This window comes from Tachysurus vachellii, chromosome 4, assembly GCF_030014155.1.
Source record: "Tachysurus vachellii isolate PV-2020 chromosome 4, HZAU_Pvac_v1, whole genome shotgun sequence".
NCBI classification, from domain to species: Eukaryota; Metazoa; Chordata; class Actinopteri; order Siluriformes; family Bagridae; genus Tachysurus; species Tachysurus vachellii.
In genome coordinates this window covers 24,310,779-24,454,957 of record NC_083463.1, presented here as the reverse complement: position 1 = coordinate 24,454,957, position 144,179 = coordinate 24,310,779, and the positions used below count along the sequence as shown (strand labels likewise).

At 37.2% G+C, this 144,179-nt stretch overlaps 9 protein-coding genes and 3 long non-coding RNA genes across 19 annotated transcripts in view; 4 read left to right on the top strand and 8 right to left on the bottom strand.

Moving 5' to 3' along the window:
* atg3 (autophagy related 3) overlaps positions 1-3,483 on the bottom strand; it is a 20,556-nt gene extending 17,073 nt beyond the window's left edge. Inside the window, exon 1 of the mRNA XM_060868471.1 lies at positions 3,269-3,483. Within this exon, the coding sequence (XP_060724454.1) occupies positions 3,269-3,340 (72 nt within the window). The 5' untranslated portion in view covers positions 3,341-3,483. The remainder of the gene's footprint in view (positions 1-3,268) is intronic.
* An 8,328-nt stretch (positions 3,484-11,811) lies between these two features.
* Positions 11,812-16,089, bottom strand: LOC132844723 (uncharacterized). The gene is made up of 2 exons (XR_009648363.1): positions 15,831-16,089; positions 11,812-12,083 (listed from the first exon to the last, which is right to left on the bottom strand). It is a non-coding gene; the product is annotated as an uncharacterized LOC132844723 (long non-coding RNA).
* A 6,189-nt stretch (positions 16,090-22,278) lies between these two features.
* Positions 22,279-22,739, bottom strand: LOC132844105 (uncharacterized). Its single transcript, XR_009648334.1, has 3 exons — positions 22,676-22,739; positions 22,514-22,550; positions 22,279-22,326 (listed from the first exon to the last, which is right to left on the bottom strand). It is a non-coding gene; the product is annotated as an uncharacterized LOC132844105 (long non-coding RNA).
* Positions 22,740-27,791: 5,052 nt separating this feature from the next.
* On the bottom strand, positions 27,792-56,594 carry dtd1 (D-aminoacyl-tRNA deacylase 1). 2 transcript variants are annotated; one of them, XM_060868484.1, is made up of 5 exons: positions 56,479-56,594; positions 55,971-56,061; positions 33,608-33,843; positions 33,367-33,464; positions 27,792-27,914 (listed from the first exon to the last, which is right to left on the bottom strand). In XM_060868484.1, exons 1-5 carry the CDS (start codon positions 56,519-56,521, stop codon positions 27,834-27,836), a joined length of 549 nt encoding a protein of 182 aa, XP_060724467.1. In that variant the 5' UTR covers positions 56,522-56,594; the 3' UTR covers positions 27,792-27,833. The 2 variants fall into 2 exon arrangements, with proteins under 2 accessions (XP_060724467.1, XP_060724466.1); XM_060868483.1 differs by lacking the exons at positions 27,792-27,914; positions 33,367-33,464; positions 33,608-33,843 and adding exons at positions 47,200-47,322; positions 51,854-51,951; positions 52,095-52,330.
* On the bottom strand, positions 41,938-42,392 carry LOC132844106 (uncharacterized). Its single transcript, XR_009648335.1, has 3 exons — positions 42,329-42,392; positions 42,167-42,203; positions 41,938-41,985 (listed from the first exon to the last, which is right to left on the bottom strand). It is a non-coding gene; the product is annotated as an uncharacterized LOC132844106 (long non-coding RNA).
* A 4,438-nt stretch (positions 56,595-61,032) lies between the features above and the next one.
* Positions 61,033-72,947, bottom strand: ahcy (adenosylhomocysteinase). Its single transcript, XM_060868469.1, has 10 exons — positions 72,788-72,947; positions 71,400-71,590; positions 68,540-68,615; positions 67,888-68,040; positions 67,558-67,670; positions 66,617-66,824; positions 66,442-66,529; positions 65,571-65,688; positions 62,237-62,431; positions 61,033-61,524 (listed from the first exon to the last, which is right to left on the bottom strand). The coding sequence occupies exons 1-10, from the start codon at positions 72,813-72,815 to the stop codon at positions 61,393-61,395; spliced, it is 1,302 nt and encodes a 433-aa protein (XP_060724452.1). The 5' UTR covers positions 72,816-72,947; the 3' UTR covers positions 61,033-61,392.
* Positions 72,948-78,503: 5,556 nt separating this feature from the next.
* Positions 78,504-94,413, top strand: chmp4ba (charged multivesicular body protein 4Ba). 2 transcript variants are annotated; one of them, XM_060868468.1, is made up of 5 exons: positions 78,504-78,838; positions 83,767-83,944; positions 85,046-85,160; positions 85,291-85,417; positions 92,833-94,413. In XM_060868468.1, the coding sequence occupies exons 1-5, from the start codon at positions 78,655-78,657 to the stop codon at positions 92,889-92,891; spliced, it is 663 nt and encodes a 220-aa protein (XP_060724451.1). In that variant the 5' UTR covers positions 78,504-78,654; the 3' UTR covers positions 92,892-94,413. The 2 variants fall into 2 exon arrangements, with proteins under 2 accessions (XP_060724451.1, XP_060724450.1); XM_060868467.1 differs by having other exon boundaries at positions 92,830-94,413.
* A 3,609-nt stretch (positions 94,414-98,022) lies between these two features.
* atp5f1e (ATP synthase F1 subunit epsilon) lies at positions 98,023-98,709 on the top strand. The gene is made up of 3 exons (XM_060867150.1): positions 98,023-98,184; positions 98,423-98,547; positions 98,638-98,709. The coding sequence occupies exons 1-2, from the start codon at positions 98,153-98,155 to the stop codon at positions 98,544-98,546; spliced, it is 156 nt and encodes a 51-aa protein (XP_060723133.1). The 5' UTR covers positions 98,023-98,152; the 3' UTR covers position 98,547; positions 98,638-98,709.
* A 3,530-nt stretch (positions 98,710-102,239) lies between these two features.
* LOC132844719 (cytochrome c1, heme protein, mitochondrial) lies at positions 102,240-110,766 on the bottom strand. Of its 2 annotated transcripts, XM_060868465.1 has the most exons (7): positions 110,567-110,724; positions 108,168-108,358; positions 107,601-107,727; positions 106,657-106,814; positions 104,879-105,039; positions 103,213-103,313; positions 102,240-102,523 (listed from the first exon to the last, which is right to left on the bottom strand). In XM_060868465.1, the coding sequence occupies exons 1-7, from the start codon at positions 110,642-110,644 to the stop codon at positions 102,419-102,421; spliced, it is 921 nt and encodes a 306-aa protein (XP_060724448.1). In that variant the 5' UTR covers positions 110,645-110,724; the 3' UTR covers positions 102,240-102,418. The 2 variants fall into 2 exon arrangements, with proteins under 2 accessions (XP_060724448.1, XP_060724449.1); XM_060868466.1 differs by lacking the exon at positions 108,168-108,358 and having other exon boundaries at positions 110,567-110,766.
* Positions 110,767-111,592: 826 nt separating this feature from the next.
* ergic3 (ERGIC and golgi 3) lies at positions 111,593-122,586 on the top strand. Of its 2 annotated transcripts, XM_060868460.1 has the most exons (14): positions 111,593-111,758; positions 112,091-112,161; positions 113,136-113,223; positions 113,320-113,439; positions 113,544-113,637; positions 114,777-114,942; positions 115,087-115,144; positions 118,935-118,949; positions 119,146-119,177; positions 119,275-119,371; positions 121,127-121,191; positions 121,852-121,988; positions 122,107-122,162; positions 122,239-122,586. In XM_060868460.1, the coding sequence occupies exons 1-14, from the start codon at positions 111,671-111,673 to the stop codon at positions 122,316-122,318; spliced, it is 1,167 nt and encodes a 388-aa protein (XP_060724443.1). In that variant the 5' UTR covers positions 111,593-111,670; the 3' UTR covers positions 122,319-122,586. The 2 variants fall into 2 exon arrangements, with proteins under 2 accessions (XP_060724443.1, XP_060724444.1); XM_060868461.1 differs by lacking the exon at positions 118,935-118,949 and having other exon boundaries at positions 111,594-111,758.
* On the bottom strand, positions 119,889-121,018 carry romo1 (reactive oxygen species modulator 1). Of its 3 annotated transcripts, none has more exons than XM_060868462.1 (3): positions 120,872-121,018; positions 120,358-120,505; positions 119,889-120,094 (listed from the first exon to the last, which is right to left on the bottom strand). In XM_060868462.1, exons 2-3 carry the CDS (start codon positions 120,486-120,488, stop codon positions 119,986-119,988), a joined length of 240 nt encoding a protein of 79 aa, XP_060724445.1. In that variant the 5' UTR covers positions 120,489-120,505; positions 120,872-121,018; the 3' UTR covers positions 119,889-119,985. The 3 variants fall into 3 exon arrangements, with proteins under 3 accessions (XP_060724445.1, XP_060724447.1, XP_060724446.1); XM_060868464.1 differs by having other exon boundaries at positions 120,890-121,008; XM_060868463.1 differs by having other exon boundaries at positions 120,832-120,988.
* Positions 122,587-128,040: 5,454 nt separating the features above from the next.
* Positions 128,041-131,131, top strand: mych (myelocytomatosis oncogene homolog). Of its 2 annotated transcripts, XM_060868457.1 has the most exons (3): positions 128,041-128,298; positions 129,054-129,597; positions 129,877-131,131. In XM_060868457.1, the coding sequence occupies exons 2-3, from the start codon at positions 129,066-129,068 to the stop codon at positions 130,377-130,379; spliced, it is 1,035 nt and encodes a 344-aa protein (XP_060724440.1). In that variant the 5' UTR covers positions 128,041-128,298; positions 129,054-129,065; the 3' UTR covers positions 130,380-131,131. The 2 variants fall into 2 exon arrangements, with proteins under 2 accessions (XP_060724440.1, XP_060724442.1); XM_060868459.1 differs by lacking the exon at positions 128,041-128,298 and having other exon boundaries at positions 128,746-129,597.
* Positions 131,132-144,179: the final 13,048 nt, after the last annotated feature.

The window sequence follows — 144,179 nt, the reverse complement described above, 5'->3', positions numbered from 1 at the left end:
TAGTTCCCACTATGAGCTTAGTGTATGAACAGATATATAAGAAGTTCAACCAAGGGTTTACAAAAGGTGTTATTTATGAAAATCAGCTCAATTCCGAAAAATGTATTCTACACAGTTCCTTAGTGCATGTAAATTTAAGCATGAGATAACTAAGGGGGTTTTTACACCTGGTCACTTCATGCATTTTCTGTGATCGTATAGCTATCCGATCGTAAAAAGACCAGGTCTAAATGCCCTCCAAAACGTTTTCGAGACGGATATAAATCCGATCGTTCAAACCACTTCAGGAGGTGGTCTGGGACGCATTTCAGATGAAACTGGACAGGTGTAAATGAATGTGATTCAAGCCACATACGTCAGCGCTATACTCCTCCCAAACGGAAGTACGTCAATCGCAAGTGATCTTTCACCCAGGTGTCTCGTTCGGTCTTAAAATGCACTGCTGCCGCCAGCAAAAATGCAGCAAACAGTAAATGCTGTTTTTTTTGTAGCATAACCGTCGTAACAAGTTTTCGTCTTCTTTTTGATTGCATTCTGAAAACCACATACACTAAAGAGTGTTCCATTTCAATTACCCCGGAAATGAGGTAAAATAGAATTGCATTTTGGGTGGGAGTAGAAAGATCGGATTGATATCCGATTCGCCATGACGCATTTATGTGGCCTAATGTACATGGAACAGTTTTAACAAATCAAATAGCAATCAGATCAGAGAAAACACATGAAGTGACCAGGTGAAAAAGGCCCTAATATAAATCTTGACTTGATCAGTTTTAATATAATTTGGATTAATTACTACACTTTTTACTGCACTAGGTCTATGTCACAAAATTGCGCATTCTTTTTGCAAAATCTATCATGATGGAAATTTGTGGGCAGAGAATAAATCAATTTACCTTGGGCCAGGGAGTGGGAGGAAAAAAGAGGCTGCATTAATGGTATTAGCATTGGAAAAAAATAAATGTAGCTGCAAGTGGCATGACACAAGTTTAAGCTGTCATATCAAATTGAGCACATGTTAGGAATACTCCCTGGAGCAGAGATCAAAGCCTCTCATCCTAAAACTAACCAATGCACCAGCATGCTTGTCTGACTTTTCTGGCAGCTTGGTGAGTGGGAGGACACGTTAGGAGCAGCACTAATAAATATGATGACAGTTAAAAACTTCAGACACTGGTCATCCAGCAAAGTTCTCCTAATATTATACAAAGAACATGAACCGTGAATCTGAACAGGATGAGCAATGACAAGAAATACAGAAAAACAGACACATGACAAGATTCCGTAACACAATGCCTGCCATCTTGGGTGCCAGTTAATTAATGATCTATGCATTTTAAGTTCTCTTTTCAGCAACTCGTATTGTATGCTGATCAGATGAATGACCTAGGACTAGTTTCACTAATGTTTTCATTTTTAAAGAACATTAAACATACAAGAAATTATATCAGCTAAAATAGTTAAACTTTATGGCAAAAATATACAGGAGACATCTCCTGATAATACAAGCTTTACAACACCCCTTAGAATTGTAAGATAGGCTAAATCAGTTATTATAGTGCCCCCTTTGATTTATTTTTATCATTTTATTTAAGTCTGTGTGTGTGTTTGTGTGTGTGTGTTGAAGAGGCTCCTCAGTGCCAAATTCTGTGGCAATATTTCAAAGATAAACCTGTCTTATAGCTGCTTTAGAAAATTAGGCTCCAACTTATTAGTGGTAATATTATTTACACATAGGACGACATTTTTGATAATTATTGCATTACACTCCACTGAGTAATGTGACCCCAAAACTGTGATGGCAAAAATCCCAGGACAAGTTCTCAAAAGTACATTGACGACATTAGGTAGAAACATTTATTCAGAGCAACCTTCAAAAGTGCTTTGGTGCAGTGATGTTCATTCCACTAATGGATAATGACCCCAACAGTGCTTAAAGGAACATTTAAGGGTCTGTCTGTAACAAACTGCTGTTATGTAGCACAACAATCTTGTTGCAAATTAAAAAAGCATGCTGTGTTAAATACTTATTTCCCCTTACTGTATGTGCCAAATGGGCTGTTTGAGTATTTCAGAAACTGCTAATCTCCTTGGAAATTCACACACAACAGTGTAAAAAACAAGAAACATCCTTTGTGCAGAGAGTCTGTAGGCTGAAAAACCTTGTTGTGGGAGCAGAGGACAACTAGACTACTAGACTGATCAGACCTGACAGGAAGTCTGTAGAACCACAAGTAAGCACTCTTTACAATCATGGTGAGCAAAAAAGTATCTCAGAACACACATCATAGCTTGTGGTGGATGGGCTACAACAGCTGAATACCATATCAGGTTCCACATCCAATAATCTACAGCATCTGTAAGTATACAGTTTCTATGACTTGATAATCATACATGTTTAAAAATGGGCAAAGTGTTTTTCCAGAGACACTAAACATTAAGACGCAAAGCATTAAGCGTTTCAAAACCCAAACTTACAATAATTCATATGCCCGCAATAGATACAGAACTTTACCAACAACAATAACTTTAGAATGTAAAGTAACTGGAATTCAAAATCAATGGATCTATTGATTATAGTTGTTTCAGAAGTCATATTTTATGACTATTAAATATGCCACCTGTAGTAACTTTTGATTGTTTTTCTAACTGCAGCAGTCAATATGAACAGTACCGAGTGATCAAGCAGTAGGGTTGGGAAAAGTACACTGTGCAGTGGTCTCGTGCAAGGGTCTCGTGCATGCCACTGGGAGAACTGAAGGGGTTTTTGACAACAAATGTCATTTCTAAGTGATGTATTATGATTGCTTTGCTATCTAAACAAAATAAACAACCCGTTAGTCCGACTTCAAAGAGTTCATTGACACGATAACATCTTAATCTGTAACAGAAGCTTTGGTGAAAGTTGAAATATAAACTAAAATACAGCTTATTAAACTTCATGTTGTTGGACACACCGCACAGTTCCCAAAATTCCAACACATTTTAAATGATTTCAAACAGTAAAGCCGAAATTACATCTTTTCCCGATTTAGTTGAGAAGGGGATAAATAACCCATGAAGTAAAACAATTATTTGTGCAATTAATAACTGCTACTGTTAGTAAACCTCCCAAGCAATGCGTTCAGTTCATGACTTTGTACTAATCTATCATTTCATGCACATTTGGTAAAAGAGACGGTAAAAGATGCTGCTCATCATCCTCTAAAATGTCTACTTTAGTGCTAGTGAGCTAGCAAACAGCACTGTTAGCACGCTCCAGGCTTACCTTCAGCACGGGAGTTAGAAACTCAGCCACTCCTAAAGCTGTGCCTTTCACAGAATTGATAACGTTCTGCATGATTAAAATGTAATACCACGGAACTCTTTGTGCGCGATATGCTCTGAGTTTTCTAACTACAACTAATGTTTACGGATTTTCAGTAGCAAGTATCAGAAATCACGTGACTTCAGTCATCAGACTGACACTTCCTACAATCGAAGTCTCTTGAAAATGACGCACGCGCGTTGGATGTCGGCCGTGGGACCTGGACTGAGCACATAGATATAAACACTAGATGTCGCCTTGGGTACGGGGCAGGCACTTATTTCCAGGAATTTCAGAACAGCGTAACAGATATTGCGTCATCGGGTAGGCGTGGCCTATTTGATAATCTAACCCAAACCCTAACCGCAGTTTTTGGTTGTTTATTTGTTTTCTGAAATAAATATACATGTATGACTGTTTTGTCCTTCGTAGTATGCTGTTTTTTGTTTGTTTTTTTTGAAAGAGGGCGTTTTTTCAAGACCTCCGGAAACACGCCCACTTTACGTCGTGGTAACGAAACACCTGGAATTTAATGAATGCCGTCGGTACGGCAGTACATTGGAACGAATGCGTCAATAGAGCCGCCATCTTGGTAAGGGGTACCCCCTCCTCTTAATGCATCAGCGTCAATGAAGGCAAAGAAATAAAATCACCATAAATCGTCATATTGCGATTTTCTAGGGTTTTTTTGTTCGTTCCAACGATCAAACATGTATTTATCATTAAGTCCAGAGAAAATTTAAGGTTTTGATATAAAGATAATCTACTTTTTCACAATATAATGCATAGTGCTAGTAGGTCTAAGTTTATTAGATACATTCTTCCACTTGAGTAAACTTCAAATGAACAATCACTTACCTTAACCTACTGCATGCAACACTGCTACAATGGTGTGAATATACATGTTCATTTAAACATTTAAATTGTATTGGTTTATTAGATATAATACACAAAGCGTGATTGTGTGAGTGAATGAGTGTGTGTGTGCCCTGTGATGGGTTGGCACTCCGTCCAGGGTGTATCCTGCCTTGATGCCCTATGACGCCTGAGATAGGCACAGGCTCCCCGTGACCCGAGGTAGTTCGGATAAGCGGTAGAAGATGAATGAATGAATGAATGAATGATACACAAAGCAATTTGCAGGTGGAAGCAAATCACAAAATTGAGAGGAACATAATGTGAAAGTTAGATAGTTGAGGTGCCAAAGACCGTTCAATCTATTCTTTATTCCTGTCCTGCAATACTTTTGCCACATTAAATAAGTATGTAGTAAAGTCACATAAAACAAAAAAAAAAAAAACAAAGTTTGACTTTGAGGCTGAACTTGTGTGTTACACTGCCAAGCTAACTGGTGACATCCTTCCAGGACTGTCAGCTGAGTTAACACTTAAAACTAAGTGTTTAGTATCCCTGCAACAACATTACCTTACACAGTTTCTTCCTGACACTTTTGCTCTGCAGTTGCAGAGTATGAACCTTTGAGACATGGTGTTGTCTCAACTTATGAAAGGCACAGACAACCAGTGACATTAACCTAAAGTGATGGTTGTCTATGCCATCTTGAGTCTCAACAATATCATATAAATACAATAAAAACAAAACAAATATAAACAGGAAGTCATATTTTTTTTAAATTAACATATACGATAAAAAAAATCCAAAACCTTTTCAGGCATAATCTCATTAAATGTCCTTAAGTGAAGTAACTTGATAAAAGAGCATTGTCCTTATTAAGAGCTTCAGAATCTACAAACATTGTCGGTTTTCCTAACTGTTAAAAACTAATGGGTAACTAGCATGGATTAGCAGTGGTCGTTAACCAAGGACTGAAACAAAACAACGTAAACAGAAATATAATTCCGTAACATTCAATATCATAAAACACATTCTCACCTGTGAAATGTAATCCCTTGCTGTCTGGTTTTTAGATTTCATTCATTTGAACAACCAAATGCAGCACAGAAGTTGGAATTTTTAGGGACAATCAATCGTCCCTAAAAATTCCCATTCAAATACATTGGCGGAAGTGCCTCTTCTCTCAAGCTCTCTCAGTCACTATAGCTGTAAAGGAGACTCTCAATTCATTTACTTATCCTCTCGACTCTATTTATCCATTCGATAAGTACTGGCACTCTCTCTCTCTCTTAATTCAATATAGATAGATAGATAGATAGATAGATAGATAGATAGATAGATAGATAGATAGATAGATAGTTGGTGATCTATTTATCTAAAGTGGAATCACAAAATAACTGCAATATACATGTGACAAATTTAAATGCTCAGCACAATGAGAACTGTATTACGTGTATTCCACTGATGTCATGTGACGTCGCTTGCAGGTCAGAACCCAAAATAAATGTCATTGGAAAATTATCACATACACACGTGACAAAACACTTCAGCACATTGAGGAGAACTGCTTTATTCTGATGACATAACATGACATCATGTGCATGTTAACCCACAAAATCACAGAAATCACAAAATTACCACAACATACATATCAGAATCAGAATCAGAATCAGATTTATTGGCCAAGTGTGTTGACACACACAAGGAATTTGGTTCCAGCTGTTTGTGACTCTCAAAAGTACAGACATAAATAACACTATACTATACAAACTATACAAGACAATGCAGACGATGAGACACAATATAGACAAAATGAGTATTAAATATAACTATAGAATATAGTCTGATCAGTTATGTACATAAAGTGTGGGAGTGCAAATAACAATATTGTGCAATATGCTTTTTGTACAATATATAGCAGCAGTATATATGCAACATATCAAAACGCTCAGCACAAAGAGAACTGTGTATCTCTGTATATATCTAGGTGTATTCTGATGGCATCAATTGCACATATCCACTTGCCTCCAAATGTACCCTATCTATCCACTTGCATCTAAAAATTTGGTACGTTTTGTTCACTTGCATCCAAAAGTTATGATATTCTGCCTGCCCACTCAGGGACAAGTTTTGCTGGCAGCACCGCTCACATTTTCTTCAGAACATGTACATATCTAATAATAATAATTACTGTTGTTGTTGTTGTTATACTGAGACCAACCAATTGTAAATGCTATTCTTCCTAGAGCTTTCAAGCGACATGCACCAAACTCACCAAGGATATAAATTCTATTCTGACTAGTGTATTATGACTTTTCTAATTGATTCTAATAGAATTAGGGAAGCTCAGATTGGCCCAATTTGAAAATTCCCATTGACATCAGTTGAAAATTTTTGACTGTTGAGTTTCAAGCTACTTCTAACAAACTCAGCAGAATACTTCAGACTGATCAAGTTGTATTTTTTCTGATCAATCAGACTTGTGGTTTTTCCGTAGCGGATGACCCAAAATTCCCATTCACTTACATTGAAGAAATGTTCTGAGCCCGGCTTGGAATTCAAACTCCAAGTTAGCTAATCAACTCTACAAGCATCAGCACATTATCTATTTATCTAACTCTACAAAATTTGGCCATGGGATTCAGAACCAATACTCTATCTCTACTCTACTCTAACCAATACCAATACTGTACTCTAACCAATGACACCACCACAAGCACTATCTATCTACTGTATCTATCTATGAATAAGTGGAATCAAATTGGCTCAACTTGCATGCAATATTTAATATTGATAGTGAGTTAATAAATGATAGTGAGTTAATAAAATGCTACAGATTAGATTCTGTAGGGATTATTTTTGAGACCAATCATATTAGAGATAAGATTTCTGGAACAGCACAGAAATGGCATATATGTATTCAGGTGCATCTCAATAAATTACAATGTTGTGGAAAAATTCATTTATTTCAGTAATTCAACTCAAATAGTGAAAATCATGTATTATATAAATTAAGTACACACAGACTAAAGTAGTTTAAATCTTTGGTACATTTAATTGTGATGATTTTGGCTCACATTTAACAAAAAACAATTCACTATCTCAAAAATTAGAATACGTAATAAGAGCAATAAAAAACATTTTAGTGAATTGTTGGCCTTCTGGAAAGTATGTTCATTTACTGTATATGTATTCAATTCTTTGTAGGGGCATCTTTTGCTTTAATTACTGCCTCAATTTGCCGTGGCTTGGAGGTGATCAGTCTGTGGCACTGCTGAGGTGGTATGGAAGCCCAGGTTTCTTTGACAGTGGCCTTCAGCTCATCTGCATTTTTTGGTCACATGGTTCTCATTTTCCTCTTGACAATACCCCATAGATTCTCTATGGAGTTCAGGTCTGGTGAGTTTTCTGGCCAGCCAAGCAAACCAAAACCATGGTCATTTAACCAACTTTTGGTGCTTTTGGCAGTGTGGGCAGGTGCCAAATCCTGCTGGAAAATGAAATCAGCATCCTTAAAATGCTGGTCAGCAGAAGGAAGCAAGTGACTTTGGTTTTCAAAAAAGACAGTGGACCAACACCAGCAGATACCATTGCACCCCAAATCACTGGACTTCAAGCAACTTGGGCTATGAGCTTCTCCACCCTTCCTTCAGACTGTAGGACCTTGGTTTTCAAATGAAATACAAAACTTGCTCTCATCTGAAAAAAGGACTTTGGACCACTGGGCAGCAGTCCAGTTCTTCTTATCCTATCCCAGCTAAGACGCCTCTGACCGAGTGGCTTAACAAGAGGAACTGTAGCCAAATTCCTTGACATGTTTGTGTGTGGTATGCCTTGACACCAGCCTCAGTCCATTCCTTGTGAAGTTCACCCAAATTCTGTGGTTCTCTCTGTCTCTTTTTCTTCCACACCTTTTCCTTCCACTTTTTTCCTTCCACTCTTTCTGACTTACCATCCTTGTGAAGGGTGTCAATGATTGTCTTCTGGACAACTAGTGAACAAAATTGAGAGACCATTTTGATGGCTCAGGAACCCTTTGCAGGTGTTTTGAGTTGATTAGCTTATTGGCATGTCACCATATTCTATTTTTTTGATATAGTGAATTGGTGGGTTTTTGTTAAATGTGAGCCAAAATCATCACAATTAAAAGTACCTAATTAAACTTCTTCAGTCTGTGTGTACTGAATTTATATAGTACACATTTCACTATTTGAGTTGAATTACTGAAATAAATGAACTTTTCCACATTACTGAGATGGACCTGTATATACGGTACATTCTGTCACTATGGTATTTAGAGATATGCTCTGAAAAAGAGCCAAAATAGCAGCAGAAATTATATAATTTGGTGCTATAAAATTTCTGCGCTGTGTTGGAGATCTTTACATTACATTTTCTAACATACAGATGTTAGTGCATCTCTAAGATGATTTGTCACAAATGTAATCCCTACACAATATAGCATCAAATATCCTAAACTATAGACAAAGTGGAGGCTTATAATAAACCATATTTTAAAAGTGCTTTTTTTTTCTTGACAAATAGGGTTAGCCCTGCCTCCTCACTAAGATCAAAGTTTTTATTTTCCTTGCTCAGATTTGCACCGAGATTCCTAGAAATTTTAAGCTAGATTAGGAACTCTCTGAGATGATTCTTCAAGATAACAAAGAGCTGCTTAAATTCAGAATAAGCACAAGTAACTTTAAGAAAATCTGTCTAGCTACACAGTAGACAGAACAGCCAGAGGGTGCAAGGACAGAGTCATAGTAGACTCCACCTCTTAGCCATATGGTGAGGAGGTGAGAAGAAAGGAAAGGGAACAACAAGGGATCAAGAGGCTTTTACTGCCATTTAAAGAATATATAGTCAAGTCAACTCAAGAAGCTTTTATTGTCATTTCAACCATATATAGCTGACGCAGTACATAGTGAAATGAGACAAAGTTTTTCCATGTCCATGGTGCTACCTAGAACAAAGACAGAGCTACATGGAACAACACAGAGCTAAGGACTTAAATTAAGTTATTCCTAGCCACATAAAGTGCATCTGTGCAACCTGGTGCAGAGAGTGCAAGACAAAAGGCTGCAAACAGTACACAAAAGACAATACACAAAAGCAGTGCTGACCAGAGTACATACTGTATATTCTATATATAGTACATGTGCAAAAAATACTGGAATGAATACTTATTATAATAGCAGAAGTTATATGAGGTATTGTAAAGAGTTGAGCAAAAACACAATTGACTAAAATGTGCAAGACAGCATGTGCAAAAGGGCAAAAAAAGTGTGCAAAACAGCATGTAAACAATTTGATATGGGTGTTGCTGTAGGCATGGATGTATATTGCAGATCAGTGCAGTCCATACAGTTTTGTGTGTGTGTGTGTGTGTGTGTGTGTGTGTGTGTGTGTGTGTGTGTGTATATATTGTGCTCGGTACAGTTCAGTTCAGTTATTGAGAAGTCTGATGACTTGTGGAAAAAACTGTTACACAGTCTGGTTGTGAGCGCCTGAATGCTTTGGTACCTTTTTCCAGACAGCAGGAGGGAGAAGATTGTGTGTGAGGGATGTATGGTGTCATCCACAATGCTGTTGACTTTTCGGATGCAGCGTGTGGTGTAAATGTTTGTGATAGTGGGAAGAGAGACACCAATGATCTTCTCAGCTGTCCTCACTATCTGGTGTAGTGCGAGCCGAGATGGTGACGGTGATGCAGCTTCTTAGGATACTCTCGTTGGTCTCTGTAAAACGTAGTCAGGATGTGGGGAGGGAGCTTTCCTCAGCCTTTGTAAGAAGTAGATATGCTGCTGGGTGAAAAGTGAACAGCGGTGGGCTGAGCACGCAGCCCCGAGGGGCACCAGTGCTGTCTAGGCATTGATGTATATTGAAAGCATGTAAAAACAGCATATAAACAGTTTGATATGGGTGGTGCTGTGTACATGGTAGAGGCTGACATTTTTTCGTGATTCCGCGAAAATTAAAAATGTAGTCAGAAAAAAAAACACGGGAGTGGGAGGGAATGTGAGTCATTCTTCTGGGATTGGGACGGGATGGGATTTGTACCAGTTTTTTTTTTTTTTTGCGAGTTTGATATGGGACGGGAACTTTTTTTGGGAGTGGGACGGGAGAGGTTTGAAAATCCACTCCCATGTCACCCTCTAATAAATGGATGTATATTGGAAGAGAATGTATTTGGTGCAGATCAGTGCAGTCCACACAGTTGAGTGTGTGTTTTGTGCTTGGTACAGTACAGTTTAGTTGTATCATATCATGCAGCATGCTCATTCTCTAAAATAATGGCACATGGTGGCAAACAAAAAGCCAATGTGTTTCAAAGCCAATAGCCAATAATTTCAAATGCAATGGGTTATAAATGTTTAGAAAATTGGCTAGCTTTGGATGTCAACACAATTTTGTAGATGGACGTGTGTGTGTCGCGCGTGCAGCATATACACACACACACACACACACACACACACACACACACACACACACATATATATATATATATATATATATATATATATATATATATATATATATAAACCCCTCCCCCATCATTTAGAGTATGTTTTAATTAAAAGGATTTCTATATTTTATCCACTCAATAGTCTACAATATAAAATCCATATAAACGTAGCGTAATTATAATAATAAAACATAGTGGGATATTCAGTGATATTGGCTGTGCAATATCGACTTTTGTGATTGGCCAATACCGGCAGACTGGAGCCAATGGAAATGCTTCTCTCCTTCGGTGCGCGTCTTTATTCCTCTGAGAACTTCAATGCGGACCGCTTGAGGTAAATGATCTGGAATGATTAGTATATTAATAGATTTTTTTGTATATTAATTGATTTACGATGCCTACCCAGCTAACACACGACGTAATAGTTACGTAATTTATTGGTCATTTTTGGTAATTTCATGATTTACCAGCTGGCAACGTAACTGTTACGTCCCAGGGAGGTAATTTCATTACTATTACAATTATATAAACATTCATTTCCTTTTCTTATTTAGGTTAGCTTGTTAAAACTTTTCAGTCTCAAAGTTTCCCTTAAATAAGTCAAAATTTAATAAGTCAAGATTAAATACACCATGCGAGTTGCTCTTTACATGGGAAACAAGTAACATATTCTCCAAATTGCACCTAAGAAGATTGGAACTGACGAGTGTACTAAATCCATCTGTCAAGACAAATACAGCAACAAGCAAAGAGGCATTGACAGAGAGTCAAGAAATGATGATGAAAATAATTATTATTAATACTTCAGTAAAGTTCATTAAATCTATTCTGTTGTTAGTGTGGTCTTTAAACTTATGAACTGTGTATGGACTGACAAAGGTGGATGAAGCAATTTGACAACAATGCAGTAAATAATTTAGGTGCATCAAAAAGCGTGCTCATTAAGATACCAGCAGACAAGCTAATCCAGCACAAATTAGTGCATAAAAGGTCACCAAAATGAAGTATTTGAACCTCATAATTAAGTACAAAATGAAGAGAAAAACTGCAAAAAGGTCCACTTTTTGAAAAAAAAGAACTTAACCCAATTTTAGTACTTACAGCAATTCCGAACTTCATTCGTTTAAAACAGTTATATTATGCATGTAAAAAAAAACTAATCCAGTCATTTTTTTTAAAATTTATTATAAAGTACATTCATGAAAAACTTTCCATCGACCATGCAAGAAAATACATTGCATAGTAGTGCAATTTAAAATGACTTTTATTTTTCATCATTTTGACTTCCTGAAGTGTCCTCAGCTCTGGAACTGAAAAGTTTTAAAAATCTTGTGGAATATGGGACAAAATCTTCTTTGTAGGTAATTTTTGCTGACATGTGAGAGGATTTAATTATTCTCACATTTGGTTTTGCGTCCTCCTCGATCCCCTCCTCCTCTTTAGGTATAATGACTAAAAAACAAACAAAAAAAATTACAGTTTAAGAAAGGGAAGATATAATATTTGATGACGTATGCACTGTATGTGTGAGCATCCTGCAATATAAATATTACTTAAAATATCAATCAAAATTACATTTAATGCAAACATTTTTTTTTAATTTTCATGCATATTTAAAAATATCCCAAAACACTTGACTCTATATTCTTCTCTGGCGTCCCCATATAGGATGATGTTGAAATTTTATAGTGATGGGAAGATACCATTTTCTCTTTTCTGAGAGATACCCACAAACATATTATTGTATATAAAATCAATAAAAAAAGATGTAAAGAGAGAGAGAGAGAGAGAGAGAGAGAGAGAGAGAGAGAGAGAGAGAGAGAGAGAGAAAGAAAACTTCTTTTTTGGGTTTTCCATTCCATCCCAATTCCATTCTTTAGTTAATGCACTGGCAACACAATAAAATATATTATCCTTCCACTTAAAGTTTGTAGAAAAGCAGGATGACTTGTATTTGGGCTCTCTTTTATACGACTGGCTCTTACCATGGTTAAACACAACTAGGTGAAGTATAAAATCTGGAAACATTCTTGTGGACTCCTAGGAACAAAATAAGCTTGTACACAATAAAAATGTAGTCCACTCTTGGACAAATCATAAATTATGTAGTCATTATGTATTTTATGCAGTTATGTTTAACTTCTAGGAGATCTTTTGGTTTTATCTGTGTTTCCAACTAGCTGCATTGTCATGATTCTGAAATAATCATCCATCATCCATACTTGCTAATTAATCCAACTAGTAAAAATCATTCTCCCGTTGAATAGATTTCTTCCTGGCCAACATGTACAGTTTTATCAGGTGGTGGGATTTGAAACAAGCCACAGTTACACCACTGACATGTCACAATACCAAACATATTGGTTTTAAACATAGTCCCCTCCATTATATATCAGGTATATTTCCTGATACTTGCATCTAGATGTGTAAACAATTTACAATATGGCACCTTTGGTGGCAAACCACCCAAGTTTTAGGTAAGCTTTCTTTAATGCCTTCACTCCTGCCCTGTGGAGGTTCTAATAGTATTTTAACTATCCTAGAAAATAAAATTATTTTATATTTTATCTTTAAAATGGATACATTTGTAGACAGTATTGTGGATAAAATGTTAGAAATACTACGAGAATAAGGAGAATACAGAATACAATGTTTTTGAGATTAACCATACTTTATAATATATTTACTGATTTAGCATGTCCTAATATTGTATACATAAATAATACATATTATAATATTTACATAAATATATGGGGGGAGAAGTTCTCCTTGTTTCTCAATCAACATTGTTGAAAATATCAAGAAGGATATTATTAGCCTGCCATTAAAAATTTCAATTTGCAAAATATTAAAATAAATTAAATAATATTGTACACAGAGTATACATGTCAACAAATAAATGCATTATGATAAACCTTGTATTCCCAGAATGTCATAAATGGTATAAAAGTATTGGCAGAAACATTCTTTCATTGATGGCCAGGTTCTAGTGTTAGTATACCCTACATGGTTACAAGGAGCTGCTTGCTAAGGGTCTTTCCAGGAAATAGGTATATTTTAAGTGTCCATTCTGCTCATTGTCTTGGATTTTGCCTATGTGCTGGTTCCAGAATATTGCACATCATTCTTGATAATTATGCCACCTGTCCTGTTTGGGTTGTGTTGTAGGCACAGGAGCACTGTCTCTAATGGCTCAAATGGGTGACACGATCTTCTTTAAATTTAAGTGTTCTGTACTGAGTCGGGTCGACTAACAAAACAAACGTGTAGCCAATTAGCAGAAAGGAGTGTGTCTTCTCAATATGCGTGTCTGACATTAGCCGAAAGTGATTGAAAGGTGGACATGGTCGATAAAAACGAAAAGCTTAAAAAGGCTTACAAAGCAGGTGTTGAACTTCGCCTTCCACATGAAACGGCGCTAAACCTTTCACGGTACAACACACAGTACTACAAAAACACATTCAGTCTGTATTACCATAGTATTACTCATTGAGTTCATTTATTGATAAAAAATATCCCCTCGGCCAGCTGCCCCAGCAGGTTCCGCCATAATAGTTGCCTGGGTTGCGTATGTATGTGTGGGGAGGAGCTATCAAAACAGGGGTGACACCCTTTTTGATTAGGGGCATGTTTGTTTAGGTGATTTCATATGTCAACATTGGCTTTCCGAGATCGTGCACCCTGCCTTTAAGATATTAACATCCAGTTTAATCTGCATAATATGGAAACCTACTTTTGTGAGCTAATTATAGAATAATCATTGGAAAAATCTAGTTCACATGTGTAGGCTTCACATATTATGCAAATTATCTTGAATTGGAGAAAAATCAGCATAATGAACATGTCGTTTTTATGTGCCAAATGCGCAGCCCAAGATGCAGCAATACAGGCCCAAACCATGATACAACCACCATGATTTCCAGATGGGATAACCTTCTGATGCTGGAAGGCAGTGTTTTTCATGTCACAAGTACGCATCTAATATGCAAAATCAAACAAGTAGTTATGAATTTTTTTTAATTAAATAATGAGATGCAGATACATTCACTTTACTGTTCACACTGTCTGAAAACGTACTAAAGCTTTATGTTGGCTTGTAGAAGCCAACGTTCTGTTTCATTTTACATAAACTGGTTCACTTGACTTCAAAACTTGTATGTATTCCATTTCACTGACATCAATCTTTCTTTGCTACGAGCATGTTCCTCATCAAAGTTATGCTTGTTTGTCTTTGCTGTGAGTTTTTATACATGCGTGCAGTGTGTGGGATGCCGAATGCCTTTATCGAAGTAATGTGTTTTTAGTCATACTGCTTTAAAACAGTGAATAGCATTCATAGGTTATTTATGTTAAAATATTCAATGACACAGTAAATGTAAACATGTAAAATATTTGTAAGTACATTTTGAAAACCTTAATTTGAATAAACAGAATTAATGGTAAAAATTGCCCAGCACTATTTAACAAGCCACTGCCATAAAAGGAGCTGGATAAAATAGGCCATCATCTGCAGGTATGTCCTGGGCAGATATTTACATTTACAGCATTTAGCAGACGCCCTTATCCAGAGCAACTTACATTTTTTTCTCTCTCTCTCTCTCTCTCTTTTTTTTTATATACAACTGAGCAATTGAGGGTTAAGGACCTTGCTCAGGGGCCCAGCAGTGGCAGCTTGGTGGACGTAGGAATTGAACTCACAACCTTCCAATTGGTAGCCCAACACCTTAACCGTACTTAACAGTACTGTGCTGATTATTGGTATAAACACTGCAGATATTTACTGACCTATAAGTATTTACCTATAAGTGCTCATTTGCAAGTTATAACATCTTTTTCGATTGAGAGGTTTGATATGTGAAGCTGAATTTCTAACATTAGAGATAACTCTAATGTGACAACTAACTTTTCACAGCCATTAGCATGGTGAGTGTTATAGATGTATAGATTATACTGATGTTAGCCCATATAATTATAATAGTAGTATATAATTATAATATAATAGCCCATATAATAGCAGCACCATTATAGCTGACTGTAAAGACTGTAAATCACCTAAAGATTGTAGTGGCGGTTTGATTTGGACCGTAGAGAATGAAATAGAATCGAAACTTACTAACAGATGCAGGCAAAGTGCTTAAAACCCATAATTATTACTAGTAACTAACAATGACGTCATTGCCCAAGTACTGTATTACTTACCTCGTTCATCGCAGTGAAAAAATGTGTAATATGCACAAGAACCAAGCAAAGTCCAAGTTCCGATTGCATAAATTAATGCTGTGCGCTTATACCACTTCAGACCATCAAATAACATGTTGTATTATCGTTTAACAGTGTTTATATGTAATTGGGGTCTTCCTTGAAGCATGCAAGGGCACTAGCGACCTTCCGCTAGTGAACGAATCGTTCTTTTTGAATGAATCTTTAAGGTAACCGAATCGTTCTCGTTCAGTGAACTGCTACGTCTCCGGGAAATCACATCAGCAAATCGCATTCTAGTTCGGGCTGTGAAGGGACAAGTGATTGGTTGGATCTACTCAACGGACACGCCCATCACTGACCGAGTCGCTGTTTTGAATCTGAACCGTTTGGTGTAAACCAAATACAGCATTTCAGCAAAATAACCTCATACCAATGAGGTGGAAGTGTTATGGTTTGGGGATGCTTTGATGCAGCAGGACCGGGCCAGCTCATCATCATAGAATAAACTATGAATTCTACATTGCATCAGAAAGGTGCTTGAGGAACATGTGAGACCATCTGTCAAAAATTTTTTGTAAGCTGAATAGAACTGGATCTGGCAACATGACAAAAACATAACTGATAATCCAACAAGGATGCACTGAAAAGTAAAAAATGGAGGTTTAAAGCCCAGATCTAAATCCTATTTAGATCCTACACATTTCACTAAATGTCATACAGTGTATGTTTGAATTTGGAATTCGCTGAGATGAAGTGAGGTGATTTGACGTATTGTGCATGCAAGAAACCCCTCAAACATCACAAAGGTTAAAGATTTCTGCATTGAACAGTGGGAGAATCTTTCTTCCAGTTGATTTCAGAAACTGGTAAATGGCTACAAGAAATGTCTCATTGAGGTTATTTTCAGCCAAAGGGGAAAATCTATTATGTCATAGAGTGTCCTGACTTTCTCCTCAGTTGAAATACTCATTTTGTTGATTTCTTTTGTTTAATAAGTGAGAATTTGACATGTTGGCATTTCTTAATAAAAAAACTTAATATTTCATGGGGTGTGCTAATTTTTTCACATGATATGAGACCTAGCACACAAGACACTCCTTTTCGCCACCTGCTGGCGTATTTATGTAATATGAAGAAATGGTCACTGAACGAATCATTTTGGTGAACCACATGGAAATGAACGACTCTCTTAAAAGAATCAAAATGTCCACCACTGCGCACGTGCTAGGCTACATCCTGTACGGCACGCATTTTTTACTTCCCTGACTGCGCATGTCATTTTACGACATTGCATCACGTTTAAATACTTTAAAGGAAGCATTAGATAAAACCAGCGCCGATGAAAAGCTTGGAGTTGCGTCACTATACTATACACGATACTATATACAGTCGTATGCAAAAGTTTAGGAACCCCTGACAATTTCCATGATTTTCATTTAGAAATATTTGGGTGTTTGGATCAGCAATTTCATTTTGATCTATCAAATAACTGAAGGACACAGTAATATTTCAGTAGTGAAATGAGGCTTATTGGATTAACAGAAAATACGCAATATAGATCAAAACGAAATTAGACAGGTGCATAAATTTGGGCACCCCAACAGAAAATAAAATACATAAATATTTAGTAGAAATAACAGCCTCTAGATGCTTCTTATAGCCTGTAATGAGTGTCTGGATTCTGGATGAATGTATTTTGGACCATTCCTCCTTACAAAACATCTCCATTTCAGTTAGGTTTGATGGTTGCTGAGCATGGACAGCCCGCTTCAAATCACTCCACAGATGTTCAATGATATTCAGGTCTGGGGACTGGGATGGCCATTCCAGAACATTGTACTTGTTCCTCTGCATAAAGGTCCGAGTAGATTTTGAGCAGTGTTTTGGGTCGTTGTCTTGTTGAAATATCCAGCCCTGCTGAAACTTCAACTTTGTGACTGATTTCTCAACATTATTCTCAAGAATCTGCTGATATTGAGTGGAATCCATGCGACCCTCAACTTGAACCAGATTCCCAGTATCGGCACTGGCCACACAGCCCCACTGCATGATGGAACATTCACCAAATTTTACCGTGGGCAGCAAGTGTTTTTCTTGGAATACTGTGTTCTTTTGCCGCCATGCATAACGACCCTTGTTATGACCAAATAACTCAATCTTTGTTTCATCACTCCACAGCACCTTATTCCAAAATGATCTGGCTTGTCCAAATGTGCGTTCGCATACCTCAAGCGACTCTGTTTGTGGTATGTGTGCAGAAAAGTCTACTTTTGCATTACTCTCCCATACAGCTTCACCTTGTGCAAAGTGCGCTGAATTGTTGATCGATGCACAGTGACACCATCTGCAGCAAGTTGATGTTGTAGGTCTTTGGAGGTGGTCTGTGGGCTGTTTCTGATCGTTCCCTTTGCCTTTGCCTCTCCAATATTTTACGTGGCCTGCCACTTCTGGCCTTAACAAGAACTGTGCCTGTGGTCTTCCATTTCCTCACTATGTTCCTCACAGTGGAAACTGACAGCTTATATCTCTGCGATAATTTTTTGTAGCTTTCCCCTAAACCATAATGTTTAACAATCTTTGTTTTCAGGTCATTTGAGAGTTGTTTTGTGGCCTCCATGTTGCCACATGACTCAGAGGAGGTCAAAGAGAACAACAACTTGCAATTGGCCACCTTAAATACCTTTTCTCATGATTGGATGCACCTGTCTATAAAGTTCAAGGCTTAATGAGCTCACCAAACATATTGTGTGTTCCAATTAATCAGTGCTAAGTATTTACAGGTACTCAAATCAACAAAATGGCAAGGGGTGCCCAAATTTATGCACCTGTTTACTTTCGTTTTGATGCATATTGCACATTTTCTTTTAATCCAATAAACCTCATTTCACTAATGAAATATTACTGTGTCCTTCAGTTATTTGATGATTTAATATCTTATTAGAAAAAATTAAATGTTTTTCATTTATGGCTGAATATGTTCAACTTTTATCTGAGGAAGATTTTCACACATCAAAGTCAATAGCATACAGATTTATTCCCCATACAAATAGACAAGACAAAATAGAGGTGATAATAAATATATTTACAGAATAATTAGATTTACAGATTTATTAAATATTAACACATTAGATTAAATGTTTATTAGATTTACAGATTTATTACATATTTACGGGTTAGATTAAATATTTACAGGTCACAGAGCTTAGTGATCTGTTTAATGCAGCTGGTGACAGCTGGAGGAACCGCTTGTTTCATCCCTTTTTGCCATGATGACAAAGCCTCCAGGGCATCTCTGGGGTTGCCAGGTGCCAGATCATGAGTTGCGTAGAACACTGAGAGCTGCACCTCCCAAGGCATATCTGCATACCCTTGTGTGTAGTTGGCAAAGTCTTTTATACCGTTGGTAAGATTCTGGACCATCCCAATCTCTTTTTCCTTAAGGCCCAGTTGGCCAAGTCGCCCTGTATGAGACGGCAAAGACCAAGAGTGAAAAACTGAAAAATCCAGAGGTAGCGTGTGATAATTCCCCAAAAAATTATTTCCAATAGACTTACCAAGTAGCCTGAAAAGTGCTGCTACACAGACGTCTCCAACTGTCGTTTGCTGAGATCTTTGCATCAGCCAAGTGCTCATGGTCTGCCAAATCTCCTGCCTGGTAAATTAGAAAAAGAGAGAAAAAACACCATGATGTGTGACTTTGTGGTGGTGGACATAGATCTTTTGGAAATTTGCAATATTTTAAATTTCACCCTGACTGAATTAAAACTCTTGATGTTTTGAGCATGCTGGTTTCAGAAAATAATAAACAAAGGGCTGGTATTGAACAGCTGTGTTACAGAAAAAACAGAACATGTAAACTCAAGTCAGAAAGAACAAAAATACCAATAGATAGGAATAAAGAAGGCCCACAGACAAACACTGTTATATTTGAACTTGTCTTTTTTGTAAATCACTTCAGATAAAATTGACTGTCGGATGTACTGTATGCAATACATCTGGAAAGTTGAGAACGGAGTATGTCATTTACAGTATGTGTTGCAGTTACCTTATAACATTTCTGAAGGTCCACATCCAGCCCTGTTGTGTGCACAGAAGATCCAGGCTGTAGATGTAGTCCCAGGCAGCAGGGCAGAGGTCCACACCATACCAGCTGTTCTTCCTGAAGGTCAGACTGCTGTCCTGGAAAAGAGCCTTCAGTGTGCTGGAGATGATTTGGTGGACATGACCTGGAGGCTTCTGAAAAAAACAAAAAAAACAAATTCCAATAGTCATAAAATGTTTCCAATAATCTGGTGAGGACGGAAAGCCATCGACCAATCGAAGTGCAGATCCTTAAAATACAGAGGTATGGCTAAGAAACATTCTGCAATTTTACAATCTCTACTGATCAAACCTTATATAAGGATGAGTCCTAGATGTACAAACCATGGAATTAGAAGCTGACACTCAAAATAACCACCAGGAGACACCATGATTTTTAAACAGATATAAAACGTACATGCACGTACACATAGTTAACAGGGAGTATAAATGAACTATTATATCTTATAAACTATTAAGTGCCACAGTTTTCTTCCTCAATAACAAGTCAGCCTAAAAAGACATTAACACTTAATGTATTTTGTATCTTTGTGTCTGGCCGTTAAGTGAAATGCAGTTTGACACATTATTTGCTGTTGTTTAACGTCACTGGAACACGCTACAAAAATAGCCTTAAGACTGATGTTCTAAATCAGCCGATTCTGAAGAAAATGACTCTTATTAGATGACTTGTTCATTTGGTTCGATTGAACTTCTAAGGAATTTGTCCCAGCACAGACACAGTAAAAAAAAAAAGATAAATTAAGAATGTCATAAAGTAAACAAATGTTAAACAGATATTTGATGGCAGTTCTGAGTGTCATTTAAAAACAAAGAAACTGTGAAGAACATTGAGAGTCAATTAGATGGCTGTTTACCTCAAACCAGTGCAAGTAATCGCTGAGGTAGTCTGTTACGTCTCCCACTGCTTTCAGCTTGGTCACTTTGTGAATGGCACGGCACAGTGAGCTGTCGTTGGAAAAAACGCTTGGCCATGCTGTCGCCATAACCAAAATCAGCTTTGGGGCTTCATGAAAGTCTGCAACGGAATACAAGGATGTCATAGGAATACAAATGTATATATAGAAAAACCAAGATAGATTTGTTAGTCATTATATCATTGTCCTGAAGTCAATACATTATAATAAAAATTTAAATGTCAGTTCAAACTCACCCTCTTTCAAAAGCCTGTAGGCGAGGGCATTTGCCTTGTGATAGTCTCCAGTCTTCTGACACATGCCTACATAAACCCTACACAGAGTCTGCAGAAGTTCATGTTTCATAGCTGCTCCCTCTGCCTTGATCATGCACAAAATCGCTGTCATCAACTCCTGTGCTAAGGCCTGAGATGGAAGAAAGTTATCAGCAACAGTACAACAAAATCAAACATCTATTCAATTCATTTATCTAAAACAAAGTTAAGAACATTATGACTTTCTTATAGACTGGGTTTAGGGAAAGTGTCCCACCCCACAATGACAAATCAATATCAGTTAAATAAAAGAAAGCTCAGTCCACAAGATAAAGTCATTTGAATTTCATGCACTCTAAAATAAAATCGAAGACCCTCATTTACCCGGTTTTCACAAAAATCAGAAATGACTGATTTTTCTTCATCCCTCAGACCAGGAACTTCAGAGACTCTTCCAAAAAGGAGACGACCAACGATTGTAGGCAAAGCATCAAAACATGACTCCTGAAGGGTGTTTAAGGCACTGGAGATAAGGGACTTTCCTGTGTGGCATTCCCTTTGGTGTCCTGTTACATCCATGGTGTTCATAGGCTTGGATGTTGCGAGAGGTGTAAAGCTTGCAGGATCTGGTGAACGGGTGTCAAGTCGTGGCCTTTTGATGTTTGTTGTGGGTGACATGCTGGAGCCGGGTCTCTTTGCCATGATTTGAGATGGAGTTGAGGTAACGGCAGCTCCAGCTACAGGAGGTGGCTTCACTTCCTGTCGCAGGGTTTGGATGTTAACTGAAAACAAGGAGAAGTAAAAAAATTCAGTATCTGGATTAATGTGGAATACATTATGTTATGATTTTTGAAAACAGTCTGCAGTAATTCATAGACCATGTATGTGGATAGGATAAGCTTCATAGTGCAGACAAAACCTTAAACTTACATAACCTCATGTGTTATATCTGCATAATGAACACATGTTTCCAGATAATATTTCCTTACAGCTTTTGAAAAATGACAATTAAATATTTAGGCTAAATGGAGGTCATATTTTTATTATATACAAAAACTAAAGACTTGGCCTTGCTGTTCCAATAGTTTCGAAGGGGACGATGTTAAGCACATGCAAATACAAACTTTCCTCTGCTCTTAAAATTGTTCACTGTATGTCACATTTAAATACCTTCGTCCACTTTCTGCTCATTCCCAGTTTGCGTAGACACACACTTTGTCTCTGGAAGACAATAAGATAGATAACCAGTTTATTAGATAGTCAAAGCAAATACCTTAGGCATCAAAATATAGGCTCACCATCCAATTTATTAAGAACACATGGAACATGATTAGCTGATTGCATAAGGTGTACAAGTGCTCCAAATAAAGTAGATGATGAGTGTAACTCAGAGAGAGTTGGGAATTACCTTTGTTAAACTTCCCTTGCATCTTTGCAAGTTTCACCTGTAGCGAATAAAAAAACAAACATCAACTACCACATATAACACAAATGCGTTTAGTTCTACTTGGTCACTTATCACTAAAGGTACATCTTTAAATTACATCCTGATTTTTAACAAAAATGTTACCTCCATTCTGCATAGGGTTTTCTCGATGCCACTGATTTTGCACCTCAGCCTTTGGAGTTTTTTCTCATGTTTGGTTTTGTTGCCTGTAAAATAATTGATACAATGACATAAAAAAAGCTTCATGGTTCATCATGATGTAACACAATCATATAATGTCTTTGTACTTTCTTACACAATGCAAATGTATACACACCTTTAGGTGCCAGAAGCTGTTTTTGGAGACCTCTGTGACAAAAGGGAGAAATACATAATTGCTTCATTACAAAATACATGTACAGTATTCACATGCTGTTTATTGATTGTTGATTTAACTGAAAGATTGACTTGAAAAGAAACTGAACAAAAATAGATTGCATAGACAATTCTACAGTACATAAGAATATTAAACACAGAGGAAAATGCAATAAAAAGAATCAGTGATGGTTGACGTAAAGAAATAACCATAAAAGGTTACTGTAATGAACCTCTCTAAACTTACCCCCTTTTGGAGTTTCATCTGTGTATGTACAGAATCCATAATACAACTCTCTTGGTAAGCTGTTACTATAGAAACTACAATTACATATTAATTTCCTTTACAATTGGACTCCATTAAAATAAATGAACACGTTGTAACTCGTCAGAATAATTCAATTGAAATGTGATATTGACAATAAGCACAGAAAAACCCTACAAATAGCATTTGCTGGTGTTCTTCATCTTTGATCTCAGTGAGTGGACGTTGTCCAGTCGCTTGCAGAGAGTCTCTGTATGTGGGTAAAGAGAAAACAGTCTTAAACTCTATTATTAAGCATCATATCATATCACATTTCAATTTCTTTATTAATTGTTTCAGGTGCTGAAGCCTGAAAGGTCTTGATCATTTTTTACAGTGTATTTCTCTTTTTTATATCCCATATCAACCTTAACATCAACGTAATGTGATCAAAGTCAATGTACAGAGAAAAACAGATGTTTTTTTTGTCTACATGATTCCATGACAGAAACCATGGCCAATTGGGGCTTAGTTCTAGGAACCATTGAAGCTTCAGAGTCAGGAGCCAGGAGCAAGCTGCAAATATCAAATATTCTGACACATTACAAGAAAATTAATCCTAATTTATTTATTTTACGACAGCATAGTAATGTTCTCCCAGCACTCACAGCAACCTGTTTAAACATCTTGAAGCGAACGGGAGCAAAAATATGAAGAGTTGGTTCAGTAAATATGACAAAAACAAATCTGTGATTTTTACTTCACTCTGCTGGTTAAAGTTATTTTATTTTACTATTTAGTATGTAGTTTGTAGTATGTAGTATGTTTAGCATGTAGTACTATGTAGTTTGTAATACTAGAAAAAAAAAAATGTTAATTGGGTGAACCATCTGCATACTAAAGTGGGGACACTTGGGGGCAGAACTCGTGTAATGGATGAGGTGTTTTCAATGTCTTCTTTAAAAGGCTATGGCTGTTGTGTTATTATATTAATTACTTAATGTGTGTGTGTGTGTGGGGGGGGGGTAATCACCACATTTCAATTTCATTACATACATTTTGATTTTCGTTTTTCTTTCCTTTTAAACGATTTTTTCACACGATTAAACAAATAAGAACGGGCTTTCTAAAATGTCTAATAAGGTCTTTGTTTAAACTCGTGATCACTGTTCGATTTAAAGATCGGTTTCATGAGTTAAACTTTAGCTTATATCGCGTCGGATTTATTTATTTATTTTTTTGAAAGTTTGGAGAAAGAGACTTACCGTGTATTTCTCCTTTCGAAGCTGGAAAAAGGATGAATTGCTTCAAAAAAGTTGAGTAAAAGCGTTTTAATAAAGTTTTGAAAAAGAGCGGTGTGTGTTCAAGAGCGGTCCAGAGTGTGTTTGTTTGTGTTTGTGTTTGTGTTTGTGTTTAAAAAAGGACGCTGCGGTGTCCATGGTACTGAATCTCTAAATCACGTGACACACGAGAAGGTCACTCTGTTAGTAATAAACACAGTGACCCATTTAAATGTAACCTCAGATACTACAGAAAACAGAACATATCAATAAATATAAATAAAACAAATTAACATCTCACGCTGTCCTTATCCCTAAGTAGAGGGACGTTTCCCACTTAGTATTTAGAAGCAGGGTTTAACACTGATTTATTTATTATTTTAGTGTGAAATTTTCTCCGTGAACAATTACCAAACAGACGGCATTACTGTTACTATTTATCTAAACGCACAGCTGTTCATTTCTGTGCTCATTTCTTTGCACTGGTAAGCAGACCGTAATAACAGAGGACTTTACAATAGGTTCATGGCCAGCAGGGTAACTGTATGTGTGGGCTGGTGGTATATTGCTCTTGCTGTTAGTGATAGCCTGTGGTCACACTGTGTGTGTGTGTGTGTGTGTGTGTGTGTGTGTGTGTGTGTGTGTGTGTGTGTGTGTAAATAATCATTCATTCATTCATCTTCTACCGCTTATCCGAACTACCTCGGGTCACGGGGAGCCTGTGCCTATCTCAGGCGTCATTGGGCATCAAGGCAGGATGTAAATAATCACAACATATCAATTTCATTACATACATTTTTATTTTCGTTTTTCTTTCCTTTTAAACGATTTTTTCACACGATTAAACAAATAAGAACGGGCTTTCTAAAATGTCTAATAAGGTCTTTGTTTAAACTCGTGATCACTGTTCGATTTAAAGATCGGTTTCATGAGTTAAACTTTAGCTTATATCGCGTCGGATTTATTTTATTTTTTTTTTTTGAAAGTTTGGAGAAAGAGACTTACCGTGTATTTCTCCTTTCGAAGCTGGAAAAAGGATGAATTGCTTCAAAAAAGTTGAGTAAAAGCGTTTTAATAAAGTTTTGAAAAAGAGCGGTGTGTGTTCAAGAGCGGTTCAGAGTGTGTTTGTTTGTGTTTGTGTTTGTGTTTGTGTTTAAAAAAAGGACGCTGCGGTGTCCATGGTACTGAATCTCTAAATCACGTGACACACGAGAAGGTCACTCTGTTAGTAATAAACACAGTGACCCATTTAAATGTAACCTCAGATACTACAGAAAAGGATTTAGGATTTAGAAGCAGGGTTTAACACTGATTTATTATTTATAATAAATAATAACACTGATTTATTATTATCATTTATTATTTTAGTGTGAAATTTTCTCCGTGAACAATAACCAAACAGACGGCATTACTGTTACTATTTATCTAAACGCACAGCTGTTCATTTCTGTGCTCATTTCTTTGCATTGGTAAGCAGACAGTAATAACGAAGGAATTTACAATAGGTTCATGGCCAGCAGGATACTACCGGTAAAAACGAGGGATAAAAGTTGATGCAATGTTCTTAATTATACATCACATTTATTTAGCAAGTTTTACAGTAGGTTATAGCTTTGCAATGAAATGATGATAATAAGACAAATAATAATAATGCAGTATTTTATACAAAAAATACTACTACTACTACTACTACTACTACTACTACTACTAACAATAATAATAATAATAATAATAATAATAATAATAATAATAATAATAATAATATATTCTGGTTTACTCATGAGGGAATGAATTTACTTTAAGTAGATTCAAAAATTCTTACATGGAATACATTCCTAGGTGGAATACAGATGCACACACAGTCTTACCTGTTCTCAAACCAAGGAGCTAGTATAAGTGTGGAAGGGAGAACAAGCAACAAACAAACAACAGACTAACATGCTAACAGCAAACCAAGTGACCAGTGTGCTGCTTTTAAACTGATAGTTCACCTCTTTTGTTCTCTTTTGACTCACCAATTAATAGTGATTATAACAGGGTCATTAATCACTTGCAGGGAATAAAATTTCTGCTTGTTTTGATGTGACCATGTTCTTCATTTCATTTCTTTGTCACGTTGCACTCCAATTGTAGTGTTTCATAAGTATATCTGTCTTTACCTAATTTATAATATACATGAATTCATGGCCTTTTAAGAATAATACATATTACTGTTGATGGAATATATATATATTTTCAGTATTTTATAGACTGCAGAGCAGAGCCATGCTTTTCTCACAAGATGGAGCTATTTACATGTTTACAGAATCAACCATCATTTCTAGACCAATAATAAACTCGTTGTTGTTGTTTGGGTACATAAAGCCCAAATTAGCCACATCACTACAAACATATACTGTAGTAAAAATGCCATACATTATTCTATAACTTTTTAAATAATACACTGTTATTTATGAACTGGTCCTTAAAGCATCAATGTTTATGAGACATAAAAATATTTTTCTGAACAAAAACCAACCAATGTGAAGAATGTTATGAAAGATGTAAACAGCTTTGCTCTAACGGTTTATTTATTCATTTTAAAGGATTACTCAATGAAAGTCTAATTTATTGTGTTCTAAATAACAAAGTATTTGAGCTGTCTATTTTAATACCACTAATTCTGTATAAAAATAAATTTAACACACCCGTTTAAGGGTTAATTATAGTGGCCAGAAGGTTAACTCTCTACTTTGGTTGCTGTTGTTTATGTATGTTTGTGTCTGTTTTTACAGTTGACATCTTTTTTTTTTGTGCCTGGTCCTTCTGGGCCACCATATGTATTAAAAGTTATTAAAAGAACAGGATTTGTTTTTAGAAAGTCAATAAATAAATCACCAAAATTATGCTTTTAATACTAGATATTTACTATAATATTTATCATGACTATTATACATTGTCATGGATTTTTTCTGATGATGCTGAAGCCCCTAATACAGTGATATGACTTTAACAGTCATTAGATTTTTACAGAATAGAAAGATTCGTTTTAAATATTATATTATTCCTGTTACATTTTGTGTTAATGACATTTGATGCTCAATGTAAAGTCAAGATGTTTCAATAAGAGTCTACAGTCTGTCAGTAACATTAGTGACACTGTCATGTGATGCTGTGGCGGAGCTTCAAGAACCTTTATGATGTTTACAGATACAGAGAGAATATTTTCATTCAGCTAAAACCAGTCATCATGTTCACTGTTATATTCATGTGTCTGTGGCTTTCACTAGGTGATTTTAGAATTTCTGTTATTTCAAATATATTATGTGTTGAATTAGGGATTAATTTATTCTGTGTGTTAAGAAAAGGCAGAAAATGAGTCTTGCTTAAGTAGTTCTGGCTTTATTATGTAAAGGTTACAACATTATGTTTTCTTCTCTATAACACTTTTCACTCCTTGTACAGTTGTGGATGTCGTAGATGACGGTAATGATGTCACTCTGTCCTGTAGATACAAAAGCAGTGTTTCAGTAAACTACCTGCACTGGTACAGACAATATCCAACATTTAAACCTGAGTTCCTTCTTTATATTACTGAAAATGGAGGTCTACGTGCCAACCCTTCCCCAAGAACGTCTGCTAAAGTTAATAGAGATTATAAACAAGTGGATCTGAACTAACACACAGTTTTGTTATATTAAAGTTCTGCTGATTTTTACATGTCCTTTTTATGACAGTCTGTTTTCTTTTCTCAATATGCAAAAAGAAGTTTATATTACTGGTAAATGTTGAATTATTAAGATACAGTTCATCCCTTGATGCCAGTCTTTAACAGTTCTTCATGCACACACATTCACACACTCCTTCACCCCTAGACACAATTTGTAATTAAATTAAAAGTGCACTAAAGACAAGACATGACTCCACATATATAACACTGTACTATATAAAGTATCTAAGACCATTCACTCAGTCCAGCAATGAGGTAATGAGGAAATCTCCAGAACTAAGTAAAGAGTTTTATGCTTTGCAGGAGATAAAAATTAGACCTCACATGCTTTGTTACTTCTGTTGAGATGGAGTGTAAGTCTCTGTAATTTTCCACTGTAATGTGTGTGAGTTAAAGTGTTGTTGCTTCATATTATGTGTGTACTTTAATTAGTTTGTGTTACAGTTTTACACAGGAAACCTTCTCTCCACATAGCATTATCTCTAGAAATGGTATGACCACTACAGACCATTTCCTGGTAAGTGACTATAACTGACTTATTTATTAGTGCAACATTTGCTTTCTGCTCTTTTGCACAGAGTTCAGTGTGAGAAAGTTCAGTTCAATTCAGTTTTAACACTGAACACTGTTACAAACAAAATGTTTCTTATTAGATGTAGTTTCTTCACAGTTTTTTTATACTTCATTTTAACCAGTGTTTTTTTAATCTATTCAGGCATACACACAACTGCATGTTACTTTGGTGCACGTAAACTAATGTCCTTTTACACAACATTCCCTCAGGCGTATTTGACTTGATTATACCACTTTTTTTGTATGTGATTATACAGAATTATACATACATATCTAGAACTGATGTTGGCAGGTCATTTATATAAGACATTATTTTACTTTTTTAAATGTTTCTCTGCAACAGTGAATGTAGATAGAAATCATTTCTATAAAAGAGCTCTGAACTGACACTTTAGTTAAACAATGTTACTTATCAACCCTGTTATAACAGCTGTTATTAATATTTATAGTGTTTAAAAGTGATTCATATTATATTTCTATACAAACTTGTAATCAATATACTGCATATTCATATATAAACAATACAGATAAATACATTTAAAATTGATTTAAACACAGATTGTTAAACTGTTTATTAAGAGAAGCTCATAGTACAGAATAGATGTGCAAACCTGTGTGGTGAAGTGTTTAATAGAGAAATTATTTTATTTAAAAACTGTAAATGTATTCAGTCATGACCAGTGTTAACTGCTGTGTGTATTCACTCTATATTTTCATTTTCATTTAGATGTTTTACTTCATTGTGTAATGTTCAGCACATAAAACCTAAAACTAACTTCATCTCAGTCAATATTCCTTCACTAGCAGCAGCAGGTGTGGTGTTTGTGGTGTTTGTACGTAGTTACTGAGGTGACTTTATCGGTCACTTTACAGTAACTAGACATATTTAATTACTGTGACTGGATTTTACAGCTTTTACAGCTTTAACAACTATCAGACTGCATATGAGATTTAACGGTGTTAACAACCATCATACATAGCTGAAGTATTATGTTTCATGTGTATATCCACAGCTGTACACAATGGATATTAATAAATCCTACATCATTTCTGTTGCTCTACTTGTGCTTATTTACATTAACACTAGTTAAAGAAATGACCAAATATTCTTAACAACTTACTCATTAAGCTGCTTATGTTACTGTTTGCTGTAGACAGAACAGAATGTCTAAAAAGAGAAGCTAATTTCAGTAAAAAGTTACTGCACTTCTTAAAAACACGTGTTAACTGTCAACGTTGTGAGCATCAAAATCACTATTTACTCAATAACACAAATTACCTGTAATTTTACTTTTCTACCACTAGAGGTCTCTGCATACACATGGTCAGGAGTGTGCGTAACTATACACACATTCCCAAGCACAGGAACTTTATATATTACATTCTATACATAGATATGCACAAATTAAACAAAACTACACACACAAGATTAATACAATACATGAGACTGCAGGTCTGTTGAAGACAGGAATGGTGCTGATAATTCTTTTCAACATTTTAAATAATGTTTGTTGAAGATTCAGAAAAATGTGAAAATATTAGGAGAATAAACACAAATCATAAACTGCAACAAATTATTAATCAGTATTTTTTTTAGGAATTATTGGATTATTAACAGAGTTAATTTAATCAATGTAAATGAGGTCAGAAGTGACATGAGAAGTAAATTCTAGGCTGAGGGACTGATGTGAGAATTGACATGACTACACCTCAGTAGGTGGAGCTAGATGTGGTGAGATACAGTTTAGACAGAGATACTGACATTTATATCTACTGCAAGAGACACACAGAGCAATCATGTTATTCTTCTTTTTATTGATAGTTGTCAAACATATTGGTAAGCAGGGGCGGTTCTAGGTTCTAGGTTTTAGGGTGGCTCCAGCCCCCTGTCTGTGATCTCAGCCTCCCTAAAACTATTAGTATAATTTTTTACTTTAAAAAATAAAAAATAAAAATTACATTAAAAGGCTGGACATTTCTGGGAAAGAAAATTATTTATCAGTTTGATCCATGAGCGAATTTTTTTACTTTGCTTTTAAAACATTGATCAGAGTTACAATGAAAAAGTGTCAGTTTTTTTGTAGTCATATAATATATAATATAAAACTCTTCTTGTTTTAAATTCTCACTGAGGGCTAAACCCCCCTAAAGATGAAATCCTAGAACCGCCCCTGTTGGTAAGTCATTTACAGTGGTGTGAAAAAATGTTGGCCGCCTTCTTGATTTTTTATTTTTGCACGTTTGTTGCACTTTAATGTTTCAGATCATCAAACAAATATAAATATTAGTAAAAGATAACACAAGTAGACACAACATGCAGTTTTTAAATGAAGGTTTTTATTATTAAGAGAAAACAATCCAAACCCACATGGCCTTGTGTGAAAGTGTTTGTTCCCCTGTTAAAACATAACTGTGGTTTATCACACCTGAGTTTAATTACTCTAGCCACACCCAGGCCTGATTACTACCACATTTACATTTACATTTACATTTACAGCATTTGGCAGACGCCCTTATCCAGAGCGACGTACATAAGTGCTTAAATCTCTAACATTGAATACATTAATGCTGGATCACTAAGTTACATACTTAAGATACCATGAGTTTAAAACATCTGTTCAAAGTTACAATGAAAGTGTCAAAGGTGTGTTTTTTTTTTTTTTTTTTTTTTTTAAATGCAAAAGATAATGAAAGTGCTAGTTGAAGTGTTTCCTGAATAAGTAGGTCTTCAACCGCCGCTTGAAAATAGCCAGTGACTCAGCTGTCCGGACCTCTAGGGGAAGTTCGTTCCACCACCTTGGTGCCAGTACAGAGAAGAGTCTTGTAGTATGCTTGCCTCTTACCCTGAGAGATGGTGGAACCAGTCGAGCAGTGCTGGTAGATCGGAGGGTGCGGGGTGCAGTGCGAGGAGTGATGAGGGCTTTGAGGTAAGAGGGAGCTGGTCCATTTTTGGCTTTGTAGGCCAGCATCAGTGTTTTGAATCTGATGCGTGCAGCTACCGGAAGCCAGTGGAGGGATCGCAGCAGCGGGGTGGTATGAGAGAACTTTGGCAGGTTGAAAACAAGCCGGGCAGCTGCATTTTGGATCATTTGCAGAGGACGGATTGCGTTCATAGGTAGACCTGCCAGCAGTGCATTGCAGTAATCCAGTCTAGAAATGACAAGAGACTGAACAAGTACCTGAGCAGCCTGTGTGGACAGAAATGGTCGAATCCTTCTAATGTTGTAGAGAAGAAACCGACATGAGCGAGTCACATTAGCAACATGAGAGGAAAAGGACAGTTGATTGTCCATGGTTACCCCAAGGTTGCGAGCTGTGGCTGAAGGGGAGATCAGATCGTTGTGCAAGGATATAGCAAGATCATGACCTGGGGATGAATCACCTGGGATGAAGAGCAGCTGTTCACAATCTGTTCACAATCAAGAAATAAATAAGACCTGACTGACAAAGTGATCAAAAGTAGACCAAAAGGTCCTCAAAAGCTACACATCATGCTGAAGAAATTCAGGAACAAATGAGAAAGAAAGTAAATGAGATCTATCAGAACCTTCCCAGGAGCGGCCGGCCGACCAAAATTACCCCAATAGGACAGTGCCAACTCATCCAAGATGTCACAAAAGAACCCACAACAACATCCAAAGAACTGCAGGCCTCACTTGCCTCAGTTATGGTCAGTGTTCATGACTCCACTATAAGAAAGAGACTGGGCAAAAATGGCAGAGTTCTTAAACGAAAACCGCTGCCGAGCAAAAGGAACATAAAGGCTTGTCTCAGATTTGCCAGAAAACATCTTGATGATCCCCGTCTTTTGGGAAAATACTCTGTGGACTCATGAGACAAAAGCTGAAAAAAGTAACATAAAGTAACTTTGGCATAAAAGTAACACTGCATTTCAGAAAAAGAACATCATACCAACAGTAAAATATGGTGGTGGTAGTGTGATGGTCTGGGGCTGTTTTGCTGCTTCAGGACCTGGAAGACTTGCTGTGATAAATGGAACCATGAATTCTGCTGTGTACCAAAAAATCCTGAAGGACAATGTGTGGCCATCTGTTTGTGACCTCAAGCTGAAGCGAACTTGGGTTCTGCAGCAGGACAACAATCCAAAACACACCAGAAAGTCCACCTCTGAATGGCTGAAGAAAAACAAAATGAAGACTTTGGAGTGGCCTAGTCAAAGTCCTGACCTGAATCCTACTGAGATGCTGTGCATGACCTTAAAAAAGCGTTTCATGCTCAAACCCTCCAATGTGGCTGAATTACAACAATTCTGCAAAGATGAATGGACCAAAATTCCTCCACAGTGCTGTAACAGACTCATTGCAAGTTATTGCAAACACTTGAATGCAGTTCTTGCTGCTAAGGGTGGCCCAACCAGTTATTAGGTTTAGGGGGCAAACACAGGGCCATGTAGGTTTGGATTTTGTTTTCCCTTAATAATAAAAATCTTCATTTAAAAACTGCATGTTGTGTTTAATTGTTATCTTTGACTAATATTTATATTTGTTTGATGATTTTAAACATTGAAGTGTGACAGACATGCAAAAAAATTAAAAATCAGGAAGGGAGCCAACACTTTTTCACACCACTGTATTAGCAACATGTTGATTAAAATTATTTAGTATGTTTTAATACCCAATGTAAGGAATAATACCTGTTTGGCATCAATGCGAGAAGCAGGAGATTCCAAATAAATGGTGACAGGTCCATCATTCTGAATGTGTACTTGCATGTAGGCACCAAACTGGCCATCTACAACAAAATAATCGGTATGTGATCTCCTTTAGCCTCAATTCAATTGGAATACAAAAGATTATTTCCATGCAACTTATATTATGCTGATGATCAATTAAAATTGAAGAAAAATATTTACTGGGTGATTTATTACTTCTCACTTTTGATAAGTTCTGGTTTGTATGCCATCCTCAACTGCTCCAGAATGTTGTGGTAGAAGGGCTGAGCAAGATCAGCGGGCATTGCTAAATGGAAGTCAGGCTTGTTTCCTTTGAGAGTACACTGCAGTGTGAACTGGCTCACACACAACACTTCAAAGCCTTTGTCCATTACATTGCGGTTCCATGTGCAGCCATTCTCATCCTCAAATAAACGCAGATTCAGGATCTTGCGAACTCTGATAACATACCAAGACATACAAAGATTACATACATACATACATACATACATACATACATACATACATACATACAGCCATGGCCAAAAGTTTTGACAATGACAAATATTAATTTTCACAAAGTCTGCTGCTTAAGTGTTTTTAGATCTTTTTGTCAATTGTTACTATGGTTTACTGAAGTATAATTACAAGCATTTCATAAGTGTCAAACGCTTTTAATGACAATCACATTAGACTTATGCACAGAGTAAATATTTGCAGTATTGGCTCTTCTTTGTTAAGACCTCTGAAATTCACCCTGACATGCTGTCAATTAACTTCTGGGCCATATCCTGATGCCAGGCCATTCTTGCACAATCAATGCTTGGAGTGCTTCAGATGCTTCAGAATGTGTGGGTTTTATTTGTCTACCCACCTCTTGAGGATTGACCACAAGGTCTCAATGGGATTATGGTATGGGGAGTTTCCTGGCCATGTACCCAAATTTTCAATGTTTTGTTCCCCAAGCCACTTAGTTATTACTTTTGCCTTATGGCAAGGTGCTCCATCATGATGAAAAGGCATTGTTCATCACCAAACTGTTCTTGGATGATCAGGAGAAGTTGTCTCTGAAGATGTTTTTGTACCATTTTTTATTCATGTTCTTTAGTTCACTTCCTTGTGACAAACTCAAACAAGTGGAAAGTGGATTTATCAGAGAAAATGTTGTTACCCCAGTCCTCATCAGTCTAATCTGTGTGGATTACTTTTCTCAGGCTTCCACTTACACCGAGCAGATCGTGTAACGGAGCTATCGGGTAAAATAAAAGGCAACGGTATCTGCTTTAACATTATTGAGCGTTGATATACAGATGTCACAGTGCTGAATAAATACTGCAGCCTAAACTTGTAATAACTGCTCATATACTGTAAACCCTTTTATTCACCGTGTGAATTTGCCTCATTCATTTTGACCGGAGTTTACATCCCACCGCAGACCAACGTGAGTGATGCACTGCAAAACCTGGCAAACCAAATATCTGGCTTGGATATTTGGCAAACCAAATATCCGGGTTTTTTCTTATCCTTGGAGACTTTAACAAAGCAAAACTAACATTTGAACTTCCAAGATATACACAGCATATTAGCATAAATACACCGGATCTTTGGGCAGCCTTAGGGAACTCCGATCACTGCTTGGTTCATCTTATTCCAACATACAGGCAGGCTGTATATATCTTTGAGGCTGGAACTGACAGCCTGGATGAACTGACTGACACTGTGACACCTTACAGTACATCAGTTTTTGTGAAGACGTGTGTGTGCCATCCAAAACCTTCTGCAAATTCTGTAACAAGCCATGGTTCCCAGCCAAACTGAAAAAACTTCAACGTGCCAAGGAAGATGCCTACAGAGGGCAGGACAAAACTCTGTATAAGCAGGCCAGGAACCTACTGACAACAGAGTTCAAAATAGCCAAAAGAAGCTACTCTGCAAAGCTGTTTTTCAGCTTTTTTTCAGGTTTTCAGCTAACAATCCTGCAACAGTGTGGAAAGGCCTGCAAGACATCACAAACTACAGAAGACCTTTGAACAGCTGAACCAATGTTGACTGGATCGTCCACTGTCCTGTTTGCCTACCGAGCAAACAGAACAGTGGACAATCTAGTCAACACTGGGCTGCACTAGATTCTGCAACATCTTGACTGCCCAGGGACATACGCACGGATTCTCTTTGTTGACTTCAGTTCGGCTTAAATACAATAATTCCAGAAATTCTCCATTCCAAACTCATAAAACTCACTATACCCCCTGTCATCTGTCAGTTGATCACCAGCTTCCTGACAGGCAGGAAACAACAGGTGAGACTGGGAGGTGTTAACTCCAGCATTTGGACAATCAGCACTGGCGCTCCACAGGGATGGGTCCTCTCCCCACTGCTATTCTCCTGAGATTTGCAGGGTCTGCATACTGGCAGGAGGTGAAGCGGCTGGTGCTATGGTGCAGTCAGAACAGCCTAGAGCTAAACTCCCTCAAAACTGTGGAGATGATAGTTGACTTTATGAAAGACCCCTCAACACTACTCCCCCTCACAATATACAACAGCCCGGTGTCACCTAAAATGGGAGTGCAATATAAACTCTATCATCAAAAAGGCCCAGCAGAGGATTTCTACGTCATTTAAGGAAGTACAGTCTGCCACAGGAGCTGTTGATGCTGTTCTACACTGCAGTCATTGAATCTGTCCCATCACCATCTGGTTTGGAGCAGCAATAAAACAGGACAGGAACCTACTGCAGTACAGTTAAAACAACAGAAAAAAATAACTTGCGCCCCCCTGCCCACTCCCCAGGACTTGTACGATACAAGAACCAGAAACCCATTCAGGTAAAATCACTTCTGACCTTTCACACCCCGGACACAACCTCTTTCAGCTCCTCCCTTCTAGCTGGAGCTACAGAGCTTTGTTTAACAAAACTGCCAGACACAGGAACAGGTTTCTTTCCCCAGACAATCACCCTGATTAACAACTCACCATAATTATATTCCCTGCTTCATATCTATAAGTACTGCATTATCAGAACTGTCAGTCATCACATCATCTGTATACGTTACACACACTACTGCTGCTATATATTGCACAAAAAGCATAATATTGCACAATACTGTTACTTTCACTACCATGCACTTCTCACACTTTATGTACATAACTGATCAGTCATATATTCTGTATTCATATTTAATACTTGTAGTGTCTATATTGTCTCACATCGTCTGTATTGTCTTTTATAGTCTGTTTTGTCTTGTCTTGTATATCCCAAGCTAAATGTATAGTATAGTGTTATTTATGTCTGTTCTTTTGAGAGTCACAAACAGCTGGAACAAAATTTCTTTGTGTGTGTCAACACACTTAGCCAATAAACCTGATTCTGACTCTGATTGAAGTTCCTGATGATCCGATAAATAGTTGATTTTGGTGAAATCTTACTAGAAGCAATATCCTTGCACATGTTTCCTTTCAGGTAACCATGGTTAACAGAGGAAGAGCAATGATTTTAAGCACCACCCTCCTTTCAAAGCTTCCAGTCTGTTATTCTAACTTAATCAGCATGACAGAGTGACCACTCTCAACTGTGTTAACAAGAGAATGTCTCATGTTTTGTTTTTTGTTTTTTAATGCAGACTTTGTGAAAATTAATATTTGTGTCATTCTCAAAACCTTTGGCCCTGGCTATACATACATACATACATACACTCACATACGTGTACTGTATGTGTGTGTGTGTGCGCGCATGCGTGCGTGCGTGTTTAAAAGCACTTTTTTTTTGATAAGGACATCTGCCAAATGTCATAAATGTAAATGTATTTAAACCTTGGATATTTAGTTTGGTTTGCATTTAATTGTTCTTAATTGAACTGAGAGGTATGGCCATGTTGAGATCCAAAGAGCTCTCTGGGGCCTTCAGAAAGAAGATTGTTGATGCTTAAGGGAAATAAAAAGATCTCCAAAGAATTTGTTATCAACCATTCTCTGTCTGAAAATCATTTGCAAGTGGAGAACATTTAAAACAACTGCCAACATGACCAGGTCAGGCCATCCAAGCAAATTCATCCCAACAGCAGACTGTGAGATGCTTAAAGAAGTCTCCAAAAACCTTAAAATATCATCACAGGACCTACAGCAAGCTCTTCCTATAGTTTATGTCAAAGTGCATGAATCTACAATCAGAACGAGACTGCACATCTTTAGAGGGGTGCAAGGAGGAAACCTGATGCTTTGATCAAAACTTTGATGCGAACTCTGTGGAGTGATGAAACAAAGATTGGGTTATTTGGTCATAACAAGGGTATGCAGCACCTTATTCCAAAATGATCTGGCTTGTCCAAATGTGCGTTCGCATACCTCAAGCTACTCTGTTTGTGGTGTGTGTGCAGAAAAGTCTTCTTTTGCATTACTCTCTCATACAGCTTCACCTTGTGCAAAGTGCGCTGAATTGTTGATCGATGCACAGTGACACCATCTGCAGCAAGTTGATGTTGTAGGTCTTTGGAGGTGGTCTGTGGGCTGTTTCTGACCGTTCCCTTTGCCTTTGCCTCTCCAATATTTTACGTGGCCTGCCACTTCTGGCCTTAACAAGAACTGTGCCTGTGGTCTTCCATTTCCTCACTATGTTCCTCACAGTGGACACTGACAGCTTATATCTCTGCGATAATTTTTTGTAACTTTCCCCTAAACCATAATGTTTAACAATCTTTGTTTTCAGGTCATTTGAGAGTTGTTTTGTGGCCTCCATGTTGCCACATGACTCAGAGGAGGTCAAAGAGAACAACAACTTGCAATTGGCCACCTTAAATACCTTTTCTCATGATTGGATGCACCTGTCTATGAAGTTCAAGGCTTAATGAGCTCACCAAACATATTGTGTGTTCCAATTAATCAGTGCTAAGTATTTACAGGTACTCAAATCAACAAAATGGCAAGGGGTGCCCAAATTTATGCACCTGTTTACTTTCGTTTTGATGCATATTGCACATTTTCTTTTAATCCAATAAACCTCATTTCACTACTGAAATATTACTGTGTCCTTCAGTTATTTGATGATTTAATATCTTATTAGAAAAAATTAAATGTTTTTCATTTATGGCTGAATATGTTCAACTTTTATCTGAGGAAGATTTTCACACATCAAAGTCAATAGCATACAGATTTATTCCCCATACAAATAGACAAGACAAAATAGAGGTGATAATAAATATATTTACAGGTTAATTAGATTTACAGATTTATTAAATATTAACACATTAGATTAAATGTTTATTAGATTTACAGATTTATTACATATTTACAGGTTAGATTAAATATTTACAGGTCACAGAGCTTAGTGATCTGTTTAATGCAGCTGGTGACAGCTGGAGGAACCGCCTGTTTCATCCCTTTTTGCCATGATGACAAAGCCTCCAGGGCATCTCTGGGGTTGCCGGGTGCCAGATCATGAGTTGCGTAGAACACTGAGAGCTGCACCTCCCAAGGCATATCTGCATACCCTTGTGTGTAGTTGGCAAAGTCTTTTATACCGTTGGTAAGATTCTGGACCATCCCAATCTCTTTTTCCTTAAGGCCCAGTTGGCCAAGTCGCCCTGTATGAGACGGCAAAGACCAAGAGTGAAAAACTGAAAAATCCAGAGGTAGCGTGTGATAATACCCAAAAAATTATTTCCAATAGACTTACCAAGTAGCCTGAAAAGTGCTGCTACACAGACGTCTCCAACTGTCGTTTGCTGAGATCTTTGCATCAGCCAAGTGCTCATGGTCTGCCAAATCTCCTGCCTGGTAAATTAGAAAAAGAGAGAAAAAACACCATGATGTGTGACTTTGTGGTGGTGGACATAGATCTTTTGGAAATTTGCAATATTTTAAATTTCACCCTGACTGAATTAAAACTCTTGATGTTTTGAGCATGCTGGTTTCAGAAAATAATAAACAAAGGGCTGGTATTGAACAGCTGTGTTACAGAAAAAACAGAACATGTAAACTCAAGTCAGAAAGAACAAAAATACCAATAGATAGGAATAAAGAAGGCCCACAGACAAACACTGTTATATTTGAACTTGTCTTTTTTGTAAATCACTTCAGATAAAATTGACTGTCGGATGTACTGTATGCAATACATCTGGAAAGTTGAGAACGGAGTATGTCATTTACAGTATGTGTTGCAGTTACCTTATAACATTTCTGAAGGTCCACATCCAGCCCTGTTGTGTGCACAGAAGATCCAGGCTGTAGATGTAGTCCCAGGCAGCAGGGCAGAGGTCCACACCATACCAGCTGTTCTTCCTGAAGGTCAGACTGCTGTCCTGGAAAAGAGCCTTCAGTGTGCTGGAGATGATTTGGTGGACATGACCTGGAGGCTTCTGAAAAAAACAAATAACAAATTCCAATAGTCATAAAATGTTTCCAATAATCTGGTGAGGACGGAAAGCCATCGACCAATCCAAGTGCAGATCCTTAAAATACAGAGGTATGGCTAAGAAACATTCTGCAATTTTACAATCTCTACTGATCAAAACTTATATAAGGAGGAGTCCTAGATGTACAAACCATGGAATTAGAAGCTGACACTCAAAATAACCACCAGGAGACACCATGATTTTTAAACAGATATAAAACGTACATGCACGTACACATAGTTAACAGGGAGTATAAATGAACTATTATATCTTATAAACTATTAAGTGCCACAGTTTTCTTCCTCAATAACAAGTCAGCCTAAAAAGACATTAACACTTAATGTATTTTGTATCTTTGTGTCTGGCTGTTAAGTGAAATGCAGTTTGACACATTATTTGCTGTTGTTTAACGTCACTGGAACACGCTACAAAAATAGCCTAAAGACTGATGTTCTAAATCAGCCGATTCTGAAGAAAATGACTCTTATTAGATGACTTGTTCATTTGGTTCGATTGAACTTCTAAGGAATTTGTCCCAGCACAGACACAGTAAAAAAAAAAAGATAAATTAAGAATGTCATAAAGTAAACAAATGTTAAAAAGATATTTGATGGCAGTTCTGAGTGTCATTTAAAAACAAAGAAACTGTGAAGGAGAGTCAATTAGATGGCTGTTTACCTCAAACCAGTGCAAGTAATCGCTGAGGTAGTCTGTTACGTCTCCCACTGCTTTCAGCTTGGTCACTTTGTGAATGGCTCGGCACAGTGAGCTGTCGTTGGAAAAAACGCTTGGCCATGCTGTCGCCATAACCAAAATCAGCTTTGGGGCTTCATGAAAGTCTGCAACGGAATACAAGGATGTCATAGGAATACAAATGTATATATAGAAAAACCAAGATACATTTGTTAGTCATTATATCATTGTCCTGAAGTCAATACATTATAATAAAAATTAAAATGTCAGTTCAAACTCACCCTCTTTCAAAAGCCTGTAGGCGAGGGCATGTGCCTTGTGATAGTCTCCAGTCTTCTGACACATGCCTACATAAACCCTACACAGAGTCTGCAGAAGTTCATGTTTCATAGCTGCTCCCTCTGCCTTGATCATGCACAAAATCGCTGTCATCAACTCCTGTGCTAAGGCCTGAGGTGGAAGAAAGTTATCAGCAACAGTACAACAAAATCAAACATCTATTCAATTCATTTATCTAAAACAAAGTTAAGAACATTATGACTTTCTTATAGACTGGGTTTAGGGAAAGTGTCCCACCCCACAATGACAAATCAATATCAGTTAAATAAAAGAAAGCTCAGTCCACAAGATAAAGTCATTTGAATTTCATGCACTCTAAAATAAAATCGAAGACCCTCATTTACCCGGTTTTCACAAAAATCAGAAATGACTGATTTTTCTTCATCCCTCAGACCAGGAACTTCAGAGACTCTTCCAAAAAGGAGACGACCAACGATTGTAGGCAAAGCATCAAAACATGACTCCTGAAGGGTGTTTAAGGCACTGGAGATAAGGGACTTTCCTGTGTGGCATTCCCTTTGGTGTCCTGTTACATCCATGGTGTTCATAGGCTTGGATGTTGCGAGAGGTGTAAAGCTTGCAGGATCTGGTGAACGGGTGTCAAGTCGTGGCCTTTTGATGTTTGTTGTGGGTGACATGCTGGAGCCGGGTCTCTTTGCCATGATTTGAGATGGAGTTGAGGTAACGGCAGCTCCAGCTACAGGAGGTGGCTTCACTTCCTGTCGCAGGGTTTGGATGTTAACTGAAAACAAGGAGAAGTAAAAAAAAATTCAGTATCTGGATTAATGTGGAATACATTATGTTATGATTTTTGAAAACAGTCTGCAGTAATTCATAGACCATGTATGTGGATAGGATAAGCTTCATAGTGTAGACAAAACCTTAAACTTACATAACCTCATGTGTTATATCTGCATAATGAACACATGTTTCCAGATAATATTTCCTTACAGCTTTTGAAAAATGACAATTAAATATTTAGGCTAAATGGAGGTCATATTTTTATTATATACAAAAACTAAAGACTTGGCCTTGCTGTTCCAATAGTTTCGAAGGGGACGATGTTAAGCACATGCAAATACAAACTTTCCTCTGCTCTTAAAATTGTTCACTGTATGTCACATTTAAATACCTTCGTCCACTTTCTGCTCATTCCCAGTTTGCGTAGACACACACTTTGTCTCTGGAAAGACAATAACCAGTTTATTAGATAGTCAAAGCAAATATACCTTAGGCATCAAAATATAGGCTCACCATTCAATTTATTAAGAACACATGGAACATGATTAGCTGATTGCATAAGGTGTACAAGTGCTCCAAATAAAGTAGATGATGAGTGTAACTCAGAGAGAGTTGGGAATTACCTTTGTTAAACTTCCCTTGCATCTTTGCAAGTTTCACCTGTAGCGAATAAAAAAACAAACATCAACTACCACATATAACACAAATGCGTTTAGTTCTACTTGGTCACTTATCACTAAAGGTACATCTTTAAATTACATCCTGATTTTTAACAAAAATGTTACCTCCATTCTGCATAGGGTTTTCTCGATGCCACTGATTTTGCACCTCAGCCTTTGGAGTTTTTTCTCATGTTTGGTTTTGTTGCCTGTAAAATAATTGATACAATGAAATAAAAAAAGCTTCATGGTTCATCATGATGTAACACAATCATATAATGTCTTTGTACTTTCTTACACAATGCAAATGTATACACACCTTTAGGTGCCAGAAGCTGTTTTTGGAGACCTCTGTGACAAAAGGGAGAAATACATAATTGCTTCATTACAAAATACATGTACAGTATTCACATGCTGTTTATTGATTGTTGATTTAACTGAAAGATTGACTTGAAAAGAAACTGAACAAAAATAGATTGCATAGACAATTCTACAGTACATAAGAATATTAAACACAGAGGAAAATGCAATAAAAAGAATCAGTGATGGTTGACGTAAAGAAATAACCATAAAAGGTTACTGTAATGAACCTCTCTAAACTTACCCCCTTTTGGAGTTTCATCTGTGTATGTACAGAATCCATAATACAACTCTCTTGGTAAGCTGTTACTATAGAAACTACAATTACATATTAATTTCCTTTACAATTGGACTCCATTAAAATAAATGAACACGTTGTAACTCATCAGAATAATTCAATTGAAATGTGATATTGACAATAAGCACAGAAAAACCCTACAAATAGCATTTGCTGGTGTTCTTCATCTTTGATCTCAGTGAGTGGACGTTGTCCAGTCGCTTGCAGAGAGTCTCTGTATGTGGGTAAAGAGAAAACAGTCTTAAACTCTATTATTAAGCATCATATCATATCACATTTCAATTTCTTTATTAATTGTTTCAGGTGCTGAAGCCTGAAAGGTCTTGATCATTTTTTACAGTGTATTTCTCTTTTTTATATCCCATATCAACCTTAACATCAACGTAATGTGATCAAAGTCAATGTACAGAGAAAAACAGATGTTTTTTTTGTCTACATGATTCCATGACAGAAACCATGGCCAATTGGGGCTTAGTTCTAGGAACCATTGAAGCTTCAGAGTCAGGAGCCAGGAGCAAGCTGCAAATATCAAATATTCTGACACATTACAAGAAAATTAATCCTAATTTATTTATTTTACGACAGCATAGTAATGTTCTCCCAGCACTCACAGCAACCTGTTTAAACATCTTGAAGCGAACGGGAGCAAAAATATGAAGAGTTGGTTCAGTAAATATGACAAAAACAAATCTGTGATTTTTACTTCACTCTGCTGGTTAAAGTTATTACTATTTAGTATGTAGTTTGTAGTATGTAGTATGTTTAGCATGTAGTACTATGTAGTTTGTAATACTAGAAAAAAAAAATGTTAATTGGGTGAACCATCTGCATACTAAAGTGGGGACACTTGGGGGCAGAACTCGTGTAATGGATGAGGTGTTTTCAATGTCTTCTTTAAAAGGCTATGGCTGTTGTGTTATTATATTAATTACTTAATGTGTGTGTGTGTGTGTGGGGGGGGGGGTAATCACCACATTTCAATTTCATTACATACATTTTTATTTTCGTTTTTCTTTCCTTTTAAACGATTTTTTTCACACGATTAAACAAATAAGAACGGGCTTTCTAAAATGTCTAATAAGGTCTTTGTTTAAACTCGTGATCACTGTTCGATTTAAAGATCGGTTTCATGAGTTAAACTTTAGCTTATATCGCGTCGGATTTTTTTTTATTTTTTTTTTTGAAAGTTTGGAGAAAGAGACTTACCGTGTATTTCTCCTTTCGAAGCTGGAAAAAGGATGAATTGCTTCAAAAAAGTTGAGTAAAAGCGTTTTAATAAAGTTTTGAAAAAGAGCGGTGTGTGTTCAAGAGCGGTTCAGAGTGTGTTTGTTTGTGTTTGTGTTTGTGTTTAAAAAAGGACGCTGCGGTGTCCATGGTACTGAATCTCTAAATCACGTGACACACGAGAAGGTCACTCTGTTAGTAATAAACACAGTGACCCATTTAAATGTAACCTCAGATACTACAGAAAACAGAACATATCAATAAATATAAATAAAACAAATTAACAACATCTCACGCTGTCCTTATCCCTAAGTAGAGGGACGTTTCCCACTTAGTATTTAGAAGCAGGGTTTAACACTGATTTATTTATTATTTTAGTGTGAAATTTTCTCCGTGAACAATTACCAAACAGACGGCATTACTGTTACTATTTATCTAAACGCACAGCTGTTCATTTCTGTGCTCATTTCTTTGCATTGGTAAGCAGACCGTAATAACGGAGGAATTTACAATAGTTTCATGGCCAGCAGGGTAGTTGTATGTGTGGGCTGGTGGTATATTGCTCTTGCTGTTAGTGATAGCCTGTGGTCACACTGTGTGTGTGTGTGTGTGTGTGTGTGTGTGTGTGTGTGTGTGTGTGTGTGTGTGTGTGTGTGTGTGTGTGTGTAAATAATCTCAACATATCAATTTCATTACATACATTTTTATTTTCGTTTTTCTTTCCTTTTAAACGATTTTTTCACACGATTAAACAAATAAGAACGGGCTTTCTAAAATGTCTAATAAGGTCTTTGTTTAAACTCGTGATCACTGTTCGATTTAAAGATCGGTTTCATGAGTTAAACTTTAGCTTATATCGCGTCGGATTTATTTTTTTTTTTTTTTTGAAAGTTTGGAGAAAGAGACTTACCGTGTATTTCTCCTTTCGAAGTTGGAAAAAGGATGAATTGCTTCAAAAAAGTTGAGTAAAAGCGTTTTAATAAAGTTTTGAAAAAGAGCGGTGTGTGTTCAAGAGCGGTTCAGAGTGTGTTTGTTTGTGTTTGTGTTTTTGTTTAAAAAAAGGACGCTGCGGTGTCCATGGTACTGAATCTCTAAATCACGTGACACACGAGAAGGTCACTCTGTTAGTAATAAACACAGTGACCCATTTAAATGTAACCTCAGATACTACAGAAAAGGATTTAGGATTTAGAAGCAGGGTTTAACACTGATTTATTATTTATAATAAATAATAACACTGATTTATTATTATCATTTATTATTTTAGTGTGAAATTTTCTCTGTGAACAATAACCAAACAGACGGCATTACTGTTACTATTTATCTAAACGCACAGCTGTTCATTTCTGTGCTCATTTCTTTGCATTGGTAAGCAGACAGTAATAACGAAGGAATTTAGAATAGGTTCATGGCCAGCAGGATACTACCGGTAAAAACGAGGGATAAAAGTTGATGCAATGTTCTTAATTATACATCACATTTATTTAGCAAGTTTTACAGTAGGTTATAGCTTTGCAATGAAATGATGATAATAAGACAAATAATAATAATGCAGTATTTTATACAAAAAATACTACTACTACTACTACTAACAATAATAATAATAATAATAATAATAATAATAATAATAATAACAATAACAATAATAATAATAATAATAATAATAATAATAATGATAATAATAATAATAATTATAATAATAATATATTCTGGTTTACTCATGAGGGAATGAATTTACTTTAAAGTAGATTCAAAAATTCTTACATGGAATACATTCCTAGGTGGAATACAGATGCACACACAGTCTTACCTGTTCTCAAACCAAGGAGCTAGTATAAGTGTGGAAGGGAGAACAAGCAACAAACAAACAACAGACTAACATGCTAACAGCAAACCAAGTGACCAGTGTGCTGCTTTTAAACTGATAGTTCACCTCTTTTGTTCTCTTTTGACTCACCAATTAATAGTGATTATAACAGGGTCATTAATCACTTGCAGGGAATAAAATTTCTGCTTGTTTTGATGTGACCATGTTCTTCATTTCATTTCTTTGTCACGTTGCACTCCAATTGTAGTGTTTCATAAGTATATCTGTCTTTACCTAATTTATAATATACATGAATTCATGGCCTTTTAAGAATAATACATATTACTGTTGATGGAATATATATATATATTTTCAGTATTTTATAGACTGCAGAGCAGAGCCATGCTTTTCTCACAAGTTGGAGCTATTTACATGTTTACAGAATCAACCATCATTTCTAGACCAATAATAAACTCGTTGTTGTTGTTTGGGTACATAAAGCCCAAATTAGCCGCATCACTACAAACATATACTGTAGTAAAAATGCCATACATTATTCTATAACTTTTTAAATAAGTATTTGAGCTGTCTATTTTAATACCACTTATTCTGTATAAAAATTAATTTAACACACCCGTTTAAGGGTTAATTATAGTGGCCAGAAGGTTAACTCTCTACTTTGGTTGCTGTTGTTTATGTATGTTTGTGTCTGTTTTTACAGTTGACATCTTTTTTTTTTGTGCCTGGTCCTTCTGGGCCACCATATGTATTAAAAGTTATTAAAAGAACAGGATTTGTTTTTAGAAAGTCAATAAATAAATCACCAAAATTATGCTTTTAATACTAGATATTTACTATAATATTTATCATGACTATTATACATTGTCATGGATTTTTTCTGATGATGCTGAAGCCCCTAATACAGTGATATGACTTTAACAGTCATTAGATTTTTACAGAATAGAAAGATTCGTTTTAAATATTATATTATTCCTGTTACATTTTGTGTTAATGACATTTGATGCTCAATGTAAAGTCAGGATGTTTCAATAAGAGTCTACAGTCTGTCAGTAACATTAGTGACACTGTCAGGTGATGCTGTGGCGGAGCTTCCAGAACCTTTATGATGTTTACAGATACAGAGAGAATATTTTCATTCAGCTAAAACCAGTCATCATGTTCACTGTTTTATTCATGTGTCTGTGGCTTTCACTAGGTGATTTTAGAATTTTTGTTATTTCAAATATATTATGTGTTGAATTAGGGATTAATTTATTCTGTGTGTTAAGAAAAGGCAGAAAATGAATCTTGCTTAAGTAGTTCTGGCTTTATTATGTAAAGGTTACAACATTATGTTTTCTTCTCTATAACACTTTTCACTCCTTGTACAGTTGTAGATGTCGTAGATGACGGTGATGATGTCACTCTGTCCTGTAGATACAAAAGCAGTGTTTCAGTAAACTACCTGCACTGGTACAGACAATATCCAACATTTAAACCTGAGTTCCTTCTTTATATTACTGAAAATGGAGGTCTACGTGCCAACCCTTCCCCAAGAACGTCTGCTAAAGTTAATAGAGATTATAAACAAGTGGATCTGAACTAACACACAGTTTTGTTATATTAAAGTTCTGCTGATTTTTACATGTCCTTTTTATGACAGTCTGTTTTCTTTTCTCAATATGCAAAAAGAAGTTTATATTACTGGTAAATGTTGAATTATTAAGATACAGTTCATCCCTTGATGCCAGTCTTTAACAGTTCTTCATGCACACACATTCACACACTCCTTCACCCCTAGACACAATTTGTAATTAAATTAAAAGTGCACTAAAGACAAGATATGACTCCACATATATAACACTGTACTATAAAAAGTATCTAAGACCATTCACTCAGACCAGCAATGAGGTAATGAGGAAATCTCCAGAACTAAGGAAAGAGTTTTATGCTTTGCAGGAGATAAAAATTAGACCTCACATGCTTTGTTACTTCTGTTGAGATGGAGTGTAAGTCTCTGTAATTTTCCACTGTAATGTGTGTGAGTTAAAGTGTTGTTGCTTCATATTATGTGTGTACTTTAATTAGTTTGTGTTACAGTTTTACACAGGAAACCTTCTCTCCACATAGCATTATCTCTACAGATGGTATAACCACTACAGACCAATTCCTGGTAAGTGACTATAACTGACTTATTTATTAGTGCAACATTTGCTTTCTGCTCTTTTGCACAGAGTTCAGTGTGAGAAAGTTCAGTTCAATTCAGTTTTAACACTGAACACTGTTACAAACAAAATGTTTCTTATTAGATGTAGTTTCTTCACAGTTTTTTTATACTTCATTTTAACCAGTGTTTTTTTAATCTATTCAGGCATACACACAACTGCATGTTACTTTGGTGCACGTAAACTAATGTCCTTTTACACAACATTCCCTCAGGCGTATTTGACTTGATTATACCACTTTTTTTGTATGTGATTATACAGAATTATACATACATATCTAGAACTGATGTTGGCAGGTCATTTATATAAGACATTATTTTACTTTTTTAAATGTTTCTCTGCAACAGTGAATGTAGATAGAAATCATTTCTATAAAAGAGCTCTGAACTGACACTTTAGTTAAACAATGTTACTTATCAACCCTGTTATAACAGCTGTTATTAATATTTATAGTGTTTAAAAGTGATTCATTTTATATTTCTATACAAACTTGTAATCAATATACTGCATATTCATATATAAACAATACAGATAAATACATTTAAAATTGATTTAAACACAGATTGTTAAACTGTTTATTAAGAGAAGCTCATAGTACAGAATAGATGTGCAAACCTGTGTGGTGAAGTGTTTATTAGAGAAATTATTTTATTTAAAAACTGTAAATGTATTCAGTCATGACCAGTGTTAACTGCTGTGTGTATTCACTCTATATTTTCATTTTCATTTAGATGTTTTACTTCATTGTGTAATGTTCAGCACATAAAACCTAAAACTAACTTCATCTCAGTCAATATTCCTTCACTAGCAGCAGCAGATGTGGTGTTTGTGGTGTTTGTACGTAGTTACTGAGGTGACTTTATCGGTCACTTTACAGTAACTAGACATATTTAATTACTGTGACTGGATTTTACAGCTTTTACAGCTTTAACAACTATCAGACTGCATATGAGATTTAACGGTGTTAACAAACATCATACATAGCTGAAGTATTATGTTTCATGTGTATATCCACAGCTGTACACAATGGATATTAATAAATCCTACATCATTTCTGTTGCTCTACTTGTGCTTATTTACATTAACACTAGTTAAAGAAATGACCAAATATTCTTAACAACTTACTCATTAAGCTGCTTATGTTACTGTTTGCTGTAGACAGAACAGAATGTCTAAAAAGAGAAGCTAATTTCAGTAAAAAGTTACTGCACTTCTTAAAAACACGTGTTAACTGTCTGAACCTTGTGAGCATCAAAACCACTATTTACTCAATAACACAAATTACCTGTAATTTTACTTTTCTACCACTAGAGGTCTCTGCATACACATGGTCAGGAGTGTGCGTAACTATACACACATTCCCAAGCACAGGAACTTTATATATTACATTCTATACATAGATATGCACAAATTAAACAAAACTACACACACAAGATTAATACAATACATGAGACTGCAGGTCTGTTGAAGACAGGAATGGTGCTGATAATTCTTTTCAACATTTTAAATAATGTTTGTTGAAGATTCAGAAAAATGTGAAAATATTAGGAGAATAAACACAAATCATAAACTGCAACAAATTATTAATCAGTATTTTTTTTAGGAATTATTGGATTATTAACAGAGTTAATTTAATCAATGTAAATGAGGTCAGAAGTGACATGAGAAGTAAATTCTAGGCTGAGGGACTGATGTGAGAATTGACATGACTACACCTCAGTAGGTGGAGCTAGATGTGGTGAGATACAGTTTAGACAGAGATACTGACATTTATATCTACTGCAAGAGACACACAGAGCAATCATGTTATTCTTCTTTTTATTGATAGTTGTCAAACATATTGGTAAGCAGGGGCGGTTCTAGGTTCTAGGTTTTAGGGTGGCTCCAGCCCCCTGTCTGTGATCTCAGCCACCCTAAAACTATTAGTATAATTTTTTACTTTAAAAAATAAAAAAATAAAAATTACATTAAAAGGCTGGACATTTCTGGGAAAAGAAAATTATTTATCAGTTTGATCCATGAGCGAATTTTTTTACTTTGCTTTTAAAACATTGATCAGAGTTACAATGAAAAAGTGTCAGTTTTTTTGTAGTCATATAATATATAATATAAAACTCTTCTTGTTTTAAATTCTCACTGAGGGCTAAGCCCCCCTAAAGATGAAATCCTAGAACCGCCCCTGTTGGTAAGTCATTTACAGTGGTGTGAAAAAATGTTGGCCGCCTTCTTGATTTTTTATTTTTGCACGTTTGTTGCACTTTAATGTTTCAGATCATCAAACAAATATAAATATTAGTAAAAGATAACACAAGTAAACACAACATGCAGTTTTTAAATGAAGGTTTTTATTATTAAGGGAAAACAAAATCCAAACCCACATGGCCCTGTGTGAAAGTGTTTGTTCCCCTGTTAAAACATAACTGTGGTTTATCACACCTGAGTTTAATTACTCTAGCCACACCCAGGCCTGATTACTACCACATCTGTTCACAATCAAGAAATAAATAAGACCTGACTGACAAAGTGATCAAAAGTAGACCAAAAGGTCCTCAAAAGCTACACATCATGCTGAAGAAATTCAGGAACAAGAAAAGAAAGTAAATGAGATCTATCAGAACCTTCCCAGGAGCGGCCGGCCGACCAAAATTACCCCAATAGGACAGTGCCAACTCATCCAAGATGTCACAAAAGAACCCACAACAACATCCAAAGAACTGCAGGCCTCACTTGCCTCAGTTATGGTCAGTGTTCATGACTCCACTATAAGAAAGAGACTGGGCAAAAATGGCAGAGTTCTTAAACGAAAACCGCTGCCGAGCAAAAAGAACATAAAGGCTTGTCTCAGATTTGCCAGAAAACATCTTGATAATCCCCGTCTTTTGGGAAAATACTCTGTGGACTCATGAGACAAAAGCTGAACATTTTGGAAGGTGTGTGTCCCATTACATCTGGCATAAAAGTAACACTGCATTTCAGAAAAAGAACATCATACCAACAGTAAAATATGGTGGTGGTAGTGTGATGGTCTGGGGCTGTTTTGCTGCTTCAGGACCTGGAAGACTTGCTGTGATAAATGGAACCATGAATTCTGCTGTGTACCAAAAAATCCTGAAGGACAATGTGTGGCCATCTGTTTGTGACCTCAAGCTGAAGCGAACATGAGTTCTGAAGCAGGACAACGATCCAAGACACACCAGAATGTCCACCTCTGAATGGCTGAAGAAAAACAAAATGAAGACTTTGGAGTGGCCTAGTCAAAGTCCTGACCTGAATCCTACTGAGATGCTGTGGCATGACCTTAAAAAAGCGTTTCATGCTCAAACCCTCCAATGTGGCTGAATTACAACAATTCTGCAAAGATGAATGGACCAAAATTCTTCCAAAGCGCTTTAACAGACTCATTGCAAGTTATTGCAAACACTTGATTGCAGTTCTTGCTGCTAAGGGTGGCCCAACCAGTTATTAGGTTTAGGGGCAAACACTTTTTCACACAGGGCCATGTAGGTTTGCATTTTGTTTTCCCTAAAGCTTCATTTAAAAACTGCATGTTGTGTTTAATTGTGTTATCTTTGACTAATATTTATATTTGTTTGATGATCTTAAACATTGAAGTGTGACAGACATGCAAAAAAATTAAAAATCAGGAAGGGAGCCAACACTTTTTCACACCACTGTATTAGCAACATGTTGATTAAAATTATTTAGTATGTTTTAATACCCAATGTAAGGAATAATACCTGTTTGGCATCAATGCGAGAAGCAGGAGATTCCAAATAAATGGTGACAGGTCCATCATTCTGAATGTGTACTTGCATGTAGGCACCAAACTGGCCATCTACAACAAAATAATCGGTATGTGATCTCCTTTAGCCTCAATTCAATTGGAATACAAAAGATTATTTCCATGCAGCTTATATTATGCTGATGATCAATTAAAATTGAAGAAAAATATTTACTGGGTGATTTATTACTTCTCACCTTTGATAAGTTCTGGTTTGTATGCCATCCTCAACTGCTCCAGAATGTTGTGGTAGAAGGGCTGAGCAAGATCAGCGGGCATTGCTAAATGGAAGTCAGGCTTGTTTCCTTTGAGAGTACACTGCAGTGTGAACTGGCTCACACACAACACTTCAAAGCCTTTGTCCATTACATTGCGGTTCCATGTGCAGCCATTCTCATCCTCAAATAAACGCAGATTCAGGATCTTACGAACTCTGATAACATACCAAGACATACAAAGATTACATACATACATACATACATACATACAGCCATGGCCAAAAGTTTTGACAATGACAAATATTAATTTTCACAAAGTCTGCTGCTTAAGTGTTTTTAGATCTTTTTGTCAATTGTTACTATGGTTTACTGAAGTATAATTACAAGCATTTCATAAGTGTCAAAGGCTTTTATTGACAATCACATTAGACTTATGCACAGAGTAAATATTTGCAGTATTGGCTCTTCTTTGTTAAGACCTCTGAAATTCACCCTGACATGCTGTCAATTAACCTCTGGGCCATATCCTGATGCCAGGCCATTCTTGCACAATCAATGCTTGGAGTTTGTCAGAATGTGTGAGTTTTATTTGTCTACCCACCTCTTGAGGATTGCCCACAAGGTCTCAATGGTATTATGGTATGGGGAGTTTCCTGGCCATGTACCCAAATTTTCAATGTTTTGTTCCCCAAGCCACTTAGTTATTACTTTTGCCTTATGGCAAGGTGCTCCATCATGATGAAAAGGCATTGTTCATCACCAAACTGTTCTTGTATGATCGGGAGAAGTTGTCTCTGAAGATGTTTTTGTACCATTTTTTATTCATGACTGTGTTCTTTAGTCCACTTCCTTGACTGAGAAGCAAACCCACACATGAATGGTCTCAGGATGCTTTACTGTTGGCATGACACAGGACTGATAGTAGAGCTCACCTTTTCTTCTCCGAACAAGTGGAAAGTGGATTTATCAGAGAAAATGTTGTTACCCCAGTCCTCATCAGTCTAATCTCGAAGCGTGCCGGTGTGCTAGTGAAGCTACGACAGACGGGATTTAGAGCTGCGCTCCTGCCGATTCACCTGGAGAACCTCCGCTTATTGCCGAACAAAACGGACAAACTGATTCTTCTCAACGGAACAAAGACTTTGCATGCTCCGCTGTTCTCTGTTTTACCGAAACTTGGCTCAGTCACTCAATCCCAGATAGTGGATTACTTTTCTCAGGCTTCCACTTACACCGAGCAGATCGTGTAACGGAGCTATCGGGTAAAATAAAAGGCAACGGTATCTGCTTTAACATTATTGAACGTTGATATACAGATGTCACAGTGCTGAATAAATACTGCAGCCTAAACTTGTAATAACTGTTCATATACTGTAAACCCTTTTATTCACCGTGTGAATTTGCCTCATTCATTTTGACCGGAGTTTACATCCCACCGCAGGCCAACGTGAGTGATGCACTGCAAAACCTGGCAAACCAAATATCTGGCTTGGATATTTGGCAAACCAAATATCCGGGTTTTTTCTTATCCTTGGAGACTTTAACAAAGCAAAACTAACATTTGAACTTCCAAAATATACACAGCGTATTAGCATAAATACACCGGATCTTTGGGCAGCCTTAGGGAACTCCGATCACTGCTTGGTTCATCTTATTCCAACATACAGGCAGGCTGTATATATCTTTGAGGCTGGAACTGACAGCCTGGATGAACTGACTGACACTGTGACACCTTACATCAGTTTTTGTGAAGACGTGTGTGTGCCATCCAAAACCTTATGCAAATTCTGTAACAAGCCATGGTTCCCAGCCAAACTGAAAAAACTTCAACGTGCCAAGGAAGATGCCTACAGAGGGCAGGACAAAACTCTGTATAAGCAGGCCAGGAACCTACTGACAACAGAGTTCAAAATAGCCAAAAGAAGCTACTCTGCAAAGCTGAAAAGCAGGTTTTCAGCTAACAATCCTGCAACAGTGTGGAAAGGCCTGCAAGACATCACAAACTACAGAAGACCTTTGAACAGCTTAACCAATGTTGACTGGATCGTCCACTGTCCTGTTTGCCTACCGAGCAAACAGAACAGTGGACAATCTAGTCAACACTGGGCTGCACTACATTCTGCAACATCTTGACTGCCCAGGGACATACGCACGGATTCTCTTTGTTGACTTCAGTTCGGCTTAAATACAATAATTCCAGAAATTCTCCATTCCAAACTCATAAAACTCACTATACCCCTGTCATCTGTCAGTTGATCACCAGCTTCCTGACAGGCAGGAAACAACAGGTGAGACTGGGAGGTGTTAACTCTAGCATTTGGACAATCAGCACTGGCGCTCCACAGGGATGGGTCCTCTCCCCACTGCTATTCTCCTGAGATTTGCAGGGTCTGCATACTGGCAGGAGGTGAAGCGGCTGGTGCTATGGTGCAGTCAGAACAGCCTAGAGCTAAACTCCCTCAAAACTGTGGAGATGATAGTTGACTTTATGAAAGACCCCTCAACACTACTCCCCCTCACAATATACAACAGCCCGGTGTCATCTGTGGAGGCCTTCAAGTTTCTGGGCACTACCATTTCCCAAGACCTAAAATGGGAGTGCAATATAAACTCTATCATCAAAAAGGCCCAGCAGAGGATTTCTACGTCAATTAAGGAAGTACAGTCTGCCACAGGAGCTGTTGATGCTGTTCTACACTGCAGTCATTGAATCTGTCCCATCACCATCTGGTTTGGAGCAGCAATAAAACAGGACAGGAACCTACTGCAGTACAGTTAAAACAACAGAAAAAAATAACTTGCGCCCCCCTGCCCACTCCCCAGGACTTGTACGATACAAGAACCAGAAACCCATTCAGGTAAAATCACTTCTGACCTTTCACACCCCGGACACAACCTCTTTCAGCTCCTCCCTTCTAGCTGGAGCTACAGAGCTTTGTTTAACAAAACTGCCAGACACAGGAACAGGTTTCTTTCCCCAGACAATCACCCTGATTAACAACAACCATAATTATATTCCCTGCTTCATATCTATAAGTACTGCATTATCAGAACTGTCAGTCATCACATCATCTGTATACGTTACACACACTACTGCTGCTATATATTGTACAAAAAGCATAATATTGCACAATACTGTTACTTTCACTACCATGCACTTCTCACACTTTATGTACATAACTGATCAGTCATATATTCTGTATTCATATTTAATACTTGTAGTGTCTATATTGTCTCACATCGTCTGTATTGTCTTTTATAGTCTGTTTTGTCTTGTCTTGTATATCCCAAGCTAAATGTATAGTATAGTGTTATTTATGTCTGTTCTTTTGAGAGTCACAAACAGCTGGAACAAAATTTCTTGTGTGTGTCAACACACTTAGCCAATAAACCTGATTCTGACTCTGATTGAAGTTCCTGATGATCCGATAAATAGTTGATTTTGGTGAAATCTTACTAGAAGCAATATCCTTGCACATGTTTCCTTTCAGGTAACCATGGTTAACAGAGGATTATTTTAACCACCACCCTCCTTTCAAAGCTTCCAGTCTGTTATTCTAACTTAATCAGCATGACAGAGTGACCACTCTCAACTGTGTTAACAAGAGAATGTCTCATGTTTTGTTTTTTGTTTTGTTTTTTTTAATGCAGACTTTGTGAAAATTAATATTTGTGTCATTCTCAAAACTTTTGGCCCTGGCTATACATACATACACTCACATACGTGTATGTGTTTGTGTATGTGTGTGTGCGTGCGTGCGTGTTTAATTATATATAAAAAATGTATCAACTGTGTATAGCTGGCTGCAAGTGGGGGACAAAAATAGAAAAAGTTAAATATATACCAACACTTACATGTAATCTACATCCTTCTGTGTATCCTGCGTTGAAATCCCAAGAAAAACACAAATGCCTCTCCCAATGGAACTGATGTGGTTCTCCCCAACTGTTTCAGAGACACAATTTATTAAACAAAAATGACCACTGATCACTACTGCAATCTAGACCATTGCGATCTAGACTACTGCAATCCAGACTACTACAATCCAGACTAATGCAATCTAGAGTACTGCAATCTAGACTACTACAATCAATCCAGACTACTACAACCTAAACCACTGCAATCCAGACTACTACAACCTAAACCACTGCAATCTAGACTACTACAATCCAGACTAATGCAATCTAGAGTACTGCAATCCAGACTACTGCAATCATTAAGCGCTCAGTGATCTGTGACCATTTTTTGCTTTTGTTGATTTTTTGTTGTCTCTAATAGTTACAATAATTATTGGAATATGAATGAAATCAGAAACGACATGTCATTACTGCACAACATGTCTAGCACAGACTATATTTTTACCTGTTACACTCGCTTTAACGACTCTTTGAATAATTGCTTTCATACTTTAACCGGTTCGCACCCGTTGTCTAGATTTCCGGTTTCCTACACTAGCCTCATAGATACCTATGCACTAGCCTTACACTGACAGCGCACTTTTACACCGGAAGTATTTTCTCCATAGGCTGTACAGAATAGTCTTTAAAAAAATGTTTAAAGCGTTGGAGGGGAACAGCTTCGAGATTAACACGAATGTTCACACGAACATTGTTTCAAATTCTGAAATAAATAAAACTGAACAAGGGTGAAAACTCTTCTTTATATATTCTACAAGAATTTGCAGGAACTACCACTCCCACAGTTCATTGCGTTCGCTAAGGTACAACTGGGTAGAATACTGCTGCCCCTGACAGAGATGAAGAGTCTCTTGTGTTTGCAATAATAAATTCATTCATTCATTCATTCGTTCATTCATTCATCATCTACCGCTTATTCGAACTACCTCGGGTCACGGGGAGCCTGTGCCTATCTCAGGCGTCATTGGGCATCAAGGCAGGATACACCCTGGACGGAGTGCCAACCCATCACAGGGCACACACACTGCAATAATAAATTAAACCCAATAAATGAAGGTAAATTATAAATTATACAGTGGAGAATCTCAGTGTTTTAAGTCTAATTTCTGCATAACTAGTAGGGATGAGCGAGTACAGCATTATCTGTATCTGTTAACCATATGAATTATGTGTATCTGTATCTGTACTAGGAGTGGGTGGGGCCTAACCCGGAAGTAGGCTGGACTTGTCTTGAAATGGGCGGGGCTTTAACCGGTATGTTATTTTAAGCATGCAATTGATATGGGCTGATCAGAAATTGTTATATTTATTGCTGATTAGAAAAATATTTACAGGACAGCATCAGGATTGAGCTTCAGATCAATGGTTTTGATCACGATAGCAAACGAACTATATTACAGAACAAGTTTTGCAACAATGAAAACGCCGTGCAATGCAGTGCAATTAGGAAGTAAAATGTAATGAACAACATAACTTTCTTTTTTAACTTTTATTTTTTTATGATCAGTGTGATTTTTTTTATTTTTTTGGTTCTTTTTTATTTTTTTATTTCCACACCAGGTGTGTGTGTGTGCGCGTGTGTGTGTGTGTAGCTTAATAATTAATTTGTAATATTTATAACACTAGCTTACTACCTTTATGTTTTCATGAAATACAGCAAAAACGTGTCAGACACTCAGTGTCTGGTTACTGGTTAGAGCAGTGTTACTCATTGCGCGGCTCGCGAGCCTCCTGCGGCTCGCCAAGCTTTAATATGCGTAAATAATACGATGATATGATCATGTGGTTAAAATGTATTTTTCATTTAAATAACATTAAAAACAATCAGGGAAGCATAGAAAAACGAACGTGCTCTATTACAAATAATAATATATATTTATATACGAGTCGCATTCTACCAAGCAAGCACCACGTGTGAACGAACCCACGTTTACCAGAACTCTACTGGTTAGTAAGTACGTATTATTAACAATACATCTGTATGTGTGTAGGGGAGGGGCGCTGTGACTAGCCTATCACTGTAGGGGAGGGGCGCTGTGACTAGCCTATCACTGTAGGGGAGGGGCGCTGTGACTAGCCTATCACTGTAGGGGAGGGGCGCTGTGACTAGCCTATCACTGTAGGGGAGGGGCGCTGTGACTAGCCTATCACTGTAGGGGAGGGGCGCTGTGACTAGCCTATCACAGAACGCTGACACAATCAGCTACCCAATGATGATTTTCATTCAATCCGAGCACAGATATTGACTCGTATTACTCGTATAATACTCGTACTCGGCAGAAGTGCTTTATCCGTACCGTATACTCGTTTCAGCCGAGTATCCGGATCATCTCTAATTAAGATTTTATATCACTTCATGAAATAGAAATTATGAAAAGGATCTAAACACAGAACACGTTGTGACTGTAACATTGTGAAGAAATTACCTCACTCAAGTTCAAGGCCCATAATCAGAGATCTGTGAAAGACCCATTTTGAACTCCATACTGTAGTTTCACAATGATTGCTTTCATTTTCTGTCTTCCTCTAAAAATGAATATATATTCAAATTTTAAGTATGCTTATCTTAATATATAACCTTTAGCATCTATAAATCAAATTTGTTTCAAATATTTATATTATAATTTATATATTTAGGAATATATAAATGATTACTCAGTTGTACATAGACCTTAGTACTCAGTAATCACCTGTTCAACTTGTATACACACACCAGTACTGTAGGCCACATTGATGACTTTAAAAGTCTGATTGCAGAGGTTCTTTACTAGTTCATTCATAAGTTCGGGGGATATACACTTGTTGATTATGGTGCTGGTGTAATTTCTGGCAGAAAAATATCTCTGGGAAATCGTTATATTTTGTTTCTTGGGCAAAGCGTGTCTCACACCACAACAGTGACAATTAGCAGCCCTGTGTAAAATGATCATTAAACATTGTAACATACCTGCCTGTCTCTGGAACCCAAAACAGTATTTAAAAAAAAGGAAGCAATACTCTTAAAACTTCAATTGAATTGAATCTTTGCATAATAAATGTTGAATTTTCTTAGCTTTTTTGGAACTATGAATGATTAAGGTGACTGTAAATATGGTGAACCCCTGTTTTTATGCTTGTGACAATTGTAATATTCCTAAAAATTATCAAGAAATTATGTTCAGTAAGGGATTTTCAGCACATTGATTGAGTACTAAATTGCTGTAATAATATTAATAATTAAAATCTGTAATAATTCATTCCCAACTCATGTTTAATGTACAAAGCGGGTTTAAAAACATATCCCACAAAAAAAGTGGATATTCTGTTAAAATTGTGAATGTTGTAAATTTAGTTGTGTTATTACAAGAATATTGTTTTAATGGATAATTTTTTTTTTTTTAATTTACAGACTATTGATGTTTATTGATATTGATGACTTCTGAAACCAAGTTTGTTCTTGTACTATTACTTTCGTAATCAAAATAACTTGACAAGACAAATTACAAAATATATTTGTACTGTATTTAAAAAAGAAGAAACTCATGATGAGGTTTTAGAAATGGGTTTGGTAGATAATTCTGTTGTTATTCTAGATGAGGATTTTAATATTGTCCCAGATATTAATATAGACATCATTCTTGTTCTGATTAAAACATCTTAAACTGACTCATAGCTATCTAGATTATCTTAAAGGTTTGGTGATAATTAATATATAGAAATATAAACATCCAGATTTTAAAAAATATATATTAAATGGAATAACTGGAATCTAAACAATAAATTTTTGGAACTTAATAGCTTTAAACTTGAAATTAAGAATACAAAATAATACAATAACAGATCTTTATGTCAAAAGAAATGCATGTTCTGTAAACAGAATAACACTGCAGAAGTGTTGATGAAATGTTTAAAGCCATTTGTGATAAGGAACTTTCCATTTTTGATTTTAGAACACCAATTTAAAAGGTATTTTAAGAGATCTAGACAAATTTCTTTTAATGTTTGTTAAGGGACCTTATTTATCAGGGTGTTTTGCCACTCTCCATGACATAAGGTCTAATAACATTTCCAAAGCCTGCTAAAGACACTTTATTACTAGATACATATTTGGTGACCTATTATTTCAATTAGTAATGACTAAATGATCATGATTATAGCTTACATATTTTGCAGAAATGGTAAAATCAGGATTTTACTGAATTACTGAAGAAATACAGTCAGGTTTTATAAAAGGAATGCAAATTTGCAATAATTTCATTATTAAATTCATTTTAATGCCAGAACATGACATTTGAGCTTAAATATAAATGCATCTTGTCATAAGGACATAACACATCTTTAATGTTCAGCCCTAAAAATGTGGACTAATTCAGACTAAGGCCTGGCCAGGCAAATAAATTACATAACTCAAGCACTAAATCCCCAACCATTTAAGGGACCACTATCCATGCCATTAATCCTTTTCTTTTACACATTTGCCACAAACTCCCTCCTTATTGTAAGTGTATTGCTTATTGTAAACCATATTGCGAGTACAATCCTTCGAATCCTCTTCTTGCAACAAGCCAGTCTCATGAAGACTTTATCTATTGGGGCCATACTCTACATGCTGTCAGAACATGCTGCCACAATTTGGTGTTTTTCTTGTCACTTCTGTCTTCGATTTGGCTGAACCTCAAGGTCGCACCCAAAATAAGGTAAAGCACCAAGGTACTAAATACATGCAGTTTCTTTCTTAGCCACTGCCCATGTTACAGCTACGCTACAATTATTACTGGTAGGAAGGATGTCTAGTGAACCTGATCCAAAACTACTGGATATGGCAAACGACTCACAAAAACATGAAAAGACTTAGTGGGGATTTTGATTATATAGCTTGTGGCATACTGAGCACTCCAATGTATTATTTACATGATAGAAAGCTCAAACCTATATTTTAAGTATATTAAACACTGGAGCTAATTTTGAAGTATGGCAGCATAGGCATATTTACTAAAAGAAGAAAACAGTAACAATGAAATACAGGCATGTCCTTTATTTGTCAAAAAGGGTTTTCTGAAACATAATAGACAATGTTCCATGTTGAAACTTTGAGTATACTCACATTACATTTATAGTCACAATTTTCAAAATAATAGCTGGAACATAGTGACATTGGAACAATAAACTAGTAAACGAACTGTGCAGCAACAGAGTGCTTAAAAGTCTGACTTCCAAAAATAGCCATTGTTTTCACTTTGGAGTTTGTCTTAAGGGTGAAAGATATGTCATAGAACAGCCCGAATAATCTTTTTATTAAGAACACAGGCACAGAAAAGGCTAGTGCTTGTGCACTGCAAACTACTTTGATCATGAACAAAGACCAATTGGTAGAAGCTCCTCAGTAGCGATAGTGGTCTGGCTTGAAAGGTCCCTCACAAGGTAGCCCCAGGTATTTGGCTTGACTATCTGTTAGTTTTGTCAGTCTGACACCAAGTTTGTCCAAGTGGGCAGCAGCTACCTCCTCATCCAGCTAGGTAATTGGGAGAACAATAGAGAGAGATTTAGAAACATCCCATGAGAAAAAAAAAACAATGTATGGCAAAAAAGAGAAACTCAAAATCTAAAATTTTGTTACAAAAAAGCAAACTATAGACATTCTAATAACAAATCAGAAACATTCTCTGTGAGCAAAGTAAAAGAAAAGGCAATTACTCCCAGGTAGTCTGCAGAAATGGTTAAGGTGATAAGGCATGCATATTCATTACCACATAATACTGGTATCAATGCTGGTGTACATTATTAGTAATTTAGCAGACTAGTCCAGTCCAGCTTGCTGTCATAACTTGTCAGGAAACCAAAATGCTCCTATACACAAGACCTTAAGAATCTAGAGGAATCTTCAATCTTCTGCTTGCTGCTAGTTTAACTTTTGGAAATAGCACCAAATTAGCAGCCACTTTAGATGAATTTTTAAAACCCCTGTAGTCTAGTCTGGTTTGAGATGTTATGTATAAAATGGGATCAAGCCAAGTTATCCAATTTAAAAGGCAATGCTACCAAATATTAAAAGTACGACCCAGTGTGAATTTGCAGCTTTTAATTCTTTTCAAAATCATTCTCTAGAATATTATTTTTTGGCATTTTGGCATGTTTGGATATACAACTTTTTATATGCAACTTAAACAGGGCAAAGGTTCTATGCAGTGCAGCATGGCTTTATAAATAAATAAAAGATAAATTACCTTCTTTGGCAGGAAATGCACACCTAATTTGTATTTGCTACTATTGGTCCAGAGCTCAATCTGGGCAAGCACTTGATTGGAAAAGGAGTTGCTCATAACAAAGCTGGGGTGACCCATGGCACATCCCAGGTTCACAAGTCGCCCTTCAGCCAATACAATAACATGGCGCCCATTCTTCAAGCAGTAACGGTCAACCTGGTGAAGGAAAAGGGCAGAATTGAGAGGGGATCCAAACAGGTGAAACCACATTTTTAATAAGAACAATATCCCAAAATTATACTAAAAGACACTCAAAGAACTGTCATAATATTCTGGGTCAAATATTTCACATTGTTGACAATATGGCAGTTAGTCCAAAAACAGTATAAGGCATCCAAGCTTACGAGTTCACACTCCGCTTTAAAAGTGATTATGATCTTTCAGATTTGATTAATGACAAAGGAATACCTTTTAATACTTTAAAGTCTCAAACCTTCCAGATCAAGGTTAAATTGGTGTCTAGTTTTAAAGATTATTGTAGAAAGTAGTGCGAGGAACTTCACATTTTCTTACAATTTGATGACTATTTTAATGGTTAGAGAGAGTGCTAAATAGGTTCTTATTAAAATCACTGTGAATGTGTACATCACTATAGACACACTTTCTGTCCAAGTGTAGAAGTGGAATTGCCGAACAAGAAATTCCAGAAATAGTGTCCTGAATGTTAATTTGTATCTGGGGAAAAAAGTATTTCAACCCATGATTTATTTATTATATATTTTTGCAATTGTAGACCAGATATTGGTATTAACCTTTTGAATTGGAATATTACTGTTTCTTTAAATGGCATAGTTTTGAGTAATGTACATTAGACTATGATGACATACATGGTGGAGAAGCCTTTGCTTGCAGTGTCAGCTACAAGATGATCAATGTACAAAGAAACTAATGTCCCTCAGTGTTCAGGTAGGAATTTTGTACCCATCTGTGGTGTTTACATTTTAGGATACAAGCATTCTGTGTCATTTCTTCTCAGAAAATTGTGTAGTGTTGCTGCTGAAAAGTTTGATTTTTGCTTTGTCTGGCCATGCTAATTGAGTGATGACGGAGCCACCTACAGTTGCTCCTCACAGAACTACCCCATGCTTAGACTCCTCAGTCAGTGAAAAGCCAGGACTCATAGGACAAAGCACACATAGGACATTAAGGGAAAGATTTTTTGGCAGTGAACTAATAAGGACAAGGATTCTCTCAACTTTTCAGAGCCTAGTGAAGAAAATTCGCCCAAAACCTGCTTTGCTCTATGAAGCTCCCTGTATCCTGCCTCATCACTGCTCAGCCCTGGAAGCCATATTTTTAATAAAAGAGTATTATCTTCAAAGACAATACTCCTCACCTCAGCTTAGTGTTGCATTCTAGGAAAACCACTGCTTCTCTCTCAACCTGTGCTGTGATGCCCAGAACCCCCTCACAAAGCTGAGCAATGAATATTGAGACTGGGATTGTTGTAGATGGGGCCACACAGAGACTGTCATGCTTTTGTTGTGTCAGTCAGCTGTATGGTATTTTCTTTATCAGCAATCATTTGAAGACTTGACAGGAAGGAATTAGTTCCTCAGGAGATCTCGGTTGCACCATTATATAAACTGTTGTAGAAATCATTATTTACATTTTCAACATTTCCTGTCCAGTGTCGCCCAAATGAGGATGGGTGTTTATGAGGATATTTGTTTATTTTTTCTCTCTCTTCCGTTTCTGTACTTTTGTAAAGCTGCTTTGAGACAGTCAATTGTTTAAAGCGCTATACAAATAAATTGAATTTGAATATGATCCGAGCAACACTGAAATGGTGGTCATCTTAGGTGATTCATCCATGTAGGTTTTTCTCTACTACATCAGAAGGATTTGGACATTATCCACACAAGCTGCACAGATACTTGTTCAGTCTGTTCTCATTTCAAGACTGGACTACTGCCCTTCCTCTACTGGCTTCCAGTAGCTGCACACATCAGATTCAATACATTGATGCATGCCTACAAAGCAAAAAATTGCACCAGAACCTTCCTACCTCAAAGATCTTGTCACACTCCACTATGTGCCCTCCAATCTACTTGCACTGCTCTACTGATCCTCCAATCACTCAGCCTAAGAGGTAAATATACAGAAAGACAGGCGGTTCTGGCATCAAGGTGGTGGAATGAACTTCCCTCTAGATGTCAGAGTCAAATCTTCAGATGGGTAAAGACATACCTCTTCCTGAAACACTTGCTCTAGCACTTATGTTCCTGTGTTTGATGATGGAACCCCATGTCTGGAACCTTTGAAAATATCCATGGCAATCTAATCAGGCCACTGCCAGCAGTCCCACATTGAAAAAAGCAACCGCCCACAACATTGCAAGAGAGCTAATGTTACTCTTTAGCCATGTGGGAATCAAGTCAAGAAGCTTTTGTCATTGCATCCATATATAGCTGTTACAGTACACAATGAAATGAGACATTTCTCCAGGACCATGGTGCTACATGGAACAAACTCGAATCTCGAATGACATCCTGACTGAGACAGGACACAAGTGGCATACCTACTTCTGAACGGAACAGCGCTGTCTGCTGAAAATGAAATGTTCATCCAATCACTGAAGCAGATGCTCCAGCACATGGTAGACAAGGAATGGTGGAACTGGGTCTTCCTCCTGCCTTGTCCTCTTAACCATCTGGAAGACACCTCAAGCCTCTGGTTTTAGTCTGGTAGGAGCAGCCCTCACCATTCCATTCTCTTGAGTACATCCAGGTGATGCAAGAGTGATTGACCATCCAGAAAAACATGGAGGCAGCCCAGAGAGCACAACAGATGATATAACAGGCCAGCCCAATTTCAAAAATTCCCACTGGGTGACCAGGTGCTCCTCATCATGCCAAATGCTGCCTGAAGTTTCTGGTCTGAAGTACGCAGTCCTTCAAAAATATTTGCCCAGGTAATTCAAGGGTTCCTTATTTACAGGACTTCTTGTTTCAGTTCCAGAATAGAGCAGGGGCCCACCACAGCAATGCAGTCCCAGAGGTACAGCAAGTGGGCTCAGTGGCCAGTAGCAGTAAGCTCCAAGCTAAGAGGGGGGCTTCGCTGATGGCAGAGCCCAGACCAGTTGTGCTTCTACTACTACTGCCCAAGTGCAGAAAATACAACCTCAGCACATGGATGTAAGGTGGGGTGGGCAGAATCACGCAAGGCTGACAGAGTAGCAGCAAAGACTTCTCACGGTCATTGATAAGAATAAAGAGTTTTTATGTAGGAGATCATTGTTTAAACTACAGTTTCTCTGGGTTAGCACTCATGAACACCAAAAACAATGTAGTACCTGAGGTTTAACGTTGATTTTCTCTGCAGCATTTCCGTTGAGCCATTTCATGTCAATCTCACAATCAAAATGGCCAATGTTGCAAACGATGGCATCGTCCTTCATCTGCTCAAAGTGCCTGGGGTTTAAAAGACATCAAGAATAAATATGATCGTGTATTTCAAATGATGGAACATCACTTAGTAAATCCTTTGCTGCAAACTAATTCCTTTAACACTGATGATACATTTTTAAACTATGCATACATAAATTAAAGAAACTAACAAAATCACAAAACACTGAGACAATCACTTCTTTAATTTCTTTAAAGTTGCAGTATAAAATACATTACAAGCTATGCTAAGTACAGCACTTGCCTCTCAATCCCTTGCAGGTGCACTTTCATTGGTCTCTATGGTCCCTGTGGTGCACATCCTGCTATGATTTCTGCTATTGACCTTATAAATGAATATGGACTCAGCTAACATTCAGATACCCGATAAATCTTATGTTACGTTATTAATTTAATTTTAGTTAAGTTATTATGCATGTTGCCCTAAAGCTGCATGTCTGTTACTGGCACTTCCATCACTGTTAGTTACAATAGAGGCAGTGCTATGTTCAAATGTACACAGATGACAGAGTGGATAAAATAAGAAAATAAATGTCATTTGTTCGCCTTGGAGATATGCCCCATCAGAGGCCTCTATCACTAAGCATCAGGCAGTCTGGTCCCAAAGAGGCATTGGCGGCATGTGGAAACCTAGTGTGAATCTGCAAATTCTTATTATTTGAGACACCACATTGCACCTTGCTTGAAATGTGGCTTCAGTGAAAACACAAATACATACTGTCTCACAAACAGTATGTGAGGTTGTGCCTAATCTCATACCTGCCCAAAATGATATCTTCACAGCCAGTTGTTGTCACAAAAATGTTTCCCTCCTTACAGGCCTCTTCCATTGTAGTCACCTCATACCCTGTACAGCCAATAAAAACCACTTAAAACACAATCAGCATATGTTAATTTGAAAACATTTGCATGGCCGCTAAGCAAAAGTGCGTACCTTCCATTGCAGCCTGTAAGGCATTGATTGGGTCGATTTCTGTAACTATGACTCTGGCACCAAAGGCTCGAAGAGCCTGAACACATCCTTTACCAACATCACCATATCCAGCTACCACAGCCACCTTACCGGCAATCATAACGTCAGTCGCCCGTTTGATTCCATCAATCAGGGATTCACGGCACCCATACAGATTATCAAATTTACTCTGCAAAGAAGAGAGATTAAATAGCCTCCTCAAAATATTCCCATTTCTTTTTAAGGTCACCTGAGTGCTTAGAAACACTTTAGTCATCCATGACCTCCTGCTTCACCAGGGTTTACCAAATTGTCAAAGTGATTCCTCAACATTGTTTAAGATGTTTTAGACAACACAAAAAATAAGCTTGTGTTTAACTGTGATGCTTGGTGGGTTGTCTGATATATGAAGTTTAAGATTTGAATCAAACACCTCTGCAATTTTACCCTTGTTAACTCCGACTAATGAAAGCATCCAACTTTAATACCTAGATCTTTAAAAGAATGCACTTGCCTAATACTTGAAGAATAAAATCCAGAGCCATGACTCTTAACAGAGCAAACTATGGTCACTGATGCTCCTAAGGGGGAGCTCCCCAATCATAAAATAAATTCTCCTATGTTCAGTGTTAAAACAGCTTCAAGTTGAGTTCTAAACTAAAACAGAGGTGATAAAGTGTGAAAAACAAAGACAAAGTTACATCTTACAGTATGTAACTGTGGGGATGTCTTGATTAGCTAGTACGTAACATGTAAAAATAGTCAGTGTATTAATTGAATTAGCAACAATTGGCAATCATTCCCAACCAACTGTATTTTTTACTATGAAAGTCATGAATTATATGTTCAATGGATTGATGAATTTGTATTTATTATTACAAACAGTGAGCAACAGCCAACTATGTAGTAAAACTTGCAGGTACCTTGGTAACAGAATCATTCACATTAATAGCAGGGATTTTGAGTTCACCCATCTTGAGCATCTTGTACAGATTGTGAACCCCAGTAGTGGTCTCTTCAGAAAGACCCTTAATTCCTGAAACAGTTGATAAAAAATACAATCATTTTAGAATTATTTTTTTTTTTTTTAGTAAATAAAAAGTTAGACTTGTCTAGTGAATGGCAGCAAAATGGTATTAGGATAAGGATATAGGGATAAAATAAACTGCATAGCCTTTTGCGACATTTATACATTTATAACATGTATAACCATTTCTAACATTGTTAAAATGTTACAAGAAAATTAACTATACCTGATAACAATTTGGGATATTTCTGGTGAACAAGGTTGGTTAGATCTCCACCATCATCCAGGATCATGTTGAGAGGTTGACCGTCCTTGAAGTAGATCGTCTGCTCGATGCACCACACATACTCCTCATCTGTTTCCCCTTTCCAAGCGTACACTTTAAAATTTAAAAAAAGAAAAGATACACAGTGAAGATAGCAGAACGCTAAATCTTGCATTATTTTTGTTTTATATTAGTGTACAAACCCTAAATTGAAGCAGGAAGCTTTATGTTGCTAAATGTAATAGTTTCAGATAATCTTACAGTCAGTGGGCAATAACATCATTTGCATTTATTTAACAGCTGCTTTTAAATTTTTTGCATTAATTTGGACTTGTTGCAGGACCAGAGCACCAGGAAGGAGGTCAAGATGTTCTAACAGTTCCATCATTTGTCTTTGATCCCACAAGCCACAAACAACAAGTGTTGCAAAACAAAGGCAGTCCAAATCTTTACACAGATTTGCAAACACTCATCGTGTGGATTTTGGACAACATTTTTAAGGTTCAACATTCTAGAATTTTTATCTACAAATAGCCCATCAAATGAACTTTAAACTATGACGACAGTCAGTCTGCATGAACTAAACCAGCCTTGTAAAAACATGCAGACACACCTGGAACACCAGTTTTGGCGATGGCAGCAGCAGCATGATCTTGAGTTGAGAAAATGTTACAGCTAGACCACTGAACCTGTGTGGAATGAGGTGGGGTGGAACAGAAAGAGAGAAGAAAGTAATTTTAACTACAAAATAAAAATATGTTTAGACAGCTTTATTCAGTTAAAATGAAAATGAAATATTTTTGTATACTATATGATTTGCATATGAATTTTGCAACATGACACCAAATTAACTTGTTTGGCCTTAGCAAAAATGATCTGGCAACAATCCAGTAACCCACAAAATGCAAAATGTTCCAGCAAGGCTTTTAATCACCAAGCTTTGTAATATTTTCAGATATTTCTTTATTTATTTGGTACTATATTTTCACCCCTTTTGCCCTCAACCCTGACCAATTATCCAAAGTTTTGGCACCTTTACATGCACATGAACTTTAGTAAACTTAATCCATAAGGTTTAATATGGAGTTGGCCCCACCCTTTGCAGCTATAACAGCTTAAATTCTTCAGGTAAGTCAGGTAAGTCCCGTTTTTCAGGCAACCACCAAACCCATACTTGTCCATCAGACAGACATGTGATTTGTTACTCCAGAGAACACATCTCCACTGCTATGGAGTCCACCACTGCATCCAACAATTAGCATTGCACTTGGTGATGTAAGGCTTGGATGCAGCTGTTCCGCCATGGAAACAATCCACAAATCACTATGCACCGTTCTTGAGCTGATCTGAAGGCCACCTGAAGTTTGGAGGTCTGTAACCATTTACAGAAGCTAAATTGCTTCCATTTTGTTCTAATACCACTAACAGTGGACCCTGTAATATTTAGTAGAGAGGAAATTATATATATATATATATATATATATATATACACACATACATATATGTATATAAATTATATTATTATTAATATATATATATATATATATATATATATATATATATATATATATATATATATATATATATATATATATATATATATATATATATATATATATATATATATATATATATATGTGTGTGTATATGTATATAAAAAAAATAAATATAATAAAAATAATCGCAATCCTAATAATTATTTAAAAACATAAAATAAAAAGAAAAAAACAAACTGAATGCCAAGAACCTGAATGTATACACCTCTTACATGTACACCAGTAGCTGAAACAACTGAAATTTGAAGGGAATAGTTTAAATTATCTTGTTAGAATTGAACCAGTCAAGGAATAATATTAGGCAGCAAGTGAACAGGCAGTTCACAAAGTTGATGTGCTAGAAGCAGGAAAATAAGAATGCATAAGGATCTGGGCAACTTTGATGGCAGGCTTTTTGGAGTGTTCCCTGTATGAAGTTCAGTTTGTACCTACCAATGGTGGTCCAGGGACCACAAGTGACTGTGCCCAGGGTGAACTGGTGCATGTGGGGAGCAAAAACTAGCCTGTCAGGTTCAATTCCACACAAGAGCCAACAGAACACATCACATTGCAGTGTTTGGTTCTCCATAGCCACAGACCAGTCAGAGTGCCCATCCTGACCACTACTAAGAGTGCATGTGAGCATCAGAACTGAAGAACGTAGCCTGGTCAGACGAATCACATATGGATGCACTATGAAAAGAAGGTCAGCTGGCAATAGCAGTGTACCTGGCTTGGTGCCAGATACAACAGCACATTTTCACAGGTTTTGGAGTGCAAATGCCTCATTGGGTCAGAGCATTTTAGACAGCACAAGGGGGAAAAAAATACAATAACCAGGCATGTGGTTTTAATGTTATGGCTGATCTGTGTATATCTTCTTTAATAGAAACACAGCTAAAGCACAGTTATTGCATCCATTAACTGAGGTCCCCTAAAATATCTTTTCTTTTCAAAATTTCATGGATCTATTCATTAAATTAGACTGCAAGAGGGCATCAATTTGTGGTAGTCCTGGTGGATTATATAAATGTGATGCACAGAATCTGTGCCTTTTTGCTCCATCTTGGCACACAGACCCGGCACCTGCAGTTAAAATTGCAAGCTTTTGTGATGTAAAACGTTGCACCAAAATTGAAAAATGTAAGATCATTTTCCACTGTAATGTGATATAGAAACCAACAAAGGTCAAGTGGATAAGAAATATTTTTTTAAACACTCCTTTTTTGATAGGAATCTTAATGCATGTTTTGACAATTTTATTTCATACTTCCATGCAGAAATGATATTAAATTGAAAAATATAATATTGAGACATGCAGAAATACAAAGTTACTGCTTGCATCACCTTTCGTCATTTTAAAGGAATCTTTAAAGTTTCGGAAAGTATTTTTTGCACCCCTCTCCTGATTTGGGCCTCCTATGCATGCTTTGCAAGCTATTTGAAGACCATAGCTTCAGCAGTCATATGAAACCAAGATGAGAAGATGTCAAGGGCTAATCATTTCCTTGAATGCAGTTGTATGAAAATTACTTTTGAACATTAACTAAGCAATCACATGACTCATTATATAAAAAGGTTATTGTAAGCTTTTTCTCACCCCCCAAAAAAGTCTACATTTCATTGGTTGCTACATCATAATCAAGGTGTAAAAAGATCTGCCCAGATTCCTCTTTTTTTTTTTTTACCTCACATGCAAATAAATAAATAAATAAAATTATAATCCACTGTATGCAGGAGTTTTGATACAAGGTTTTGTTTTTGTATATACATTTTATATTATTAATAACACCTGAAGCTTTATACACTGGATGCTCTGTTGGCTCAGGTTGTGTTCAAAAAAAATAAAAAATTAAATTAAAAATTTAAAAAAAAAAGACAAATCACATCTATTTAAACTCAAAGTCGACTTTCAGTGCAAGTCCCCCACCACCTCACCTCAGCGCCAAGGGCCTTGAGAGTCTCAATGAGCACAGCTGTCTGGACAGTCATGTGCAAGCAGCCAGCAATCCGAGCTCCTTTCAGAGGCTGGGTTGGCCCATAAACGGCTCTCAACTTCATCAGCCCTGGCATCTCATTCTCAGCAATGTCAATTGCTTTACGCCCCCACTCTGCAAGGCTGATATCAGCTGTGGACAAACACATGCTCTGATCATTTTAACTCAAAAAAAGGCATGAGGGGACAAGAAAATATACCCTTTTCATTCTATGTTTTTACTTATAAAAGTAAAATAATTGTGTGGTCTTCATCAACTTCTATAAAAAAAATAAAAAAACTCAGTAAGTGGTCATTTCTTTTCCTTGAAAAGGTAAACAAACATTCAGAAAAAATAGGTAGGGTAAAATAAGCACACCCGAATACGCAGAAACAGTTTGAACAACTTGAACATTACCAAAAATGACCCAAAGTTAATTTTATTCATAGAAATGTGTGAGGACCACACAGCTGTTATTTAGTCTATGATAAAACATCACTTTAAAGAAGGGTGTAGTTTCTTCTTCATGAGTTAGATTACATCCTGTCACTTATAACAGATAATACAGCATGTTACCAGCTGCATCATTTTATTCATGCCTTCAAACTGCTTAAGCAATATTCGGTATCCATTTTGTCATAAAAAGTGATATTCACTAGTTGGTCTTTCTCAGGGTGCAGGGTGTATGTCAGATACTGTTGATAATCAAAGTGCAACTACAAGTCCCCAGATCTGAGCCATATAGATGTCTCTAACAGCTCAAACAGAAGTGTTACGAGTTAACAGATTATTAATGCTTGCATTGCTTTTGAAACTAACCTCTGGACTCTCAAATCAACAGAACAAAGTCCACATAATCGAGCCTGCTGCAGGTTATTGTTTGATTACAAATCGGTCCCGGTTTAAGTGGAGCTTTCACACAGCAGCGCGTTATGATTACAGGGATTACGGAAGCCGAACAGCTACATGTGCGATATTAAAATACTACATGTGCTATCGCCATTTGTTAAAGAGCTTCCAGGCGAGAATAATATCGATCTTTATTTATTTATTTTTCTCCGTACAATTTTTGTCTACTTTCAAAACTTCCTAAAACACACCGGCAGCAATTAAATAACGCTAATTTACCGCAACTCAGTGAACGCTGCATGTCATTTTCTCAGCCCTGTCACAGCTCCATATGTCGGAACAACAACCACCTGACGCGGCTAGATTTAAACAAACGTACACAGAAAAAAGTGTTATTTGCGGATGAAATCGCTTTTGTTAGTTAGCTGTGTAACACGTTCTGAAGCTTGCTCCGGAAGTAAAAGTGAAAGTAGCATTTCTGTGCACAGACTCTGTACCGACCGACTTTGAAGGGAAGCTTGTCACACATTGCAGTTCGTCCTGAAGTTCAGCCGCTGGATAAAGACCAAAGAAGGATGCGAAGGTGATAGAAGAAAGAAAAAATCCCAACCGGGAGCTTGTATATAAGTAGCTTAGACCCGCCTTTGTTGTAATATTCATAAGCTTGTGCGTCCAATCTGAGCTGCGACCTCAACAAATTTTGCCACGCCCCTTTTAACTTGGAACCGAAGGAGGGCGCAAAATACTAGTGATTTTTTTATTTGGTCAAGTCCGTTTCCGCCCCTAAAGAATCGTCCTACCTTTACAGCACATACAGCACAAAGCTCTTCGGAAAACAATCCAGAAAGTAATTTGTGATATTTAATCTACTTTATATAAATGAGATTTTTTTTAATAATAATAATAACGCTACATATGCTACGAGACTCCATAAGCATATTCTGTTCATGTTTTTAATGCAAATTTTTAGTATTATTATTATTAGTAGTGTTTCTGCTGTTATTGTATGAATAGAAATAAATAACATACAATAATCAGTCATATATTTTATTTGTATGGTATGTTATTATGTACCGTTTTTTTAAAAATTATTTTATTATTACCTTCCATATATGGATGGAGTAACAGAAATAGGGAGTGACAGAATCCACAGCTACAGCAGAGAAAAAAGTCAACTAAATGTGGGACAATTGAGACAATTGGGATTCTGTGTGTTTTAATAATAAAGCGAGACCTACTTAGTATCTGATAAGCATTCGTTTAAAAATGCTTATTAAAAAGAACATGTAGGTCTAACTGTTTCATTAAGCAAGGTGGCTATTTTCGAATAGATTTTTTTTTATCCCCTTAGTTAAGATGAATTTAGGCCATGGTTAATTTTTGGTAGTTGGAAAAGACATGATCACTCCCCGTTGTCATTCAATTATATTCACCATGAATTTCACATTCATACGAGTTACACATTGTGGTATCTCAAAAAGGGGTAGGAAATACTTAAACTGTGGTTAAATGAGACAAATTACAAATTCATTTTCCGAAAATATGACAATAATGGTTAAACAGCTCAAGATGGATGTAGGAACTCTCGGATAAGTTAGCTCAACCCCTTGGATCCTGGACTTCCTGACTTGGAGACCTCAGTCAGTCCGGATCGGGAACAGCATCTCCAGCACCACACAGAGTGCTTGGCAATATACTTCACCAGGGCCCCCGAGCTACATCTCAAGTTGGGCTTTCCCTGGTTGTGGCAGCATAACCTCCATATAGACTGGTCCACTAGTTCAATCTCCATGTGGGGGTTTTAATGGTCCCAGAGATTCCTCAGGGGTGTATTCACTCCCCCAACCACCATAAAGGAATCCCTGGACCTGTCAGGTGTTCCAGAGGGTTACTGGGACCTGCAACAGGTCTTTTTCTAAACACAGGGCCCAGGCCTTGCTGCCCCAAAGGCCATTTGACTGTGCTATTTACCTGCTTCCAGGTACAGTTCCCCCAGGGCAGGCTATTTTCCTTTTCTCCTCCTGAGTCTAAAGACATGGATGAATACAAGAGGTTTTATCTCTGGGACATGCCTGCTCATTCATGTCGCCAGCTGGCGCAGGCTTCTATTTTGTTAAGAAGAAGGATAGGAGCCTGTGACCCTGTATTGATTACCGAGGCCTTAACGCCATAACCAACAAAGACTGCCACCCTCTGCCCCTGATGAATTCCACCTTTGACCACCTGCAGCGGGCCAAGGTCTTCTCTAAACTAGTCCTACATATTGCTTCCAACTTGGTTCATATCAAATAAGGGTTTGATGACAGCATAAATGAAAGAAAGAGCCAGAAGGTAACATGAGGGCTTCCTGAGACAAAAAAGTGTCCCACCATTCCACACTCAGCAAACCTAAGCGACTTGCGAGTGTGGTAAGGCGACAACATCCAGACATCTCAGTTCACCAAACACTCTATGCCCATGAACCCTCCAGATCTTCTCTTTAAACTAAGAAAGGCTATTCATAAAAAAGTTAGACTAAACAAATGTGTTTTCAGCCTGGACTTAAACACTCAGGCTGTGTCTTAGTCCCTACTTGGAAGTCTGTTCCATACTGTAACTGTGGGGATCTGTAAAAAAAATTTCTGTCCCTATCAGTACTTGAGGTACTACCAAATAGCCTGCACATTTTGATTCGAAGTAAGCAAGACAGATCATAAAAAACCTAAAGATCTCTCAGGTACTGTGGCATGAGACCATTAAGGGCTTTACAGTTTAGTAATAGTATTATACATTCAATCTGAAATTTGACTGGGAGTCAATGCAGTGTGGATAGCATAGATGTGTTCATATCTTCTGGTTCTACTTAGGACTCTACCTGGAGCTTTGTTTATGCTCCAACTGGAACATCCAGACAGTAAAGCATTACAATAATCTAACATAGAGTTAACAAAGGCATAAACTAGTGTCTGTCCATCATGTAGTTACATCATATTTCTTATCTTAACAACATTTCTGAAATGAAAAAAGGCTACCCTTCTGATATTATTTGTGAGCTTCAAATGAAACTCAAACAGGCCATTCACACAGACAGTAGATGAAAAAAATGTTAAAATATTTTTGGGTAGTACATGATTTTGGAACACTTTGGAAACTTCCTCCAACAGGCAAACCAACACCACATCGCATCATTTGGTTTGCACAAAACAATCTTTTTTAAATAATGTGGTCTTTCTTTTCAAATAAAATTAAACAGAAAAGTATCCACCTCTTTAATAACCATTTGTGGAGTGTCTAGTGCATTAGCTGTGTACAATTAATGTGACAAAACTTCAAAAGTTTTGGATAATAATATTCTTCCTTTTAGTGACATCTCTCATTAGCCCTGAATTTCTTAATAGCTTTATTGGAATAACTAATATGTTATTATTATTACTATTACATTTTTATATTTACACATAAACCAGATACAGATGAGAAAATATTAAGACAACCAATAGCTTTAATTTCAGTTTCATTTTAAAAAAATGGCAGTGTTGTCTGCTGACTGAGAACATTTAAATTCTTTCTCCATAATTTTAATACCACAAAATTGATCTTTTTTTAATATGTATGGCCATAGTTTGTGTTACAAGCAAGAAAAGAAAAGGGGAAGCCTTGTTGTATGCTGCTGTCATTGAAAGCAAATCATAAAAAAGCGAGACTGGATATAATACTATTCCGACTATCTTTTACTTTGCTTCGAATCAGGGGCTCTCTTGTGGAATCCGGTGAATGAATTGTAGCACCTTTCACCACATATGAGTGCACTGATTGAACGTGCCAGAAATGTGCACTTCTTTAATCTTCATCTTAGGTTCTCTTTCCTATTTTCCGCCATTCGATGCAGTCTTACTGGTTAAGTTGTAAAGCTTAACAATAACTTGCAGTAACAGTCAGTTAGACAGGTAATGAGAACTTACATTTAGATGTCAGAATGGTCAACTTTTTAAACAAACAAACAAAAAACTTACAAAAACGACATGACAAACTTTTATACATAGCTTCTCCAAACTACCTCCTCCCCGGCCATCTTTCTCCATCTATCTTCACCATCTTTCTCAATCCCCCAATCTTTTTCTCACAAAGACTCAAAGTCAAAATCTGAGCGTTTAAGTCAATAATTGCTTTGGGGGTACAAGCTGTCCTGAATTATTTATGTGTGTTTACATGCTGTTTTGCACACTGTTTTTGCTCTTTGCACATGCTGCCTCACATTTCATTCGATTGCTGTTTTGCACAATACTTTACAATATCTCATGTAACTGCTGCTATAATACTAATGTGTTCATTCCAGTATTTCTGCACATGCAATATTGTTTGAATATACAGTGTTTACACTGGTCTGCTCTGTTTCTGTTTATTGTCTTTTGTGTATTGTCTTGAATTTTTTGTTTGCACTGTCTTTTGTCCTGCACTGTCTGTTTGTCTTGTCCTGCAATGTTTGCACCAGGTCACACAGATGCACTTTATGTATCTAGGACTAACTTACTAAGTCCTTATAGCTCTGTCCATGGTCCTGGAGAAACATTGTTTCATTTCACTGTGTTTTCACACGTTTCACAATGTGTTTTATGATATTGAATGTTACGGAATTATATTTCTGGTTACGTTTGGTTTGTTTCAGTCCTTGGTTAACAGCCGCAGCTAATCCATGCTAGTTACCCATTCGTTTTTGACAGTTAGGAAAACCGACAATGTTTGTAGATTCCGAAGCTCTTAATAAGGACATTAAAAATTGACCCATGCTTTTTTGCTTAAAGGTGAAAAGACCCAACTTTATGTATGTTTTGTAAGATTCCCTTATCTGTCAAACATATTTTATTAGATTGTCCTGGACTTAACACAAGCAGAATGCTCTTTTATCAAGTTACTTCACTTAAGGACATTTAATGAGATTATGCCTGAAAAGGTTTTTGATTTTTTTTTATCGTATGTTAATTTTAAAAAAATGTATAATATGACTTGCTGTTTATATTTGTTTTGTTTTTATTGTATTTATATGATATTTGTGTTTTTGTAATTGAATTTTTGCCATGAAAATAGCTTTGATTGCTGACATGGCATTAAATAAAATAATCTGAATCTGTCACACCATTGTAGCAATTTTGCATGCAGTAGGCTAAGGTAAGTAGCGATTGTTCTAAACTTAGACCTACTTGCACTATGCATTATATTTTGAAAAAGTAGATTATCTTCATATCAAAACCTTACATTTTCTCTGGACTTAATGATAAATACATGTCTGACCTTTAGAACGAGCCAAAAAAAAAAAAAAAAATAGAAAATCGCATTCATGACGATTTATGGTGATTTTATTTCTTTGCCTACATTGACGCTGATGCATTAAAGTGGAGGGGGTCCCCTGTACCAAGATGGCGGCTCTATTGACGCATTCGTATGCCGTAGCCAAGGCGACATCTACTTGTAGATATATATATAATAAAAGAAATAACAACAACAGTGCCAGAGGACAAGAACAAAATTATAACAAACAAAAGGAAAAGGCTGCTACCCTATACATCATATCTGCTTACAACATAAGCTCGAATTGCCTTTTTGCTTCGACAATTACACAAAACAGAACAATAAAGCTTTGATTTTAAAGCAAAGAACATTTGGTTTGGGGTCAGACCATTTCATTTTATGAATGTGAAATTTTCCCATTAATATTAACAATTGTATGAAATATGCCTTCTCTTTTTCAATCCCATGATCAATAAAGTGTATTATTATATCGATATTATACCACCTCAATCCAAAATATTTTTGTATGTATGCAATGGAAAAACAGAATCAGAATTAGATTTATTGGCCAAGTGCGTTGACACACACAAGGAATTTGGTTCCAGCAGTTTGTGACTCTCAAAGGTACAGACATAAATAACACAATACTATACAAGAAAACAATGCAGGCGATGAGACACAATATGGACAGAATGAGTATAAAATATGGATATAGAGTGAATAAAATACATAAAATATGAATATGGAATATGGAAATGAAAAATAGTTTCCTTTTCACCTTTACAGAAATTACAGGGGTATTCAATATCTAATTTAAACCGTTCCAACACATGTTTTACCGGGTATATTCTATGCATTATTTTAAAAGAGACTTCTTTTACTTTATTATTAAAGGTGTAGATATATATCTATGCCGTTCTATTATGTCATTACGTCACTCATTCGCGACGTTCTGTCGTCACAGGGCCTGGTTAATAAAAACAACACGGCTAAACCTGTTTGGTCAGTGTGAAGTGATACTGGAACGCCGCTGTGTTATCTTTAGACGATTTTGTGTTCCCATATAAACGTTTCTCTCGTCGATTTTCCTGGTGTTAAATGTGAGGATGTCTTTGTTTGGGAAATTATTTGGTAGCAGTGGCAAAGGAGGTAAAGCTCCCAGTGCCCAAGAGGCTATCCAGCGGCTTCGAGATACAGAGGAGATGCTGACGAAGAAACAAGAATTTCTGGAAAAGAAGATTGAACAGGAACTAATCACGGCAAAGCGAAACGGCACAAAGAACAAAAGAGGTGAAGTTTCCGTAGGATTAAATACTTCCCAAATATACACATACTAGCTAACTAGGCTAGAAATGCTAAATAGGTTACAGCAAGAATGAAACAACTCGGCTAGTAAAATTGAACTAAGCGAGTTTCGTCTTTATTCGTTGACTTTACCACAACATAAAGTAATTAGTAGCAAGTGAAGATATTATTTATTATCGTATTATATCAATCAGACCCATGCATAACGCCTCCCACTTAAGATTTACCTTTAAATCAAATAACATGTCGTTAGGAAAACTTTTCCCTTTCACTGATTAAGCCACAGGTTCACAGCCCTGATCCTAGATGACCACTTGTCAAAATGTTTGCCTTCTCCAACATATCTGATTAATTCAATTTGAAGCTTTTAACAGCACTTCCTCAGTTGATGCTGTTGTGTAAGAGCACTAAAATGTGGAGTTTCTGGATCAGGCCTGGCAACCTGTGGAATAAGCCTTTACAACAGCATCCAGATTCACTTCTCTCATCATTTTGTATTGTGAGGTTCTGTATTAAATTGGACGGTTTTACATGGAGAACTGACCTTGTGGAGTGATCTAATTTTAATCTTAATCTTAATGTACCCCAAATGTGAATAGATGTACACTGGAATGGAAAACTGACGTCAGATACTCATGAGATAGGATGGAGTTCTCTTCATGGTTTCTTTAAAAACATGGGTCTATTTCTACTCCGATTCTACTCCTCAAATTCACCGAAGGATTTAAAAAAAGTGACCCCTTTAAAATGGCAACATTTCTTTGAGACCACCAATTTTTAGGTGCACAAAAGTATTAGAAAATATCTTAAACTAAATAACACATAATATTTGGTTGTCTAGCTCTTGCCTGTAATAACTACATGAATCAGGTGACCCACCAACACAAGCAAACTCTTAAATTCTTCTGTTGTAGCCTTTTGATAATTTTATAGGATTATACTGCAGTTTTCTTTTCCTGTTATTTGTTTTGAGGGTTTCTCCCTTCTGTCTCCTCTTTTGGAGGTGAAATATGTTAGTCTGGTCGTAGCCAATATAAAACCTTTTGTTTATTCCCTCATTTGATGTTTCTCTGTTAGATCGGATGCATTTCTCTGTAACTTGTTTACGTAGACTTCTGAATTCATTATTCTGCTACCACCATGAGTTCCATCGTCAATAAAGGTTTTGGAGCCTGTTCCTGAAGCATTGCAAGCCTAAGCCACGCCCACATTGCTTGACCGATGAGCATGTATTTTTCAACTGTTACGGGAAATGACGCTATAGCCTCCTTTAGGTCTGTGGTTTTATTTAGGGCAACTATAACAATTATGCAGTTCTCACCATTGTCTGAAAACAACAAAATAACTTGAGGTGCCAACAAAAAAACTACACAGGAACTTTCAGTATGTTGTCAATATTTCCAAAAAGTTACATGCAGAAACCTGCTAGGGAAAAAACAATGAAAGAACATGCTAGAATTTCACCTCCTAAAGAGGAGAATGATGGGAGAACTAATTTGTCCAATATGCATCTTTTGTCTCAAACCCATGTGTCTTCAGTGTGTAGCAAAAAAATAGAACTGACCTTGTTGTTCCATTTATTTCTATTAAGAATTAGGGTTAGAACAAATTTTCATTTTTTCATAATGTGCAGTTGTGCTTCCTTATTATAATAACCAGTAGCTTGTATCCTGGTCCATGTCTGTTCATGGAAGGCAAACTTTTACAATACATCTGTTATGGGTTATGGGGCCATTAATTAGAATTATTTTGACCACTTTTGTGAGGTAAACCCAACCTGTGTCTGTACTTAAGCTGCCTCATTAAAAACCTCAACGAAGGTTGCTGGATCGATTAGTGGAGGCCACCTTACTGAGGGTCGCATATTGGCCTGTGGACACAGCTGGAGAAATAGTTAGATTGAAAGAGCTTCTGGAGTGCCTATCTGCCCCTCTCTCTATCTCTATCTCGCTCTCTCTACCCCTCTCTCTACCTCTCTACATCCCTCTCTACCTCTCTTTCTCTCTCTCTCTCTCTCTCTCTCTCTCTCTCTCTCTCTCTCTCTCTCTCTCTCTCTCTCTCTCTCTCTCTCTCTACCACCCCCCCTCTCTATCCCCTCACCTCTCTCTCTACCCCTCTCTCTACATCCCTCTCTACCTCTCATACACTCAGTCTCTCACACACTCTCTGTCTCTCTCACACACTCTCTGTCTCTCTCACACACTCTCTGTCTCTCTCACACACTCTCTGTCTCTCTCACACACTCTCTGTCTCTCTCACACACTCTCTGTCTCTCTCTCTCACACTCTCTGTCTCTCTCTCTCACACTCTCTGTCTCTCTCTCACACACTCTCTGTCTGTCTCTCTCACACACTCTGTCTGTCTCTCTCTCACACACTCTCTGTCTGTCTCTCTCTCACACACTCTCTGTCTGTCTCTCTCTCACACACTCTCTGTCTGTCTCTCTCTCACACACTCTCTGTCTGTCTCTCTCTCACACACTCTCTGTCTGTCTCTCTCTCACACACTCTCTGTCTGTCTCTCTCTCACACACTCTGTCTGTCTCTCTCTCACACACTCTCTGTCTGTCTCTCTCACACACTCTCTGTCTGTCTCTCTCACACACTCTCTGTCTGTCTCTCTCACACACTCTCTGTCTGTCTCTCTCTCACACACTCTCTGTCTGTCTCTCTCTCACACACTCTCTGTCTGTCTCTCTCTCACACACTCTCTGTCTGTCTCTCTCTCACACACTCTCTGTCTGTCTCTCTCTCACACACTCTCTGTCTGTCTCTCTCTCACACACTCTCTGTCTGTCTCTCTCTCACACACTTTCTGTCTGTCTCTCTCTCTCACACACTCTCTGTCTGTCTCTCTCTCTCACACACTCTCTGTCTCTCTCTCTCTCACACACTCTCTGTCTCTCTCTCTCTCACACACTCTCTGTCTCTCTCTCTCTCACACACTCTCTGTCTCTCTCTCTCTCACACACTCTGTCTCTCTCTCTCTCTCACACACTCTCTGTCTCTCTCTCTCTCTCTCACACACTCTCTGTCTCTCTCTCTCTCTCTCACACACTCTCTGTCTCTCTCACACACTCTCTGTCTCTCTCTCTCTCTCACACACTCTCTGTCTCTCTCTCTCTCTCACACACTCTCTGTCTCTCTCTCTCTCTCTCTCACACACTCTCTGTCTCTCTCTCTCTCTCTCTCACACACTCTCTGTCTCTCTCTCTCTCTCTCACACACTCTCTGTCTCTCTCTCTCTCTCTCTCTCTCACACACTCTCTGTCTCTCTCTCTCTCTCTCTCTCTCTCACACACTCTCTGTCTCTCTCTCTCTCTCTCTCACACACTCTCTGTCTCTCTCTCTCTCTCTCACACACTCTCTGTCTCTCTCTCTCTCTCTCACACACTCTCTGTCTCTCTCACACACTCTCTGTCTCTCTCTCTCTCTCACACACTCTCTGTCTCTCTCTCTCTCTCACACACTCTCTGTCTCTCTCACACACTCTCTGTCTCTCTCTCTCTCTCACACACTCTCTGTCTCTCTCTCTCTCTCTCACACACACACTCTCTGTCTGTCTCTCTCTCTCTCTCTCACACACACTCTGTCTGTCTCTCTCTCTCTCTCACACACACTCTGTCTGTCTCTCTCTCTCTCTCTCTCTCTCTCTCTCTCTCTCTCTCTCTCTCTCTCTCTCTCTCTCTCTCTCTCTCTCTGACTTTAGACAGTTAATGAAAGCACAAAGAGCACAGATGTATGCTGGTATTAATAAGACACAGATAGGAATCATGTTACCTGCTGGTTCAGCCAGTCTTCTTTCTGTCTTGATGAAGCCCCCACTCCTGTGGATTAGTAGTCTAAATTAGTATGCAAAAAGCATTTAAGTTTTCAGTAAGTCACATTGTGTTAAAATAATTGTCTGTGGTGAGGGGAAAAAAGTGTATGTTGCATGTTTAAAACTAGGATTACCAAAGCTTTAATAGCAACTGTTGGACACAGTTATAACATTGAAAAATGTTGCACGGATATGATACTAAATTAGATGATTTTAATTTTTGCTGTTTTTTTTTTTTGCACAATAAGGACATTTAATAAGTTATCACAACTTATAATGCATTTATTAATTATTATTAATTAATTAATTAATTAATTAGAATTGGTGGCAAGAAGCCTTAGAACCCCTAATGGGAAAAGCTGAAATTAGAAGAAGACCTTGCATGTGAACATTTCTGCAATGTGCAACTAAATTAAAAAAAAAAAAAAAGAAATCTAGGTTACAAACGTTACAGTGCTGTAGAACATCATAAAGTCTCCTCGGGTGCTGAATGGCAAGACCGCTGAAACCCTGTTGTGGTATCTGGCATGATATTGGCAGAATTGATCAGGCTTGTTTGCCCATTAAATTCCACAGAAGATCGATTGGATTGGAAATCAGTGCTAAACAATTTTTCCTAAAAAATATTATATTTTTCTGTTAAAAGAAACCACTGCCACTTTTTCTCAAAGTGAATCCTGGTGCCATCTCTTCCCTACGTAAGTGATGCACACACGCCTGGTTGCCAAATGATGTCCCATTACTCCGTGGTGCAGTTCCCATGCTCACATATCCACTGGGGACTCTGACCAGTCTGCGACTACTCATCCCACTGGGCAGCAAGCTACGATGCAAATGCACTGCGTGTTCTGACACATTTTGTTCAAAACCAACATTCAGCCATTTGAAGCCCCCCCTATGTGCATCAGAAGCAAATTCTGATTGACGGTAGAAGAGAGAAGCAAATTGAATGTTGGCAACAGCTGACTTGTAACCAGCTTTTTAGTTTTTGTATTATAAACATTTCATGTGCCTAAATCTTTAACCTAGACATCAGGTACAGTATTATGGGCCACAGATATGTACAATAACTTGTTCTGTTATGTCTAAAACAGCTGCACTACAAGCATTGAAGCGCAAGAAGCGATATGAGAAGCAGTTGGCTCAGATTGATGGAACATTGTCCACCATTGAGTTCCAGAGGGAGGCACTGGAGAATGCCAACACGAACACAGAGGTCATCAAGAACATGGGCTTTGCTGCTAAGGCCATGAAAGCTGCTCATGATAACATGTGCGTTATTGACCATCTACTGTTCTGGTTTAAGTTCAATTTTGTAAAATGTTTTGTGTTAATCTGTTGACATTTAGGTCTTTGCTGTGGCCGTTGATACAGTGTAAAGCAACTAGAAGGCTTTCATTATTGGTTGAATATTAGTTGATTTGAAAAAAGAGGTTTATTAAGTACTTTGATAATATATTTTTCTGTTCTGACACAAACCTCATTAAAATAGCTACTTATATAGTTTCAAAAGCTTTACTTCTTAGATTATTCTTTTAATACATTCTATGGTCAACATTTTGTGGACAACATTTGTGAACAACATTCTCACGTACATTTGGCCCTTCCTCAAACGTCTGCCATGATGTTGGAAGCACATAATTGTATATGATAATTTTGTATGCTTATTTTTACTGGAACAACTTGTTCCGGTATTAGTTTTCCCTGTGTACACAGGGAGGTCCATAATTGACATAATGGCCCTGAACTCCACTTAACTAAACATGTAATGTCTGTCGCACCGTTTCAGACCAACTTGTCGGCCCTTGTTATTTCCCTTGTGACTGAAAATCTCTCAAGCCTCACTTCAAAATCTAGTGGAAAGCTTTACAAGAAAACTAGTGGTTATTTTAGCTGCAAATGTTCAATTAAATCTGGAATTGGATAGTCAGAAAGGCACCTAGGTGACAGTCCATTATGTTTAAACGGGGAAACGAGGAAATCGAAGGCAGGCTTGGGACAACTTGAAAGATGCTCTTTCTTTTACTAAGGGCATTTCTCTCCTTGCTTATCAGTGCTTTTAGACTCTTAGATGAACTCACGCCAAGGATTATACCAGCAAAATATAAATGTGACTCGAATCTCTCCCCTAAACTACTCGCTGCTGTTCATTGAAACATTCACAAACCGGTTCTCAACCACTCCCTCTCCTCCACAACGTATGTGTGTTATGACAGGTGTTCACAAATCTTTGCCAAATAGTGTAGGAAGCAAATTCAGACGTTCACAATGAACTTAAGTGGATTAAAAAAAAAAAAGCCTTCTTACATTGATTAGTAAAATGGTGTCTACGTGCCTGTTACTGAAAACTGTGGTCTGTTTGTCGTCCCTTAGGGATATAGACAAAGTTGATGAACTCATGCAGGATATTACAGAGCAGCAGGAGTTGGCACAAGAAATCTCAGATGCAATATCAAAGCCTGTTGGGTTTGGTGAGGAGTTTGATGAGGTAAGAACAAGAATGAATGCTTTCTGCTGTCCTTGAAAATCACATGTGGCTTGCCATGTTTTATTGATGTGCTGCTTTGTTAGGATATTTGTTAGTTCCTTTGCTAACTTTGTCCACGTTACTGGTCCAGGATGAGTTGTTGGCTGAATTGGAAGAGTTGGAACAGGAAGAGCTAGACAAGAACCTGCTAGAGATTGGAGGCACAGAGAATGTACAGCTGCCGAATGTACCATCTACATCCCTACCTTCTAGACCAGGTAATTGCTACTCATGGATTGTACTAATGTTTAAAGTCTTTTGCTTGTTTTTAAAATTGTATGGACGTTGTGGTTTAGAATGTAATGTAACCTTATTTTCATTCTGCATGACAATAAAAAAAAAAACAAATTGGAATATCCACCTACTATTGATAATGTTCAGTCAGTTTAAAGTGTGTGTGAGATGCGGTCAATCTATTGGAAGGCTTTTTCACAATATGGACCATTTCAATGCTTTTTTTTTTTTTTTTTTTTAAAAGTTTATAAAACCAAAACTATACTACACTTAATTGTACATTATTCAAACTGTGCTTTTCAAAAGCTAGCAGAACTTGTGAAGACTGATAATCCATCACCATCAAACCAAACTCTGCAGACCAAAAGTAGAACAGGAGAAATTTTATTATTATTATTATTATTATTATTATTATTATTATTATTATTATTACTTGGATCCATACAGTGCGTGTCTGAGATGGAAATACTGTTCAGATGTCCTGGAGATGAACTACATATTAATCTGAAATTATTTGCAGAGATGTTTTGAATTCTCTGATATTAACAGACACACACTTGCGTAACTAGTATACTCTTGTCTCGGGTTCCCTCACTTTGTTTCAAGGTAAATTGAGAATTTTTTTAAAAATTAGCCAATAATTCCATAGAGTTTTTTTTTATGGGCCTGAGTAACATTTTATTCCAGTTCCAGCATTCTTCAAACTAATTTAATCTTAGGTCCTTGATTAATCACATTGTTTCTAGGGTTTGCACGGGTTGCATCAATTTGGGTGGCTCTGTCCAGTATAGGGTTAAGAGTATCTCCAAAGAAGACATGGCTAAAAATATTTTTTTCAAACGGGTTATCATCATCATTGGAACCGTAGATGACTTATGATTTACTTTTTGTGACAAGATATTCCCTAGAACAAAAACATATCTTCCAAATGTATCTTGGATGGTTTTTGTAGTTTTTAAATTATATTGATTTGTGAATGAGGATAACTCTGTACCTATGGAGGGATTTTGCAGACACTATTAAAAAGGAATTGCAGATTTTATTTTTAGATGATATAATTGCGTATTCCTACTTGTTTGTAAAAACCATGACACAATCAAAACGCAAACAAACCCATTTGCTGTTTCACTTTCTCTGGCTTCACGTACGGAGCCTGCCAAAACTCGAATGCAATCACAGTCGAATGCACACTTTTTCCATTGCATTTCCAATGTATGCATGTAAAACCTGTCAATCATTGTTGGGTGTGGGATTATAGCATGGGGCGTGTTTGTATCTGGAAGTGACATCATTCTCAGTTGACGGTCAGGCGAAACAGAATATGTGCAATCGCTCCAGTTTTTATTTACTCTTTAACACAGTGTAATGGCAACCTATTCTGTATTTCTGTCTAAATATAGTAATCCAGTTTCTCCTAAAGACTATGCTGTGGTTATGAAAGTTATTCCCGCGTCTCGAGACGTTTCTCAAAATACCTGCCTTCAGCCTCCAGCATACTCCTTAAATACTGCTGAAACTGAAATTGGTTGCATTTGTTTCTCTCATTCCCCAATAAAAAACAATAATCACTCTATTCGGGCTCTGTTTCAAAGGGAGATTGTCTCCAGCCCTACTATTATTTCATTTTGGAATGGTTTTATTAATGACCTGTTGTGCAGTAAAATTTGGAAACTTCACCATAAATACTAACAAAATCAAACATTTCTTTAAGCTCATCTGTAAGTATTATCCTTGCCATCATTACCTTGTAAATTGATTTAATCGTGATAGACGTGCTGTATTTTTTTGTGGTTTACATGATGTGGTTTACCATTCTATCACTTATTTTGGAGTTGCTCTCACTCAGTCCGGTACTGGTCCGGTTTCTGCTCTTTTATTAAGGCTCACATCTTGTCCAACGTTCAGCTGTGCTTTAAAAATATTTTATTCTGCCTTTTCTCCTTTGCCAAATGTTATCATAAGCAATATTTCTTACTTGCCTTGCTACTTCTTTTGTCTAAATTTAGTATTTATAAATGTAAATTGGTGGAAGCCCTCGTTCTTAATTTTATATATAAATTATCATTTTATAAAAATTTATCAAATATAAAAACTTTTGAAAATACGTGAACTGTTTATGAGGCAAAAATTGGGTGGAGGGGTGTATGAAAAAAGGGTAAATGGGGAAAAAATACAAAACATTGCTGCAGCACAGGCATGTTAGGGCGAGGCTATCACTAAACTCCGTTTGAGAGAAGTAATAATTCTGATTAAATTTCTGGAGTAGTTAAGGGAATTTTGTAGAGCAGCAACTGAATTGTAATAAATCTGGCAATTATAGACATGAAGAATAGATGGCTTCTTGTTAGCATGATCTTAATGAGGAAAAGCCTGGGAGAGGCTCTATTTCTAATCTTGTTTTCCTGTATTTGATCTGAGGAAAAATTTAGGACACCTTATGCCCTAATAGCTAATATTTCCCCCTTTGGCTAAAATAACTGTGACGTTTCTTGTAGCCATCTACCACTTTCTAACATCAACTAGAAGAAAGTTTTCTCCACTGCTCAATGCAGAATTCCTTCAGCTGTGTGATGTTTGAGGGGTTTCTTGCATGGACGGTCTATTTCAAATCACCTCAAAGATTTAGATCTGGGCTTTCCAGAATTCTCCATTTATTGTTATTTTTCAGCCAGTTCTTGGTGGATTTACTGGTATGTTTTGGGTCATTGGTCATGTTGCAAGGTCCAGTGCTACTTCAGCTTAATTCTTTTGACAGATGGTCTCACGTGTTCCTCAAGAGTCTTCTGACAATGTAGAATTCATAGTGGATTCTGTGATGATGATCTGGCCAGGTTCTGCTGCAACTAAGCTTCCCCAAACCAGAACACTTCCACTTCCATGTTTCACAGTTGGTATGATGTTCTTTTGCTGAAATGCTGTTTGGTTTACGTCAAACATGCCCTTTGTTATTGTGCCCATATAATTTAGACTCATTTTTCCAAAGCACATTATTCCAGAAGTCTTGGCTTTTGTCTCTGTTCTTTGGCAAACTTCAATCCTGCCCTCATGTTTTTCTTAGACAGCAAAGGGTTCCTCCTTGCACACCTCCCATGATAATTAATGTTTTGCAATATCTTACTTGCAGTCTTTTGTAGATTCTTCTTTAAGCATCTTGTGGTCTGCTCTTGGGGTGAATTTGCTCGGATGGCCTGAACTGACCATGTTGGCAGCTGTTTAAATGTTCTCCACTTCTTTTAAGATCATTTTTTATCCCTTACCAGACTCATAAGCATCAGCAATCTACTTTCTGAAGGTCTCAGAGAGCTCTTTGGTTCTCACCATGGTGATAACTCTCACTTTAACAATTAAGAGCAAACCAAACTAAATGTCTGAGGTTTAAATAAGGCAACCTCCCATCTAAATGCTCTGTAACAACGTTCTAATCATTTGCACCCGATGTGACACACCTGTAGGTCATTTTATCCATTTTAAGTACAAATAATTGTAGGCATGTCCTTACTGTTTTCTCACAAGACTTTCTTTTTTTTTAATTTGTTTATTTATATTACTCGAATCTTCAAATATTGTTACAATGAAGATCAAATGCCCATATGTTAAACTAATGTTGAAAAATAACTTGTCCTTTTTTTTTTCCACATGACTATAAGTGGAACTTGATACAGATGGCGCTAGATACCCATCTTAAAAATATTATATATTGCAATGAGAATTCTGTTATTATTATAATTTATGCCCCCACCTCTTTTTCTATACATGTACAGGAGGAACACGCAGGGAAGTTTTATCCTTTGTGTAATGGAGGCCCAACCTTGGACTCGCATCATCTTTTATATTTTTCTTCATGGCCAAAGATTAGAAGAGTTTCTACCCACAGCGATACAAAATCAGACAGGGTTTGTATAACCATGTCAAATACAAGATAATATAAGCAGGACACTACACATTATAGATACTATACAAAATAAATAAATTAAGGCAAAAATGATCATTATTGATGCCAAAAAGACATTTGATTCTGTCAATTGGAATTTTACAGTGTGTGTAGATTTGGTGTGAGGCAGGGTTGTGCTTCGTCACCGCTGCTCTTTTCATTTTGTCTGATGTATTGAGCTGATGTATTGGTTAGAAGCAGAATGCAGAAATCAGGGAAGTTACAAATAAAGGGATTTTACACACAAATAAAGTGCCCTGTTACCCAAATTGATGCAATCCTTTGAACAGTATGGTTAATTATTAGGATATAAGATCAACAAGGAGTTACTTTCTTATAACTATAGAACTCCAGAAGAGATTGAATATACATATCCTTTCACATGGCAAACAGAGTCTTTCAAATAGCCTGAACTGCCTCGAGAGACCACTTCCTGAATGTGTGTGTGGTTGTGGAAAACCTCGTCACTCTTGGTTCGTATTGAGACTGAATCAGAATTAGGTTGTGTCCTGCTTTCCCCAGTGCAGGCAGCGGTATGATGGCGCTGTATGCATCCTTTACATTTGCATAGAGTAAATCAATAGTCCTGTTTCCCCTGCTATTACAGTCCACATACTGGGAGATAGCAAGTAATCTTGTGTCCAGAGTCACATAATTAAATTCCCAGGAGATTACACAAGTACCTTGGGCTGCTGTGTTAGTAGTTTAGCAACAGTGGAATCTGACATCTACCTCCACGTCGGCGTTTGGAGGGATGTAAAAACAATGAGTCAGGGTTAGGGTTAGAGAAACAATGAGTTTCTCCAGGACCATGTTGCTACATAAAACAAAGACAGAGTTAAGGACTTAGTTAGTAAATGACAACAATGGTGTGTCAACTCTCTCAGCAAGTAATAGGGACGCAAAATTTATTTCCCTGGCAGTAACACTGGGTTTAGAAAAACGTTATCATTGTTTAAAAGAGAAAACACCCAAACAAAAAAAAGAGAGTGCTTTGCTCCATGTGTTGGGAGCACCTCCGTGAAGTTGGCGCCCCATAAAAAGAAATAATCACCAAAACTATGCCATTCGTTTGTGCTACGTTTGTGCTCATTTGTGCCGCAAAAACGAACGTTTGTGCTGGTTTGGTGTTTGAGATATTAAACATTATTTTTTTGACCTTGTGACGTCACTTTCCACCCCACATCGCCCAAATCGCTCAAAACCGGCTTAGTTCGTTTGTGCTCGATTTGTGCCCATTTGTGCCGTTAAAACAAACACTATCTGTTTTCCATCCTGAGATATAACTAAAATATTTCCGGAAACTGTGACGTCACTCTCCACCCCAGTTCGTCTAAATCGCACAAAACTGGTGTCATTCGTTTGTGCTCGATTTGTGCCGTTGAAATGAACGTCAAGTATATTTCCCCTTCTTAGAAATAACAAATACAATACGGGACAATGACGTCACTACAATGACGTCACTCTCCACCCCGTGCCGTCCAAATCTCTCCAAACCGGTGGCGTTTGTTTGTGCTCGATTTGTGGCCAATTGTGCGGTAGGAAAAACATTTAAAAACTAACTTATTCACTTCTTGAGAAATTATAAAATCACTTAAGGAGCACTCACGTCACGCAAACCGTACTCCATCCATCTCCTCTACACGTCACTCTTTTTTTTGCTTGCGTGGTGCTGTCATTGGACAAAGAATTTTATCTGTGACTTAATCGAGCTCAAAATCTAACAAAGGAGGTCAATATTTGTTGACGTTTATTACATTGATTCACATTGTGCAGTGCTTAAGGTAAATAAATGTTTTTAAGGGGCTAGGAACATGTTAAATGTCTATTGACTGTTAAAAGCATTCAGAAAACTTAAGACAATACACAATTATATTTTTTCGCATTTTTATTGGACAAAATCCATGAGTCCTCTTACAATATTAGTACAGACAGAGAAGTTACAGTACATTGCAGGTAAGATGTAAGATTATCTAAGAAAGAAAACATTACGAAATACATTACCTGACAATTTCAAGCACAGATCTAAAATGCTAAACTCCACACTTAAAATGGGGAAAAACACGGCAAACAGTAAAAACCAGCACCGCGCAAGCACAAAAAAGCGTGACCGTATTTAAACAATAGGTATATAGAACGGCTTGCGTGGGGTCACGTCTCCTCCAGACATTTTATAATTTCCTTATGAAGGGAATAAATAAGATGTATATGGTGTTATACAGCACCAACAAATAGCACCGGGTTAAGGCGATTTGGACAACCCGGTTCTATTTGTGATTCAATGACCTATTCATAAAAACGGTTTCTTTCGTTTTGAATGAACGAATCAGCTGTTTTGAATAGATTTAATAAATGACTCAGGACTCAAACAGTACATTGCGGCCTTCTATTGAAAATTTTTTTTGGGAAAAGTGTAATTACATTTTTTTCTATCGTTTCATATTTCTGTGTTTAATTTTTTTAATTAATCTCATAATTATGTGTACACTGTAAATGCATGCAGGAGCTCCTTATAAAATATGTGGTGGCTATTAATAGAGCCTTGCTTGTTTAATTATACTTGTCTCTTTAAAAAATTAAGCCACTTAACCATTGTAACTTTTAAACAGTTTATTTGAACTGTGTCCCGTGTATTCTGACACATAAATGGTTGTCTCTGGTGTACGCTACCGATATCTACTCACCTTAGACCCGCTATTTTATTCTGTTTGCTATTTTTAAGGAAGCAAATTAGATACAATGTTTTATTTTAGAGGCACAAACGAACGCCTCCGAATTGGACGAAGTGGGGTGGACAGTGACGTCACTGTCCCGTATTGTATTTGTTATTTCTAAGGAAGGGAATAAGATTCAATGTTTATTTTAGCGGCGCGAACTGGCACAAATCGAGCACAAACGAACGTCACCGATTTGGAGAGATTTGGACGGCACGGGGTGGAGAGTGACGTCACTGTCCCGCATTGTATTTGTTATTTCTAAGAAGGGGAAATATACTCAAACACCAAACCAGCACAAACGTTCGTTTTTGCGGCACAAATCAGCACAAACGTAGCACAAACGAATGGCATTGTTTTGGTGATTATTTCTTTTTCTTTTTATTTCTTTTCTTTTTTTTTTAAAAGTCCTTTACCTCTTGCTTCCAAAAAGCAGTCACTGAAATTTTCAGCAGATGCTCATGTATTTGGGTGATTTAATCACAGACTGTATAATTGCCTTCTCTATAATGTTTATACTCAATGTTTTATAATGGCATACAATTGTTATTATTATTATTATTATTATATATGCATCCTGTTTTGTTATTTACCTAAATTATGTTTATATAAACTTTTGTACCATTTAACGAGCTACTCCACACATTAACACGTGACACACTAACACAGAGCTTCACAACCTAGTTTTACTCACCTAAGTACTGTGCAGTTTTTACAAGCTAATGATGATAATTTAAATGTATTCTTTTTGCAGCAAAGAAAGAGGAAGAGGATGATGACATGAAGGACCTGGAGGCTTGGGCAGCTAATTAATGCCTGCTGTTGGTCAACAAACCTTCCCCAACGCCACACTTTAACAGAAGCAGCTGGTCAAACAAGACAGATTTTGATGGTTTGGCTTTTGGACTGATTAAATTAAAAGAAAAATATGAACTGAAGAAATAAAACGAAATGCTGTGACTGTGAAACAAATACTACTACTTACAACACATCCTACCACACTTTTTTGAAGTTTAGCACAAATTGTCATCAAGCATGGTAAATATTAAGCTGCATACATCTCAGTGCTCTTTCTGATTGGTGGACCTAGAAGAAAAGGTATGTATTCTGGAGGACTCTTATTATGTTTGAAGTATTTATCCGAAGCTTATTCTCAAACACGCCCATGGTAAAATAATCCTGTATACATTATGTATAATATTTTAAATGGGAAACTGAACAGATTATACATGTATATCCATAAAACCGTAACATTTTATTTTAAAGGTTTACATTTTTTTTTCTTGCAGGTTATACAAAAACTAATTTCTTTATGAAAATTTCTTCATTTAAAAATAGGGCTTATTTTTTCCTTCTTGTACTGAGCACAAGTAGAAGAGTGCTTGAGTGGAATAGTCATAACATGACCAAAGCTCATCAAGCATATTCGTGCGCTGGTTTTTGAAACATTCTCTTGAAGTGCCCTCTTTGTAAACAACTTTTGAAGCATGCATTGTGACAACATGAAATATACTTTTTTCCCCTGATATCTTAGTGAAAGCATGTATCAGAATGATATAAATGCTACTAATTATTTCATGATTTACTTTACAAGACTGTTCTAGATTCCCAAGGAATGATGAACATGTGTCTACATTTTAAGTATGAATGGATTTTTCCTCAGAAGGGGTTTGGTGATGCAGGTTTATTAAATCTAATTAGTTTTTGTGCATTTGTGTTCTGCCTCTGAATTCATATTAGTACATTTTTACCTCTTGTTTAAAAGTATATTTATAAGCTGCAATTTGACCTAAATCTGTCATTTTGATTTGTTGACATTAGTGTTTAATTTATGTGCAAAGCTACTAATATTTGCTGGCACATGCAGCTGTACTTTTATACATGCCTGAAACTAAAGGTCTTGCATTCAGCAAAATTTCAAGAAAGCTTTCATTTATTTCATTTCATTTGACCCTGATTTCAGTGTTATTTTACAATATAAAATTGTTTTCCTTGAATCATAAAATATGTTGCAAATCTCTGTATATGGTATTGATTTAGAATATTGTTTGCAAAGCAGAAACCAAATGGAATATCTCCCCATTTAGCTTTTTTGCACAACCCACCATGGAATAATATATTGGTTTGTCCATTACATACACATGGGGACGAGCTTGTAACAGGTTGATGGCTGGTGTAAGTGGTGGGTTGGTTTGTTCTTTTCGTTTTTGATGAAGGACACTCCTGAAGAACTTGGTGTCTGAAACAATGCAGGCTCATTTGTACAGGATGAAAACATTTTTGTTTTCATTACCTTGTTGGATTTATTACTGTTAGTAAACTGTAATTGAATGATTTTGACTGACTGTTCTTGCTTGAAAAGATAACACAATGGTCTTATAATGCTAATTCATTTAAATTAGCTTTGGTGGTGGTTTAATGCTGAGGTATAGTGAATTTGAAAGTTTGCCATGATTGCCTCCTTACTGCAGCAGGGGCTGACCGCTAACATCACACCAGGAAATGCCACGACTTCCTTCTTATTGCAGTGAGAGCAAGGTAGTAAACTGGGCCTGTCCAACAAAAAAAATCTTATAATAAAATGATTGATTTCCTGTAATGATATGCTGCTGATGCGAAAGGTGGAATAAGTGTAACTCTAGCTGGATCCCTTAGAGCAGTACACTGCCACTGGAGATTGGAGCTTGCCACTGAATCAAAGCAGGAATCCAAGCTGAATGTTCAGCATTGAGATTCCATCAAAGAGCTGGTGAGCAAAAATGTTTTCAAAAATGTCTAATCGTTCCAAGGTAAGACTACAGGTCAGGAGAAACACAAGTTTTTCTTGCATTAATGCTAGTTGTAACGTTAAACTTCATGAATGTTGGTTAGCTTGAGCTGATGTCATGCTATACATTTTGTCTCAGTTTGGTCATATACATTGAAATGTAAAGCTCAGATTGAAAACACACTTTCAAGATCAGCACCCTCTTACTTCACACTCACTCGGATCCGATAGCACTGCTGGACTGGTCCCACCATCTCTCAGGGTAAGAGGAAAATCAAGACACTTCTTTTCTGGCACCAAGGTGGTGGAAAGAACTCCTATGTACCCAAACAGCTGAGTCAATACCTCTCCATGAAACACTTAAGCACTTATTTTTCCCATGTTTTTTTGTATACATTTACAAATTTGTTATAGTTCCTACAAGAGTTTCAGGTTGATGGTTGAAGTGAACCAGTGTTGATGTATTCACAGACTTCAAAGCACTTTTGTACATCGCTCTGGATAAGGGTGACTTCCAAATGCCATAAAGTTTCTGAAATAATCAAAACTTATCAAATATATGCCATAGTTAAGGTCACCAGAGATAATTTTGAATCATTCTGATGTTTACTGTGAACATTGCATTGTGCGGCTGTCACATGATTAACTGAATAGCTGATATATACATTCACCTTTAAATAAAGTGGAAGGTGAATGTATATCATTTCGTTAATTATAAATTGTATTAATTGGCAAATTACTTAAAAGGCCCTCGGATATGTATATAATAATAGCAGTAATTGTAGATAGTATAGCTGAAAGAAATTCTAATTTGTTAAAGGAATCTTGAAAGCAAGGGCTGCTTCACGTGTTTTATGGAATGGTTCATTTTGTACTTTTAGTAGTGGGTATATTGTAAGTAATTACGGGAGGAAAGGGTAGGGGGATTACATGGGACATTTGAGACATACAGCTGTGGCCAAAGGTTTTGAGAATGACACAAATATTAATTTTCACAAATTCTTAGTTTTATGGTGGCAATTTGCATATACTCCAGAATGTTATGAAGTGTGACCAGATGAATTACAATTAATTGCTGTCCTCTTTGCCATGAAAATGAACTTCATACCCAAAACATTTCCACTGCATTTCATGCCTTCCACAAAAGGACCAGCTGACATCCTGTCATTGATTCTCTTATAAACTGGTGAGAGCGTTGATGAGGTCAAGGCTGGAGGTCACTCTGTCATGCTGAATAAGTTAGAATAACAGACTGGAAGCTTTAAATGGAGGCTGCTGCTTGAGATCATTGTTCGTTTTTTTTTTTTTAATCATGGTTACCTGCAAGGAAATGTGTGCGGTCACCATTGCTTTGCACAAAAATGGATTCACAGGCAAGGATATTGCAGCTAGTAAGATTGCACCTAAATCAACCATTTATAGGATCATTAAGAATATCAAGGAGAGAGGTACGATTGTTGTGAAGAAAGCCTCAGGGTGCCCGAGAAAGTCCAGCAAGCACCAGGACTATCTCCTAAAGTTGATTCAGCTGAGGGCTCGGGGCACCACCAGTACAGTGGTGTACCACCAGTACAGTGAGCAGTACTTGCTCAGGAATGGCAGCAGGCAGGTGTGAGTGAATCTGAACACACACGGAGGAGAAGACACATGGAGGATGGCCTGGTGTCATGAAGTGCAGCAAAAAGCCTCTACACTCCAGGAAAAACATCAGGGATGGACTGATCTTTTGCAAAAGGTTCAGGGATCGAACAGCTGAGGACTGGGGTAAAGTCATTTTCTATGATGAGTCCCCTTTCTGATTAAGGCATCCAGAAAAAAAGCTTGTCTGGAGAAGAACAGATAAGCGCTAGTCCTGTCATGCCAACAGTAAAGCATCCTGAGACTAGGGATGCCACCTTCAGTACAGAAAAATAAGAGACGCCTGCCGCAGCGGGGGCCACACCCCTCGGGGCCACGATGACCACAGTCCCGATGGCGTGCCAGGGGTGGTATATCATAACCACAAAAATATTAAGATTGATACCAATGGACATTATAATAAGATATCTGCTATTGAAATCAGTGTGAACAGATGCACTCAGTCTCTCACTATCACAACTTAAGTGGTCATATTGAATACACAGCTATGACAATAATAAATATATGCCAACAAAGTGTGACTGAGAACACAAAAAATAAGCTTTTGGAGGAACTTGTGAGATGTGAACCATATTTTATTAACTTATTATTAAATTAACAGATCCATAACTTAGTAATTATAACTTGCAAACTTGCAAAAGATCTTCCATGAACATCATGAACATCATAACATCAGTGTATCAGTGAATATCAGCGGACCAGAAGTAGTAGTGTGCAGTACTGGACGTTGTCAGGCCTACTTTCTTTTATAAGTGTACTTCTTGTCACTCCGTTTCATATGGATTTTCTGTCACTCTGACTCTGGCAAAAGAATCGGCGAGGCGGCGTCCCGCCCTCCTCTGACTCTGATTGGCCGTGATTCACGGCCCGTAACCCTAAAACAAACCAATCAAACCAACGATGGCAACGAGTATTACCCAATCAGGGGCAGAATAGGACGCGTCTCCACACAATGCGGGTGGGGTGATTTGCATGGGACGATGTATAATGTGGACCTATGTAAAATACGGGACAAATCGCGTCCCGTATTGATTTGATATGGCACGCGTCATTTTGCCTGTAAATACGGGACGATTCCGTATTTCACGGGACGGGTGGCAACCCTACCTGAGACCATTCATGTGTTGGGTTGCTTCTCAGACAAGAGCGTGGGCTCACTCACAATTTTGCCTAAGAACACGGCCATGAATAAAGAATGGTACAAAAATATCTTCAGAGAGCAACTTCTCCTAACCATCCCAGAATAGTTTGGTGACAAATAATCCCTTTTTCCAGCATAATGAAGCACGTTGCCATAAAGCAAAAGTAATAACTAAGTGGCTCGGTGAACAAAACAGCAAAAATCTTGGGTCCATGACCAGGAAACTCCCCAGACATTAAATAGACCATAAGTATACTTCAATACATCACAGTAACATCTGCTGTGAAGTGCAAAGCGACAAACTTCGTGAATATTTATATTTGTGTGTCTCTCAAAACTTTTAGCCACAGCTGTAGTGACTCCAGGCCACTTGGGGCGCTAATAAGCCCACAAGTCGGCTCGTCAAAAACGTCACAGAAGCAACAGAGAGGATAGAAAACATCGCCGCTTTAGCGTCCGTCTGTGTAGGTCGCGTCCTTGGTAAATCTCGCTTTTGGAAGGTTTACCTGATCAACCACATCGAAAGAAATGGTTTCGTACTGGCGACAAGCTGGTATCAGGTACGTAACGGGCAGCATTTTATATCTGTTCGACTCTGCAGTGATGTTTTTGTGTTAAAGTGTTGTATGTGCTGCTAACAGACCTAGCAGCTGTTAGTTAGCACGCGTGCTACGTGTCTTGCTCATGTTATGTTCGAGTCCTAACTAAATGTTATGTATGCGGGACATATATGTATGTACCCAGGCGTTAACATAAGCATCTTACGGTGTGATTTTTTTTATTTTTTTTTCCTTTCAGCTACATTCGGTTCTCGTCGATCTGCGCCAGTGTCGTGCGGTCAGCGCTGAAACCGCAGCTCCGAGCTGAAGCGATCAAAAATGCGGAAGCTAACGTGAAGGTCACTAAAGTGAAGACGACTTAACGTGAGTGTGTAGGCTGGAATAATCCACACAATAACCGATTGGTTGTAGTGTCCTGTTTGTTTATCTGTCGTTTCTTTTCCTCCTCTGTAGGTGCAGACACCAGGAGCCTCAACATGAACGTGTGATCTGTTTGATAATAATAAATCATGATTCGTTCTGTCATCATGACCTCCTCCTTTTTCGTGTCCGTCAGTGGACAACATTGTACTGATGAGAGCAGCACTGCTGCTAACACCTTAATGTCTATATACTATTAAGTGTTTGGAATTACCATGACACTGGATATATTTATACAAAATTATGGTGCATTCTTCTAAATAATCCTGAATGAAATGCTGTAAAATGATTAGAATTAGCATTTCAGGCACTTTTATTAAAGCTTCTTAAAAAAAGGTCTTACTCTTTTTTTTTTTTTTGGGTCACAGCTAAATTTCCCACATCTTTTTAACCATAGTTTTATTGAAACTAGACCTTTCTGCATGAAATGCAAATCTTGTTCGAGCATGTGCAAAATGAGAAGTCTTGTTATTCTTCATCATTAGAACCTGCAATGCTATAACAGTTTTCGAATCAAATTAGTGATGTCAGCATGAGCACTAAAATAGGACCTTTTTATGATTATTTTTAAAATTAATTTAAGGGTTTAAATCGTCATAGGTGTTTTGCCAGAGTACGTTATTCCAAGTGTTTGTTTCCGGACACGGGCAAAAGTTTGACAGAAAAAAAGTTTAAAACTTCCCAAAATTTGTTATATAAAAATAACTATTTTTTTTTTGTAGGTGTAAGGTAGACTGACATTTTAGGTAATGCAATTCAATTGAAATTAATTGGTTTTAGTGTCTCTACTCAGGATGAATCCAAATTTAAAAAGAATCAGGTGGAAAGCTAGCACTATGGTATAATAATTATACTGGAATTTTAAAATAGCTCACCAGAGATAGAAAGGAAATTGTGTCAAATGGATTTCAGGGACCAATAAAATTACTACTATACCAACAACAGTATTTAGCAGTAATAACTTTATAAATTTGTTATTGTATAAACTTGTTAAATTCATACTCTGAAATGTGCTAAGATAATAGTAATACCTATTAAATAAAGAAGTCTGCTTCGGTGGTAAACTGAAGTGTAATTAGAAGAATTTCATAAGTGTCAAAGGCTTTTATTGACGATTACATTATGCAAAGAGTCAGTAATTCGACCCTTTCTTTTTCCAAGACCTCTGCAATTTGCCCTGGCGTGCTGTCAATCAACATCTGGGCCGCAGCCCATTCTTGCATCATCAGTGTTTGTCAGAATTTGTGGGTTTTTATTTATAAGGTCTGGGGAGTTTCCTGGCCATGCACCCAAAATTTCAATGTTTTGTTCCTCGAGCCACTCAGTTATTACTTTTGCCCTATGGCAAGGTGCTCCATCATGCTGGAAAAGGCATTGTTCATCACCAAACTCTTCTTGGATGGTTGGAAGAAGTTGCTCTCTGAAGATGTTTTTGTACCATTCTTTATTCATGGCTGTTCTATGGCAAAATTGTGAGTGAGCCCATGCTCTTGGCTGAGAAGTAACCCAACACATAAGTGGTGTCAGGATGCTTTACTGTTGGCATGACACGGGACTGATGGTAGCGCTCATCTGTTCTTCAGACAATATTTTTAGGGAATTTATCAGAGAACATGACTTTACCTCAGTTCTCAGCAGTCCGGTCCCTGTACCTTTTGCAGAATATCAGTCTGTCCCTGAAGTTTTTCCTGGGTAGAAGAGGCTTATTTGCTGCCCTCCGTGACACCAGGCCATCCTCCAAATGTCTTTGCCTCACAGATGCACTCACACCTGCCTGCTGCCATTCCTGAGCAAGCTCTGCACTGGTGGTTCCCAATCCTGCAGCTTAATCAACTTCAGGAGACAAAGTTGTCCTTGAAGTTCCTGCTGATCCAATAAATGGTTGATTTAGGTGCAATCTTACCAGCTGTAATATCCTTGCCTGTGAATCCCTTTTTGTGCAAAGCAATGATGACTGCATATGTTTCCTTGCAGGTAACCATGATTAACAGAGGAAGAACAATAATTTCAATCACCGCCGGTGATTCTAAAGCTTCCGGTCTATTATTCTAACTTATTCAGCATGACAGAGTGACCTCCAGCCTTGACCTCATCAGCACTCTCACCTGTGTTAACGGGTGAATCACTGATGTCAGCTGGTCCTTTTTTGTTAGGGCTGTTTTGTAATGTTTTGGAAATGTTTTGGGTATTAAGTTAATTTTCATGGCAAAGAGTATAGCAATTAATTGCAATTCATCTGGTCACACTTCATAACATTCTGGAGTATATGCATAATTATAGTTTATGTAAAAAATCATAGTTTTTTTCATAATAAAAACTGAGACAACAGACTTTGCTAAAACATTTGGTTGTACTTATCCTACTACTCAAATCAGGACTACAATTCTTCATCTCATACATTATTGCATACATTTCATTCTTCTTGATAGACATGAACATATTATTAGGGTTGGGAGAACAGCTCTTTTCTGGTCCATATCCTCTCTCAATGCTAGTTATTAACTGCTTGTTCCACAAGGCTCTCTTGTAAGCCCACTACTTTTTCCATTTTCAGGAACCACTGCAAAGGCAAAAGTCTCTATCCTACAAAAGCTCCCAGCAACTCTATAATGTTCTTGTCAATGTTCAGGACTTAATTACTCTCTCACTCACTCATTTTCTACCGCTTATCCGAACTAATTCGGGTCACGGGGAGCCTGTGCCTATCTCAGGCGTCATCGGGCATCAAGGCAGGATACACCCTGGACGGAGTGCCAACCCATCGCAGGGCAGGACTTAATTAATTACAAGTTAATTTTGTGCATTTTGTTAAATAGATTTCCTCTATGTATCTTAAGGCTAGGTACATACAGCTCTGTGGTAAACTGGCATGAAATGATACTGTATCTTGATGGCTCTCTGATTAAGGTTTATTTGTGAACATTCTATGCAAAAATTTTACATGACACTTCAAAGAAGCATTTACATTTTAGTTCAAAATTTCTGACCCTTTTTGTAACTTAATAGTAGTAGTAGGTCATATTATGCCCAGTTAGACCACTGTTTTTAGGTCATAATGAACCACATTTGGAGTTTGTTTTTCTGCAACAGCATTAGATTATTCTGATAAAGTTAGATCAAGCTTGCCTCATTACAATATGCAGCATTTATGCAACTGTAGGACAATAATAATGACACTCTTCCCCATCCTTCAAGCTGTAAATGCACAGCTGCTTCCTGAAGTAATCCACAAACATGCCATTCCTACTGTATTTCTTTTGCTCTCCAGACCTGAGGGGTACATTTAAATGCCCTAGTTCTTATTTCTTCATCTGGAGCTTTTAGCCCCAGTCACTCACCTCCTGTAGCTGATTAAACAAAAATCATATATCCGAATATACTAAATACTCATTGTTTCTTATTGTATATCACACATCTCTCAACATATTAACATTGAAATTTTTAAGACATTTAGTGTGGTTTGTATTTTTTCTAATTTGATTGGTAAATGTAATGATTGATACTCCCACTATCATTGCCTATACAGAATAGGTAGTGGACTGGAGTCTTAATGTTTTTTTAAGCTGTGGGTAGAGATATGACTCTAATGTAAAGTATAAATAAGACAGAGAGAAAAAAAATCAAAAACAGAAATGTTTTGATTAGATAATTTATATTTATACAGTAAAACAAAATGCAGTTGTAGTTGGTGGCCATTTCTCAGGTCAGCAGGCAATGTGGAACTCTTCATGACAAACCAGTGCATGTTGAAAAGTCTGACAAATGTGAATCTGGATTTATCAACTGTGACAGAAGCTGGACCCTCTGACCAGCTTTATTTGGGAGGCCTGTAGGCGATCTTTCTGCTCTTCAGCACAGACCATTTATGTCTCTTCAAGTAGTAGACAAGCGGAATAAGGATAGCTGAACCCATTAGTAACTAGAAGGAGAATGGGGGGAAAAAAAAGAAGCATTACACAAAATCCACACCAGACACAACACACAAGTGACCATATAATCCACAATGCTATCAGCAAAGTTATGCAATTAAGAGAAACCACTTTTTCCTTATTTGTTATGGATAAGTGAACAAACATATTTTCTATATAGCTGTACCTAAGAGAGATGAGCAAAAATGCTTGTGAGTAATCTAGGCATACAATTAAAGGATATAAATTCTTTATGCAGAATGCAACACCCAACATATGCTCTCTGTGCTGTAAAATTCACTTAATGGCAAGAGCAATACTACGGTGGCCGGGAAGTGCAAAACAAATGAACAAATCCCAAAACAAATTAACAAATCCCAAAACAAATGTTTTGGGATTTGTTAATTTGTTTTGGGATTTGTTAATGTGTTTTGGGATTTGTTAATGTGTTTTGCACTTCTCGTACAATACGCTTACCATGCATGATTAAATCAGATACAGTGATGTACAAGAAAACAGAACATTAGCTTATGTGGTTATCATACCATTCATTATTCCTACCATTCAAGCCATAATTCAAATCACACCCAATAACCAACCAAAAAAAATACATAAACATAAAGCTTATGTATCTGTTTGTATCAAGAACAGTACAAAAGATGAACAGCAGAACTGTGGAAATTGTAATGCAGAATTCAACCTTTAGTCCCATGCGTTTGCGCTGGTCATGCTCCGGCTCAGCAGCCCATCTCAGGAAAGTACACACATCTTTAGCCACCTGACTCATTGTGGCTAATGTTCCTATGAAACAAGAGATCATATTGTGTGAGAAATTCTGAAACTCTAGGTCTTTTCATTCACAATAATTGGCAAATTCTGTGTGTACTCTTTTTTTTTTTTATTGTATGTGAATACAAATGTTTCAAGAAATCATTCCCCCCACCATTACACCACCACCTCCAGCCAGAACCACTGACATAAGGCTTCATTCTACCGAGCATGCCACAGCTAAAGTCTGGATCATATGTCTAAGTCAGCACAATGTTGTAAATACAACTCAGGAACTCATTTCTCTGTGACCCAAACTTTCCAATTAGAGAGCACGTTAATACCAAAATGTCACAGCAGTTGCCAATACAGCAGTATTTTTTTTTTTTCTTAAAGATCTTTTCTCATATGGATTTTCATCCTATGCCGTCCCTTTCCCCCTACCACAACTACTTGAACATCTACTTGTGATCTAAAAATTCCTATGCATGGCTTCTACGGAGCACAGTATGCTATTATCTCATGAAATGTAAGTTTAAGTACTAGATGTAATATAAGCAGTATTTCATGATGAATACCAAACTATATTATGCAGGCTCTAGAATGTAATTTTCAAACTCAATGTGCCATGTCATTATGGCTCTAATATATAAATCATCTGCAATTTGCACAATTGTGTAACAAAGCAAATGTTGTGAAAACTGAACATAAATTGAAGCAAATGCAGGCCTTACTGTGCATCTCCCTACATAACTACAAAGGCTTACACACAGCTGTCACTAATGCTGTATTGCTGGGGCAATGATATATAAAAGCAGTTAGAAACAGCAGCTAATGCAAAGGTTTGGTGGCTCTATAAGGCTTTAGGCTTCTGATGGAAGGTTGAGAGTTCAAGCCCTTAAACCCTTTCTGCTCCCAATCTAGCTTTACTTTTGTCTGTTTAAAAGTCTGTCCAAATATCCTTTAAACTTGAAAGTCTGTCCAAATATACTGCATTGATTATGTTTTCACAGAGAGGTTTAACTGCACTAGATAATGAACTGATTGATTATTATAATAAGTAAATTAAATATAAACCTCGCAGCCAGAACTACAGTTAGAGCTGTTTTTGCAGAGAATCTACACCATCTGACCAATCACACGTTCACCTGTGTATTTTTCTAATGTAGCATGTAAGTTTCAGACAAGATTGTAACATGTGTTTGTTTACATGGATAGAAGAAATGTCAATCTACCAACACCTGGCAAACTGCATATGTCTGTTTAATCAGGAGTTCATTTGGGATAATAAACATTCTGATAAAAAATTCTTTGACAAAAGGTTTTCCTCTTAAACTAACCAAGAAAACAGAAATAAATAAAAATAACCACACTAATAATGAAATCTAAAGATCCTTATTAAGCTGGAAGATGGTCAAGATAGCCTTTGACTTACATATAAACACAATTTGCCATTGAAAAAATAGTAATATTATAGTTGATAGTTTCATAATACAAAAGTCAATAAAATTAGGAGTGTAGATTAAATAATTACGTGTAAATTCGGAGACAAAGAGATACTTGAGTGACACTTTTGGGAAGCTTTCATCATGACTCACCATCATCATATTCAAGCACCTCGTTATAAATAGGTGGCGCCATTCCAATTGCCTGGCCTGGGAAGAAGGGGTTGTAGTAAAGGCCCTCTCTTATAGACACACCTGCTGGTGGGTCACAGTAACCAGTTAGTAGAGAGAAAATGTAGTCTTCACCTCCATGCCTGTGTGAGAGACAAAACAGAGAGACCAACAAAGAGGGAGATTTCATTTTAAATGGTTAGTCAAATGAAATGGTTCAAAGAGATTAGACTAACCATATATAAATGTGTGCATACAGGTTTTCTTTTTTCTAAAACATTTAAAAGGTCTGATATTATTTATTGAAGGATTTTCTGTCTAGTTCTTTCATGTATAATCAACGCCTGTCATTCATCAATGTCTGATGTTCATGTAATTAATATATAACTAACTATAAAGGGCAAACCATACAGCTGATTGTGCCTGAGCCCCACCTTTAGTTAACATAATGGCTCCAGATTCTCCAGTAGGGGGTCCTAAATGTATCCGTATATTGTTTGAAGACCATTTGTTACCAGGTATAAAGTCTGGTCACACAGACAGTACCTGGTTAAGTTCCAGGAGACAGCTATGCTACACGAGCATCTTCAATAAACACTTTTCCCATGAACTTGGTCCAGCTACCCTTTTTTTTTTTTTTTTTTTTTTTTTAAACATATTAGAAGCATTCTAGGGGGGCACGGTGGCTTAGTGGTTAGCACGTTCGCCTCACACCTCCAGGGTTGGGGGTTCGATTCCCGCCTCCGCCTTGTGTGTGTGGAGTTTGCATGTTCTCCCCGTGCCTCGGGGGTTTCCTCCGGGTACTCCGGTTTCCTCCCCGGTCCAAAGACATGCATGGTAGGTTGATTGGCATCTCTGGAAAACTGTCCCTAGTGTGTGATTGCATGAGTGAATGAGAGTGTGTGTGTGCCCTGCGATGCGTTGGCACTCTGTCCAGGGTTTATCCTGACTTGATGCCCGATGTCGCCTGAGACCCAAGGTAGTTCGGATAAGCGGTAGAAAAACAGTGAGAGAGAGAGAAGCATTCTAGTACTTTGGCGAGCCATGCAGCGACCAAATTAAAGGAAAATCCAACGGTACATTGCATTAATTGTTTTTAAATCACAAAACCTAATATTTTAACTGTGGTGTATAGAGTTTGTATATCTAGTATAGAACAAGCATTGGTCAGAAAAAGTTATTAAAGGAAAATATTACATAAATTACAGAATATATAATGATATATTAAAGGAAACATAAAATAATGTGGACCATGTCTAAGGTAATTTGCTTCCCAAAAATGTAACTGATGCTTTTGATTTGACCATGTGCAAGTATGAAGACGGATGAAGGAGCAAGGAGTCCCCTGTAGCACGAAATCATGTAAAAAAAAAAAGAAAAAGTGTCAAATTTAATAAAGATTCGTGAAAGTCATTTTAAACTTAGATTATTAGTTCCCTTTCTCGACTCTATTGCAGTAAGAAAATTTATTAATTCATTCCTTATTCAAATTTAAACTAAAGTAATTTTTTGGAATTAATTTTATTTTTTATTAAAAAGTCAGAAATGTAGGATATTTTATCTATGCAAGAAGACTGTAGAACCTAATGAGCCTTCCTGGTTCAAATACGACTTAAACTGCAGTGACCTTGTAGTGTTTTGATCGTGTCTAATGTACTGTACACATGCATGCAATTTAGGCTGTATTTGTCAGTTAAGACCACTGCAATGTTCTAAGAAAGCCATATTCCAGCTTCCTGCATGTCCACACTGTGTGTTACCTGGCATTGACGATATAGCTGAGGTCAGGGGGCAGAGCTCCGTTGTTGGCAGCACGAGCAGCTTCAGGACTGGAATATGGTTTCGGGAAGTAATCAGAAAGTTTGCCAGGCCGAGTGAACATTTCTCCTGCCTCATCAGGTCCATCCAGAACTTCAATCTGCAAATTATTCATACCATGATGTTAACATTGTATGATGTTTGCAAAAAAACAACCTGGATAAGAGAAGGCTCTTGGCTACGATGTACAAAGTTTTACAAAATGAGCAAACACAATAACTTAGCAGTTATGCTAATAAGGACAAATGTTTGCATTCATCTTACTTTAGAAAAAAAAAAAACTGAGAAAAGTTTACATCCACATATAAATAGCACAAGTGATTTTTTTTTGTCTCCCTAGCAGGTCAATATGTTTAGATTATGTGGCTTGTAGACGGCAAATGGTCTGTGCTCTGTTGTTCACTGAATTGTGTGGCAGGGCTAAGCTTTTCAAATTAACTATAAATCTGATTACTCTTTATGTCATTAATAGATATCATACTTTGTTTTTTGGCCATGAGCTGAACCAGGACAAAGTTAGTCAAAGACAAGCAGGACTACTACTAAAGCAGGACTACTGCACTACTGCACCCACAGGTTGACCTTCCCCAAACTGTGCAACCTTCAGGACAGTGTTACCTTTTCAGTCTTATTTTGTTTTCTCATTTTGTCTGTTAAACTAAAGGTTCAAAACTATAGTTTTTACTGCATTTTTAAAAAGGTGTCCAAACTTTTCGGGAAATTGAGTTTGTATATTATTGCTAATGATGCTGAATAATTTCAATGACAAATACAGTAAATCCAAATCAATATTTTCAACCAAACCAACCCTTCACTAATGTTAATTCGCATAAATACATATAAAAAATGTACTTAGCAGACATTCACCAACAATGAAGATTGTTACCTCCTCAGCTAATGCTTTTGCCTCCTCCTCTGTGTGTGAAACTCCCACCAAGTTACGGAAGGCCAGATATTCCATACTGTGGCACGCCGAACACACCTGTTTGTAAACTTGATACCCACGACGGATGCTACAAAGACATAAAATTGTGAGCTAAACTAAATGATCTGATTTGGATTTGCTGATTTATGCATGTTTCAAAAGAACTCTGTAATCTGTTTGAAAAATGTCTTTTTATATGAATACTTCAAATCATATGAGCTACCAAACCAAATGACAAAGTGTCTGAGCGACTGTCTTACAAATCCTTCTGAATATAGTTTAATAAAATCGAATTTAAAGCGTACGGAACTTCCAAAAAATTCTAATGCAATACTCAACTTCTATTAGATTTTCAAAATACCACCAGTATCCCTGCATTCCATTTTTGGAAACACTAAAAACCAAAAAAAAGTTTTATAATAAATCGTTTTTAGTTATGATTTTTAAGCTAACCATAACGTGAGATCAAAATCTAAGCAGATATAAAAATCTAAGAACACGTCTTGTTTATTCTAGGACATTTAATACCTGCTGTGGTCGAGAGCGGACACTAAACCATTATGGCTCCAGGGATAACTGGGAGGATGCAGCTCCAATTCTGAAGCACTAACGGACTGATGGAGCACCAGAGCCAGTCCTGCCCCTCCTGTAGTTAACACTCCCAGGGTGGTCAGGGCCAGCTTTCTCCCCTTTGGCAAACTGGAAAAGGACATGTTGAGCTAGAAGACACATAACAAAGATCAGGATCATTCATCTGAAACATATGCAAGCAAAACAAGTGCACTTCAGTTAAGGTGGTTATAACCAATGAATAATAAGAAGTAGCAGATTGTTTTGATTAGCTTTAATTCACTGTCGATTTAAAGATGAATGGAAAGCTATCAGATAGCAGTTATCTAGCAGAAGACTATCTTTATATAGCTATGGATAAAATGCAGCATCATGCAAGATAGCATTAGATTTCTGATATGCAGTGGTCTGTACATAAGTGGTATTTTTTTTATTGGTTAGTAAGTAAGTGGATAAATTAATCAATAAATTCTTTATTGATAATCATTTACTAATTCCTAGCAAATTAATTTCTGGCAAAGAAACACGGTCCTTTGGACTCAAAAACATGTTACAGCCATGTCATGCCTGTAATCTTTTCTTTTCACTTAGTTTCTTTTTTTTATATATATAGCTCTCAAGCATTTGACATGCTAGTGTTTCGAGGTGTTCGAGAGTTGTAAATACTTTGGCAATAAGTGGGAGCTGGAGTTTGGATTAACACAGTTTCCGAGTCATTCGGCTGATGTCGAATCAATCTAGCTTGGATATCTGCAGGCTATTTTAAACATATTGATTAAAAATAATTCTGTAATTCTGTAACCGTTTGTATTCATACAAACTGCATACTAAAAGGTCTATAAAGCACTTAAATATTAAAAATAAAACTGGAATTAATTCTAGTGGGTTTATATGTAAAAAGTAGTTCAATATACTGTTAAAAATGATGTAAACTAACAGTTGGGACTTTGTAGGTGAACTGATATTTACACAATCACATTCCTGGTAACAAATATTTACACCATTCTGTCCTCAGAACATATAATTTATACCCTGTAGCATAAAACGTGCATAAATTTGACAACATTACTGCTATCAGACGATGCAATTTTAACACACTTATTATTAAAATTATTAAAACAGATGTTTATATGTAGTGTTTTAATACATATGGTAACATGTAAATCAGCTGTCAAAGTGTTTCAAAACCTTGGCACAATGTCATTCATAATGAATGATTTTTTTATTCTGAGGTGTTTCTCCTCAATAATTACCGCATTTACAGTATTTAATTCATTATTTTTCTGCAATTTGCAATTTGTTATACATGATTTGTGGGGTCATTCTAAATTTGTGGGGCCAAACAAAAAATAGTAGCAATTTGAAAAGATGTGGTTGGCTTGATTCATGTGTCTTGTATGAAAGACCTGGACTGTCAACCTGCCCAGTTGGTAGTAAGTCTGTAGGGAGAGAACCGGCAGGTGTCCAAATTAGTGAGAACATGGGGAATGTTTTGTGCTTTTTTTTTTCTAATGCAAGACATATCAGAGATTGCTGTACCTTCCCTAGAATAGATTAGTATGATGACATTAAACTTGTACTTCATCTGATCAATCGTTCCGTTTCTTTGGCCAAAAGCTGCGAGATGACGACAACGACAACGATGACAACGATGATGATGACTGGCTTTGTCGTCGGTTGCCATCAATAGGAATGTCAAAACTTATTTTGAAAATGTGCTAGTAAATAAGTGCTGGAGATTGAAGCTTGGTGCTTTTTTAAAATATCAATTAATACCTAAAGCTTGCATTCAAAACTCAAAAATGTCATGATGTTTAAAGAGGTGGGAGAAACTCAATCCATCAAAAGCCAAATTAAAAAAAGTCTCCTTTACAGATAAACTCAAGAGTACAAATGGTGTCAGCTCTAATATTTGATGTTGAGCAAATAAAAAAATAATCTGAAAAATAATCACAGTACTATAAAGGACTTAAAGATCATTTAGGTAATAAATGTAGTAAGAAGTCATTCAGGTAACTGATCTACTGCAATAGAACAATACAAGGCTTTAGACCACCAGATCATCCAGTTTAGGTCAGTGATAAAAGATTCCCATTGAATCCAAAACTCGAGCTATCAATAATTTTGTAACCTTTGGGATTAGATCAGATCAGATTTAGCACACTGAAGAAACGCCCTTATACAAGTGCCACTGTGACCTTTAGCTCAGTCTCAGAGGAACACAGCCTTTAGATTCTAGCTGCTCAAAGACAAATAACACAATTAATGTACTTAGGTTAATATGTATATATGTATGTATACATATATAATTATGTTTATATTAAATATAAACATATACATATATATATCTAACGTACCCGAGGTACGTGCTCCGTTTTTGGTGCATGTAAGAAGGTCCTACCGCACCGGGACACGACCAATCTGAGCGCCGCCATATTCTTCCGTTTCGGATAGACTTCCGCCGGCTGCTGCTGCTTCTTCCTCCTCCTCCTATTCTTCTTCTTCCTCTTCTTCTTCTCATATGACAACCCACTAGTAGCATTTCCGCCACCTACTGATATGCCTTTAACTTTTTCTCACAACGTCTCGGTGTAGAGTAATATGTATAGAGTAATATGTATAGAGTAATATGTATAGAGTAATATGTATAGAGTTATATGGAGTTATATGTATGGAGTTATTTGGAGTTATATGAAGTAATATGAAGTAATATGGAGTTATATGTATGGAGTTATATGTATGGCGTATAACCTCCCTCTCTCTCTCTCACACACACACACTCTCTCTCTCTCACACACACACACTGTCTCTCTCTCTCTCTCACACACACACACACACACACACACTCTCTCTCTCTTCTTTCCTTTGTCTCTCTCTCTCTCTCACACACTCACTCTGTCTCCCTCTCTCTCTCACATACACACATTCTCTCTTCTTTCCTTTGTCTCTCTCTCTTTCTCTCTCCTTCTATCTGTCTCTCTCTCACTCTCTCTCTCTCTCACACTCACTCTCTCCCTCCTTCTCTCTCTCACACACACACTCTCTCTTCTTTCTCTCTCTCCTTCTCTCTGTCTCTCTCTCTCACACACACACTCTCTCTCTTCTTTCCTTTGTCTCTCTCTCCTTCTCTCTGTCTCTCTCTTTCTCACACACACACACACACTCTGTCTCTCTCTCACTCTCTCTCTCTCACACACTCTCACTCTCTCCTTCCCTCTTTCTCTCTCCTTCCATCTGTCTCTCTCTCTCTCACACACACACACACACTTACTGTACACACTCTCTCTCTCTCTCTCTCTCTCTCTCTCTCTCTCACACACACACAATGGCGATGAATTCCAATGAAAAAACAGCGCCACCTGCAGGCACCCGATTCGGTGAGACACAGAATTCGGTGTAACACCGGAAGAGAACCAGTGGAACCCGAAAAGGCGGAAACGTCACTGCAGTAGGAAAGGAAGATGGATGCATTTAATAAACTTAAACAATTTGATGCCTATCCAAAGACTCTAGAAGATTTTAGAATCAAAACGTGTGGCGGGGCAACAGGTGGGTTTGGTTAAATCTGCATAAATAAAAACCCTATAGGCTTTAGACAGTGTAATCTGCACCAAATTGCTAGTCTGTAGCAAGCTAAGTGTACTGATAGTTTCTGTATGTTATCTAGTACAAGTGTACACAATACAGCACTAGATCGTCAAAACTGTAGTGAAAACTCGATATACATTTGTCCTTTCGGCAGTTCGTTGCATTACAAACGTCAAGGAGAAAAATTGAAACTTGTTTACAATTAGCATAAAACGTCAAAGGAACGTCAGCGTTTTAAATACCTGTTGGTTTGTTTATTTATTTTGTTTGTTTGTTTGTTTGACATTTGACAGTAACAATCATCAGTGGGCTTATTATGCTGATCCTGTTTGTCTCAGAGTTGCAGTATTATCTTACCAAAGAGGTGAGTATAAAAAAACTGCTAGATGAAGTGTGTGTTTTAAAACATGTCTACATTTTTAATCTAAATCTTACTTTAATTTAGAATTTTTAAACAGGGAAAAAAATGGAACAGAGAACTGAAGCAACTGGTTCCACAGGGGTGGAGTCTCTGTCACCTTTTAGTTTGAGGTGTGACAAGTGGGAGAACTTTATTGGCAGATCTAAGTTAGATCATCTGACTGACTTAGAAGCTTGATGCAAACAGTGAAGGTCTGTAATATAAGATGAGAGCCTTTAAAACAGTCAGCAGGATTTTAAACTGAATTCTAAAATGGATCGGGACTCAGTAAAGAGAGGACAGGACCATGATAACGTGATCATATTTTTTAGTACCAGTCAACAGATTTGCAGCTGCATTTGTGGACCGTGTGCAAGCATCTTCGTAAGAGCAGTTAGGTGGCATGTCAGAGAGAGGGCAAGTGAGCAACGTTTTAATGTTTGAATTTTTTTCTATTTGTAAAATCGTCCCACAGATATAAGTGGATGCATGTGGAACACCATGAGAGATACAAGGATTCAGGACAGTATGTATAGTGCTGGACAGAATTTTAGTTGTACCTTCTCAGATATAAAGGCACCAAACTGTACTTTTTGCATGCATCTACCTGGGTAACACGTTCCAGTCCTCACTGCAAAATTAGACATATAGACAGGTGCATGATTCTGATTTATTGAGTAGCAGGATTACAGCAGTTTCAGGACAGTGTGTGTGTGTGTGTGTGTGTGTGTATGTGAGGGAGACCAAAGCAGACCAGAGTGTTTGCAATTTGTATCCTGCACATAATTCATTGTGTGCAAAGCAACTTTTTTGATTTTGATTAGCAAGGAAAAGATTTCTCGCGTAATTGGTAACACTTTACACTAACATACACTGTTATTTTGACAGCTAAATATAACCTAAAGGAAAGATTTGTTGGGCAAAACCTTTCATTACAGGTCCACCCTGAACTCTTTGTGGATACCTCAAGAGGAGACAAGCTAAAGATTAACATTGATTTCATATTTCCTCATATGCCATGTGCTTGTGAGTAAATGTCTTTTCCACATTTTCATTAATAACCATGTCACCCTTGATATGGTTTTTCATTTTATAAGTGCTTTTTATATTCATATGCAACAGATCTGAGCATTGATGCCATGGATGTAGCAGGAGAGCAGCAGCTGGATGTGGAGCACAACCTCTTCAAGAAGAGACTGGATAAGGATGGCAAATCCGTCACTGCTGAAGCAGAGAAACATGGTTGGTATAATCCATTTGACTAATGGACATAACTGATATACTTAAATAAAAGTGAAATGGTTAAACATGGCTCATTTGCAAACAGAATGATACTCTCTCCCTAGATTTGGGCAAAGAAGAGGGTGAGATTTTTGATCCTAGTACGCTGGATCCAGATCGCTGTGAGAGCTGCTATGGAGCAGAGACAGAAACTTTGAAGTAAGGTTTTTTCCTCTTTCTGAGCTGGGGCACGTTCTCTGTATATTGATTACTTAGTTGATTGGATTGGATTGGAAATTTGACAATAGATTTATTTATTCTTTATGGCTGTTGGCAGGCTAATTGCAAAATACTAAACTAGATTTGCATTTATTGAAAGAAATACAGTGCTTCAAAAGATCAAATACAGTACTTTCAAATGATAAGAGATCAGATCATGTTGAAAAGAACAAAGGCTAAAAACAAAGTTTAGTTTCTCAGTAGTGCCTTTTTTGAGTTTCAGGGCAACTAGCAAAGTGGTATTTATATTTCTGTTCATGGCAATCGGTGGTTATGGTGCGTATTTGATTTTGGGTTTTGGTGCAATTATCAGGCAAAGTGATATTTATATTTGGGTTTCAGGCTATTAAAGATTACAGTAATATTTTTGTGACTTAGGGGAAATAGAAATCATGGGTATATTTATTTTGGGGTTTTGGAACATTTAGCATTAAAGAGTGTATATATTTAGGTTTTGGTGGTATCATCTTTTGCACTAGTCACACTTCATGAACTGGGTTTCAAAGCCAAGCAGCTGCACACAAGCTTAAGATCACAATGCCAAGCACCAGCTGGAATGTCGTAAAGCATGCCAACACTGGTCTCTGGAGCAGTGGAAATGTGTTCTGGCATCTGTCAGTCTGATGAAACTGGATTTAGCATCTGCCCAAAGAACGCAACCTACCGGAAAACAGTATGTGGCAGAAAAACAAAAAATAGTGGCAGCAATAAATTCTGATTCAAGAGTGATAATGATCTGGGTCTTTACTTGATTGCCTATGGTTTTGGAATGTCCAAGAAGCACATTTAGGAGTGATCTGATCAGGTCTGCATATTTCACTTTTCTTAGTATTGAGTTGCAAGTTTTAGCTGAATATAGCAAAAGATGACTATATACCTCCCATAAAACCTCTGGGGGAGGGTCATATTTATTTGTGCATGTGCATTTGTGCATCTTTCCTAGCTCCCAACATTGGGATTCAAACACACAAATTCAAATTTCTCCACAATGGGAAGATAATACTTTAATATTTATTCTAACAAAAATGTAATAACATTAAAGGATCTCTAATTATACCGGCTAACTTACTAATATTTAGGTGCTGTAACACGTGTGATGATGTGCGTGAGGCATACCGTCGACGTGGCTGGGCCTTTAAGACACCCGACACCATTGAGCAGTGCAAGAGAGAGGGCTTCAGTCAGAAAATGCAAGAGCAAAAGAATGAAGGTTGCCAGGTCTATGGATTCCTCGAGGTCAATAAGGTAGCACCCATGCCCTGAAAGCAATGTATATTCATGACATATAATTCCTTTCCAGGCATGCAATGAATACTTATACGACACACCTTTTCTAATCATTATCTTACTTGGAGGTTGCCTTAAATAAAAGTTTATATCTTGCTTTAGGTTGCTGGCAATTTCCACTTTGCGCCTGGAAAGAGCTTTCAGCAGTCTCATGTTCATGGTGAGTACTGATGCCAGTTTAATTTCATATCAGCCCAAATTCATTGTTTTTTTGGTAGCAATTAAGTTTATAAAGTAAGGTTCTACATAACAGGTGACGTATGCATGTAATCATCAGCTCATTAGTAGGATAAAAAATACAGTATTAAGTTAGATTTTGTAGGGCATCCTTCATCATTCATCTCTTCTTTGTTTGATGTCACAATGCATGTGCTTGTAAATTCTTCCACTGGCTCTTATTATTATCTTTTTTTTTTCTTCTGTTGTTTTTTTTCCCCACCTATCTTGCATCGTGAACCAAGCAAACTGTTTTTGTTTTTTTAGTTCAACTCATTTTGACAGGTGTCAACAAACAGTTGAACTTTGCTGTCACATCAGGGGTCACATCCTCATCCAAGTGAACCATGATTTAGTTTATTTCTAGTATGAAGACCTTTTATGAAAAGTAACTCAGTTTATAACTGAGTACACAAAACACTTTTTTTAATACGCTGAAGTCATTAGGGTTTGAGGTCAAATGATAAACATGAGACAGTACAATGTATATAAGAATATATAGAATATCTTCATTGTTATTGCACAGGTACAGTGAAACTAGGTTTACAATTTCCTTTATAGATGCTATATAAGAAATAAAAAATAAACTATACATTTAAAACACGCACAGTACATCCTTAGTCAGTATACTGTTGTCAGTAATGGTGCAACATCTCACATGTACAAAACAGCAACAAAATCAGTACAGTTTGGGATATAGACTATGGCTAAATATATTATTCCCTGAGAAATAAGTTTATTAACTATAGCAGCTGTCAGTGTTCTGTAGTGCAACCTTCTTGTCCCGATGAGAGGTTTAGGGTGCAAATGAGCAGTAACATGGACATGCCAGATATTCCTGTAGCAACATTAATGGATCTACAATTTAATAAATAAATCTTTATTTGTTTGATCAGATTAAATGAACTGATGACAGCTGTATGATCATTTATTTTGAACACGAGATTGGTTTATTCTGAACACTGGTGTGAAAACTTTATTTTTTAATTTCTTTTGCTTTTTACTAAATTTTTATAGTTTCACATTGAGGGTGAAAACATTTTGACATAACTCTTCTTTGTTTTTAAAATTCCAAGAGTGTGTAGACTTTTTATATCCATCGCATTTCTGCAGGTGCATATGGCTTTGTATTGTATCTAGATGAAACAAGGTCAAACAGATGCTGGTGTGGGCAGTGTCCCAGATTCTGGCATCTTTCCTCAAGTTGTGTGAGCTGGAGATGTCTTTCAGGGCTGAGAGCTGTATCCCACTGATCTGTGCACTGGAGACATCCTGCTGTATAGCTTTCCCTGCTATCAGTTGCTGTGCACACAAATGCTGTATGTTAGATTCTTCTATCAGTAGAAAGTCACCAGCAGCTGTTGGGGCAGTCCAGCTTTCTGCAGCATCCTCAGGAAAACAGACATTGGTGTGATTTGGCCATGTGAACTCCTGCGTCATTAAATCCCTGGGAACCTGAAGCTGGCCATGCTGTCCACTCTGTTGCATTTGATAAAGACTCTGACCTTCCTTGCTGCTTAGTTTCTTTGTCTTTGAGGGACAGGTTGTTCGCTGAGCACGAGCTCACCAGTTTTTGCACTTGTTACTCTTGTCATCTGTAAACAGATCAAATCATGGTGTTTGTGGCAAATGTAGGAACACAGTCATGTGTGAAATGGTAGTAGAGGATGGGCTCAGCACACATCATTAAGGTATGCCAAATCTCAGAGTTAAAGTGGAGTATAGGGCCCTGTCTCACTGCCTGAGCATGATCTGACAGGAGTTCAGGATCCAGTTGCATTGTGATAACCCAATGCATTATTTGTGGTGTTTGAAGGTGAACTTGCTGGGAATGACAGCAAATTTATTCCACATAGAACATCCTCATGTACTGTATGTGCACTGTTGCTCCAGGTGAGTCAGGACAGTATGAAGCACAAGAAAATGCCATCCTCTGTGGATCTGTTAGTTGTGTGAGTCTAGTGAGGAATGGCTTCGATGTGAGAAAGGATTAGTTGCAGTGTTGCCATATTTAAAGGTATTAGAGCTTTTCTTGCTTTTAAAACATTTTTAATATATAAAAATATTCTGGTTCTTCTCCTCCATTGTGACTTTGTCCAGCTGTTGATGTAGAAAAATACACTGCCTGTGTATTTCTCCCTAAATCCACCTTTGTGCTATGGGCAGCCTAATAGTGCACACAGGTTTTGTGGATGAGGAATCTGTATGCTGGTGTCAGGAAAAATGAAAGACCAGATTACCCCAGGTGTGGGCAATGGAAGGTATTAGTGTTAGGAGGCTAACAGAATGAATGAACACATCCAAGAATGTGTTTTTATTTTCTGATCTTTACCTCTAAGACATGTTTAACAGCTTAGAATATGGCACCTTTGTTAACAAACCACCCAGTATTTTTAAATGAAGATGTATAGGAACAGAGAGACTTAACAGCAACTACATCAAGCCATCAAGTTAAATATCCTTAAATATCGTCGCTGTTGGGCAGAAACCTCGTATGTCCAAATTTGGTCAATTTCATATTTTTTCCCATATTGATGCTATTGGTCAGTCCCCAATAGCCCCCAGTCCCCGGGTCTGTTATTTTTACAAGTTATTGACCAATCTAAAGTCTTGAAAATATCTTGAGCACAAATCTCATAACTCCATTGGACACTTCAACTGTCCACCTCTTCCTCAGTCCACGGGAGAGCTTCATGGCATATTTCTCCTTAATAAGAGTCGCAACGAATCAACACGTCTTCTGAGGTAAATGTCTTCAAAACACTGGGCTCAAAGAAAAAAAAATCTTGATCCCCGCCAGTTCTGGTGCTCATCTGAGGACAGGAATTTAGCGCAAGACAATCCACTGCAACGCGGACTAAACCCTGTGCACTGCAGATAAGGTACGGCGTTTTTTTCATTTCCTGAAAAATAACGGTTTTGGAGATACGAGGATTCCGCCTGACAGCAACGATATGTTCCTTTTGCATTGAAACCGTTTCAGGTTTTTGGTTCATTGTCTTGCTCCATGATGAAGGAGATTTGCTGCATTTCTCAGACAGAATGGCACTAAATCTGATGAGCTTGTGTGTTTTGGATAATGAACAGATCCTTCCTTCAACCACACTTTAAACTTCCAAAGTGGTGAAAAGACCTATATAATGTGTACTATAATTTTTTAATATATAACATCAAATTTTTGTCAGTTTATTGCAGATTTGTGGTGGAAGTAAAATTTATTTATTCATTTATTTTTTGAGGAGGTGGTGTTACATAAAGATTTAAAGATTTTCAGTATGGAAATATTTTCCAGACAATTTTTAAAAGTATTTGTCTTCTATTTGTGAACACAAATTGTGACATCATTCAAGTGAAAATGCTAAATGAGTTATCATTTGCATTTTCTTTTACACAAAGGTACAATGTCTAACAAATTTCAAATGGACAAGCAAAGTTCATTTACAATTGAGTTTCCTATGTCTTATGACCCTGACATATCAAAATAAACAAGCGTTACTTCACTTCCTAAGCAGTGTATGGATCTTTCCAAAATTCAGGAGGATTCGCAATTCCCTTTGTATTTGCATTTCTGATGCCTTGATACATTTGTCCAGAAAATACTTCCATAAAACAGGACAGTTTTGCCTTTTAGTTTGATCTTTATGATTGCTGTTCATTGCCCATTATAAAAGAAAATGTTAAAGTGATTTATGGAGCCCAGGTATTACCATGACTCCTTTCTCTTCTTTCTGCAGTTCATGCTGTGGAAAGTAAGTCAATCTTTTACTTACACAGATTTATGGTCCCCTTAATACATACATATATTGTATTTAAAAGTCTCTCACTGTTTTATGCTTTGCTTCCATTCCAGAATTGTGACTTTGTTGACTAATCAGAATCAAGGAGTTACTTTGCACAACCAAACAGCTTATAACATGTTTGCCAAAACTTTTTTTTCCTCCTCAGTTCATGATTTGCAGAGTTATGGACTGGATAATGTAAGCCCTGGTTCTTGTTTCATTTATTCTACAAGGTCAAATATATCAATATTTATTCCATTTGTGTAAGTTAATTTCATTTCTTAAATATCCATAGATCAACATGACCCATTTGATTAAACATCTTTCATTTGGAAAAGATTATCCTGGAATTGTCAACCCACTAGATGAAACTAATGTTGTAGCAACACAAGGTATGTAACTCTTGTTAATAATACCAGCTTTAAAGAATTAAGGTTGTTACCTTTCACTACAGCTATATGTACTTTATCAATACACAACTGTCAACTCAAGTTTGCCACAATTTATTTATTTATTTATTTAAATACCAAAATCTCAATTGGAATGTTATTTTCTATCATGCAATTCAAAATGAAGTAATGCGAGCCTAATATTCCAATGAAAATGGACATTTTGTTTGTTTGGCAATCCAGTTGAACAGAGGTCTGCACTAAATTGACCTTCAGAAACAGTTTACTTTATATCCAAACTACTGGTTGTCTCATCCCAGAAATATTGTCATTTACATTAATATTAGCCTGTCACTTTCATCTATTTGTGAATTGAGCAATTTTGATCTTAATTTGTAGTACAATGGATATATCCATGCTGGTAGTAGAAACTGCTGATTGCGTCTCTCCTTCATTAAAATCTCTCCAATAGCAATCACAAGAGGACAAATTCCAAAGTTCTTGCACCTGTTTATCTTAGAAGTGTTTTTAATTACAATTTTAAATACAGAAACTCAGACGTGTGGCATTCTGAATATATGAAAGGAATCCAGAGTCAAGTAAAGTGAACAGCAGTGTCAGCATCGAATACCCATGCCAATGGCCATGAAGGTCCCAAATGTACCCCCACTTTGCATCATGGTCTTTCCGACTCCACTCATCAGCTCTCGACCTCTCATTCCAATTCTGTGTAGAAACAGGAGTATTAGATGAATAATATAGAAACATAAAAAGTAGTCTACATGCTGTGTCATATTGGACAAAACGATGACATCTATCTTCTATCTAGTTGCAGCAAGTCAGGGACACTGGGCTTATAATCCTTACATAAGGCTCCTTGTCTAAATTGAGTGATACAATTGGACCCCTGTACCAGACAGACCAGGTTTTGTTTCATCCTCAGGAAGCTGGGAATCATTTTATAGCCTGTAGTGAAGTAGAGAGCTCACCTGAGGCAGGAGAAAGTTCCAAACATGGCACCAGCAGCCATTCCGACTGCAAAACCCATCATGAAGCCCATTTTGACTCTGTCGAAACAGTTCGGCTGTGTCTGTCCATACGGTCCTACAGCTACAGGCATCTGTACTCTGTGGAGATCTAAAGGAGAAAACACACACGTTTAGCTGCTGCTAGCTAGTAACCCAACAATTAGTTATTACCACTTGATAACGGTGTATATATCATGTATATATCGAGCTACACACATCAATAAAGGTACTTTAATTTTAGCCGAAGACACAATAAGCGACGTTTAGATACTGTTTGTATTTCCGTTAGCTAGCTGCTTTGTAGTTAAACAGCTAATCCAGTTGTGCTCGCATGCATTCGGGTAGTTAAGTGTAACTAGGTAGCAGCTAAGCTAATGTGCAGCGATGCTAATGTGACACCTGGGTCTTGCTTTGAAACCTTTAAAAAAATACGACCTTGGCGTTGCAGAATGTAGAAAGTCCAGAGTGTTTATACCTTTCCCAAATAACTGACCGAGTTGTTATTATTTTGTTCCCCCTCAGAATCGTTTTAAACTTGATTCGAGGCTCGTAGATTGTAGCATCTGCGTGTTGGCGATTTAGAACGTAACCGGAAATAGGAAATGAAGCAAAGAGGAGAAAAGAACCAGTTGGCGCCCCCTACAGGCGGAGCCTAGGACTGCAGTTGTGTGTGTGTGTGTGTGTGTGTTTGTTTTCTTTCTTTTTAATTACAGCCTCCTTTATTTTCCAGCGTCAATGATGTACCAGTACTTCGTGAAAATAGTCCCAACAGTTTATGTAAAGGGAGACGGAGAGGTGAGTTTCCTACAAGTGAAAAAGGAAATTGAAGTTAAATCATGAGATAAAGTGAGAAACTTACACTGTACGTTCAAGTCATCTTGGGAAGTCGTAATTACGACTTGCTTTTACATTTAGCTCTACAAAACGAACAACAATCGATTTATTGGCAATTAAAAAGCCAGTTAAAGACTTATCACAAACTACAGACACTGTTTTCTTACTGACAAGCACCAACTCGGAAACTCCGACATCACAGAGAGTTCGCACTCGTAATTCCGACTTTGTGTGGCGTTTATGTGCTTTCAACTCGTAAATACGACATTCCTACTATGCAGGAGACTGTAGCTGTAATGCGGTCAATAAAACTATTAAATCGAGCGGTTGTCTTGTAAATAAGAAGCAATAAAAGATATTTCAAAACTAAAATCATGTTTGTGCATATAATAATGGAAGCAAAAGAAGTTGGAAATGACTTGTTTGCTGTTTTTTTAATTACACTCTTTCACCCTACACTAAGGATGTATGCTATAAGAACATTCTATCACAAGAAAAAGAAGCTCTTGTATATCTGCATTATTGTGTTATATATGTCAGTGATTGTGTCCAGCCAAACAGAAAATTGTATGTACTAAACAGTGGATTGATTCTGTGCCTAAATGGTTTCTGTTAACTTAGGTGGTGAAAACAAACCAATTTTCAGTGACCAGACACGAAAAAATAGCCAATGGGCTAATTGGGGATCAGGGCTTGCCTGGTGTATTTGTGTTGTATGAGCTCTCACCCATGATGGTCAAATTCACAGAGAAACAGCGGTATGTTTTCACAGAACACACAAGCTCATATAGCTTGTTATATAGCTTATTAAATTACAAGTAATTTAATAAGCATTCACAAAAGAGCACTCTGATTAACTGTTGTTTGTCTTCCCAGGTCATTCACTCACTTCCTAACTGGAGTGTGTGCTATTATAGGTGGTGTTTTCACAGGTACGTGATATGACTGTTTGTACCCAACATTTATGCCATAACTGCAAGTTAGATTATTCCTTTTCTCTTCTTGTAGTTGCTGGACTCATCGATTCTTTAATATACCACTCAGCAAAAGCCATACAGAAGAAGATTGAGTTGGGAAAAGCTTCGTAGCTATGTATCTGAAGCTGCTGTGAAGAATTGTGTAACACCTTTATTTGTTGAAAGAGAGAATGTCAAGCTATTTGTGTGTGTATCAGGCCACAAGGAACACTTTGTTGACAGATGGTCTTTCCACTGTACACACACTGGAACCTCACTGAACTTTTCACGTTAATGAAGAAACCAACTGGCCTTCACATGTAACTGGACACCAGTGATGTTCATTATGACAATGAATAAAACAGAATTGTACATTAAATTGAAAAATACTTTTAGTACAGCAAGTATTTCTAGTTCAACTGGTTATTGTCCCTGAAGACAATCCAGAGCTATTGTATACTTCACATGGATTTAATGGTCATATTCACACACATCTGTACATTTATGGCATTTAGCAGACATTCAGAGTGACTTAAAATTTATAAACGTTAATTTATACAACTGAGGGGCCCAGCAGTGGCAGCATGGTGGGCCTGGGGTTTGAACCCATGACCTTCCGATCAACACCTTAACCACATAGCTACTCGCTCTGTCAGTGTAGATACTCTCATAGATACTCTCATCTATGTCACACACTCTACCCATAGCAATCTACCAGTACCACCCCCTCTCTGTCTGTCTGTATTTGCTTGGGAGACAGTGGGCCTAACCTGAGGCCACAGAATAAACCAGACTTGTTTCACTAAAGAGGTGATGAACTAATCACATAATCGCACAAAAAGTGGTTAAAATGTCAATTGATAAAATATTCCCTGCAATTTGAAAAACAAAAAAAAACATTGTTTTACTATACCCAAAACAATTTCTAAAGTGGTTTCTGTGGTCTATTGTCTTTTGTTTACTATGTTTACTATGAGGGCTGAAAGTAACAAGAATAATTAAAATTGATTTGATTAAGAATGTGTGAAGAAAAAAGGCATGAAAAGTAAAAAAAAAAAAAAAAAGTTAAACATTTGTTTTAATAAAATAGTGCTAATTTTCCAAAACTCAAGCAGTGTTTATGTTCCATTGTTCAGAATAATCATTCATATAATTCTAGACTACTGCTATCACACAGGGTGATCAGTTATAAAGATGAGTATATCCAGTATTCTCTGATAAAATTGATAATTGTCGGATTATTTTGCCTTAATTTTTTTCCTTCTTTGTAATATGTTTTGGGTGTTTTTTTTTATTGTTCTCAGTAAACTAGCTAGCAGAAGAAACAGGTGTCAAGTGTAACCTCAAATCTGATGTTAAGTTGGCATTTTGAGTTTTTATTGCCACCGACCAGACAAAATAATACAAGAACACTTAAAGAAACAAGTGTCTTTGTTGAATTTATTGAGTGCTTTCAGGTGCTGTAGGAACTCTAAATGAATGCTTTATTAAAGGCAGACATAATTGGAATATCCTTTTACACTTGTATATAAACATTAGATAGAAACAGATGTTTGGCATTTCAAGAAATTTGTTTTTTCTTACATTTTAGAATTTAATAGACATTTAATAATAAACATTTGTCAATTCATATACACATATTCCTTAGTTGTTATTAATATACTTTGTATTAAGGGCTTGAGTAATGACAATGCCATGTAACAATAAAGGGCATTGTACTTGTTCTAAGTTAAGGCTGTTTTGCAGAAAAATATTAACCACTATGGGGTGCTATATACACTGTGGTAGACAGCCATCAGCTCAACACCACATCAGGTTCCAATTCTGTTAGCCAAGAACAGAAAACTGAGGCTGAAGTTAGAATAGTCTCAGGTGCAGTTAAAGGCTGGAAAAACATAGCCTGATGATTCCCAGTTTCTGATTAGACACACAGATGGTAGGGTCAGAATTTAGCAACAACTGCATGGTCCAGGGGGCGTAATAGTGTTTGGAATGTTTTCTTGGCACACTTTGAACCCGTTAATAAAAACCAATTATCACTTGAATGCTACTGTGTGTGGTTTTGTGTGTGTGTGTGTGTGTATATATATATATATATATATATATATATATATATAAAACCATACATCCCCTTCATGACCGCATGACAATTATGATAATGCATAATGTTACAAAGCAAATGTCATATCAATCTGGTTTCAAGAACATGACCGTGAGTTTAGTTTTTTAGTGGCCTTCCCAGTCACCATATCTGAATCATATAGAACATCACTAGGTGTTCCACAAAGCCTAGAATCCCTGCATTACCAACAAAGAGGCTTAACTGAGGTTTTCTGAGAGCAAAGGGAGGATATTTAAACAGTCTTAATAAGGATATTTCATAGGCTAATACATAAAACAATAAAGCCAATAAATGACCTTGCCTAAGTCTTTTACTAATATCTTATATTGACTTATCTATTTAATGACTGATTCTCTAAGATTCTAAGATGTAATGATTAGATAGGACAAAATAATTATTCTGATGGTTAATACCATCTAAATAAACTGAAGAAGAGTTTTGCATTTTGCAATCTAGGGCTCAACAATTTACATGAGACTGCAGAGCTCTCATCATGTCTAAGAGAAACCTCACTTATACATACATTGGTTTAAAAAGAAAAAGCTTTTTGGCTTCTTTATACATTTAGTGACTGTGATAAAACTTTGACTAAGGTTTATTTTTAGACCTAAGACTTTTTTCAGAGTGACATGTTTAACGACTTGTAGGTCATATTACTTGTACATATTTCAAGTAAATAGCATTTCAAATGAAAAAAAAAGATCAATTTAAAGAAGTCTATAACAGTGTGAGTGTAATGTGATACAATACATGTTCAGCCTCTTGGATGTCACATACACTAGATCAGTTGCACTCTATGCTACTGAATTGCTCGTACTTGTAACAGTTAAATATAGTACAACAGAATCTAATATTTTATGTTGATATTGTAACGTAACAATATAGTTCATAGTTCTTACAATTACAATTGTTTAATTAACTTTAGATACACTGAAATATAAATTATTAAAATATCAAATAAAGGTCAGATTTAAAACAAATGTTATGTAATGGTAGCTCACGTAACTGCTGCATGACATGCATAATCTAATTAAAACTTTCCTTTATTCTTTTCACATACGTCACCATGAGTGTTTGCAAGTTGTTTAATTGCGTCAAACTTGACTTCTACTTTCTTACAAGTTCAGATATTGTGTTCAACTTCCAGGTCAACTTAATAAGTGATACCTTGTCCAGTAAATTCATTTCTGTTTTAGACATATAAACTATTTTTTACTGACACATCAACAAGTGAATCAAATTACAGTTACTTTTGCCAGCTTTATTATTTATTTATTTATTTATTTATTTATTTATTTATTTATTGCTTCTATAACAAATCATTTCCTCAGAGTTGCAACAGGAAGTGTTGGTTGGACATTTTTTAGAAGCACCAATGTGAGTTGGCTATATAAAGGCAGCCAGTCCTGAAGCTGTGTTTCTGAGAAGCTCTTCACTAAACACTGGACTCTCAGAATGCCGCATCAGGTGGCAGGTCACCGAGGGCTTCAATGCAAAGCCTGTGCCAGTTCTCTGCCTTACATGGTGACAAGGAGTGTAAGTATACTGCCAGAGGCTGCAGTGAGTCTCTGTCACCTGATGCCACTGGCATCTGGGGTAGTATGACCCCATAGTGATTCTACTGTCTTCTACAGACACCCATTTTGCATGCACTAAATATAGAGTTACTGCTGCAGTGCTTTGCCACAAGCTTAGTGGCTGAATCACACTTGGACATGAATACATGTCTTTTGGACTTATTACAGTTTATCACATCCTGTAGGCTGTATTCGTATTTACAAAACGGATACACCAAATAAAAAAATACACCAAATAACCGATTTGTCTATGGGAGAAAATATGGTAAATCGAGTAAATCAGTGGCACAAGCAATGGGCATAGCCAATACAACAATTTGTAATGTCTTTAAAAAGAAACCACTGGTTGAGTGCAACAGGTTGACAAAGGAAGACAACACCAGTTAATAACAAAAATTGTGAGAACTGTGTAGGAATCCCCAAATGCAACAGGGCATGGGTGAAGGCATCACAATCCACCATTCAAAGAAGATTCTGGGAGCAGAAATATGGTGGCCATACCACAATATGCAAACCATTTATCAGCTTTAAGAGTCAGAAGGCCAGATTGGAATTTTGAAAACAAATAAAAAGATGAGTCACAAAAGTTTTCAAACCAAGCTTAACCTCTACCGAAGTGATGGAAAAGTGTGGAGAAAGTAAATAACCACTCATGAACAAAAATATACAAGCTCATAGATCAAGTATGAATAACCATTTCACTTCCTGAAGAGTTGGCTGATGGAGGAAAGCCCCCAAAACAATCATCTGAATGGAGCTGCAGTACAAGCTTGGAAAAGCATCAACAAGAAGAATGCAACAGTTTAGTGATATCGGTAGTTTGTTGCCTTTTTCCCTTAGGCTCGGTTTATTTAGACATATATGAAATTGGCAGTCTTGGAACCGCACCAACACATTCAATCTGAGTCCACCTGAAATAGGTGTTCTCAGCCTGATTGCAATCCAAATCTGGAGTGGTTTACTTTTGATAAGAAAGCAATCCCAACCCAAGAGGAGAACCTGGATATCAATGCATAAACATATTTTGGTATGGTTTGAAATTTTGCTAAGTGAAATTGACCTGAACTAAGGATATGCCGCATTGTAACAATTTAAATCCCCATTCATAACACAATAATCCATGTTATTGGTTTTAATGTTATATGCTGATATATACCGAGTAATTCATGTTATAAAAATGCTCCTATATCTGTAAATAAAACAGCATGATATGTCAAAGGAAACTGAATGTTGATACTGGATGTTTTTTCCTTCTCTGACTCACAAATGGAAAAAAAGTGACATTGTGTTTGAGGAAAGAGAAAAGAAACCATTTACTGCCTTAATCACTGCCTTAATCAGAACTTTAAAGGAAACACCGGAGCGATAAAAACCCTTTGCATTTCGGTGCAATCCAAGGATGTTTACACATGAATTTCTATTCCAGAGTCTGCTCGTTTTGGCCTATAGTGGGCGCCTTCACACAGCAGCCATACAGTACAAACTGAACCCAAATTCTCCACAGAGTCCACAATCATTACAAATATTCAGATATTCAATAATACTCAATATTAATAGAACACTTCCGGTCCAAAACGATCTAAAGTGTTGGAGTTCTTGCCTCCCATAAAGCATGAAGGTAGAGAAAAAAAGCAATCTTTTTTTTTTTTTTGAGCAAAAGAAGAGCACAGTGAACTAACTAGACATTTTGTACGCTCTTTGGAGATTCCTACCTATTAACACCTATTAACATTTATTAACAGACGGGGTTGCCAGATGTTTCAACAGCAATTCGCTTCAATCTACGTGAATTTGAAGGATTTATTTGTTTTATTTTATTTATTTTTTTCATTGAATAAACTGTATGGATACACATGTGTTTCGGAGTAACAGTCATCAGTTCCCAGAAGTGGCCCGCAATGGAACACGTAAGGAAAAAAAACAGCCGGCTTTTGTGCGCACTGACACGTGGAAAGTAAAACGCGCCTCCCGCCTTCGTTTTCTTGGAATTTCAGCGGAGCTTCGCCGGCAGTCAGATCACTCCGCACCGCGCACTATATCCCCACACGTATGTGTCTCACCTCCAAACCCCCCGATGTCACAGACAATTCACAACATTAACGATCTAACACTTTTTCCACCACGCATCGTTTGTCATAATAATAAACGCTCTGCGAATTGCATCGTTTAGAGGTGGATTTTGGCGCGAATTTGGACGTGGAAGGACACTAATAAGCGCTTCGGTAGTATAACGTTAAATCCCTTCAGCGCGCCGCCCACTGCCTTTCCGTGCCGCGTGGTCTCGCGATATGGAGACGAGCCTTTTTTTGTCGGTTTAACAAACTATTCCTCGCGTATTCGTGGTACTTTTGGCCGCTCGCAGTTCCTCGACGACGGGCTTCGCCTGCGTTCACTAGGGTCACTAAATAAAAAGGTAAGTCCTTCATTTTTCATGCCAAACGCACAGCGCTGCGACGTGGATGAAGCAGCATGGGCACGAAAATGCCGGCTGCGCCTTTTACACGTGAGATTTTACCCCGGATACGTTTTTGTTTTTTTTTTTACTCCGTGTAAAATCTAACGCATCTTCGGATAAGACCAACTTTAATTTTTTTAAACAAGACCAACTATTAAATAACATATTTTTAAATGAACCCAAGTGAACCGAGTTGAGAGGAAATTCCTTTATAAATATTAGATTACGTGCACTATAAATAAAAATAATTACGTGTTGGTGGAAATGCATGTGACACTTAACAGTACATCTGTCACTTTTGAATATCCGTGTTGAAAGTTAGTTTAAGGGGTGTTTAAGGTGCCTTTAATACATTTGTGAACCAAGCGGCCTTTCCAGCTGTTGCCTGACATCACCATAAACCTGGGAGGGGCGAGTGAAGCCCCGCCCACCGAGTGCGGACCGTTTAAAAAAAAAAGAAGTTGCTGGTGTTCTGACTGTTTTTATCCGATCGTGTCGAAAACACGCGGTGTAGCGTAGAAACAAGTAACTGACCCTAAAACTATATCCGACAGGTACAGCGAAGTGCGCATGCGCCCACATAGTCGGGGGTCGTATGAATGGGAGAACACGTGGAAAGTTTGTCCTTGTAACCACGTGGCCGCGGAAGTGTCTCCGTTTTCAGCGTTTAATCAAACCGCGTCTCACTTTAGGCTGTTTGTTTTGTTTTCTAGGCTTCTGTAAACATGCTGCCGAGTCGTTCACCGCCACACGACTGGCTTGTCGAGTCGGAGCCGCTGCTGTTCGACGACGAGTTTTGTCAGAGCTTAATCAAGGACCTGCAGTCGATCCCCACGCCGCCACAGTCTCCGCCGGGAAAGGGCGGCCTCGGCAGGTCCTTGTCCAGCGTGGACCAGCTCGAGCTGGTGTCGGAGCTGTTGCTCGAGGACGGCGACTTGTTGCACTGGAACTGGAGCTGTGATCTGGGCGATGAACGCGTGAAGTCTGATGTCTCGGACGACTGCTTGTGGTCCTGCGCTGCGGAGAAATCGGCTGAAGAAAAAATGTCCGTGCTTTCCACGAGTCCCCTGCTTTCGGATATCGACACGGAAATCTTTGCCGAGATTGTAGGCTCTACGCTGGACTGTAGTGGCGCCGCGGCTGCGTGTCAGGCGACAACGCAGAGCGAGAAGTTGATCCGGAACTCGCCCGAGTTCAGCGAGACCTCCTCTGATTACGGCTCTTTGTCCGCGGCCGGTGAATCATCCAGCGATTCTGGTGGGTGAACGTTTCTTATTCTTACCACTTTAAATTTCCACGCTAGTTTCCACACTGGCGACATCTAAGTCGCAACTACACCATGACTGTCTTAGTGAGATGGTCGTCTCCTGACCAGCACTTTCTTTATACCTTGGTATTCTTTGTTGTTTTAATACCTTTGTATGTAAGCCTTCTTAAAATCCACATTTTGATGTTCATCTGGACTTCAGTAGTTTTGCACTCATTTTTGAGTTTTTTTTTTTTTAACATTAAGTGTTTTTGTTTATTGTGATACAGAGGAGGAGATTGATGTGGTGACTGTTCGCCGCTGCAACACATTCACACGCTCAAAGCAGCATAAAGACGATAGCAAGCGTGAGCAGGAGCAGGCACTAAAGCGCTGTCACCTTGAGATCCAGCAGCAACACAACTATGCTGCTCCTCGCCCAGCTTCACCCCCACCTCCTTCACCGAGTGTAAAACGTGTTCGCGGAAATACAAGACACTTCACCTCCCGCCATGCCTGTGACCTAGACGATGATGACGAGCGCCGTAGAAGTCATAACGTTATGGAGCGGCAACGGCGCAATGAATTGAAGAACTGCTTCCAGCGGCTGCGTGACCACGTGCCTGAACTATCTTATAATGATAAAGCATCCAAGGTGATGATACTAAAACGAGCTAAGGAGAGCATCCGCAACCTGGAAACAGAGCGACAGGAGCTTAGTAAAACGAGAGACAGACTGCGGCATAAACAGGAAAATCTCAAGGCCAGATTAGAGCTGCTCAAAAGACTTTGAATGGAGTATCATTTGTGGTATGGCTTAGAATTGACAGGCTGTCAGTGTTGCTGCACATGAGCAATGCAGAACTATTTATGGACTGTTCATCTCTAAGGAGATGGCTGGATTTTAGTTTTTGTAAAGTTCCTCTTGGAAATGTGGCTCTTCAATGATTGAGTTCTCAGAGTAGTTCTTTAAATGTTATTCCAAACTAGTCTTAAAATGAGGAATTTTTTAAAAAAATTCTTTAACCCTTTGTCAGTCTAAACTATCTTTTAATCTGTACAAATTGTCACCTTTTGCTAATCCTTGAAAATTGACACCCCACATACCCTGTCATTGTAAATGATCGTGCTACTGAGGTGTGATTTTTGGGCTGGATCCAAAGATGGTCATATTTCAGGGGATGAATGTAATGTCTGTACATGTTTATGCTGGTAAGATGTTGATCTTTATTATAATACGGTCTAGGCATTTATATACTGGAATGACAAGACCAGTTGTTTGACATTTGCATTATAGTTTGGAGTGTCATTCAGAAAATGAGTTCATATTTGAATCTCTGTTTCTTTCTCCGTCTCTTTTTTTTTTTTTTTTTTTTTTATTTTTTTTTTTTATATAAATTCCTTCTCTGATCTACCTCTTCCAAGGAGATAATTATTGCCTTCATAATGGCAACTGTAAAATTGTTGTATTGTCTCACCTTAATTATGTATGATAAATTATTTAGGTGTTTTGTTTGCAAAATTAAAAGATTGTTGTTTTTAGCAGCACTTTTTATACTTTTTATTAAACATTTAGACAATATATCTACCAATATCACCATTATTTCCTGCTATGTTGCTCATCATTGATTTATTTGTGTCAAGATTAAGATGTGAATGACCTTAAGGTGTCAGATGTAATTTTTAATAGAGTATTTCAACTTTTAAGACCTGTAAATGGCAGGAAGTGTTTAATTCAGGTTGGGTGGTTGGTGGTTGTCATCATTTAATGACCCTTGCTCACCGCATTGGGTTGGTAAAACTGTGGAATGTCATTTGGCAGATAAGTTATCAGAGCCTGCAGAAGCTAATTCAACAGTTGATCTTTGGCTAACTCTTTGTATGAAACTTAATATGGAGAAGCATTAAGCAATATATTAATAATGCTTCTGGGAATTATTTTCAAAAATGGTCTAAGAAGTAATGTCTTATCAGTATCTTGCATATTACTCATGACTACTGTATCACTTAATAGATTTAATGACACTTTCACAATTGAAATCCTAAGTACTATAAACATCATCTACTTTTCTGTTCAATCATACCAAAATACAAAACCTATTAGATGCTTGGTGGCATAGAGTCAGCATACAGAGAAGATTTGGCTTCAGTCTGACTTTGCAGGAAAAGAAAGCTTGGGGGAGTGGGGAAATACCAGGAGATTGAACATGCATTGTATCCAGATGCCTTGTATACACTGGCTCCTGAGTACTGATCATGTTTGTCAAAACAGTAGGTTAAATAGATTACATGTTTGGCAGTATAAAACAACAGTTTAAACATCACACCTGAATAGTGGAGCACATTTCACTGCAAAGTTGTCTTTTTTATCTTAGCTAATTTCAAAGAAATGTTGAAACAGAAGAATTATTTTAAAAAAAAAAGGCATTCTAAACATTTTTCCCATTACCTATTTTGTCTACTGCAGTGACAGCAGCTGTAATAGTAGCCTAAAAATCTTAATAAACTGCATAATTTGCTTGTAAACATACCATGGGTGTCCATGACCCTGTCACCAGTTCACTGGTTATCCTTTCTTGGGCATGTATAAATAATTTTTAGAATAATAGACAAATAATTCTTAATCTAAATATATGAACCTTGTAGTTTCAGTGGAAGATGCATGCAAATTTTGGAATTTAAACGATTTCCCATGATGTGGGAATGGAGCTCTTATTTAAATAAAATATGATTTATAATGTCATATTTAAATTCATATTACAATAACAGCAAAAACATTTTCATTATGCTCAAAGAAAAGTTGCTTTTCCCATTAGGAAGGATTAGGAGAAAAACAAAATTAGATATCCAACATGACACAACTAAAGAAAAAGACAGAAAGCTAAATTATCATTTTATTTGGATTGTGGAAAATCCTCATAGCATGATGAGATCTTTCTATGCATTAAATCAAAGGTATCAAACACAAGAGTACAACATACCGCTAACATGTTTCATTTGGCCATAGCAAGCCTGCACAAAAAATATATAAATTGCCACAGTAATTATTAGTCAAGGTATATAGTCATGAGAAAAAATTAGGACACTCTATGAAAGCTGTGTTTTTTAAATAGTTTAACATTTTATTGTTAATTTTATCTTAATTTTAACAAAATTGGAAGGTTCAAGTAATATAACTGATAACAAATAAAAAGAAAGAAATTTCTTTTTTAAATGATCTGTAAAATGTAATTTTTTTTAAAAACAATAAGTAAGGACACGAGGGGCACGGTGGCTTAGTGGTTAGCACGTTCGCCTCACACCTCCAGGGTCGGGGTTCGATTCCCGCCTCCACCTTGTGTGTGTGGAGTTTGCCTCGGGGGTTTACTCCGGTTTCCTCCCCCGGTCCAAAGACATGCATGGTAGGTTGATTGGCATCTCTGGAAAATTGTCCCTAGTGTGTGATTGCGTGAGTGAATGAGAGTGTGTGTGTGCCCTGCGATGGGTTGGCACTCCGTCCAGGGTGTATCCTGCCTTGATGCCCGATGACGCCTGAGATAGGCACAGGCTCCCCGTGACCCGAGGTAGTTTGGATAAGCGGTAGAAAATGAATGAATGAATGAAGTAAGGACACGCCTACATTTATTTGGACTTAAAATGGATAAAATGACCTACAGATGTATCAGGTGCAAATTATAATAACATTATTACAGAGCATTTTGAAGAAGGCTTGTCTTATTTAAACCTCCGATATTTAGTAGTATTTTTGTTGAAGTGAGAGTTAATCACCATGGTGAGTTTCAAAGAGCTCTCTGGGGCCTTCAGAAAAAAAGATTGTTGATGCTTATGAGTCTAGTAAAGGATATAAAAAAAGATCTCAAAAGAATTTCAGATCGGCAATTACACTGTCTGAAAACCACTTTTTTAAGTAGAGAACACTTAAAAAAAAAAAAACTGCAGGCATGGCCAGGTCAGGCCATCCAAGCAAATTCACACCAAAAGCAGACCACAAGATGCTTAAAGAAGTCTCCAAAAATAAAATATCATCGCGGACCTACAGAAAGCTCTTGCTTCAGTTTATGTCAAAGTGCATGAATCTACAATCAGAAAGAGACTGCACAACTTTAATTATCATGGGAGGTGTGCAAGGAGGAAACCTTTGCTGTCTAAGAAAAACATGAGGGCAAGACTGAAGTTTGTAAAAGAACACATAACCCAAACAAACAGGCCAAACTTCTGCAATATTGTGCTTTGGACAGATGAGTCAAAATTAAATTATTTTGAGATCATAACAGAGGGCATGTTTGGCGAATACCAAATACAGCATTTCAGGAAAGGAACCTCATACCAACTGTGAAACATGGAGGCGGAAGTGTTATGGTTTGGGGATGCTTTGCTGCAGGTTGCATCAGGTGCTTGAGAAACATGTGAGACCTTCTGTCAAAAAATTAGGCCAAAGTGGAACGGGACCTTGTATTAACATACCAGTAAGTCCACCAAGAACTGGCTGAAAAGTAGAAAACCAAGAATTCTGGAATGGTCAAGTCAACACCAAGCTCTAAATCCTATTGAAGTCCCTTGGGGTGATTTCAAATGGACTGTGCATGCAAGAAACCCCTCAAACATCACACATCTGTAAGAATTCTGCATTGAAGAGTGGGGAAATCTTTCTTCGAGGTGATGTCAGAAACTGGTAGATGGCTACAAGAAATGCCTCATAGAGGTTATTTCATCCAAAGGGCATAGGGTTTCCTAACTTTTCCTCAGTTGAAATACTCATTCTGTTGATTTTATTTGTTTAATAAGTGAAAAGTGATTTTTTTTGCAATTACATCACTTTTATCTACAGGTACAAATTAAAACAAGATATAAACTAATAGTATAGAGATTTGAACTGGTTGGAAAGCTTGCTTGGATTGCTTGGATGTTTGTTTAAAAATGTGTCTAATGTCAGGGCTCTTCCAAAGTTGTCTGTCAGTGTAATGATTTATGAATGGTGATGTTCTCTTCTTTTTCTCCAATTAGAGTCCATTAGTACGCCCTGCCTACAGCTTATGTTTTTATTTGAGGTCTCTCAAGTTCATAAAACAACGTTTATAGTTTTTATTAGTTTTAATGTTTATCTTTATAGAACCCAGAATATCCTATAAACTTCTATAATGTTTCCAAGGGGACTCCGTTCAAATTTACATAAAAGATGCCCAAGAATCAAACCCTTGGAGATACCACAGGTCATTGACACCACATTATGGATTTTATATGGACTTATTACATCTCTCAGCTGATATTAATTCAGGAATACTATGAGGTGGTGAGCTTGTTAATGTTATCGTGGGTGATGCTGGAGAAAAGGGATTGTCTAGCTTTTGAACATTATTAATGCCTGTGAGATTCCTTTGTGAATCTGAAGCTTGTTCTACAATGTCCTACTACTTGTTTTACTTTTGAACAATAAAATTCACATGCCGCATAGTGACCATCTCACTCAGAGAGCAGAAACTCTAGCTGAAATAAGCCTGCTGCATTTCAAGTCAAACTAATGTCAAAATGTAAAAGTCTGATTCAAGTCTCAAAAGAGATTCAGAACAGCATCTGGTGTTGGTGTTACATTTAATTAATAAGGCTGACACTTTTTATGCCATGTAGAATTAAGACAATATACCCCAAAGCATTTTGAGGGCTAAGGGTCTTTCTCAAGACCCCAACAAAAACAACTTAGTGGCACTGAATTTGAACTTATGTCCTTCTAAACTATAGCCTTAACTACTGAGCCTCCACTGCTTGCAACAATATTTACTTTGTGATGGACTCCAAATCCCAAAATGCATCACTGATGCTAGAGCTCTTCAAATATGATTTAAAAAAAGTTGATGTGGTGCAAAGAAAAGATAGAAATGTTTCAAAGTCTGTTTCAATTCCATGTTATTTCTTTTTCAATCTTTACAATAGGTACCCAACTATGATACTTGGACTTAACTGGTAAATTAAGCTCTCAATGATGCAACAGTTAATTTTGTGGCATCATTAGTCTTTTTTTTTGAGTAGCTTAAATTAGTGGCAAAGATATAGAAGTGAGTATGTGGAGGCAGAAGTTTAATTCAAAAAATCACATGATTGTTCTCAGAAAGTCCCCTAGCTGCCTGTCACAAAGCGTGTTCAGTGACTGCAAAGGCTTCATGATTACTGAGGTGGAACCCCCCACTTGCTGGAGGTTACAGATCTTAGTCATACCATACTGATACTCTTTGTTATGTAACTAGTTGTGTGATACCAAAGGGTCAACTATGTAAATGTATATGTAAAAAAGTCCCAGACAGTGAGATGGGAAATAAAGAATGAGAGTTTAAGTGAGAGTTTACATTATAAAAAGCAGGTTTATTACATATCACTGTGGCAGCTGGTTAAAAGAACCATACATATCTTTCATCAAATCTATGTGTAAAGTTTCTGAATATGATTTTTAATGATACCTAATGATATATCTAATGATATTTTCTAAAGATTGTCAGTCTACAATCTATGAATAAAGGCTGGTAGATAGATAGAAGTTTCACAATGCGAAGGGTTTTAACGGGCCACCGTCCATGTTTTCTGTGCAAAATGATCAAATATAGGGTTCAATTGGTTTTATTATGTTCAAGCTTTCAGGTATTGTCAGATTGGGCTGGCATTATTATCCAAACAACCTAGGCATAACATTATGACCATCTTCCTAATATTGTGTTGATCCCACTTTTGCTGCCACAACCCTGACCCCTGAGGCATTAGACCCATTTATGGGGTGCTGTGGTGTCTGGCACCAAGATATTAGCAGCAGATCCTTTAATTCCTGTAAGTTGTGAGGTGGGGCCTCTATGGATCGGACTTGTTTGTTTAGCACATCCCACAGATGCTCGATTGTATTGAGATCTGGGGAATTTGGAGGCCAAGTCAACACTTCAAACTCCTTGTTGTGCTCCTCAAACCATTTCTGATCAAGGAGAATTTTCGCCCATGACCCTGTCGCCCTGTCGCCGACCTCTCTGACCCAGTCGTCTAGCCATCACAATTTGGCCCTTGTCAAACTTGCTCAAATCCTTATGCCTGCCCATTTTTCCTGCATCTAACACATCAACTTTGGGGACAAAATGTTTACTTGTTGCCTAATATATCCCACCCACTAACAGTTGCCGTGATGAAGAGATAATCAGTGTTACTCACTTCACCTGTCAGTGCTTATAACGTTATGCCTGATTGGTGTCTTTACCCAAAAATATATAAAGAAGTTATTGCAGCAAAATGTGCCTTGACCAAACATTAAAATGTTTGGGTTGGATAATTATGCAATTTTTTTCTATTTAATTTTTTTTCACAAAAATATTTCCCACAGAAAAAATGTCACCTTACTCACTCACTCACTCTCTCTCACTCATTTTCTACCGCTTATCCGAATGTCACCTTACAATAGTTGATTTTTAGTTACAGTGTTTTAAAATAAAATACACCATTTGTAATTCAGTTATATTTGAAAATTGGTCAAGGGTCTGTATACTTTGGCACTGTATATGCGTATATAGTGCAGTAGCAAAAGCCTGTTGTCAAAAAAGTATCTCAAACAATGGAACTCCTATGCATCAGAGAAAATCCATGTGTGTTGTCACATGAAGGTAAAATTTTTACCCCTCAGAATTTTTTTTTGTCAAAAAGCCACCAGGGGACATCCCCTTTATGATCAAAATGCACAAAGGGACTTTCATGCTAACAAAATCTTATTGAAGTTCTGTTTTGTTATATACTACAGTATATGTTTAATTAAAAAGTCTTTGGATTTAAGTCTGCTGAATGTTTCTTGCCAAAAACATAAGATACAAAAAAATCAAACATTTGTAACAATAATAATATCATTTTGGTTTGGAACCTACTTATGAACCATGGGAGTGTACCTGTAAAATGTGTAAGCACCATTATTTTTGCTTCTTTCAATTTTTGTAGATTTTGAATGAATGAATGTATGGTATATTCTGTTTATAAGAACAGAAGGTGGATGTATATTCAGAATGGTGTGAAATTTGTGAGTCATACCACAACGTAAGTACAGAGGGGAAGAAACCCTCCTTTTACAAGAACTGCTAAAAGTGAGTGTGTGTGTGGTGGTGGGGCGTAGAGGGGTAAGGTGTGTGTGTGTCTGTGTGTGGTGTGTACATGTGCAGGGTATTTGGTAGTACCTCAAGTAGTAAAGGCAGGGGGCAAAGCTTTCTCTTACAGTTCTAACCACAGTTATGGAACAGCCTTCTAGTTAGTGTTAATAATCTAGCTTTATATGAATAGCTTTTCTTAGGTAAAGGAGCAGATTTGGAGGGTTATTGGTGTTTGGTGGACTTGGATGTTTGGATACTGTTGCTTTACCAACCTTTTAGGTCACTCAGGTTTTCTGACTGTGGAGTGGTGGGAAACTTTATGTCCCAAGAAGCCCTCATGTCTGTGTTACCTTTTGGCTCTGCCTTTCAGATATGCTGTCATAACTAGTCTTGCCGGAGTCTATTTTTAAAAGCGCTACACAAATAAGTTGAAATTGAATTTTGAATTGAATCGATCTGCATGGACAGCCAGTTACTCATGGTTGCTGTGGATGGGGCACCCGTTGATAGTCACGGCTTCTTTGAACCACTGTTGCATTAGCCAGCTTTACGGTTGGGTCATTATCAGCACTCATTTGAAGACGTCAGTAGGAAGTGAGCTCGGAATTATTATCTATTTTTTCACTCAACTACAAACTGCTTTATGAAGGACATTATTTACATTTACATTGTTCACTGTCCAGTGTCATCCAAATGAGAATGATTTACCCTCTGAGTCTGGCTCCTCTTAAAGTCAGGGAGTTTTTCCTTGACACCGTTGCCTTCAGCTTGCTCATTAGGGATATATGCTAGAGATATATAGTAACTTAAATTTAAACTTGAAAATTTTTAGTAATTAATATTTATTCTGTTTCTATACTTCTGTAAAGCATACAATAAATCAGAACTGAGGAACTCAAAGTCTGGTTTGCAGTGAATGAGTGTGTGTGTGTGTGTGTGTGTGTGTGTGTGTGTGTGTGTGAAAGAGAGAGAGAGAGAGAGAGAGAGAGAGAGAGCGTGAAAGAGAGAGAGAAAGAGAGCGAGAGAGAGAGAGAGAGAGAGAGCGTGAAAGAGAGAGAGTGAAAGAGAGAGAGAGAGAGAGAGAGAGAGAGAGAGAGAGAGAGAGAGAGAGAGAGAGAGCGCACATCTACAGTATAAACACATTATATTTTCTCAAGTTTTCTCAAGTATTTTATGGTGTCTATTTCCTGTTAGTTTAATTCTTCTTCCTGTTTTTCTGTGGCTTACACTTTGTGGTATGTGCCACTAAGTTCTTCAAAAAAGAAAATGAGAAAATAATATTGCTTTATTTTGGGCCAGTCATAAGTAAAAGTTCAGCTTTGTTATTATCATGATGCCTGACCTTAAAATTTACTAGGTAAACAAATCACGTCCTGTCTACACCTTAAGTAAATCCTTTGTTATTTGCTGTTGTATTTCATATAGATAAAATGCCCACCATGTATAATAATCTTTTGGTCATTTAAAAAAAATAAATAAATGCATAATTCAAAAGACATTTGCCTCAACACAATGTCTGCATCATCAGTAAAGCCTATCCAGGTGGGAATAACTTTACATGGGGATCTTGTTTAATCACACTATTCCACCTCCTCTGAGAAAATTGACTCGCCTCTGAATTTGCAAGCAAATTCTGCCTTAAGGTTTTTGATTGCTGCAAATCTACAGTAGTTGTCACGTGCATATTCATATTAAGTACTTCTGAATACACAAACTTTGTTGTGCCTTATTACTTCAGTTTCTTTCGGAATATGAGAGTTGTATCTGTTGTTTATACTTAAAAAATATGCCAGCCTTTACCATGTCAAAGCAGGTCCAGATTTTTAAGAAAAAAACAAATAAAAAAATCAATAGCCCACATGGCACTGGTTTTCTTTTGCTGACATTTTTAAAATACTGTTAAAAATTATTAATCTTGACAGACATTATTGGCAGACCCATTTTCATCCCATTTTACAATTGCAAAATGTTTTAATCATTTAGGGTCATAATTAAATATACTTCAGACAAATATAACCTTTTATGTCAGGGGTGGCAGATGCGGACCCAAATACAAGACTCAGATGAGAGTTCAAATTAAGAATCTTTAAAGAAAACAGGGAAGGGTGAAGGATAAAATGGCAAGAGAGAAGTCAGAAATGCATCCAAAAAAAGATGAGTCCAAAATGGCAGGCAAAAATCTTAGTGAAACACAGTCCAAGAATCCAAAACTGACAGGCAGTGACAACAACATAGAGTAGGCAATAGTCCAAGTTAACATACAGTAAAAAAACAACAACCCAGAAATAACAGGTAAAAACAACCAGTGAGAAGGCTTGCACAGGCTTGAGTCTGAAGACATGAAAAGTGAGTCCGTATGACTCTGTGGAGCTTGAGTAGAACTGCCACTGGGTTGAGTACATTGGAGATTACGAAGTACCTAGGGAAAGGACACGACAAGGTGTGGGACAAGCTTACTGCAGGCAATGATTAGTGGCAAGTCCCTGTTGGACAGCCTTACCCTCTAGCCAATGCTGTAAGGAGGTGCTAGACAGCATTTATGTTTGGCCCACCGGGCGTAGCTTTTAAAAGACGCACAGAAAGTCACTGAAAGCACAGAGTGGGCCTTTCTCCAGACAAGTCAACATTGAGCATGGCCAAGGCAGTCAGGACCAATGCCTCCAGCTCCAAGTCTCAGTCTTGGTCCAAGACAATGTCGTGAGGTAGGCCATGCCAGTTAATGACACGCAGGAGCAAGAGCTAATCGATTTCCTTGGTGGATGGTAGCTTGGGTAGGAAAAATGAGGTGGGCCATCTAAGAAATCTAGCCGACTAGATGGTGGTGTAGCCAGCTGATAGGGAAAGACCATTGACTGGGGCATTAAGGCTGGAACTACTGGTGACAATGGAGAGCAAAGAGTTGTGTGTTGTGGACTGGGTGGCCAGGTGTGTTGAGGCGTCCTCCCGGCAGTTCTCGAGCAGTGAGTTTGACTTTGATCTCCCAGGTGAGCACAAAATAGGAGGCATTGCGCTGACAATGTTACTGATCACCAGTGACAGAACTAATGCTGCTAAAGTGGTCAAGGTGGAGGGCTGATTGAGGTGGCCTACAAATTCCTGGTTCACAACGGCAAGGTCCTGAAGTTCATGCTCGTGTGTGACTAAGTTCTGGGACAGGGGTGTTGAGGAGAGCGTGCATGCTCTTCAGACGTATCCTGGGTCTGTGTCTGGCCAGATGGTACCATCAGGGGTGGCAGATGCATACCCAAATGCAGGACACAGACACGAGTTCAAGTCTTGTCTTGATAATAAGATGCAAGTGATGCAACAGTAACAAGAGAGATCAGGTATAAAGGCAACAGCAGACACAAAGAGTCTGAAAATTAAAGGCAAAAATCTTAGTTAATAACCCAAAACTGACAGGCAGTGAGAACAATATAGACCAGGCAATAATCCAAGTCAACAGACAGTCCAAAAGTCCAGAAATCACAGGCAGACACAATCACGTGGGGCAGGCAATAATCCAGGTCAATAGACAGTCCAACAATCTAAAACAGATAAACACAGCAATGAAGGGCAGGTAAAAATCCAGAAGGAGAAAAAAGCCAGGTCAAAAACAGGGAAGGCAAAACAGGAAGCAAGACAGTGTTGTCCTCAGACACACTAGGCAAACCGGAGAGACTACCTGGCAAGAAATGTGTGTTGAGCATATTTATATAGGGTAGGGAAGTGCAATGTCACGAAACTTGGAGGTGCGCATTAACATTTTCCTAGGAAATTTCCTAAAGAAATTAGAATTAGAATTCTATATATGTAAATCTGGCAAATTTAAAGTGTAATAGCAAAGTGGAACATCCCAGGGCCAGTGATGTAAAAGAGAATTGTCATTGTTTAGCAACCCACACACATGGAATTGGAACATACACATATCAGCTAAAGAGAATCATTCACTTGCATTCTTTGTCATATGCACACACACCTCTGTTTCTTTGAGTTGCTAGTGTGGGCTGGTGAGTATACATTGGTGGTCTGATTGGAAATTTTCAGTGTGGTTACCATAACTTATGTGTTGGAGTACAGCACATTCATACATTACTCTTTAGAAGCACTGAATTTTCATAAAGAGAAAGTTTTAATCAATATTCAAATTTAAGCCATAACTGAATCTAAAAACCAACAGCTGCTGACCTGAAGAATAGCTCAAGCTTTTAGATAAATGTGTTTATTATACAGTATGTAAAACCTCTTTCTAAAAGTTATAATATTTGGCAAGTTTGTGATAGGTCTTCATGGTTACCAGTGTTGTATTCACTTATTTTAGTTTAATGTAATTTAACTACACTACTAAAAACTATTTATTAGATTTGAATTAACGGTTCTTTTCCTGGAGTTCTTAGCATCTTATGTCTGAATTATTAACAACTTTTTTACTTTAAGGAACGAGGCCATATCAATTCCTAGTAATGCAACAGTTTTAAGTGCTGTACAAAGTTCTCCAGCCTCTCCTTAAACAAATGGCGGGTGATTTCCAAAGCATATCTGTCTTCAGCATAATCAACCATTCTGCTTGGCATTTGAGTCATTGTGAATGATTTTTATTGTTCTCTGAAGCTAGTGCTGGGAGGGATTTAACATTTATCAATGGAAAAAAAGAAGCTTTTCAACAATTCAGATGTAGCTCTAGATCTATAATGATCCAGAGGTGAAAGTGGCAAAGAAAAAACAGTATACTGTGGAAAATGCATGACAGTAAATAGTATAAAGTGAATTCAATGGATGGAGTATGATGGCTAAGAGTAGAATTTAAAATATAATCAGTGTGAATTTGTTCATTATTTCAGTTTGTTGCTTGTTCAGAAACCACATTTACAGATATTATTCAATGTCTACACTGAGTTTTCACAGTTATGCCAATTCTTTTTTATTTGGGCTTGGAACTGATCTTCCACTGAAGATGAATAAACTTTATTTCATACTTCAACTATTTCACTATAACAAGTGCAATGGAAAAATGTTTAATTGAAACAAATATTACAAAGTTAAATAAGAAATATAGCTAGATTGTATTAAACATCTGACACCATAGATGGTATTAAAAATCTGAAGAGGTATACAAAGTTTAGGGTATGGATCTCTATAGAGATTGAAGTTTAAATCTGTGTTTCTCAAAAACTGAAGATCCTATTGAGCTGAAATTGTTTGTGCTCCATTTTTCAATGTTTATCAATGGGTTACTTAAAAATATGACCAACTTCAGTCAATCAGCTTCATGCAACCTAATATTGAGCAAGTTTCCTGTTGATAATATCAAAATATGTTTTAGCTGAGAAAAGGAAAAAAAGTTCAGTAAATGTGTGATCTTGAAGCTTGGCAGTTAACATCTATAATGTCTGTATATTCTTTGAAATTGTCTTTAGATGAAAGAAATATTTCTAAATGTTGCTGTGTTTCAAAAATGCTCACACTGAATCTTTGAAAGTATTGAACTGATGTATTCTTCAGTGTTGTTTCAAATGGTTTTCAGGTTTGTCATGTGAATACTGTTAAATAGTCTCTGTAAGTATAGATGTGTTTTCCACTGACAGCTTGAAGAGCTTAATGAGTTATTTTTTTTCGAATGTCAAGAGAAAATAAATTGTGATATGACAGGGATTATGTTATATTACAGGGATTTAGTTTAATTTTATCTGAAAATTCAAGCTTTTAAATAAAATGTGTTTCAGACAGCTATTAAAGCATCAGCAGAGCAAAAGCAAGAGTGTTTATGGCAAAATGGCAGTGTTTCCCGCTGCTTTTTCTGCTCTTGTTAGAATTACTTTGCGCTATTCTATGAAGGGAGTAGTTCACAGCATGCTAAGATATGTTTTTACCATGAAAAGAAAGAAAGTCCTTGTCATTTTGAGACTGTAAACAAACCCACAACTCCTGATGCTCCAGACACTAAACCAACCAAAATCAGTACAACAGTTTTAGCTCTGCTAGCACAATTTCAAAAGGGTTTTCTAATAATCAATTAAACTTATAAAGGATATTATTATTGGGCCTCTGTGCAACAATCTTTCTTTTAAAAATCTGATTAATTTTATGTTTTTGAAATGGATAAAAATGGATAAAAAGACCCAACACTAATTCCTTCCTGCCAAAGTTTTCAAATGATTGCTGATGAAGACCCAACCACAAAGCCGACCGACACAACAATAGTTCAAAGATAGCATGACAGTCTCCAAGCGGCTCTATACACAACAGCCCTTGAGTCACATGCTCTCTATACAGATATATCCTTAGAGTGCAAACCGTGCAATGAGGCTCCAACCGTAAGAAGGAGAAATCAGACTTGGAACTCAGAACACTGGGAGCGCAGGAGTGGCATGTATATCAGAGAGAAAGAGATAGAGGAAGGGAGAGAGGGAGGGGAAAATAGAGAAAGAGAAAAATATTAGGTATGCTTGTAATCAGGTGATGTTAAAGATGTTAAAGTATTCTCGCCGCCGAATTTTGCACTACCTGTAATTTGTTTA

What these genes read in the sequence shown, in the direction of transcription:
- dtd1 (XM_060868484.1), bottom strand. Translation starts at nt 56,521, where the DNA reads ATGAAAGCAATTATTCAAAGAGTCGTTAAAGCGAGTGTAACAG. An exon ending in CAGAAGGATGTAGATTACAT is followed by an intron (nt 33,844 to 55,970) that starts GTAAGTGTTGGT and finishes GTATGTTATCAG; the next exon opens with AGTTCGCAAGATCCTGAATC. An exon ending in CTCGCATTGATGCCAAACAG is followed by an intron (nt 27,915 to 33,366) that starts GTATTATTCCTT and finishes TTGTATCTACAG; the next exon opens with GACAGAGTGACATCATTACC.
- ahcy (XM_060868469.1), bottom strand. Translation starts at nt 72,815, where the DNA reads ATGTGTGACAAGCTTCCCTTCAAAGTCG. An exon ending in CAAGCTTCCCTTCAAAGTCG is followed by an intron (nt 71,591 to 72,787) that starts GTCGGTACAGAG and finishes GTTTGTCCACAG; the next exon opens with CTGATATCAGCCTTGCAGAG. An exon ending in TGAATGATTCTGTTACCAAG is followed by an intron (nt 66,825 to 67,557) that starts GTACCTGCAAGT and finishes TCTTCTTTGCAG; the next exon opens with AGTAAATTTGATAATCTGTA.
- chmp4ba (XM_060868467.1), top strand. Translation starts at nt 78,655, where the DNA reads ATGTCTTTGTTTGGGAAATTATTTGGTAGCAGTGGCAAAGGAGGTAAA. An exon ending in CGGCACAAAGAACAAAAGAG is followed by an intron (nt 78,839 to 83,766) that starts GTGAAGTTTCCG and finishes TGTCTAAAACAG; the next exon opens with CTGCACTACAAGCATTGAAG. An exon ending in AAAGCTGCTCATGATAACAT is followed by an intron (nt 83,945 to 85,045) that starts GTGCGTTATTGA and finishes GTCGTCCCTTAG; the next exon opens with GGATATAGACAAAGTTGATG.
- atp5f1e (XM_060867150.1), top strand. Translation starts at nt 98,153, where the DNA reads ATGGTTTCGTACTGGCGACAAGCTGGTATCAG. An exon ending in TGGCGACAAGCTGGTATCAG is followed by an intron (nt 98,185 to 98,422) that starts GTACGTAACGGG and finishes TTTTCCTTTCAG; the next exon opens with CTACATTCGGTTCTCGTCGA.
- LOC132844719 (XM_060868465.1), bottom strand. Translation starts at nt 110,644, where the DNA reads ATGGCGGCGCTCAGATTGGTCGTGTCCCGGTGCGGTAGGACCTTCTTA. An exon ending in TCCGCTCTCGACCACAGCAG is followed by an intron (nt 107,728 to 108,167) that starts GTATTAAATGTC and finishes ATGTCTTTGTAG; the next exon opens with CATCCGTCGTGGGTATCAAG. An exon ending in AGCTATATCGTCAATGCCAG is followed by an intron (nt 105,040 to 106,656) that starts GTAACACACAGT and finishes TCTCTCACACAG; the next exon opens with GCATGGAGGTGAAGACTACA.
- ergic3 (XM_060868460.1), top strand. Translation starts at nt 111,671, where the DNA reads ATGGATGCATTTAATAAACTTAAACAATTTGATGCCTATCCAAAGACT. An exon ending in AGTATTATCTTACCAAAGAG is followed by an intron (nt 112,162 to 113,135) that starts GTGAGTATAAAA and finishes CTTTCATTACAG; the next exon opens with GTCCACCCTGAACTCTTTGT. An exon ending in AAATTCACAGAGAAACAGCG is followed by an intron (nt 121,989 to 122,106) that starts GTATGTTTTCAC and finishes TTGTCTTCCCAG; the next exon opens with GTCATTCACTCACTTCCTAA.
- romo1 (XM_060868462.1), bottom strand. Translation starts at nt 120,488, where the DNA reads ATGCCTGTAGCTGTAGGACCGTATGGACAGACACAGCCGAACTGTTTC. An exon ending in GGAACTTTCTCCTGCCTCAG is followed by an intron (nt 120,095 to 120,357) that starts GTGAGCTCTCTA and finishes GTTTCTACACAG; the next exon opens with AATTGGAATGAGAGGTCGAG.
- mych (XM_060868457.1), top strand. Translation starts at nt 129,066, where the DNA reads ATGCTGCCGAGTCGTTCACCGCCACACGACTGGCTTGTCGAGTCGGAG. An exon ending in TGAATCATCCAGCGATTCTG is followed by an intron (nt 129,598 to 129,876) that starts GTGGGTGAACGT and finishes ATTGTGATACAG; the next exon opens with AGGAGGAGATTGATGTGGTG.